This window comes from Saccoglossus kowalevskii, chromosome 9, assembly GCF_978046115.1.
Source record: "Saccoglossus kowalevskii chromosome 9, keSacKowa6.1, whole genome shotgun sequence".
Lineage (NCBI taxonomy): Eukaryota > Metazoa > Hemichordata > Enteropneusta > Harrimaniidae > Saccoglossus > Saccoglossus kowalevskii.
Genome location: NC_140649.1, coordinates 8,249,986 through 8,379,533, shown reverse-complemented (window position 1 = coordinate 8,379,533; position 129,548 = coordinate 8,249,986). Strand labels below are relative to the sequence as shown.

The 129,548-nt window shown below is 35.9% G+C and overlaps 1 protein-coding gene across 2 annotated transcripts; it reads right to left on the bottom strand.

The window, feature by feature from the left end:
* Nucleotides 1-9,038: 9,038 nt before the first annotated feature.
* On the bottom strand, nt 9,039-69,626 carry LOC100379068 (F-BAR domain only protein 2-like). 2 transcript variants are annotated; one of them, XM_085503121.1, is made up of 23 exons: nt 69,520-69,626; nt 53,676-53,767; nt 45,234-45,308; nt 42,226-42,367; nt 38,138-38,209; nt 37,008-37,113; nt 34,636-34,715; nt 34,107-34,205; nt 33,855-33,951; nt 33,533-33,659; nt 32,983-33,004; nt 31,554-31,616; nt 30,881-30,935; nt 28,734-28,915; nt 28,375-28,393; nt 28,112-28,145; nt 27,013-27,167; nt 21,788-21,963; nt 20,098-20,321; nt 19,250-19,405; nt 18,467-18,599; nt 16,267-16,469; nt 9,039-15,405 (listed from the first exon to the last, which is right to left on the bottom strand). In XM_085503121.1, the coding sequence occupies exons 1-23, from the start codon at nt 69,544-69,546 to the stop codon at nt 15,162-15,164; spliced, it is 2,583 nt and encodes an 860-aa protein (XP_085359247.1). In that variant the 5' UTR covers nt 69,547-69,626; the 3' UTR covers nt 9,039-15,161. The 2 variants fall into 2 exon arrangements, with proteins under 2 accessions (XP_085359247.1, XP_085359248.1); XM_085503122.1 differs by lacking the exon at nt 31,554-31,616.
* Nucleotides 69,627-129,548: the final 59,922 nt, after the last annotated feature.

Here is a 129,548-nt window from a genome sequence, read left to right as displayed (position 1 = left end):
TTTTTTGTAAGCGTAAAAACATTTTCCAAACTAAATGTCGTAATTGCCAATTTTGATTCTTAAACTCAAATTATCAAAAATATTATAAAAACGTCAATTAGAAATTTGCTTTATCTGTAAAGTGTAAAAACCTATTTTTTTACTGTACGAATTGTTTGTAGGTAACACCACGAGACAGATGGGTATCGTGAGAGCGTAGCCCGAAACCACTCAACGCCACGTTAGCTACTTATATACTGGCTGTTTTAATTATAATTTTAAGTACTAGGCAAGGTCAACATAATTTCCCCATCAACAATTCATACTCTAATTTCCGCTATCTGTTGACACTGACCATTCCATCCAGGACCACACCTGCTTTACGACCTCACTGCTCAAAATAACTCCATGTGACATCAGGTCGGAAGATGGTACCACACATATTTACGAAATAGTAATACAAGTTGAACAACCAGTTCCACGATTTTTCTACATCATATATAAGATTGTATCAATATATTCTTTTCTTAAAAAATCTATAGACTGCTAGTTCTTGAGTGTGATCGACAAGGCATTGTGATAATATTTACGACAGATAATTGGATTTTCTGACAAAAGTGCTACAAAAATTACCACCATTTGTAGACAAATCTACGCTCTGACTTGAAAGAACCGTGTTTCAAAGAGCTTAATTATTTTTAATTATTGAGTGCAGGGCATGGGAATATCAGTATAATAATATATTTGCGTTATCAGCTAAGTGATTCAAGTCACCTGAACACAACGCTAGTGTTCACAACAACAGCATTTATTTCTATCAACTTTTCTGTTGACAATTGTGTTACTGTTAGTTCGAGAAATGTTTAAAAGTCAACCACAGCCACAAGAATGAGGGGGAAAACTAACATGAATATAATGTTATTGGAAAGGGTTTTGCCACAATTTGTGCCACCATGACCTACACATTAACAAAAACATTATTAGTATAACCAACAATGAAATAAGATAACAATTTATTACAGTGACAATAACTGTATTCTATTCTATTCTATTCTATTTTATTCTATTCTATTCTATTCTATTCTATTCTATTCTATTCTATTCTATTCTATTCTATTCTATTCTATTCTATTCTATTCTATTCTATTCTATTCTATTAAACTGTGATTGACCTGATCTACTGACTTAAGGCAGGTAAATAGGGGAAAGATCAATCATGTATTCGTGCATATACCAGATTATTATGTGTGATATCACACGTATGTTGTATGTGCTGCTAGCCTTGAAAAAACGACAACAAATGTACGGGGTTATTGTGTAAATAGACTTAATATAATATCTTTGTTGTGTCTTAATATTTATGGAACCATGCCATATCTATTATCAGGGACAAAGATATGAAATACTGGGCAATACAATCAATTTTACGATGTTCTGTATACTATTAAATAGAAACGACGTCCAGTATTCTTCAGATAATATCAAATCATTCAGTTTAATATACTATCACGAATTTTAACATAAGGTGTGATTCATTTGTAATCTGGGGGGGAGGGGCTGGCGGAAATTGGTTAATTACTTTTTTCACATTACTGTGACTGTGGCAGGGATTTTTCCTGATAGCATGTCTGAACATTATTTTTTTGAACTTCTGCTGAGAGAGAGTTTTCCCACTACTGAACCTGTGGATTTATTTTCCTAGATTATTTGGCTAGTCCACATAATTTCTTGTTTTTCTTTAAGTTCTTTCGATTTTAAAATAGGTTACCCCTAACCATATTAATCAATTCTAGCTGAGCATCATGGTTCAAAGACGACAGATTGATTCGGAGCTCGAACAGCGTCATGGCGACCCTGTCTGGGATCTGCCAGTCAGTTCCACTTATCTTACTTTAAGTCGAGAGTTAGAGTCGCCAACAATGACCTGTATGCCCCCGATACTGGAGAATCGTGTCACGACGCAGACACCGGGTTAGAATCTCGACTACTAGGTCACTGAGAAGTGGTGACTAATTCCCTCTTTTTTAGCGAGGTAGAAAAAAGTTGTCACAATACATTCCTGTCTAAAATTAAGAGGAGATAGTTTACTAGTGCTGACTGATTGAACTTCATCTACTTGATGTGATAAAGATTCTGGCTGGATTTCCAAAAACCTAGATCTTGAAAGTTCATCAAATGTGTATGCCACCCGTCACCCAACACGCCTGTTAGAAGTGACACTATCAGACGGGACGAGGTCATGTGTCCCGGCCACCAAATAATTGGAGATAGTCCACCTAAATAGGATTTTAAGTGTGTATGGAAAGATGTTTGCATGCCTGGCACTAGATGTTGCAGTTGCAGGACAGCATGTGGTGTTAGACCAGCCAATGATGTGACCATCTCCACTGCACACAGTATGACGTCTAAGGTGACACATGCAAAGTGCACTCTTTTATCTTTCTGCGACATTTGGCTGCAAGCAAAGAACTACAATTCTGAAGCCTTCATATCTCAGCAGTAGAGGGCTCCTCTATGTCCAACACTTGGCATCAGGATTTGATAGTGGTATCAAACCATTTATGGTAGAAAATGATCATCAATAAATTGCAAATACCATGAAATTAAACGTCTCCAAGTATCACTGTGTTTGAGTTAGGTATGGGACACCCAGTGTATTTGCGATCTTTTGGAGTCTGGTAGACCTCAACGGTATGGCTTGAGGGTCAATGACATTGGTGTCCATCTTGGGAGGTCTGACTGATAAGGAACAAAGTTTTGAAAACATAATTGGTGTTGAGAGTTGAATTGAAAACAAATGATTCAGATATCACATAATGCATAAGCGTTTTGGTAAACATGTATGGCTTCTTGGGATATAAATCCTCATAGCCAGTATGCACCTACCTTCCTAGGTCTTGAGCACACGTTGAGAGCTAGCCACCGTATTGAAAAGGCACATAGACAATGGGGTTGTCGTGAATGAAATACAAAAAAAACACATGGTTGATAATTTCTGGCGTGAATCAAAGCAACCGTCTTGCATCCGTGGTTCGGGTTCAGGCCAGGCAGTGTATAGCTATAACAGTTTTCAGTGATTCAGAGCTTCCACAGCAATACATTTGTCATGCATAATTTGTTCTATATTAAACTTTGTGTAGACACTGATGCATTATTTGTCTTTTCCTTGCCTCTGTCTTGCAAGTATTTTGCTATGGGCACATTTGTATTCATTGTTGTTGTCTACTTTTACAAGCATGGCATTTAATAGCATACTATATGGTCTCAGTAACCAGTTGATTATATGAGTCATCATCTTGACAAATTCAAACAGTGGACAACAAATCACAAATTGCGTATCAATGCATAATTATGTAAATTTGGTGACTGATAAAGCTCTCACGTCAGGCATGACAATTTGTTTAACAAATTACAAAAGAAGGCCGTCAATTTCACTCATAACATCAAGGAGTGGTGAAATCAGATTTTCAAATGAAATTTGTTTCCCAGCAATAGACAAATTGGTTGAAGAAACCATAGTCTGCCATGTCAAGCAGCCACTCATGATTCAATACCAGTCATAGAACCGCTGAAAACTGACTGTCATCACTGTCAAAGGATTTATAGAGGAAAATATCTGTATCATTTCTGTGACCCATTCCCAAATTGATTGAAGTTGATAACAATATAATATGCTGGATTCAAAATGTTCGTTGGCGTTTCCAAGTGCATTTGTCTGATACTGAAATTATTGTTCACGGTCCTGTTGGAATCTGATTAGATTTTTGTAACAGTCTGCTTCATGGTATAACAAATTCACAATAATGCTGAATTCCAACACAGAAGAGTAACTTCATTCTGGCTTAGAGCCGATGGTGGAAAGGCCAGTGAGAACATCAGAGGAGACACATGCACAACCAAGCTGGAAGGTAAGAGTTGACATAAAGAACTGTTTCGTTTCCTTCCACAATACTGTGCAACACTTCTTAGTTCAACAAGTGTTTCCATTACATCCCTTGAATATTATCTACCTATCACGAGGGAAGATCACCAAGATACTAGTATTCAAGCTACTGGTGATGCCAAGAAATGAAGTATTACGCTGACAGCCCAAATCGTGCTAAACCTACTGATTTACATGTTCGTGATTATGCACTCACACGGTAACGCAAAATGGACAAAATGTTAACTCAATATCTAGTCAAACCTGATGAGGAAATCACCATGTCACTAGGAATAGCTCGTTCTTGGAAAAATTCCCAAGTATTAATAATGTAATTCTTAAAGAGGAAGAAGAGAAAACAGGTACTCCTAGGATCAAAGTATCTGAGAATGATGATACAACATACACCTCTACGTAAATCCTCCAGAAAGGGGCAGAAACCATAATATCTTCAAGATCATGTGATTGCGTAGATTAGTTCTAAATATATATATTATATATCAATGTAATGACACTTGACACACACTCAACTAGCATTGAGTAAACAGACATCTTATTATTGTGTAGTTTCAGAATTTGTGTTCATAACTTATCATATACTTGGTGCCATAACTACTCTACACATATGTCAATTTTGATTCATTATAAACATTATAGACATTAGAGATATAGATAGTATCCAGTGCCTTTTAACCTCACAGTTAAAGTATGATTTAATGCTGATACAGATATAAACAAACGACATACGAATGTGAAGGACGGTTTTGAATAAACACCGTGACCACTTGTTTGTTAGACTAAAGCCCGGGGCACTCGAATTGAAGCACGGGTACCGATGCCCAAACATGATGACTTTTTAAAAACGCCTCTACATTCATTCATTCCAAGTACGACACGTTAAAACAACCTCTATTTGCGAAGGGATTCTCCGGAATTCTGAACTTTGTATATGATGAAGCACAAATTCAACCCCGGTGATTTTCCAGTTGGTTTGCCGTAGAAATCCACAAAAGAAATCCAGACAGGAGATTGAAAAATTTTCTTGCGAGTATCATGTATTTGGGAAAATTATCTTTTTTTTTTATTTTAAATAACCCTAAACACCGTACGTGCCTTGACGTGACTATATGTTTGAAAACCACCCACAATATGCGTCTTTGTGTTGCATCATGCATAACGAATTCCAATTCAAGTGACTCTCCCGAGGACTAAAGAGTCTGTGCTCGTGTCTTACATCGACGTACATCAACAGTAGGTACATTCTCCAGACTGATAATAAAATATCAATATAAACACATATATAAACACTTTACTCTTTAGACCATTTTTTACCAGTTTGTAGCTGATGATAAGCACGATCAAAAGGTAGTAGTCAACATAGACACACCCAAGATAAGTAACGATCAATAATTGTTTCAAGTGTTAAACACGTGGTCAAAAGTTACATGACCCTCAGGTAACCCAGATTGTTTACTCACGGTCGATAGATTAGCGTCTACCAATTTTAGAATCTTAAATTAGCAAGTCATTGTATGACATAACCCCCGTTCTTGAATAAGATATGGAGAATGCACCATGGTATATTGCATCTGTGTCATCTGTGCATTGAAATTTAAATAGAAAGCATGACGCCCCACTCACGAACATTTATCGCGCCATGTTTTTGCCGCACGTATGCCGCACACATGCTACGGAATTCCATTTTGCACACACACCGCACATAGGACGTGCACGTGACGCACAGCCCTGCAGTGCACATGCTGAATACATCTATATGCCGTATTCACTCTGCCACCAACTGATAATTTCTACCAATTTATGTTGATAAAAGCTATGACTTATTACCTGTTACATCTCAAATATAGAAGGGGATTGATACTGTTCTGAACAGCAAAACTTACAAATAGTGCCTAGTGAAATTTTTCTTGTCACTTAGCTGCGCGTATTTCCATATTAATAATTGTTATTACTTAATATTTTCTTGCTTCTGCAATTTGTTTCTTGTTGCGCACAATTCTCTTTGATATAACTAGTGCGCGGTAAGTAAAATAGGTTCCTGCGCACTCTAGGGCACAATATTTTTTTGGTCGCCGTGCACGAATTCAATTTTACCTTGCCCGTACCATCAAAGATGGAAGGGAAAGGTATATTAAGGGACAAATTTTGTCCGGCGTTGTCGTCGTCGTTAATAATTGTTATTGTGTGCATAATAACTTTACTAATTCTATTCCAAACTTTATCAAACTTGGTCACCTTATTCATCAGTATAAAGTCTTCCCTGAGTTTGAACAACAGATGTCCTGTATGAAAATATCATGCAAAAATTGAGAAAATCTGATAAAATATTTTTGACTGTTTTTACTTGACTGATCACTGGTGATACACATAAATAAAGCAAATGATTTATCTTGTAATAATATCCTTGGTAATGTATCTCAGAATCCCATACTGGGTTTCAAAACCAACTCGTGGAGAGATTGCACAGTCTGATACACATTTGCAAACCTACTAATAAAATCTTTACAGAAAACAAGATGTCAGAAAATCAATATAAGCACTGCTATGAACTGGGTGCCAAACTTTGATCAAGATCTGAAGCTAATAGAAAATCTGTTTAGTCAAAAGTTATCAAATCAAAAACAATACATAAAAAATACATTAAAAGCAAAACATTTCATCCACATTTTAAAAAGAAAATTATTCTAAAATATATGTATTCTGTATTTGACAAACAGTTCATTCGACAAATGAAAACTCACAGGAATATGTTTCAGCTATTAGAACAGAATGATAGAGTTTTTATAATACTAGTTTAAAAACGCACTTCAGAGATTGCAGTGTTTGAAGATGTAGTTTCTCAGGAGGCAACAGTACTGTTGACTTCTCCCTCCACTGGACACCAACTATTTAAGTTGATTTGCATACAAAGCAGAGCTTGCAACATCATAGCTATTCATAAAGGGTGTTTTTTTACTTTTCATATAATACAGTAGTCACACAATGAGGCAGTTCATATTTGTCTCAGTGAATCATTCATTTTTGACAGACACCTGTACAAAATACTTGAACTAAAGCCAGCTAAATTTTTCTGCTATCTTGCATGTTTTATGAATCTATTCACATCTAAATGCAGCACTTTTTTTTTGCAATGAGACATTTGTTTTTATTCTAAAATATCTCAATTACTTTCAATAAAGCTGGAAATTATGTTCCTTAAAATAATTAAACAAATAAGGCACCAATGTTTTTGTAAGATATTTACATCTTTTAAGGACATTCGATAGACTGATTCCCCACTGTTGGTTCAACCACAAAACTTGTTTGTATTCAAAATTAATTATGACAATGCATATTTATATTGAAACAAACTATGATAAAGGGAATTATATTATATAACAAAGGGCAAGGTCACCAGAGTTCAACTATGTTATTGTTAACATATGGTGCACATACTTCACATCTGCTGCACTCAGCACATTTTCCTAAGCAGTCAGTGAAAAGTTTGGCATACAATATTAAAGATGGTAGTCGTCACGCGGCTCATGTGCGACATTTGTGTTGATAAACAGTGATTTTCCCATAATTCAATGCGCCCTTCTAATTGAAATCACAAGTATGAGGTTTGACCTGGGCGCGACTTGCACTAATTTCTGCCGGTAACTCCTTCAATTCCTTCCAACCACCTGTGAACAGTCAAAGTCGCCATCTTTGTTTATACGAGGCCCATATATCTTGCGCATGCGTGGCGCGACGACTACCGCCCTTTAACTGGGTCACTGCACGACTCAGACGACATGTCAAACTGGTTCTGTGCAAATAAGGTGTTCAGGGCAACTATAGATTAAACCAAACAAACAAATATATGATATATTATCAACATATTGCACAGACATAGAGAGTCATACGAATTAAAATCTCTTCCCTCAAAATCTTGCAAACTAATGTAAATTTCAACAGATCTAATGACCGGAAGAATGCAATTGCTTCACGAACCTCCAGCCGTACTTGTAAATTCAGGAGGTAAGAGCAGGTGAACACATAATTCATGGCAGATTTTAGACACGCGAGTACCAAGTCTTTTGTCAACAGTCGGAGCCGAGCATCCTTCATTTACATTTTCTTTATTGGATGTTTAATAAAAAGGTGCGTTCTAGACAACAGGACAGTGGAACAATCCCATGATGCAACTAATAGACTTGTATACATTCATTTTTACTGCGAACAAAAAAAGAACAACCCAACAAATAGTATGGCAATATAACTCACTGTTTTGCTAACAAAGTAACAATATTTATTTTACCATTAAAAACTGTTACGTATTATCTATCAATATTTCTACGTTGTTTGCAAAACAGTGAGCTTTATTGCAATACTGTTGGTCGGGCTGCTTTTTCGTTCACAGCCTTGTGAGTAACGTAATTATTAGGAGCAAAAACGCCGTTATGGGAACGACTGGTTCTTGACAACCAGTCACTGCGCACTATTGTGATTTGTGTTTATGGGACATTCAGTCCCACTTATGCAATCAGGGTTGTTCGATTGGGTAAAATATTTCACCCTGAGAACATACACTAGGGTCAGGCAGCTTCTCACTATTGATGGCCTTCCACCATGGCCCAGTTTTGTCTTTGCTTAACAAAGTGCATTGTTGCCACTAGTAATTTTTTTCTAAGGGTGGTGCCATGCACAATCACTTTTTTTTCTGCTACTGCATTGTTTTGTTAGTTTTAAGTATTTTGTTTCGTAGTTTTGTTAAATCCAAGTATTTGGTTGCAGTGTTTTGTTAGTTGTAAGCAACTCAACACAGAGGTGTTATGTGCCACAGTGTTTCAGTTTTTTTTTTTAAATCTTTCTTACTTCTGTGTGTGAAGTATAATGTTGATTTGGATATATAACACTATAAATGTCTTGAATCATAGACCCTAGAGTCTATTATGCTTGAATGAATGCAATTTTATCAGGAGTTATAATTACTAGTATGCGATGTAACCACCATGCTACCACTAAACTGTGATTTCTTTGCATGGCTTACAGCTATAGAAAGTGGTACAGATTATATAACAAAATCAAAGTCTTTTATAGAGTTGCGTTTTAATCTACCATAACACAAATCCTGAATAAGGAACAGACAAGTATCTATGGTAACTGTAATTTTTAATCCAAAATTTGACAACATAATTATTGTAAAAACTGAACTGAAATACATAGTGCAGAAATAAGACCAACCAGCCAACCCAGAATATGAATAGTAAGTAAGTACATGGATGCAGATATAGCAAAATATAGCAATAATATAATACATGTATATTATATATATACATTTATATGAATAGAAAGGCCCTGCGGCTTAGTAGAATTGTGCTAGAAGAGAACTTTCATACAAGGCTAGGTGGCCTCAAAATGGAGGATTCAAATGATTAAATGTCATAACTACATCGATTGCCACAAAACAAATTAAAGCCGTTTATCACTGAGATAAAGAATGGTATTACAAAACCTTGTGGATCAGATTCATTAAGGTGATAATCAGTGAACCCATACTTACCTTACACCAATCGATTGAATTGAATTTTTGGGCATGGCTCGACTAGACCCTAAATTTGAAATAAACTTTGCCTTAGAATCACCGCACCGCCGGTATGGCAAAGTAGAGTAAAGCGCCAACATTGACGGGCAGTCTGGACAGGGAATGGGGGGAAAGCATTCATGTCAAAGTTTGCCTACAATATTACATTGCGTTCTTCTCATACGTGTTTGGAACCAGGTTATGTCACATAATAGAGTATGTGGTCGAGGCAAACAGATCTAACATTGGCTCCCCCATAAGGTAAATAAGCTGTTTGCCAATCCTTGGGAGACTTGGAGACCAATTGTTGTTCAAGAACAGGCGTTTCCTTGATGTTAAATTGACCAGACTGTTACCCCTGCCAGGTAACTTTATCCTCTTCTTGCCTCAACAGAGCAACATCTCCTCCACCAGCTGGCTCAGTGATGGAGATCGCATCCCTTCTGGTTTGTGAGGTATTCCATTTGCCCACATACGAAGGGCGTTCCAACTTTTTGCTGGCCCCATAGTACTAGCACCTGAATTGAACATACTTAGAGGCAGCTTGGGGGATACCCCTCCCCATGAAAGCTGTCATTTCCGTAAAGCTGATGAAGTTTACATTTGATCGAACAGAACTACATTCTTTGAAAACAAAATGGCTGCCACTTGGCCATTTTGAATTTGATTAAAAAAATAAAATAATGTGCATCAAGATTCCACTGTGTTCAATGTATGTACCAGTACCAAGTTTAAACTAAATTCATCAAAACTGAAATCCAATTCTGGAATGGTCAAAATGTGTGATTTTAATGCATTTCTGGCTCTAAAATGTCTTCTATTCAGCCATCTTGAATCAGATGAAAAAACAAATGCATGTGTCCAATATGCTACATATGTGAAGTTTAAATTTGATTGGTTCAAGCATATGAAAGATATGGCTGGATACAGACTAACAGACAAACAGATGGCTCAGATGGCGGTTAATCTGAAAGTATGCATTTTCGAACTGCAACGGGGAATAATAACAGCATTTCTGGGATCCCTCCAGCAATGACATTACAACCCACAAATGGATAGTGGCCATCAATATGCCATTTCTAATGGTGAAATAGATGGCACTTGGGTCAGCTAATCATCTAAAACACTCCACTGGTGCTATAAAAAGGAAAGTCAAGGCTAACAGCATAATACTCCCAGATAAAAGAGCTCCACAAATGCTGGGGTATGCAATTTACAGTTTTTCCGTATCTCTTTTCATTTAGTATTCATTGTCCAATATTTTGATTTTCAAGCAAGGAATTATAGGTAAAATATAACATCTCAGCAATTGTTAAGAAAATGAGAATCTTGAGAAATACTAAATGTGAATTACCTTAATTATTAATTGCATATATAATTATAATAATGCAAATAGGTGATTTTCCAGTCAACTGCGAGAAAGACGCGCGTCAAACGTCTGCCGCAAAAATTGAAGGATTTGATTTTGAACTCCAATTTCTTTATTTCATAGCTCTCATCGACCGGCCGATCTTCGACAGAGGATAATTGCTTTTGAATACCCTGACTTAATCAAAATTGTCTATCATCAAATGTGGACAGCACATTATTAAGCATGGAAATGTCCCAAAAATGCTTTCGCGTTTGTCGAATCCCACACGATGTTTGGCGCCACTACGACGCTATGACCTTTGTTTGTCCTGTTTTTACGTACGATTTCACGCATAACGCGTGATTCTTGCAGTGAATGGAAAATGGTCTATTAGAAGGTTGCAAAAACACAAAAAGTAAAGATATTGCCAAAAAGGTAAAATAAATAAATTGTTAGTATGGTTGTCCCTATTTGCAGCTACCAGGTTATATACAACTTGTATAATCTCCTGTCATTGACGAATTGGTTCAAAACAGACTTCTAAATCTTTTTTCCCCCGAAGGATTTTGGTCAACAAAATTTTCAACATACTTTAGTTTATCAGAAAAATTTCAAACTGAATAGCTAGGGAGTCCTGTTCAGGCTCCCTGTCGTTGAGGGCACTCTATTCTACCTTCTCAACTGGCGATGTGATGATTCCAAAGTCAAGTTTATTTGAAATATAAGGGTCAAAGTAAGACAATGATCAGTTAAATTGACACTCGATTGGTTGTAAAGTAAGTATGACTTCACATAGTAAAATTCTTTTCAATCATCTAAAAAGATTTTATTTATTTTTGATGAATAATAATACAATAAAACATTTCTCTTGTTTATAATTTGTGAAAAAATATTGAACTTAATTAAAGTTGCCCTCTGAGAAAGGTAAATATAGTATTTGATGGTATGAATATGTGGGGAATATGAGAATGATTTGAAAATTTACCACTATTCTAAATTACTGCTGTCTTAAGTAATTAGGAACAGTTTGCGAATCTAAGAACATTATAATACTATAAAAAGTACTATCAAATAATGGAACGGAAATTGGATGTTCAGTATACCTCACACAAATTCCAACCTTTAAATATTTCACATTATCATCCAAAAAGCACAAAAAAGCTTTGTGGAAACCTTCAGAGTGCAACTTTAAAGACTAATTTTATATTGTATAGTTATTTCTGAAATATACACCTCAGCTAGTAGGCTGCTGAGATTCAAATATGCAAGGAAAGACAACTTAATATACAAAACTACGCTCTTGGCAAATTATATAATTTTATCAATTCTATACTCAAATATAATTACTTATTTATTTAATAAACGATGTAACAGTCACCTGATTTGGAGGAATCAAAATTTTACATGATAGGCTATATTTGGGAGTGAACATCCGGGCATTTTGACTGCCTAGCAACCATTATGATGAAAAGAAAAACCTAAAAATTCTCCAAAAATTGTACTTTGGGATACGTTTCGGGATTCTCCTGAACAGTGTGACAAGATTACCCATACAGAATTACTTCAAAGTTGAGTTTGTGCAGTTTCCTTGACTTTAGCTGTTTTCACCGGCTCTTTGAACGGCGTTCCACGACTGGTTGCACACAGCCAGTAGAAATACATGGTAGAGTGGTGCGCGTCTTAGCAACATAGAACGTTCTGTGACAAAAGTATTTTTTTAAAAAATATTTCAGGACCAAAACCCCGGAGACATTTTCCTTGCTATTAAATTTGACAATTATAAAGTTGTCTGCAGTTAGTCACAGGCAGTATATTCAGCACATTATCACTGAACTCCTGTTAACAGTGTATTAAGCCACTAAGTATGTAAGCCCTTAGAGTTGTACTGTCTCTTATGAAGCATGCACTAAATAATAATTTAATACTGTATATGCCTCCAATGGAGAAAATATGATTGGTAATCTAATAATATAAACGAAGACTAAAAGCAACAAGGATAACACCATACTGTGCATCAATGAATCAGAAATTATTAATATGATGAAGTAACCATGACAATGCTTACATACAATGGAGACGACTCAATATTATCCAGAATGTATTTAAGTACAAATAATGAAACATGACATGATGTGCGGCTCATTAGGGAGAGCTAGTCAATTATAGAAGACATTTTTTTGGGGCAATACTGTAAAGTTCTTTATTTTCACTTGGAATTTATTTTCACTATTTTCCCTTAAGGAATGATCAGTGAAAAGAAAATTCAGTGCAAAAATCTTCTTTTTCTGTATTTTACATTCAACTCATCAGAAATCAGTGCAAAACAAACTTCATACAAAACTGCCGAAATAAATTCCAGTTAAAATAAAGTATTTTATAGTACACTACTTGGCCACATGAGGGCGCTATTGTGCACCGAGTTAGAAAGACTTACTGTGTTTTGATTCCTTGATATGCACAGCATAGCACTAGAAAACTATAAATCATTACAAACCAGTTTCTAAAATAGAATTACCAGCACTACCTTTAACCAAATCTGTCCATTAAACTGTTACATGTTTTACAAAAGTTAATTAATATTCATTTGTATGAGAAAGATTTTTTTTTTTTACAGGGAAATTTAAATACATATGTTGATTTATAAAATTCACATAGTAAGAAAACTCAACATAAAAGGCACAGCATTAAAGAGAAATGGTGTGCAAAGAAAAGGAAGAGTCAACCAAGTATGTGCTGAAATTTACATTCTTAAAAAAAAAAAAATACTACACCCCCATTGCACAATGGAGAGTTCCATCAGCTTAGAACAATAGCACAGCAGTAATGGGATATTCCATTCAATTTCAGGAGTGTCAGACTTGTACATGAGTAATGTCCTCCCATTCTACCGACATGCAAAGTATACACCCTACGGTTAATTGCAAAGAGTAATCACCGCAATAAGAACTACACATCTCGTCAATCACAGATTGCCAGCTAGCAGCAATGTTCCTATATTACACTGAAACACACAGTACCCGCTGCGTGAAATTTTTTTTTTTTATTTTACGTTTCAATTTTAAAGAAGGCTAAGGATACCCGAGGTGATCTAAAGTTCGTATGCCTTGAAGATATAGAGGGGGCTGTGCAGACAGATGATGCCAATTGACATTTCGAGAGAGAGGAAAATGGATGCTTGGCTGCAGTCGTCCCTTTTATGACTAGCTGTCTGACAAGTACTTCCCTAGAGAAGAAGAGGAAGAGATGGGAAAAGAGGAAGTCTGTCATCTTGCAGCTTACAGAGAACAGAATTGATAAATAATAAAAATAAAATTATAGCATGGAAAGCAAAGTATAGCGAAAAGCACAACGACAACAACAACGACAACAACAACGACAAACACAGCACTGTTGTGGTGTAGCAACGACTCGTAATACTAGAATTAGTGTTGGTTCAGTGTAGGTGCACTGTTGTTATTCGGAATGCTTCCATACCAATATTTTTATTATTTCATTCTATCCTCCAATGCGACAGATTCTTGTTCAAACATGCTTACAACTTAAATCTTAGTTTGTAGTTATTTTTACTCATATTTTTTTTTTTAATTGTGTGTGGTTGTGAAATATGATATCAATAGAGCAATGTGTTCAGATTTGTTTCCTGATTGGGTAACAAAATAAAAGGTAATTGACACTCAAACATTTAGGTAAGATGTAGTTGTAAGTGGTCAAACCTCTTTTTATTGCCATTCATCATGAGACATTTTGGATTTGGCATCAGATTTGACTTCTGTCCAGTCTGCCATTTTGGATTTGGTATCTTATGATCCTGTTTTTACCTTTGGCTTTGTAAGCCATTTTGGATTTGGCATCAGATTTGACTTCTGTCCAGTCTGCCATTTTGGATTTGGTACCTTATGATCCTGTTTTTACCTTTGGCTTTGTAAGCCATTTTGGATTTGGCATCAGATTTAAATTTTGTCCAGTCAGCCATTTTGGATTTGGTACCATATGATCCTTATTTCACCTCTGGCTCTGTAAGCCATTTTGAATTTGGCATCAGATTTTACTTATGTCCAGTCAGCCATTTTGGATTTGTTACCTTAGGTCCTTGGATTTGGTGCTTTATGATCAAGAATTAACTTTTAGTCTAGTCCGCCATTTTGGATTCAAATCAACTTCACAAAATATCATTTTACAGTCACCACAATCCATAAATCTCAAATCCAACATGGCCGACAGATCAAAACATCACATCAATAGAATTAAATTTGTCGAAAATGTCAAGAATAAATTAATCAGAATGGCAATAAAAAGACTTCTAAATCCCTAATCTTCCATTTCATCTAACGTCTCTTGGCGGATCAGGAGACGAAATACTTACCAGTGGAAAATCTCTTTTTGGTAAGGGATAACCGATAGGATGTTCCCACTAGTTCAATTTCTATAAAAGACAGAGTTGTGCCTTCGCTTTGAAACTGTACCGCTACAGTTGCTGGCTTACTGGGGCCTTCTGATAGGTCAAATTTAGCACGTAGTGAGCTGGCACCCTCAGTGGTCGGAGTGATGTCACTGAGTTTCCACAAGGCTCTTTTACTATCAGCCGACCTGCGGAGAGAAACGCTACGTGTGATGAAGACATGTCGCAATGCATTGGAATGAGGAACTTACCGGTATATCTCAATGAAAGTAAAGCAAGAAATTATGCAAATTACATAAAATAAACAAGCACTGAAGATATCATTAGAAAATGAACAAATCTGAAAAAGGTCTATCTGAGGTACCTACATGTAAAACATCAAAGCAATCAGATTTGTGTTTTTTAACAAGAAGTCGAAAATAGGAATAACAAAAATATTCATCAAAATTAGAGAATTGAAGATATCATCACGAAATGAACAAATCTGAGAAAGGACTACCTGTAGTACCTATATGTATAATATTAAAGCAATTGGATTGTGGTTTTTAACAAGAAGTCGAGAATATCACTTTTTTTCAAAAATGACAAAAATATTGATCAAAATTAGAGAATTGAATATATCACCACGAAATGAACATATCTGAGCGAGATCTGCCCAAACTACATATACACCAAGTATCAAAGCAATAACAATTGTAGTTTTCAAGAAGAATTTGAATAAGTAAAAAGTTGACACCAGAGCTAAAAAAAACATGACAGAATGTTAACAGACAAATCATGGCACCTAACATGTTACAATTCCATGTCTACACCAGATGTTAGAATATTTCATTGTTTATTTATGCAAAAAGTGATAAATTGAAGCAACAATCACAGTTGTATCTGCTTCATACCTCACTTTGCATACTAAATTATATGCAAATTACATCCCATATATGGACAGTCATAAAACAACATTTACCATACTGCTTGACCCACAACTACACATTACTGGCTAAGTTATATGCAAATTAAATGCCATATATGGACAGTCCTAAGACAACACTTACCAAGTTGCTGGCGGTTTAGACTGCATAACAGTGACTCCTCCATCTACTGGTACTATGAATTGCACAGCAGATAATGTCATTGGCTTTGACATTGATGATGAATTATATCTATAATCTATTCTAAGTTCAGTTACTGTTGGTTCACATTTCCAATAGGTACATAACTGTAATGGAGTAGATCCCACTCCTGGTAATGCTTTAACCTGTGAGAAAACATCAAATGTAAATCTTTCCTGGTACAGAGTGGCGAGTATATACTACAAGTAATTGCAACTTGGTATTATCAATATAATTTGACATGTATATTGATATTACAAAATACAACCCTAGTGTTACTTGGAGATTACTTTTAATATCATCTTCGCTAGTCAAGGTCAATTCATTCAGCCCTTGCCTCAAAGTTATACCTTGGAAGAATTCCCACTATAAATCTGTATACACTGTCCAATAAGATCAAACACAACAGCGTGTGTTCTGATGCATTTCCATGGTAAATGGAACACAAATTTGCATGTTGTGATGTGTTTCCATGGTAAATGGAACACAAATTTGCATGTTGTGATGTGTTTCCATGGTAAATTGAACGCAAAGTAGCTTGGCTTTGTCAGTGGAGCTAAGTCGTGGTATAAGAAATCTATTGCTTTAAATTTAAAATTAATGCAACTTGTTGTTTTTTTGATTGAGGAATCTGGTTCAAATTATTCAATTTTACCAAGGTTAAGTACAGCTTTTCCTCACACTGGCGCACCACTGCCACACCGTAATTTGCGTATGTTCTATAGAACGTAATCAAAGACGCTCAAATTCTCTTCAAGTCACGCAGTAATTTTGAAATAGTTTTTTTTTTCGCTCTTGTATACAAACACATTTTCCCCTTCATTTAAATCTCGCAATTTTGCAAGACTAGTGTAAGTAGTTTTGATAAAATAAAACAGACTTTGACTTGGGAAAGAAGGTTTCCTTTAGTCAAACATCACACATGAAAACATGAATGTACTTCCACTTTGAAAAATAGATCTCGTACAAAAGTGACATGTATACACAACTATAGACACTTTCTGTTGCATGATGTCATATTTATGAACATCACTGTATTTATTTCGTAAAAAGTCATAAAGGTTATACGCATATAATCTTTGTTTGAACAAAATGTGGTGAGGAATGGAAGTGAGGGTGCCACCAGTGTTTGGAGTGTGGCTTTTCCTAGCACAATCATGTATGGGTTCATAAGGATGGCCATGGTAGGCCCGTTTAATGAAACTGTGCAAATCTGACAATGTTTTTTTTTAATAGTAGTTTATTCTAACAGAAAGAAAATTTACATGTTTCTGAATTAATAATTTCAATACAAATTAATAAATAAATGCATAGATACATAAATTTATAAATAAACAAGCCATGCATGGCATGGCAAAGTCAAAGCATATCAGAGATATGGCTCTAGAAGCACATTGATTTGAACAAAATGGCCGCCAGTCAGCCATTTTGAATCATAATCATGTGCATCAAGGTCCCATAATGTCCAACGTACTGTAAAAGGATTAATTATTCACTGGGTTTTAATTTTGCCTATTTTGCTGACTGGGAAATGCGCCAAATTAAAACCCAGTAAATATGCAAAATTTAGCATAGAACACATTATCTTAATGATGAAACTGTGAATTTAAAACCCACTGAATATGCCTGAAATGGTAAATCAGCGAAATTTAAACCCAGTAAAAATTAGTCATTTTACAGTATGTACCAAGTTTGAAAAATAATCCATCCAAAAACACAAGATCCAGTTCTGGAATGCCAGAAATGCTTGATTTTTGAAGATTTTTTAGCACTAAAATGGCTGCCATTTGGTCATTTTAAATCAGATAGTCAAACCAATATATCTATGTCATGATGTATAATGAATATATAAAATTTGATCATAACCAGTCAAAGCATGGTAAAGATATGGCACTAGAACTGCATTCATTGAAACAAAATGGCCACCAGTCGGCCATTTTTAAATTGGATCTGAAAAATAAAGTTTGAAGTAAAACGGCCAACACACACAAAAATGGCTGCCAGTCCGAACATGGACTAACAAAAAAAAATATTTCAACACGTGATGTTGAAGGTGCTACAACAAAAAAATTATTACAGTTCTAATTTCCACAGTACAATTTCCAAAAAATACAAGGAACAGTGGACTGATATTGACACTTACTTGGTATTTTAGAATATCTACATTAAAATACGATGCGGTTATATTAGAATCCGATTGTCTTTTTAATAGCGATGCTAAAGCTGACATGTTGAATACATAAACTTGACTACCATCCACCGTTAATGATTCGTCTCTGTATCAAAGAGAACACAAGAAATATAAACAAAATTGATAGAGCATTTTCCGTTCACTGGGAGATCCTGCATTATGCGTGAAATCGAACGTAAAAACAGAACAAACAAAGGTCATAGCGTTGTAGTGGCGTCAAAATTCTCATTGGATTCGACAAACATGAAACGTATTTTGGGGGATATTTCCATGCCTAATAATGTACTGCACACATTTGATGATGGTCAATTTCGATGATATAAGGGTATTCAAAAGCAATATTCCCCGTCAAAGATCAGCAACTCGCGAGATGCGACAGTTGAACGGAAAATCACCTATTATAAGGTCGGAGGTCTAGGGTCAAAGGTTAAAATATACCTGCGAAAATAAAATAGTATGATTTTATCACTAAAATAGCACAAAGTAAGTGCAAGGACAGTATGGCAATTGTATCGATCGTTGAAAAAGTGTTGAATGTGACTTCAATAACCTTGGTAAAGCTGCTGATGGAGGGAAAATCAAAAATAACGTTTGAAAACAAACATGGATGAATAATTTTACGGAATTCTAAATTCTAGCTGTTTTTGCTGGCGGGCAAATTAAATATGCAAACAAAATTATGCAAGTTACTGTTAAAGATGACAAATAGTCAACATGAAGGACAAAATTACTTACAAAGATACTAATTGTTTGTTTGGTAATATTTGCTCCAATTTATTTGCATTCTTTATCCTAAACGATAAGACTGCTGGTGATGGGTTACTCGTCAATACTTGGATAATACCGGCCGGGAAGGACATCATCATATCGCCCGTTATCTTGACCATACATCTGTAGAGCATAAATACATATAATGATCTAGTGAGGTGGTTGAAAAAATAATGATGAAACTTTATGTGGTGTTGGACGACAAACTCAAATTTATGTTACAAAATCAAAACATCATATTGGATTTAAGTGAAAAAGTCAGGAATACCCAATCTTTTAAGCTAACACCCCCAAGACTCAAATGGCTCATCCTTTAAAAGCATCCCCCTCAAATAAACGAAGCACATTATTTCTACACTCGTTCTGTTTGCAATGAATGTTTAATACATTCATTTTGACAAGACAAAAGACAGAGCGATAAAAATAAAAAAAAGGAATTTCCAAGACATATTTTTGTTATTATAGGTTCATATATATAGTTTATCATTCCTAAATTCTGCTCAGTCAAATTTTCTTAGGAGCAAAAATGTTCCCACTTATTTTGTATCAAGACTTGAAGTACATTGGTACAAGTACATAAACTGCCAAAAACAAAGAGTTACTAACTGTACCTTGCCACCACGTGAATTTACTGCTAGACACACCCCCTCATAAATATACGTCTGTACATTGTTTACATGGTATTCATGCTTGACATATCCCAGGAGAATGCAGACATTTCTTATGTGGATATTAACAATGGCAGTGAAAGTCATAAACAAAGCACCATATAACTAAATCAAGGGTAAGCCAATATTAAATAAATCAAAGCTTACTTTGTTTGGTCAATTCCTTTGAAGTAAGCATTCACACACTCTGTAAATGCAGCAGCTATAGGAATCGTATCAGACATGCCTAACGTCAACGGGCTTGGACCACGCGAACTCCCGATGTGTGCAGCCGATGTGGTGAACGTCATGGACGATATAGATGAGGAACTATCTTGACGAGGTAGGGTAAGCGGCGACGAATTAGCGGAATCCGGTATGGGACTAGCTCGCTAGAATAAAATGATAGGCCACAATGAGATAAATACAGACTGCTGAGGGAAGCATGCTGTTAGTTCACGAATAAAGCAACTGGCAAAGGTCACGACCTACATATTGTGCAGGACAATACAGTCACCATGAAAAGGCAGGATGTTGGAATTTGTGATTTCCTGAGATGCTAAAAATAAAACGTCAATTCCTGGAAGTAAAGTACATCAGGTGAAATTCAATACAGATGGAACATTTGCTATTTCAATTACATCTCACTGAACAGGCAGTAAACCGTAATATACAAACTGCCATTCTAATTAGTCAGTATTCAGAATTAGTGATTGGCGTATTTGATGATGTACAATAAAGGTATACAGCATTGCTCTAATTTCACACATCAATAATGGGCCCAGTCATACATTTATTCAGTCAACAGTAGACCCAGTTATATAAATTAAAGGCACACAGTATAACACAGTTCACTCATCAATAATAGGCCCAGTCATACATTTATTCAGTCAACAGTAGACACAGTTATATAAATTAAAGGCACACAGTATAACTCAGTTCACACATCAATAATGGGCCCAGTCATACATTTATTCAGTCAACAGTAGACACAGTTATATAAATTAAAGGCACACAGTATAACTCAGTTCACACATCAATAATGGGCCCAGTCATACATTTATTCAGTCAACAGTAGACCCAGTTATATAAATTAAAGGCACACAGTATAACTCAGTTCACACATCAATAATGGACCCAGTCATTCATTTATTCAGTCAACAGTAGACCCAGTTATATAAATTAAAGGCACACAGTATAACACAGTTCACTCATCAATAATGGGCCCAGTCATACATTTATTCAGTCAACAGTAGACCCATTTATATAAATTAAAGGCACACAGTATAACACAGTTCACTCATCAATAATGGGCCCAGTCATACATTTATTCAGTCAACAGTAGACCCAGTTATATAAATTAAAGGCACACAGTATAACTCAGTTCACACATCAATAATGGGCCCAGTCATACATTTATTCAGTCAACAGTAGACACAGTTATATAAATTAAAGGCACACAGTATAACTCCATTCCCTCATCAATACTGCAAAAGCTGTATTAGAAGCCGCCGTTTCTATTAAAATGGTACAATCCAACAGAGGGGATGTGGCTTCTATTAGAGCATCTATACACGAGAAATGAACATTTTTTGGTTCTCAACTTTTCAAAAAGTATGCTATTAGGGATGCAGCTTCTAATACAAATTTTATGGGCTCATTCATTTAGTGAAAAGTCGGCAAAGTTAGGTTTAATTAATTGCACAAAGCATCCCTCATTTTATTAAGTTATTAGTATTTGCGCACGCTAGGTTTGAAAAGCCTGATAAGAACACTTCTACGGTATTACGGAAGGAAAATCTAAGCAAGATAGTTGAAGTTATTGGTTAAATGGAGGAAAAAACAACAACCAACTTACCGGAGCCATTTTTTTGTTTCTTGATGGCGGTCTAGGTGGAGCTACAATGCTATTACTAGGTGGTGGTAGTGTTGGTTTCTCAGTACAGTTAGAATTGATTATTTGCTTGGATTGTTTAGCTGGTAGTGCAGGCGGGCTTTCATTGACATTGTCTGTATTACCCCATATATCAGTACCTTTAATGAAAAGGACAGATATGAAAAGAATTAGGTAACAGTTTGTTGCATTACAATGAAACGAATAACACAAACACACAAATATAGTTTGCCATTTGTGCAATGTGTATTGACAGGTGAGATGACACGTGTATTGACAGGTGAGATGACACGCGTATTGACAGGTGAAATGTCACATGTATTGACAGGTGAAATGTCAGCTGTATTGACAGGTGAAATGTCACGTGTACTGACAGGTGAAATGTCACGTGTACTGACAGGTGAAATGTCATGTGTACTGACAGGTGAAATGTCACGAGTATTGACAGGTGAAATGTCACGTGTATTGACAGGTGAAATGTCACATGTATTGACAGGTGAAATGTCACGCGTATTGACAGGTGAAATGTCATGTGTATTGACAGGTGAAATGTCAGCTGTATTGACAGGTGAAATGTCACGTGTACTGACAGGTGAAATGTCACGTGTACTGACAGGTGAAATGTCATGTGTACTGACAGGTGAAATGTCACGAGTATTGACAGGTGAAATGTCACGTGTATTGACAGGTGAAATGTCATGTGTATTGACAGGTGAAATATCACGTGTACTGACAGGTGAAATGTCACGTGTACTGACAGGTGAAATGTCACGCGTATTGACCGATGAAATGTCACGTGTACTGACAGGTGAAATGCCACGTGTACTGAGAGGTGAAATGTCACGTGTACTGACAGATGAAATGTCACGTGTACTGACCGGTGAAATGTCATGTGTATTGACAGGTGAAATGTCACTCGTACTGACCGGCGAAATATCACGCGTACTGACAGGTGAAATATCACGTGTACTGACAAGTGAAATGTCACGTGTACTGACAAGTGAAATGTCACGTGTACTGACAAGTGAAATGTCACGTGTACTGACAGGTGAAATGTCACGTGTACTGACAGGTTGAAATGTCACGTGTACTGACAGGTGAAATGTCACGTGTATTGACAGGTGAAATGCCATATGTACTGAGAGGTGAAATGTCACGTGTACTGACCGGTGAAATGTCACGTGTATTGACAGGTGAAATGTCACGTGTATTGACAGGTGAAATGTCATATGTACTGACAGGTGAAATGTCACGAGTTCTGACAGGTGAAATGTCATGTGTACTGACAGGTAAAATGTCACATGTATTGACAGATGAAATGTCATATGTATTGAAAGGTGAAATGTCATATGTATTGACAGGTGAAATGTCATGAGTATTGACAGGTGAAATGTCACGTGTATTGACAGGTGAAATGTCATGAGTATTGACAGGTGAAATGTCATGTATTGACAGGTGAAATGTCATGTGTACTGACAGGTAAAATGTCATGTATTGACAGGTGAAATGTCATGTGTATTGACAGGTGAAATGTCATGTGTACTGACAGGTGAAATGTCACGAGTTCTGACAGGTGAAATGTCACGTGTACTGACAGGTGAAATGTCATGTATTGACAGGTGAAATGTCATATGTACTGACAGGTGAAATGTTACGTGTATTGACAGGTGAAATGTCACATGTATTGACAGGTGAAATGTCATGTGTACTGACCGGTGAAATGTCATGTATTGACAGGTGAAATGTCATGTGTACTGACAGGTAAAATGTCATGTATTGACAGGTGAAATGTCATGTGTATTGACAGGTGAAATGTCATGTGTACTGACAGGTGAAATGTCACGAGTTCTGACAGGTGAAATGTCACGTGTACTGACAGGTGAAATGTCATGTATTGACAGGTGAAATGTCATATGTACTGACAGGTGAAATGTTACGTGTATTGACAGGTGAAATGTCATGTGTATTGACAGGTGAAATGCCACGTGTACTGAGAGGTGAAATGTCATGTGTATTGACAGGTGAAATGTCATATGTACTGACAGGTGAAATGTCATGTATTGACAGGTGAAATGTCATATGTACTGACAGGTGAAATGTTACGTGTATTGACAGGTGAAATGTCATGTGTATTGACAGGTGAAATGCCACGTGTACTGAGAGGTGAAATGTCATGTGTATTGACAGGTGAAATGTCATATGTACTGACAGGTAAAATGTCATGTATTGACAGGTGAAATGTCATGTGTACTGACAGGTGAAATGTCACGAGTATTGACAGGTGAAATGTCATATGTACTGACAGGTAAAATGTCATGTACTGACAGGTAAAATGTCATGTATTGACAGGTGAAATGTCATGTGTATTGACAGGTGAAATGTCATGTATTGACAGGTGAAATGTCATGTATTGACAGGTGAAATGTCATGTATTGACAGGTGAAATGTCATGTGTACTGACAGGTGAAATGTCATGTGTACTGACAGGTGAAATGTCATATGTACTGACAGGTAAAATGTCATGTACTGACAGGTAAAATGTCATGTATTGACAGGTGAAATGTCATGTATTGACAGGTGAAATGTCACGTGTACTGACAGGTGAAATGTCATGTGTACTGACAGGTGAAATGTCATGTACTGACAGGTGAAATGTCACGTGTACTGACAGGTGAAATGTCATGTGTACTGACAGGTGAAATGTCATGTATTGACAGGTGAAATGTCATGTGTATTGACAGGTGAAATGTCATGTATTGACAGGTGAAATGTCATGTATTGACAGGTGAAATGTCATGTATTGACAGGTGAAATGTCACGTGTACTGACAGGTGAAATGTCATGTGTATTGACAGGTGAAATGTCATATGTACTGACAGGTAAAATGTCATGTACTGACAGGTAAAATGTCATGTATTGACAGGTGAAATGTCATATGTACTGACAGGTAAAATGTCATGTACTGACAGGTAAAATGTCATGTATTGACAGGTGAAATGTCATGTGTATTGACAGGTGAAATGTCATGTATTGACAGGTGAAATGTCATGTATTGACAGGTGAAATGTCATGTATTGACAGGTGAAATGTCATGTATTGACAGGTGAAATGTCATGTATTGACAGGTGAAATGTCACGTGTACTGACAGGTGAAATGTCATGTATTGACAGGTGAAATGTCATGTGTATTGACAGGTGAAATGTCATGTGTATTGACAGGTGAAATGTCATGTATTGACAGGTGAAATGTCATGTATTGACAGGTGAAATGTCATGTATTGACAGGTGAAATGTCATGTATTGACAGGTGAAATGTCATGTATTGACAGGTGAAATGTCATGTATTGACAGGTGAAATGTCATGTACTGACAGGTGAAATGTCATGTATTGACAGGTGAAATGTCATGTATTGACAGGTGAAATGTCATGTATTGACAGGTGAAATGTCATGTATTGACAGGTGAAATGTCATGTATTGACAGGTGAAATGTCACGTGTACTGACAGGTGAAATGTCATGTATTGACAGGTGAAATGTCATGTGTATTGACAGGTGAAATGTCATGTATTGACAGGTGAAATGTCATGTATTGACAGGTGAAATGTCATGTATTGACAGGTGAAATGTCATGTATTGACAGGTGAAATGTCATGTATTGACAGGTGAAATGTCACGTGTACTGACAGGTGAAATGTCATGTATTGACAGGTGAAATGTCATGTGTATTGACAGGTGAAATGTCATGTATTGACAGGTGAAATGTCATGTATTGACAGGTGAAATGTCATGTATTGACAGGTGAAATGTCATGTATTGACAGGTGAAATGTCATGTATTGACAGGTGAAATGTCACGTGTACTGACAGGTGAAATGTCATGTATTGACAGCTGAAATGTCATGTGTATTGACAGGTGAAATGTCATGTGTACTGACAGGTGAAATGTCATGTACTGACAGGTGAAATGTCACGTGTACTGACAGGTGAAATGTCATGTGTACTGACAGGTGAAATGTCATGTATTGACAGGTGAAATGTCATGTATTGACAGGTGAAATGTCATGTATTGACAGGTGAAATGTCATGTATTGACAGGTGAAATGTCATGTATTGACAGGTGAAATGTCATGTGTATTGACAGGTGAAATGTCATGTGTACTGACAGGTGAAATGTCATGTACTGACAGGTGAAATGTCACGTGTACTGACAGGTGAAATGTCATGTGTACTGACAGGTGAAATGTCATGTATTGACAGGTGAAATGTCATGTGTATTGACAGGTGAAATGCCACGTGTACTGACAGGTGAAATGTCATGTATTGACAGGTGAAATGTCATGTGTACTGACAGGTGAAATGTCACGTGTACTGACAGGTGAAATGTCATGTGTACTGACAGGTGAAATGTCATGTGTACTGAAGGTGAAATGTCATGTATTGACAGGTGAAATGTCATGTGTACTGACAGGTGAAATGTCATGTATTGACAGGTGAAATGTCATGTATTGACAGGTGAAATGTCATGTATTGACAGGTGAAATGTCATGTATTGACAGGTGAAATGTCATGTGTATTGACAGGTGAAATGTCATGTGTACTGACAGGTGAAATGTCATGTGTACTGACAGGTGAAATGTCACGTGTACTGACAGGTGAAATGTCATATGTACTGACAGGTGAAATGTCATGTGTACTGACAGGTGAAATGTCATGTATTGACAGGTGAAATGTCATGTGTATTGACAGGTGAAATGCCACGTGTACTGACAGGTGAAATGTCATGTACTGACAGGTGAAATGTCATGTATTGACAGGTGAAATGTCATGTGTATTGACAGGTGAAATGCCACGTGTACTGACAGGTGAAATGTCATGTACTGACAGGTGAAATGTCATGAGTATTGACAGGTGAAATGTCATGTGTATTGACAGGTGAAATGTCATGTGTACTGACAGGTGAAATGTCATGTACTGACAGGTGAAATGTCACGTGTACTGACAGGTTGAAATGTCACGTGTACTGAGAGGTGAAATGTCATGTGTATTGACAGGTGAAATGTCATATGTATTGACAGGTAAAATGTCATGTATTGACAGATGAAATGTTATATGTATTGACAGGTGAAATGTCATATGTAATGTGTGTATGTCAAATGTTGTGTATTGACATAATAAAAACTATCCCTTACTGGCAGTAGATCCTGGTGTAGTAGTGCTACTGGGATTAGCAGTACTAGGTGTGATTGGTGAGGATAAAACACCACTGCCTCCACTATTTGTTGGAGTGGATCCAGGTGATGGCACAAACAAATCTAAACCTATCAGATCATTGCTGAATGTTTTACTGTGGAAATAAAACAGTAAGATCAAATAATATGTAGATAGAACATTGCATTGAATAAGCTAGACTAAATGCTATTGTCATGACAACACAAAATTGATTCAATTGAGCACCAGACCATACATACTCAAATATTCTGTATTTGCTCAATAGTGAGTGCATTCATTTATTTAAATGACAGAGGTGAGTCTGTGGTCAATATAAGTCATATTTCAACACTTGTGTAGTCATTGTAAATGGGGTTGACAGGATTGGGGTTAATGAACTATCATGAAGTTGTCATCTATGCACCCATGAACTTTTGCGTTTTTAGCATGTGTTGTTATCGTTGATTGGGACTCAATTTCTAATTAAGACAAGTCAAGTTCACTAGTAAACAAAACTAAAATGGGTCAGCCACCTTCAATCAGAATGAAACAAACGACATGTGAAGGAATGTCAAATAGCATTCATTAATTACAAATTTGGACATTTTGAATCTGATCTAAAAAAAAAACATTACCAGATATGTTCAATGTATGTACCAAGTTTGAGCAATAACCATCCATGTATGGCCGAGATTCAGACTCAGAATGGCAGAAACTTGATTTTGATGGAATTTTAACAATTACGTTTTCACTACCATTTTTACTCTTTTCATTCACAAAATAGTCATGTTTATAAGATTGGGACAAAAATAGACAAATTTTTTGAACAAAAACTGACACAAATTTGGTCTGTTGGCTTCAAAATTAAAGTTCATTTCCAGAAATATTGGAGAACATAAGAAAAAAAGTGCAGACCAATTCAGATGAGAAAGACTGGTGGGGATGCATGGATAAACATACAAACGTCAACCAACGAGTCCTTTTTTTTCAGACTTCACATGAACAAGAACTTAAAATGGCATTAAATATACACACATCGATAGGACATGCTGAAACACGTTAAAAAAACAAGCCATATACCTTCCGTCACTTTTTCGTGATTTGGTCTCTCCATCTGCAAGCACAAAAATTATGATTGTGAATAGACCTAGCGTGGTGGTATGAAATGATTTGTCATTAATTCTATGTACAGCTAATAGTAAAAGAGGAGTCATTAAGATGAATCCGAGAATGTTCTAAGGCAACAGTTTTGGACGATTCCATTTGCTAATGTGGATAAGTGCACATTTTAAATCATAAGATTAAAATTTACTGTAACTGAAATAGGATGAAATAAAACTTACTTGCTATTGTTTTCCTGGTCTGCGTATGAAAGAGAACAAGAGAGATAACAACAAAATTATTATTCCATAGATCTAATGTAAGCAGATAATGACCACCGATGAAGGCAATTGAAAAATAATCGTCTATACACCTATAGCAAAATTGCAATGCGTTTTTTCAGTGACAATCAGTGTTATCATTTAAGACAAAGCAAAACACTATTCCTGGCATTTAGGTACATCATGATTGCGAGTTATGGACAGCGCTTAGAGTCATTTTGTCATGTAAACAAGTATTAATATAAAATACATGTAGCATTGTTCTTTTCACCACTAGATGGCGCTATCACATTTGTCAGTTTGATTACAAATGTACATACCATTGGTTGTGGTGATAGCGTCAGCCCACCAATGGCTGCTTTCAATTCATCGACTGAATTGCCGACAGTACTTTTTTGACCTTCTGATACAATAGCCGGCTTGATTTCAACATGAATTTTCCTCCTTTCTTCTTGATCAGAATCGTCATCAGAGGATGAATAAAAACTGTCCCTTTTATTCTGTGCACAGAGGTCAAGGGTGAAATAAAATGCTCAATTTACAAGATTTTTTTTCTAAATTTGAAATTATTCTAAAATTATTAAGAATAATGGATGGCAGTTTGGGGCGCATGGAAGATATTTAATCACAAGTTCTTACAGCCCTGAGTGAATTCCTTGACCTTTGAACCTTCAGACGCCAAAGTCAGTTTTACCACTTTTCACAGAATAAACATGCATAATTTGTTTTTTTCATATTCCTAATATTTTTTAAAATTTGTTATCAAGGTCAAACAGATGGGAAATTACGTCCATTCGGTCCAAAAGTGATGAAAAAAAAAAAAAAATTAGAAAAATACAGATATATGCAAAATGTTGCATCAATTTCATATTATTCAAAAGTTGAAAATTACAATATGGTGTTTTGAGAAAATTTGAATGGTAATTTGTTAAAATTAACATGGCATATGACGGAAATCTGAATGACGTGCGTTGGAAATTTGAATGGTGTATAATCAAATCTATTTAGTGCCGAAAATCTAAATGCCATGTGATCGAAGTTGAAAGCAATATGTTAAAAATTTGTATATGAATTGTGAAAATTAATATGGCATATGACGGAAATCTGAATGACGTGCGTTGGAAATTTGAATGGTATATGGTCAAATGGCATCTAAAATATGTATTTGCTCAAATTGTTTTTTGAAAATAGGGCAATGAAGTGATTATTTTTCTTTTTTTTAAAAACACATTTGATCACAAATTTTCATCAATTTGTAAAAACAGAGGGCGCTGTGCAATGGCACTTTCCGTCTTATTTATATACATGATTGTGGTTCCTGTAAGTTAGTATGTTTATTTTTGAGAATTTTACCTGTATATACATGTCTGAATGACGTGCGTTGGAAATTTGAATGGTGTATAATCAAATCTATTTAGTGCCGAAAATCTAAATGCCATGTGATCGAAATTGAAAGCAATATGTTAAAAATTTGTATATGAATTGTGAAAATTAATATGGCATATGACGGAAATCTGAATGACGTGCGTTGGAAATTTGAATGGTGTATAATCAAATCTATTTAGTGTCGAAAATCTAAATGCCATGTGATCGAAATTGAAAGCAATATGTTAAAAATTTGTATATGAATTGTGAAAAATAATATGGCATATGACGGAAATCTGAATGACGTGCATTGGAAATTTGAATGGTATATGGTCAAATGGCATCTAAAATATGTATTTGCTCAAATTGTTTTTTGAAAATAGGGCAATGAAGTGATTATTTTTCTTTTTTTTAAAAATACATTTGATCACAAATTTTCATCAATTTGTAAAAACAGAGGGCGCTGTGCAATGGCACTTTCCGTCTTATTTATATACATTATTGTGACCACAAAGACAGTGACAGTATGAGCATCTTTAACTTGAAAATGCCATTTGGTTTATATCTGATACTGTGAGATAATATATTCAGATTTACTATAATTATAACTTCAAACCAGAACACTTGTGTACCAAGATGAACTATGTATAAAGACCACCTATGTACCAAGCCTCCAGGTTCTTGAGATATCAGGTGAGAAACTAATTGATTGATTGACTGATGTTTTGACATTAATTGAGAATGACAGCAGACGCCGCTGATCATTCGATTACTGTAAAATACTTATTTAGCTTGGGATTCATTTTTGTTATTTTTGCTGAAGGAGCGATTCAGTGAAAATAAAATCCAGCGAATATACCTTTTTTTCCTATATTTTACATTCAACTTGTCAGAAATCAGTGAAAATAAATTCCCTACAAAAAACCCAAAAAGTTATTACAGCGAAAATTAATTCCAGCTAAAATAAAATCATATTACTATATCTCACAGAATTATGCTGTATTAACGATATTACATTATGCAGTGATCAAATTATTAGGGTATTAAAAAAAATGATAAACTGAAAAAAAAAAAAAATTAATACACAAAATACAAAGGATATCAGTGACTTCTTGCGGCCTAATGGTATAACCTTCTTCATCTACAACTGGGGTTCTCTGCAATGGGAAAATTTCATAATTAGGAAAAAAGATGTAGAATTTAAATCTAGTAATCTTGTTTTATTGCAGCAGTGCTACAAATAGAGCACTATTATTCATTCAGTGAAGATTTGAGTGATACTTGTATGTATAGAAATAACAATCTGAATGACGGGTGTTGAAAATTGAATGCGTATATAGTATATTTCAACTAACTAAGGGAGAGGGTAATACTAACCATGCATTTTTTCTGCACGTAACACAACGCAAACAAAAAGTAAAAAATTTGTGAATCAATTACAGACAACAGACTCTGCGAGTGGCGACAATGAATGCATCAATCCTTTTAGGCATTCATATGCTATGCAGCAAAGAACACAGCCTTCCATCATGGGAAGTTTCATGGAGCTTCAACGGTAGACCTATCTCTGTGAAACATAATCTACTTTATTAAGATCTTGAATGAAATCAGCAAATTTTCAAATTTTCTAGAGAAACATTTATATTGACACATAAACACAAAATGCAATAAAAAAATATTTGACATCAGGAACGTACATGTATATTAAACACAAAATTAGAAATAAGTAAAACAGACCATACTAGTTACATGTGTTAGTACAGTGCACAACTCACCACAGTGGTGTTGTTACTGATCGGAGAGGTGGCACTGGGTGATATCGGTGAAACTGGGATGGACTGTTGGTAAGTAGATATTAAGTAGACATAAACACATTGTAAATAAGTCGATTAGTAGCGCTACATATATGTACTCCTTCATACATATTGATATACATATTAATATATTGCAACATGTTAATGAGATGATAATTAATAACTATAATTTCAGACAGTCACGACACAACACAAGGACGATGTTAACAATATTTTGATTTCTAACAAGGGTTTGGTGATCTAATATGCCATAGTATTTGTCACGGACGTACATAAGAGTTTGCTATGCAAGTGCTATGATACCAATGACGATCTCGTGTGAATTGGAGAAATCACACAAATTGCGAAATATACATACATTTCTAATGCAAATAAGAGATTCTGTGAAAGAACTACTTAGTGTTTGTTTTAACCATTTTTGATAGTGTCCTTGCATATTAAAAAAGCACATGTTACATGGACATGTTTTTTTTTTTTTAGAACATGACGATCGTACTCATTCCTGTGAACGCAGTAAAACCTTCAACCACTGCATTGTATGATGTCATTGGTTAAAAATATATTTGAGGAGTGCATTTATGATGAAATCTCACAAAATCTTCATCATATATTATTACCATAAATAGATATCAAATCCCTGATGACACACATAAATGTATGGTACCTGGTAAAAGCAACTGTACAAGACATCCTCATTTTTTTCTACTACAGATTTAACCACAACTAAAATTTATTAGTTTTTTACAAATGGAGCAAAGCTGCATAGAGTTCTCTCATTGACAACTTCTACGAAACAACTGTTTGTTGGTATTTGTAAATATTGATCAATATTCAAAATAAATGATCAAACTAAGAAAGCAATACTGTAGAATACTTTATTTTCGCTTGGAATTTATTTTCGCTATTTTCGCTGAAGGGATGATTCCGTGAAAATAAAATCCAGCGAATATACTTTTTTTCCTATATTTTACATTAAACTCATCAAAAATCAGTGAAAATAAATTCCATACAAAATGCCCAAAAAGCCTTTTCAGCGAAAATTAATTCCAGCGAAAATAAAGTATTTCACAGTATCCTGTTTGTCTGTTTGATTTGAAATAAACAATAAATTTGTGAGGATTCTATTGTCGCCAGAGAAGAAATATTGTCTATGAATGGGAAGCTAATATTTTTGAGTTTCACATCAATACATGTAGGTGTGAATTTTGTTTCTATTTCTGCAAACATCAACTAAACACAAATCATTTTAACAATGCTTACACATCACATAAAATTTTCAATGAACTACGGTAATGCAAAAATAATAAAGATTATTTCTTAGTCCTTTGAAGAAGTTACCAGCAGGAATGATAAAATGGACATAAAATGACAATGAAGAAAATGCACTTACTGTGTCTCCATCTGGCACACCACTGAAAAACAAAACAAAAATTATGGTCACAAAATGCCCATATACATTGTATGGTAGGTGAATATGACCCCATGCTTCTGAAGTCATGGAACTGGAAGTAATAAACTGCGTTTTAGTTGTGCTGTATTGATGTCCACACGCCACATCTCATGTTAGTATCTATGTTCAAAATAAGTCTTACTGTAAATGCAACTGTGGCATGGGATACATATGTAATGTGTATGGCTTTCTGAGGACTCTTTAGCCACTGTGTAAATTATATTGGTCTATTGTGCTGTTGTACTCCTTCATACGTGATAATTATATGAATACACTGGTCAATGCTTTTAATGTTGAAATTATTGAAATTTCCTTTTAACACATTATTTGCTGGAGTCATTTTTTCTCCTTCATTTCATCTATTCATCAAGCTATTGATGTATTAGAACAGGAAAATCACAACAAATTCTGTTGCTGTGAACAATGTCAGTGTATCAAATCATGAATACTTCAAACAGCGCCAATTTTACAGATTCCTGTATGTTCCCACCTTGATTCACTGTCTTTATCATTTTTCTTTTTCTTTGTTTTCCTCAATTTCTTTTTCAGTTTTTCCCTGGGCACTGGTTCTGGAGTTGGTATATTGGACACATCGCATTCTTCAAATGATATGGTCCCTACAGACAGATGAATTGACAGAGAGTGATTAGTGGTATCACTCACGCATGGACCATTTAAGATTGTCATCTAAGAAAATGAATTCAGAGCTGATTGAATCCAAGTGTGTTAGTGTAAGCAAAAAGAACCAACAATAAAACAGGAAGCCAGCCCAATTACGAGTGTTTTACCACAGAATGTTATTCAAAACATACCAGGTCTATCTGGTCCCGTTCCTTTTGCTTCAGAAAACATTAGAATCAACTTAGCTATTGTGAAACTGTCACATAGTTCACGAAAATCATGATGCACCTAGAAAAAACAAACACACGTTTATTTCAAAGAGTGACCATTTCTCTTTAATCGTGAAGTCTCCTGATTGTGGTTGATGGAACACATAGAACACTTTGGAGCCAAGGTGATGGGGCACCATTTTAATCTGTACCTGTTTTGGAAGTGAATCTCACCTGTCCTATAAGTTTGTGTTTTTCTTCATGTGTTGTGTTGTACTGACTCAGTACACTCTTCATGTGTTTCAAATGAGCTTCCTCTATTTGCTGAAATTGCTATAATTTGAAGAAAAAAAAAACAGAATTGTCACATCTGAAAACTAAACATAGCGTAATTTTCTCCCTCACTAAATTATGACTACCGGTATTAGCAAGCACTGATGTCTAATAAAAAGTATGCACACAGGCAGTATGGGATGGCATAGACCCTAGCTACATATCAATCTATCAAGATAATAGTCTGTGCATGCTCTGTATATATTTTGTGCATGCATTTTGCATATATTTATTTTGTGCATGCTTCATACATACTTATTGCATGCTTCATACACTCTTTTTGCATACCTTGCAAACACATTATACACACTTTATGCATGCTTTGCACAAAGCGTGCATACTTTGCACGAAGTGTGCATACTTTGCGCACACTTTATGCATACTTTGTGTATGCTTTGTGCATTCATTACGTTATACACCACATACTTACTTTGCATGATTCCGTCATTTTCTTCTCAAAATCAATCCTGGTGGTTCCATATTTTTCAATGTACGCTTTATAATCATCCACTGTGAAAATAGAACATACATATTACCCTATGACGTCTACTTTTCTTAATACAAATTACAGCATACTGCAATTCCAATTATTCCAATGCCAATCTGTCAACCACTTGGCCAACAGTGAGAAGACAAATAACATTTTTATAATTCATGTATCAAACAAGTCATTGCCAATGACACGTCCCCATTCCATTCATATTTGAGTGACATATACATTCAAAGCAGATCATGACCGAAATCTCAGACCACTTTCAGTGGTCTGATCCAAAATGCACCTGCATATGTACAACACATTGTATGATGTGTGTGAAGTGTGGTCTTGATCGGTTCAGGCATGCCTGAGATATGGATGCTGAACTGTATTCAGTTAAAACCCGATTTGGAAAACAAAACAACGTGATTCAAGGTACCATAATGTACAATGTATGCATGAAGTGTGAACTAAATTCACCCATGGTGAATATGTGCAATTTTGACGAATTTTTGACCTTAATAGGACTGACCCAAATGCACAGGCATATGTATGATATAATGTATGATGTGTATGTTAAGTTTGAACTTGATCTGTCCAGGCATGTCCGAGATATGGATCGAAAACTAAATTCTTTAAAACAAAATGGCTGCCAGTCGGCCATTTTTGAACTTGATCTGAAGAAAAATTGGTGTGCATCAAGCTTATATTATGTTTAATATATGCACTAAATCTGAAGAAAATCCATCCATGCATGACTGAGATCCGGTTCCGGAATTGTGAAAATACGTGATTTTGATGCATTTTCGGCCTTAAATGGCCATCATTCAGCTATTGTTAAGCGGATCATGAAACAAATGCACATATCTATTTGTGACATGATGTACCATGTGTGTGTGAAATTTGAACTTGATCAATCCAGACATGTCTCGGATACAGATCCAGAACTGAATTCTTTAAAACAAAATGGCCGCCAGTCGGCCATTTCGAACTTGATTCGGAAAAAAAATGACGTGCATCAAGGTCCTATTATGTTTAATGTATGTACCAAATTTGAACAAAATCCGTCCATGCATAACTGAGATCCGGGTCCGGAATGGTGAAAATGTGCGATTGCAATGCATTTTCGGCCTTAAAGCGGCCGCCATTTGGCTATCGTTAATGAGATCATGAAATAAATGCACATGCATATTTGTGAAATGATGTACCTTGTGTGTGTGAAGTTTGAACTTGATCAATCCAAGCATGTCTCAGATACGGATCCAGAACTTTGGCTATCGTTAATCGGATCATGAAAAAAATGCATGTGCATATGTCCCATATAATGTGTAATGTATGAGTGAAGTTTGAACTTAATCGGTCCATGCATGTTCGAGATACAGGTGATCACGGACATACGAACGCACAGACACACACAGGGCAAACTATAAGTCCCCGTTTTCGGACTATGTCCGAACGGGGACTAATTAAAATATGCACCTGTAACACACACTACATATCAAAGCATTATGTTTCTCTGATATGTTTAAATAATGTCCATTTTCGCAGCACAATTCATGGTTTGAAATTACTCTTAGCCATTAGTGAAGAAAGTGACATCATTTGTTAAATAAAATACGCCAATGGTAACTTGTCAAGAGTTAATAGATGACTTTTTTTTTATGTAATAACAATTTACCATATACATGTAGATATACAATATTTGCTCAATTTTAAGTGCATGCACTTACATACTGTGAAATACTTTATTTTAAGCTGGAATTAATTTTCGCTGAAAAAGACTTTTTGGGTGTTTTGTATGGAGTTTAATTTTTGATGACTTGAAAAAAGGCATATTCGCTGGATTTTATTTTCACTGAATCTTTCAGTCAGCGAAAATAATTTACAAGCGAATATTAAGTATTTTACAGTAAATGATAGACGTGCCAATGCAAAAAATAAAACATATTTCAATGATCCAATATACAATTAATTCAATTTTGTTTTGTTTATGTGCACTTCTATTGGAAATACATTAATAGCCCAAATATGGAATTGTCTGTCCAAATACGGTATTGTCTGTCCAAATATGGTATTGTCTGTTCGCTTCTAGAATTACAGGCACACAATATATATGGAATTCATGTTTCCCACCAAAGTACAAATTTATAAAACGCTTTGTTATTAATGTACAGTTAATCGATAAATCACTCATCATGGCTGACGTGAGAAAGTTGTGGAAATAATGACATACGTTCCCAGGGAATTTCTCAATTTATACATCAAGTGAAAATAGACAGCAATATTGATATACATTCAACTTTACAGTACTGCATGCATGTACTTACTAGATTTTTTATACTTTGTCTCGGCTTTCTCAATGTCTTTTTGAGGAGCATTTTCTTTTTTCAACCTTTCGTATTCAAAACATCGATTGTTGTAATTCTCTTTAGCCTACAAAAAGAAAAAAAATAACAAAAAAGAAGGTAAAAAATTTCAATGAAATAATTCACTGGTAGAAATTTTCATCAACAGATAAAAAAAATCGCAACAAGGAAAACATTTTTCTTCTTGTTATTTTGTTCAAGGGTGGCCGTGGTTAACACTTCAGGAACAGGAATTTCCCAAAACTATTGTTTGTGATTGGACTTTTCAAATTTTAATTGAAACATGTTTCTATAGACATTAAGCAGCTGTATTGTTGAAACTGAGACAGTGTGGATTCTATAATATTCTATAATGGTGTAAAACATTGTATTGTAGCAGGAATTAATTTTTGCTGAAAAGACTTTTGGGTGTTTCATATGAAATTTATTTTCATTGATTTCTGATGAGTTGAGCTACAACTGCTTTTAGCATACCTCCCAAAACTGGCTACTATCAGTATGTAAACACTCATTGTTGTACGAGTCTTCCATACACACATGTGCAGTTTTGATGACAGTGCCTTGTTAATAACACTCCGTGGATCAGGTAAATTCCAGCAGAAGGTAACGCAGCATTTTCTGGCAATTACAGTTTTAAATATATTAACAAGATTTAGTAATCTGACTGCCCAATATATCCAAACATGTTCCTCTATATCCAGTTTTGTAAAAAGTTTATATGGTAAATAGGTATTTGCATGAGGCAACAGAGAATTCTTAATTCAAAATTTCATTACAATCGTTCTCGCTACTTTAAAAGGGATATACAATTACATCACTAAGTCCCAGATGTCATTATCCAAGCAAAAAATTACACTTATTGAGGGTGGTGACTAATCAAGGACAGACAGACTGGATAACTTTCGCTTAGAAATGACATTCAGTCGAGAAAAAGAGATCAGCATAATAATAATAGAATGCCATGTTATTTTTTTTTTGTATCATAATTCAGTCTGTTAAAAGCACCACTTTTTTTAAATGATAAATGAGGGCGCTGTCTCTAAATTATGATGTCATATAGGCAGCAGGAATTGATGCATGCTTTTACTGACCTTCAAAAGAGCCGTTGTTGTAGACTGGATTGATTGTGCAGCATCTGCCGTACCTGACACTTCCTCTTTTACCTGACGTACAAAAGTGAAAAAAAACAAAAAAAAAACAGTGAGAATCCATTTCAATTGTCACTCGCGTTGTCCAACACCATAAATGTCAGTTTTGAACACAATTGGATCATACCCACCTAAAACATTTGTTACTAATGCACACATTTCCCATGATGCAAAGCTGCAACCCTACTATAACCAGGAATCAAACAGAGCCAACGAGTCGTATACCCATAATGAACAAAACTGTGAAGAGTCCTCAAACAGAGTCGAGTCGTATACCCATAATGAACAAAACTGTGAAGAGTCCTCAAACGGAGCCAACGAGTCGTGTACCCAGGATGAACAAAACTGTGAAGAGTCCTCAAACAGAGCCAACGAGTCGTGTACCCATGATAAACAAAACTGTGAAGAGTCCTCAAACAGAGCCAACGAGTCATGTACCCATGATGAACAAAACTGTGAAGAGTCCTCAAACAAAGCCAACGAGTCGTGTACCCATGATAAACAAAACTGTGAAGAGTCCTCAAACAGAGCCAACGAGTCATGTACCCATAATGAACAAAACTGTGAAGAGTCCTCAAACGGAGCCAACGAGTCGTGTACCCAGGATGAACAAAACTGTGAAGAGTCCTCAAACAGAGCCAACGAGTCGTGTACCCATGATAAACAAAACTGTGAAGAGTCCTCAAACAGAGCCAAGGAGTCATGTACCCATAATGAACAAAACTGTGAAGAGTCCTCAAACGGAGCCAACGAGTCGTGTACCCAGGATGAACAAAACTGTGAAGAGTCCTCAAACAGAGCCAACGAGTCGTGTACCCATGATAAACAAAACTGTGAAGAGTCCTCAAACAGAGCCAACGAGTCATGTACCCATGATGAACAAAACTGTGAAGAGTCCTCAAACAGAGCCAACAAGTCATGTACCCATGATAAACAAAACTGTGAAGAGTCCTCAAACAGAGCCAACGAGTCGTGTACCCATGATAAACAAAACTGTGAAGAGTCCTCAAACAGAGCCAACGAGTCGTGTACCCATAATGAACAAAACTGTGAAGAGTCCTCAAACGGAGCCAACGAGTCGTGTACCCATGATGAACAAAACTGTGAAGAGTCCTCAAACAGAGCCAACGAGTCATGTACCCATGATGAAGAAAACAGTGAAGAGTCCTCAAACAGAGCCAACGAGTCGTGTACCCATAATGAACAAAACTGTGAAGAGTCCTCAAACAGAGCCAACGAGTCGTGTACCCATGATGAAGAAAACTGTGAAGAGTCCTCAAACAGAGCCAACGAGTCATGTACCCATGATGAACAAAACTGTGAAGAGTCCTCAAACAGAGCCAACGAGTCGTGTACCCATAATGAACAAAACTGTGAAGAGTCCTCAAACAGAGCCAACGAGTCGTGTACCCATAATGAACAAAACTGTGAAGAGTCCTCAAACAGAGCCAACGAGTTGTGTACCCATGATAAACAAAACTGTGAAGAGTCCTCAAACAGAGCCAACGAGTCGTGTACCCATGATAAACAAAACTGTGAAGAGTCCTCAAACAGAGCCAACGGGTCATATATACCCATAATGAACAAAACTGTGAAGAGTCCTCAAACAGAGCCAACGAGTCGTGTACCCATGATGAACAAAACTGTGAAGAGTCCTCAAACAGTGCCAACGAGTCGTGTACCCGTAAAGAAAAAAACTGTGAAGAGTCCTCAAATGGAGCCAACGAGTCGTGTACCCATAATGAAGAAAACTGTGAAGAGTCCTCAAACAGAGCCAACGAGTCGTGTACCCATGACGTACAAAAGCTTAAAAGTGTGTTTTCAATATTTAAAAAAATAACTCCACATGACCTATTGGATTGGTGGTGCATTTGTTTGTATACTTTTACTTTCCATGCATGAAATCTCCACACATATTCATAGTCACATACATTGTATATCCAATTTGGGGGCTATGTAGTGACCACCACTTGATGAGTGCTGTTTACAACAGCTACACTACAACTGAATTGTATTGCTTGGGTTGATTATAAAACCTACATGGGCCTTTAATAGTAGACTATTATAACTTGCTCTAAAATGGAAGCCGACTGAACCAACACCAAAGAAGTTGCCCCTTCTGAGTACTCACTGTACGGTTGTGTTTATCATCCATTCTAAATAAAAACTAATTGGCTCATGCTAATATCCAATCAAAACTTATTAATACAGAATACTTAGACAAAAAAGCACATTGACAAATTTCCTGCTGACTTTCTTTTTCAAACTGATTTTGGCACGTCTGTATAGGCAATATAGTAATTTTATAATTAAATTTTATTTCTCTTTTAATTGTTATTAAAGAATCTTAAGATGAAAATCCAATCATGACAACCTGGATGAAAAAAATGTTAATTTATGTGAAGAATGCAAAAAAGTGGTCATCCATCTTCTTTTACATCATCAATCACTTTAGATAACATTTCACAAGCGTCATGAATCATTTATCTAATTCTCTCCCTTATGTATTGACTAACATAATTGCCATAGAGGTGACAATCCACTTTTGAAGTACATCATACAGTCAAGCTCCTTTTTGATCAAGTGCATGTACCCGTTTTGCACTGAACTAATGACTTGCCAGACAATTTAACATGTGTGAGTCTCTAATGTCTATGTTGACAAAATGTAAAACATATATCGTAATTGCAAATTATAGTGCATTGTGGGATAGATTTGTTAGATTGCGGGAGCAGACACATTTTATAATTGGCAGAGTTGTGTTTGATTTGGTCATAACTTTCCCACAATACACCATGATTTGAATTGCCATATGATGTATGGCTGCCAGTCGACCATCTTGGATTTTATTGTGACACAAATTAAGTATTGTTGTAACTTAATTGGACAGCTTAAATTTGTTATATAAAGCAGGAATGAGCAAAATACTGCTGAAAATTGTTGATTTTCATCAAACAAAATGGCTGCCTTTTGGCCATCTTGGATTGGATTGTAACAGAAATAAACTGTTGTTGATATGCTAGCACACAATTGTTTGTGAACCAAGTTTGGACCTTATTGGACATTTTGTGATACAAGCTATTTTGTATCTGAACAAAAAAAAAAATCTGGGTCAACAGTATATCATCATGCATAAACCATGTACCAAGTTTAGGGAAAATTGATTCATGAACTTCTGAGATAATGTGATAGGAAACCAGAACCCAATCCCTGGACTACCGTATGTCCAGTTGGAAGCTAAAATGCAATCATCTACTATCATTTTGACCTTTTGCCGATTTCTTTGACAAGACAATTTAAAAATACACAATGTCAGGTCACATTAGACAGGTGGTATTTATATAAATGTGGTCACTATACACAGGTTTGATTGTATATACATTTGTTAGACATACACCACTGAATTATATATCTCCCATGAAATTCCATGAAAAATCAATTTTGTGTGGTTAACACTAGAAGACTGACATTTACTGTCTCTCAATAAATAATGTGTTCTACTCCAAGTCATAATTTTAACAATCCATAATGTTCAATTTCTCCTATATGTAATGATGCAATTTGACATCGACACATTCAGCTGACCCCGGCAGCTATTATGAACCATTATGCATTGTGAATATATATCATACATATTCTGTGTTCAGACTAATTACGAAAAATTCTTCACTTCAAAAAAAAGTCATTGATTGAAGCATTTATATGGGCTGATAGAATGCATTTAATTCTCACTGCCAAATGAAAGCATTATATTTATTATTTTGGGGGGAAATAAAACTTTCCAATTCACTGAAAACATTTGACAAAAATGTAGCCACAATTTTTTCTTGAAAAAGTAAATACCATATTTGCTCTATAATGTAAGTTAGCCCAAATATGGTAATTTGGGAATAAACAAAGAAAAAGAGCAATTTTTCCCCTGCCAAATTTAAAAATGCCATTGTATCTAGGCAACCACATTCATAATGGCCATTGTATCTAGGCAACCACATTCAAAGTGATGCAATGATTCAATAGACCCGATAACTTACCGTTTTGTGTTTTTTGTGTGCCTCATCAACATACTTCTGTAAATCTTTGGCAATTTCTTGTAATTTTTGTACAATCTGTTGATGAAGACTTGCAAGTTTCTCCGTGGAACTTTTTATGATTTGCCAGTATGGTGCAAATGTCCTGGCGGGTAAAAAAAAAATTGAATATATTTTCTGTGATAAAATTCACTGTACGTAACATATCACTTGTACTGTAGTCAGTAGGAGCTACAAATTTTAATAATTTATGAGTGTTCTTTCTTGAGTGTCGCATTAACAGCTACCACTTTTCAATAAAAGAAAGTCTGAGTCATGATGTAACACATTGAACACACAACTGCCCTATATAATGAGTATTTTAGGTAATCCCTCGAATATTTGTAGATACTCTCAATACTAGTGCTGGTAATGGAGGTGAAATATACAAAGTTGTGTTTACGAATGTATGGTCAGTGTAATTATTTTGAAATTTGGTGAAAAACGTTTTCTATTACCGGTAAGAGAAACAGACATGATCTATGCATCACTGAATAATTGACACCTAAAAGGTTATCTCACTATGGATTATTCCAGTCTTGTTTTTTCCCGTAGTGATTACCGCAGTTTATATCATCTTTGTTGATTTAAGACTTACAGAAACCCCACCTACAACAACAATGCTAGATGGCCCACAGCAATGAGGTTGTGCCTTTAAAGTACGAGGTTGTTAGGGAACTGATCATTACCACCAAGCCGGTTTCCTGTGAGTCTCCCGCGGCGTGCGTTTCTTTACCGTACCGGCCGCTGCTTTACCGTACCGGCCGCTGCTTTACCGTACCGGCCGGTTCTTTACCGTACCCGAAGGTCATTAGCCGTACCCGCAAGGCCGTTACCGTACTGCCAGGAGGCAATTCACACTTCTGACAAGTTAATTTATGCATTGATTTTCCGGTTTACCGGTAAAATGCCGACCTGTTTAAATTTCAGTTTTATGCACAGGATCGCCAGAGAAAGCAAAACTGTAGAATTAATTTGAATAGAATTTGTTTCGTTTGTAGTTATAGTCTGTTTATAAATCAATTTGTTCATGTTTGCTGTGCGGTAGCTTTCGAGGTCAAATACACCACCAGTTCAGTTTGTTGCGTCTTTTTATTTGTCAGAGATTAAACTTTACCATTATTATTGAATAATATTTACATTCAAGTTGCGCGTGATAATGCTACATGTGATTTTTGTGAGACCATGGAGCTCCCAGTACGTCCATGGTGAGAATGAGAGCTTCACCAAGGCGTTTTTTCACTTCATCTGGCGCCAGTGCATGTGTGCTTGGATGTTTTTTTTATTCAGTGATTGGGCTAAATATTTGACGACATCCAATTTGATACAAAGTAGTAAATGCATGTTTTGCATATAGTACATGTATTTATTTTTTTATAAACACGTTCACCCTTTGTTTTCGATTTTACACCCAAGACTTGAATATCAGCTTACAATGGATCAGACGAAATTTGGCAAATGTTTTGATGGTCACCATGGCAACACACGGCAACTTATTATAAAGGCAGGGGGCAATGTTGAATAATTTAGTTGACCGGTTCAATTTGACACTGTGTTGTAATTCGTTCTCCACAAATTTCCAGTGATTTATTTTCGGCAATTATTATTATGTGTTCAAATGATTTGATACACCAACCTTGCTCGAAAAGCGTTGCATTAAATGCAATCGGCCCTTTTCAGGGCCCCGAGTCCAGCCAGTTCAATGGACACAATCTAGAATTAGACTGGGTATTTTGTACAGACCTAACACTACAGAGGCCAGAGACACTTTTAAGTCGTTCACAAGAAAACAATACGTGTGAAACTGAGGATTCATTCGGAAAAACACAGGTCTGTTTTTCGTCTCGAAACGCATTTTTCAATGATACAGTCACTCTGACACAAAGTCATCGATAATACTTGTAGAATAAATATACCCACAACAAACTATGTTCAAATACATCGCTCGCACTGGGTGTGAGAGCAAGGTCAAATTCCGTTTTACGCACTTGAATTTTATCTGGACTACGTGCATGCGTTCCGCATGTTATTGTCAACAAAGTATCAAAGCAAATTTTCGAACGCCCAAGCCCGAATTTAAATACATGTGAGCTCGGCCAAGCGAGTCATGCTGGCACATTATGCAAGTATCATCGAATTCATGCGACAGGTTGGGACGTTATATTCAACGTCGTGGGTAAGCTACGATGTAGGACTGTCGTTGTATAGTGTACAGGCGATCATGAATATGTGAATAACACACGTATATTGAAAGAAACACATGCGAAGAATTTCAGAAAGACTTTTTTATTTAATTTATTTATTTACATTTCGACGGTTGTCCGACTTTCTTTCTACTGTATGAGCTACTGGCAAATATAAACAAATCATTAAACCATCGAGTCCTCTAGTCGACTGGGTTGTAACACTCTGTTGTACAAGTCATGTCCTTTTCAAATTATTCACTTTCAATGGGTAAAAAAAAATTCTTATTGTTTGCAAAATGCCCAATTAATTTATGCATGACTCACGGTTACCGGCAGGGCGCCGATCAGTTACCGGGGCTTTGTTTACCATGCATTCATTAATCAAAGGTGATAAATAGTCGGTATTGGTCATATCAGTACGGTAATTGTCCAGCCGGTACGGTAAAGCAACGGTCGGTACGGTAAAGCAACGACCGGTACAGTAAAGCAACGACTGGTACGGTAAAGCAACGACCGGTACGGTAAAGCAACGACCGGTACGGTAAAGCAACGACCGGTACGGTAAACCGAGTCAAACTCACAAGAAACCGGCTGGGTGGTAATGATCAGTTCCCTTAGTCAGATTATTTTCTTATTGTATTAGATATTACAGATTAGAAAACAGTATCCCACAATTCCATGGTGCAATATCAGGGATTGAGCAGCCCTGGTTTAAGAACAAAATATCTCTTCATAGTAAATTGAGCACACCTCTCACTGTTGACATAAACTGTACAATATACTTACCCTAACAAACTGTAATTACTAACAGTTTTTGCCAATTTATATAAATTCTTGGCATAAATTTCTTCAATATTTGCTCTATAAGTAAGAAAGAGAAAAATAAAAATACAATTTGGAACTTGATTTGTGTAATTGAAAACAATTTCTGTAGAGCTGTAGGTAATTATTATTTACAAATAAATATATAGACTATCACGAATGAAGAGAATAGTCTCATTAGGGAGGCCAAATTCACTAATGCGACCTTAGGAGAACCATGTTCAGATTTCAATACACAGAAAGGTAAATATTAATCCAAGTAAACCATGTACTGTATGTGGTGTGTAACGTAAGTATGACACATCTTAACTACTAGGCATCCATAAATCAAAGAAAACTTAGTAAGAATTCCTTTGTGTTGAAGGTATTGGAGACATGAAGTTTAAATAAGGAATACTGTATTTACTATATATTTACAGTCTATTAGAACAAATACAGCATTTAAAATATAACTGCAATCAATGATCAGGGTGGTTCAAAGTAGCTATGGTTTAACAATTATAAATATCCAATGAAATAATGACCATATATGATGACTTGATATTTTGGTCATATATCTTGACAGACAACAAAATTATAGCACCAATTGCATGTTCCTATCTGCAACAGTACTTAAGATACTACAGTTATGCATAGTATTGAGGTAACATGACCATATATAGTCATCTGAAACTTCAGTCATATCACATTGATCTCAACCAAAAACTAATCAGGTTTGCGTATTATCCCAGAGCATCTATGATGTACCGTGTTTCATTAAAATCTCTTGAATGGCCCTTGAGAAACAAGTGAAAATGCTTAAAAATTTCTAAGTAATATGCAAATTAGGTCATTAATATGCATGGTTTCAAAAAACAATCAGGTCTGTGCATTATCCTAGAGCGTCTATGTGTCAAGATTCAATGAAATCCGTTGAATGATTCTTGAGAAAAAAATTTAAAAGGCTAAAATTTGGCTAATTATTGTGCAAATTAGGTAATTAATATGCACTAGACTTCAACCAAAAACTAATCAGGTCTGTGCAATATCCCAGGGCATCTATGCACCAAGTTTTATTGAAATCTGTTGAATAGTACATGAGAAAATACTTAACCTTTTCACCATCAGTTATCTCTTTTCATTGTAAATTCACAAAATAGTCTCGTATATAGTCTGCACTTTTCAAATTTTTTGAGTAAAAGCTTGTTTGTTGGCTCCAAAATTAGGGTTCATTTCCAGAAATGTTGAAGAATATAAGAAAAAAGTGCAGAAAAATTTGGGCGAGAAAATCTGGTGGTGAAAAAGTTGGCAAAGGAATATGCAAATTAGGTAATTAATATGCACATATTTCAACCCAAAACTAATCAGGTCTGCGCATTGTCCCTGAGCATCTATGTACCAGGTTTCATCAAAAATCAATGAGTGGTTCTTCAGATATCAGTGAAACAGTCATAGAACAGCTAAAAATTAGCTAATTATCATGCAAATTTGGTAAATAATATGCATGGTTTCAACCAAACTAAATTTGTTGACAATATAATATCTCCGCTCTTTATGAATGTGCAGAACTATGCAAATCACATTACTATGACAACACAGTATACATCTAGTGATAATGAATATCTGACATTGACCCTGCTTGCTTATAGTACATGTATATTTATGATATACAACAATACATGTATATACACAGTGTACATTTACAAAACCATATTGACATTTTCAATCTGACTGTAGACTCCACGACAAACATAAATCTATGTATGTACTTTTAATACTCTATTTTCAGAGGGTAAACTGTTACTAGTAACCCAAATCAATCATACAGAGTGTTTACATTACATTCGGGAATTCGTGCAGGATCTACCGAGCATATGTATATGAACAACGCATTAACATTTTACTTTAATTTTTAATAAAATTAGGATTCATTTTAATAACAATATACATAACAGATATTCCAGAAAAATGAAATGCTGTCATCAAAGAAACCATTGTAAAAACAAGAGATACAGGATTGACCATTAAAAATGATGGGAGATGTTAAAATACTGTGGAATACTTTATTTTCGCTGGAATTAATTTTCGCTGAAAAGGCTTTTAGGGCGTTTTGTATGGAATTAATTTTCACTGATTTTTGATGAGTTTAATGTGAAATATAGGAAAACAAGTATATTCGCAGACGCTGGATTTTATTTTCACGGAATCCTCCAATAAATTCCAAGGGAAAATAAAGTATTCTACAGTAATTATTATTTGCAAGCATTCATTATGTTTTGAGATATATTTTTGTTCAGGATGATGTTGCTGTTTGTTTGTTGTTTCTACCCCAGATTTACTAAAATTGCCAAATTGTTGTTAGTGAATTAAAAACTCCAGATAGTTCATTCTGTAAAATTCAGAGAAAGTCACAAAATACTGTAGCAGTGAAGATCTAACAACTTTAGCCTTTAAGACTGGAAGTCACAGCGACTTTCACCAGTGTCCTAGGGAGCTTTTCCCTTTTTGAGTTTTTCAGCTGACAACTTTAGCCTTTAAGACAGGAAGTTACAGTGACTTTAACCGGTGTCCTAGGGAGCTTTTCCCTTTTTGAGTTTTTCAGCTGACAACTTTAGCCTTTAAGGTAGCGAGAAGGGTTTTGTGACGTTTTTAAATAAAACATTCTCTGTCTGTTGTCTCGTTGAGAACAGTAATTTAAGTTATATATATCAAAAGACTAAGTATAGAGGTACAAATTCGCACAAACTGGACAGTCATTGTTTACATAATTATCACGTGACATCAAAAATGGCGAACCTTGTAAAAATGACTAAGTACGCGATTGCGAGAGCACACTGCAGAATTTCCTGGTGAAATTTACGTCATGCATTGTCCGTAATCAAGCCCATTGAAATGCGTCTCAGATAATCAAAAGAGCTATTATTCCGATTTCTATGCAGGTTTGTTTTTTTGTCCTTAAACTATTTCATACTTGGCACCTTTAACAGACTATTATTCTGTGACAAAGCATTTTCTTTAAAAACCCAGACATATTTCGCACCATCATTATCTTTTGAACGATAACTGCGAGTTTGAATGTTCTAGTCCGAACGCACTTGATTTGGCGGCGGTCCCAATGAGTCGTACTCGATCAAAACTTCAACTCGAGAAAAACGCGAAAAACAGTTTTGGTTAATAAAACACTGTAGATTTGCTGCATTATTATAAATATACACTAAAAATGGCCAAACATATTAACCACTGATATCATAGAACTCATAAAGAGTGTCAGATAATGAATAATTTCAAGCTCGAGCGTGAAAAATGAAGAAAACTGCTGGCATTTGAGTCCGTACTCAGGAACGTTCGGGTTTTCCATTGTTATGCAAACGAACAACGAAGGATAATCCTCTGACAAACATTACTGTCCCACTATACACGCTGACAGTTTACAAACAAGCTAATCCTTCAAGTGTCTCTGATAAGACATCTAATAAAACGGTTTTCATGGTGAAACAAAATGGCCGATGTTTGAAAAAAATTGCTGTGTCAGAGTGCGACACTGAGTGGCAGATTTTTCTTTGCCTCGTCTGTCAACGCTTTCTTTCTTTTCTTCCCCATTGCGTTAGAAAAAAAATGTATTAGTAAAATAGAATATTGACTTGGATAATAAAACGATTTAAAAGAAAGTTGTGCAAAGTTACAGTACTCCTTTCGCACAACCTCCCGCCCGCTTCCGCTTTCCAATCACCTTTTTCTCTCGCTTTTGCCACCGCTTGTTGAATTCGACCGGACAATTTCCGCTTTATTTTCGACCGCGCAAACCCTGAAATATCACCGCCCACCTGCTCGCTCGTGCGCATTTAAAATTCGGACTAACAGAATAATTTCCGAGGTTCACATTGTCTTATAATTGTCTTTCTGTTTTTTATAGATGTTGAACAGCTGACAAAAGTTCAAATACTTTTTGTTTTAACTATCTATAATTATATGCACGCAACCTGACCCTTTGACCTCGATTTGGCCTGGACTGAATATTTTATTTTAAACAATATTCTGACGTGAAATACAAAATGTACTTCAACACAAGTACGACATGGTTGTCTGAGGTTTCTTTCCCGATTGTTGAGTCTTCGCAATGTGTTTTGTATAACTATTGTTGTTTCCCCCGATGCTGAAGGACCGTAAATCTAAATGGCAGTTACATGCATGGGCTGAGTGAAAGAAAATATTTCTAAGCCTAAAATAAAACCTAATATTACACCTCTTTGTGTATTTGTTAATTTTACATATGTTTGTCATGACAGTATGTTTGTAAATATCTAGAAAAATCTCGTCTTTCGTTGATAATTTCGATTGTTTGTTTGGAATGTCGATCCCCGTTGGTTTCTCCATACTCAGGCTGAGTTTAGAAAGAGCGTCGATCAACACCGTGACAATCAGCCGAGAGAAGACAAACATTGACCGTAATTCATGGGGATCATGTCCGTAATTTGTGGGCTGAAACCCCAAATAATTAAACAAGTATTATTATTTTAATATATATTTTATTTTACATCGCAAAACTAAACCATGCAAAAACAGAGCTAGAGTTGTTCGCGGTGAAACAACCGCATTGAAGACAATGCAACTTCAACTAGCCATTTCTTACCTTCAAATAAAAAAAATAAAAATTCGAAGAGCATCGGGGAAAATATTAATAATCATCCTTATCAATCGCTTGCTTTATTTTATTCGAATCTATGAAATTCACGATTTTTGTTTACAGTTGTTGGCAACTTCCGCGCTAAAAAAGTTATGGCTATAACTAAATTTGACACGTTTTTCTTTTAAGCCCAATAAATTATTCATACATGTCAAGCTCTGTTCGATTCTTTCAGGGCATATGGCCGTTTTTAGTCGAAAATATTTGTTGTGGGAACACTTTTATGGTACGTATACGGTATAGACCGAACTCGTTCAATGATCGTGACTTAATTTTAAAAATTCAATGTCAAATTTTACCAGACGTGGACCGATGTGGATTCGGTTTCGTTATTTTTGGAATTATTCACTAACATTTCCTCGTTTCTCTGCTCTCTCAAAAGGAGTTACCTAGGCTTTTTTCACGTAACTGTCTCATTAAAAAAAATATTACATCTAGAACAAGCACCCAAAACACGTAACAAGAGGTTCCAGTTCAGTTGCTTTCACGATACAAGTGTAATACAACTATTAGATTTGAAGTGTCGTTCAGAATGTAATAATAGTTAATACTAGTTGTATGTTCACACTTTACTATCAAAACCACCATTTCGACCACCCATGTGCCAGTGATCAGTGTTTAGGCGAGCGGTCAATGTTTTCAGTGAGCGAGCCAGCGAGCGAAAAAAAAACGCGATTAAAATGCGGTCGGTTTCCGGTCGGACAAGACCGCGTGGTCGGAAATTAAGCGATAAGCGGTCGATGTAAAAGCGGAAGGTTGGGCGAAATGAGTACTGTATGACCATGTTTCTCGGTCGAAGTCTCGACTGACAATAATGCTGACAATGGACGTTAGATAAACACGCATTGTTTGCAACTGGAAGCTTATCACCCGTTATATCAGAATCGTCAACAACAGAGTATACAGATAAGATGTTATCATTTAAACCCTTTCAAAGATAAACATTATGCAAATATCCACGAAACGCCAGTTGTAGTCTTTTCTGCTAGTGTTTTAAAACACTAATTTGAGCAACGTTATTTCGCAATTTCGATCTTTTGTAAACCTGGGGTGATGTATCAAGGTCTAAAGTAACCGTTTTATCAATTTGTGAAAAATCAAGAAAAAAGTGAAAATTTCCCTTCTCGCTACCTTAAGACAAAAAGTTACAGTGACTTTATCCGGTGTCCTAGGGAGCTTTTCCCTTTTTGAGTTTTTCAGCTGACAACTTTAGCCTTTAAGACAGGAAGTTACAGTGACTTTAACCGGTGTCCTAGGGAGCTTTTCCCCTTTTTGAGTTTTTCAGCTGACTGCACAGACATGCTGAAGTTGTAAATGACACACATGTCATGTTCACCTATAAATGGCCCTTTATTATTAAAAGACTTAAAAGTTACGTTGAATGGTTCTTTATATGGGAATAAAAAAAGTTGCAGCAAATGACCCTTCAAATAAAATACACAAAAAAGTTGCACAAATGGCTTTTATTAATGGGTAACGAAAGCAGAAACTAACGGTCCTTCATTAAAAATGAATGCCTTAAGAGGTGCACAATCCACTCATAATTGATGAGCAGTTTGTACAAATAAATCATTTCAAATTACTATTGATAAATTACTTCAATTAAATTAATGTCAAAGGTATTCCTGTTAATATCCAACTGATAAAAGTCTGTTCTCTGTCATTCCACTGTATCACATTATTCATTTTCTGATGTGATAGTGCACACATTTTAACCCTAACCTTGTCAGCTCCATATACTTTTTAAATTACCTTGACCAAAACAGGGGTTAATCAATTCATCAACAGTGCTGTGCAGTTATGGTAACACATTTGTTTAAAGTGCGCTCAGAATATTGCACAGTAGAGACAAGACATACATTGTAAGTACTAGTATCAAAGCTGGCTACTTGCTGGCTTTGCCTTTTCAGAGAAACTAATAATCTTCAAGCCAGTATCATTTTCATCAATAATTCCAACTTATTCTTATACCCCCCCCCCACCCCCCGTATTATGAGACAGATTATTTTGAACAATATACATGTACAGTCTGATGTGTAGGTGTGAGTACGCCCTCGCTGGCCAATATCATCAGACCTCACTAACACCTGACAGAGTAGTATATGACCCGTGGGCAAGATCAATACGTCGAATTCGCAAAGTTCATGCTTTCTTGCAATAAATAAATAAGTTCAATAAATATTCAATTTTGGTGGTCATGGTAACACCGTCAATCAAAGCCGTGTTTGCATTGTCAGCAAAAATTGGACTGTTTTCAGCAAGATGATAAACATTGAGCGGAAATTTGCCAGCACCTTATAACACATTATGTCAACAAATAAATAAACACTGTAGTGAATGGTTACCGTACTCATTGATGGCTGTCACTATCTGACATCCCTGCAATTTCATTGGTACCGAAAAAAAATAGTCTGGTGTGTGTTGGGTTTGGAGCACCGCAGAGGGAGCAACTCACATGACCTCGTCAGGTTATATACATGTACATATGTGGCAGTTTTAAAAGCGAGTTAAGTCAACTTAAAGCAAGCTAAGTATTATGTTGCGCTTGGACAGTAATATATGTTTTTAATTTTTCACATTTTTAATATTGTGTTAAAAATGGCCTTGTGGAACCAAATGAGTAAATGCAGGGTAATATTTCAGGTCACATGATTTACACTTATAGTCTACGTGTTGTTTACATTCACATGGCCAGCAGTCTAGGTGTTGTTTACATACACATAGCCAGCAGTCTAGGTGCTGTTTACATGCACATAGCCAGCAGTCTAGGTGCTGTTTACATGCACATAGCCAGCAGTCTAGGTGTTGTTTACATGCACATAGCCAGCAGTCTAGGCGTTGTTTACATGCACTTAGCCAGCAGTCTAGGTGTTGTTTACATACACATAGCCAGCAGTCTAGGTGTTGTTTACATGTACTTAGCCAGCAGTCTAGGCGTTGTTTACATGTACTTAGCCAGCAGTCTAGGTGCTGTTTACATGTACTTAGCCAGCAGTCTAGGTGTTGTTTACATGTACTTAGCCAGCAGTCTAGGTGCTGTTTACATGTACTTAGCCAGCAGTCTAGGTGTTTTTTACATGTACTTAGCCAGCAGACTAGGTGTTGTTTACATATACATGTACTTAGCCAGCAGTCTAGGTGCTGTTTACATGTACTTAGCCAACAGTCTAGGTGCTGTTTACATGTACTTAGCCAACAGTCTAGGTGTTGTTTACATACACATAGCCAGCAGTCTATGTGCTGTTTACACATACATGTACTTAGCCAGCAGTCTAGGTGTTGTTTACATGCACATAGCCAGCAGTCTAGGTGCTGTTTACATATACTTAGCCAACAGTCTAGGTGTTGTTTACATACACATAGCCAGCAGTCTAGGTGTTGTTTACATGTACTTAGCCAGCAGTCTAGGTGTTGTTTACATGCACATAGCCAACAGTCTAGGTGTTGTTTACATGCACATAGCCAGCAGTCCAGGCGTTGTTTACATTCACATGGCCAGCAGTCTAGGTGTTGTTTACATTCACATGGCCAGCAGTCTAGGTATTGTTTATATGCACATAGCCAGCAGTCTAGGTGTTGTTTACATGCACATACACAACAGTCTAGGTATAGTTTAGCCAGGATACGCATATTTGACTAGCCGTGGATGTATAGAATAGCGCAATGAATGGGTGAGAAGTGTGTAATCCCAATAAACAGCAGTTGTGAGAAAAATACATATTGAATATGTTATTTTATTTTACCTTTCTCGTATGCAATCCATGAGTTCTTTGCTAGTAACTTGTCCATGTTTCATATTATGATATAAAACGTCAAATCCATTATTTTTGTCCCCCTGTAATATAAATAAAACGTACAATATTCAGTCACTCCCCAAAACTCATGTTTGACATTTGACCTCATCAAACATGTATACACTTTATTTAAAAAAAATATGCATGAACATTTGAGTATGAATAAACAATGTATATCACATGTTGACAAACAACAACATGCGTCGCAAGGAACATGGCAACCACAGCCACGTAAATAACACATTTTGTGATACCATATTTACTCTATTAGAAGTGCAAAAACCAAAAATTGCATTGATTGTATATTACAACATGTAGATATAATGATGAAACACGTCATTTAAATAAGCGCATATACTACCAATAGAGTGAATACTGTAATAGGTTTTTTCTTTGGAATGCTTTTGAACCAGGTGATAGTACAAACCACTTAAACTAGTTGCTTTTCCTTTATTTGTTTAATACTTTAATTATAAGTACACTATAGATAAGTAAAAGCAATTAAAAAAAAATTACCTGTACTTTAAATTTTAAAATTGATGCAATACTGATTTTTGGCACATTACAATGAATCCAACATATTTGGAACCATACCCAGTGTGTTTCGTAGGTATACGTCTAAATATGGTGGCTAATTTGCATAATAATTATAATATAATTTGCATACCTATTTTATCACAAAAGACACTATCAATTATCTATATTGTTACTTGAAAGTTCAAGGGGGATATATTTGTGGCCAGGCATGGTAAAACCATCATGCTCAAAAAGCTTGTCAGGACATCTTGGTGGGCTCATTTTTAACAAAATTCCCACTCAACACAAGCATCTATATTTTTACACATCACATGCAGTGGATCTAGTGGGTGAAGACTGCCTAGTGGCATTTTGAGTTTACGAGGACACCCACCCAAGATGACAACCATGACATACATACGTGTGGGAGTGTTCAGTACAAAAGACAGGATACTCGAGAATTTACAATCATAATAGAAGAGAATAACCGCTTTCTGTGATACTATGTGTTCATCCAATCATGTACAGCCAATTATGTTGCATGATGACAAGTTACAAATGTAGAACTGTGTACATGCAAGGAGATGTCCTTTACACACCAACCATCATTAAATTCAACCTTTTCACCACCAGTTCCCTCTTTTCATTACAAATACACAAAATAGTTATACATGTAGTTTATAGTTAGCGCATTTCTTCCAAAGATTGGGCCAAAAATAGCAAAATTTTTGGGGGAATAATTGAAAAATTACTAAAATTTTGTCCTTTGTTCTACAATTAGCGTTTTTTAGCGTAAAAAAGTGCAGACAAATTTGGGCGAGATACTTTGGTGGTGAAAATGTTATTATATTTCAGTCATGTATTCAACACAGTTGAATATATAATATTTATATCACGATCCAGCACAGAAAATAGGACTGACCGAGATATTTAGACTTTAATTAACAGACATGGTTGTGTTTAAAGAATAATGAATGACCAGACCATGTTAAATAAAGTACAGCATGCAAATGTTAGTGACTAATGAAGCATAAAAATAAACCAGAGACAAACATAACAATATGATGGTAGTTAGAATTCAACGAAGTGTGCGTGAAATAGCGATGTTTTCAAACTTTTTTGATCATTTTGATCATAGCAGAACAAAAATCCAGGGGACAAAAATACCAATTAGAGATCTATTACTAATGTAGCATACTGTGGAATACTTTATTTTCACTGGAATTAATTTTCGCTGAAAATGCTTTTTGGGCGTTTTGTATGGAATTTATTTTCACTGATTTTTGATGAGTTTAATTAATGTGAAATATAGGAAAAAAAGTATAATCGCTGGATTTTATTTTCACGGAATCATCCCTTCAGGGAAAAAAGCAAAATAAATTCCAAGCGAAAATAAAGTATTCTACAGTATTTTCGTTATTAGAAGAACAACTCCAATAAAAGCATATGTGAGATGAAAACCATTTGTGTTGATGGGATTACACCAAATTAACAAAGATCATATGAAGACCTTGAATTACACCCTTTATTGGTGAATTACTGGGAATTAAAGAACAGACTGAAACTCATCCCCATGTGGGGTGCAGGTATAAAGTAGAATGGCTCATTACACATGTTGTTGTGGCAGAAGTACTAATACACAGGAATAACCATACACCCACTGACAAATGTGTATATGTCAAATTTGTAACAAATAAATACTTTTTAACAAGACAATTTGCTCTTTTTGATCATATACAACTTGAGCTTTATCAGCGTAAATAATACAAATGTGTTACTGGTAACATTATTGGTAAGCACGATATCAATGACATATAAACTGGGGCGTTTCAAAATTGGTGATATCTCAAACTCTCCAGAACATCAACCGAGGATTATAATAAAAAAACCAAACCTACAAACTGAGTTTTATCTTGCATCACAGTGACATGGAAATGAAGTCCAGAGTACTTCTATAAAATCAGAGGTCAAAGTTCACAGAGGCATTGAATGAAATAGCCATACCCCCCCAAAAAAAAGATCTCAATTTTCGCAAAAATGCAAACAGTTGTCATTGATGTTGAAAAACATTCAAACACGATGAAAACTAACATATATAATAAATGAAATTTATTCCAGAAAACATTACCCTTAAAACTACCAGGATGTGTACTCTGTAAGAGTCATGCACACATGTCGCCTGGATGTCCTTGCAGAATACCTTCCAAAAAATCCTGAATGTATCCTATATTAATGTACCTTACTCTATAGATTACATCAGATTTGTACTTGAAATTGGGTGTCCTCTGTATTACAAAGTTCATATCATGTAAAATATATTGTAAACAATACTTATAATTGCCCCATCGCTAAAAGTCATTGCGACATCCAAGTCATAAAAAAACAAAAAAGAATATATAATTCAGTCATCTACTCATATATAATATGGTAATATGGAAACAATGTCAAATGCATGTGGTGCGATTATATTTCCTGTTGATTGCACCCACTCCCACTCATTGTACATCTGGTAAATTAATGTAAACTACCAGTAATACATGTACATGTATGTACCGATATATATATATATTTATTATAAGTCCTTGCCTTAAATTATTTTTCAAAAACATATTTTGGGTGGTTGGACAATTTTTTGTGTGCAAAATTGTTGATGACACAAAATGTGAATGCTGACTAAAAACACTAATTTTTTACATGAGAATTTGAATTGACACAAAATTTTCATGAAATAGTGATTTTGAAGTAAGCACATCAGTTAAAATGTTCTGAAAATATCTACTAATAATGCTATTACTGTATTTGCTCTATTATTATAAGCCTATTTTCAACAGAAGTGCACTGAAACCAAACTCTCCATTTATTGGAAATTGGCTCATTGAAGACGACTTGAAAAAAACAGTAGCATAAAGAGCACATACTACAAACTTTTTAAACAACCAGAAATAACGACATTGTGTTTATAAATTTTCTAGTATTTCCTCAAAGTTATGGGTGTCCTCCATCAAGTGTGAGCAATGTGACCTTTATTTATTTGTGTTTGCATGGAACATATCACGATTCCAAATTTGGACAAGTTAGTTTGGGTTACACGCTAAGTTCGCTTTACAATTGGTGGAGTTGTGTTTCGTTCATGGTTCAAATTGGTCGAAACTATCCCATAATATGCACTAAAATTTGGAATGGTGATATAGTCTAAGCAAACAAGTGTGGGCATAAATAAAAGTAAACGTCCCATTGCTCAAGTGTTTACAAAACCAGAATGACTACCCAAAATTACCATGGGTAATTTTACAGCCTTTTCCTGTTTTACTATTTGAACTAGCTTTGAATTATAGCTTGATAAAGTTTGCAACTTTGAGAATATTTTCACCCAAGACAACCGGAGATGAGTGGATAGCAAGCTGTTGATGCAGATTAATTTGAGCTTTTAAAACTCGTAGCTCAGCAGGTTTCCAATAACTTAATTTTGAGCCTTGCTGAAATATGACGAATAGACATTTATGTAATTTACATAAGTGCATGTGTTACTAATAAAGCAAATACGGTACATAATTTGCAAATACACGGACAAGGCATGTAGTTTTTACAGCCATACACATGTACACTTTCCTTTTGTCTGTGTTTACATACGTGTATGAGTGATGGTATCTAGGGGTCAAATGTGTGTCCGGCTAAACAGGAAGTTGATGCTGGTCCATATGCTGGTTATATTACAGGCACCAAGGTTATAAAAGCACACAACTCATTCAAGAACAAGAACATAATGCATGAATTTAACGAATAATAAAATAGCGCGTGACCATTAACATGCTCAAATTGACACACCCTTTTCTTGGGGACATTTTCACTATCCAGAAACACATATGCAAATTTTAAGATGCTATACATTTTTTTTAAAGTTATTTTTCTAATTAAACGTTTATAAATTGAAACTTTTACAGTAAATGAATAATAAGGCAATAAAGTGTGCATGTACATATCAGTGATATATTGAATGCAAATGATACATTTTTGTGTTGCTAGTCTAGTCAAGGGAAAAAGCTGTTTTCTTCGATTCATGACATCGCCAATGGTAATGTACATGATTATTTCAATGATTGGAAAGACCATGTCCAAAAAATAACTTCTTCAGCATTTTGTAAAATTTTCAAATGTTTTGGGTGGAATGATATTTTTGCTCAAATCAGTCATGGTGGCACTGTTGAAACAAATCTAAAACAAGGATGACAACAAAGAGCAAAATCAACAGTCAGGTAACCCTGCAGACAAATATTGATGTTGTATATGTACTACCGGTACCATATTTGTCTATATCCAAGCTTTCACATGTGTAGTAGCATTCTGGGTAACTTTAAGATCATTTTTGAATCACAGATCAATTTTCAAATGTTTCACCCCTGGTGCTACCATAATGTACATGTATCAGTTCCACATTAAATGCTAAATCATTTCGAGACTGGAAATAGCAAATACCTTATTACCCCGGGCACGCGCCCCTCCCTGGGCAAGCGCCCACCCCCCTGTTTTCACAAAAGTTACATGTTGGGGACATTCTCGGTTAAACGCCCAGGGTGATTTTTAGCCAAGAATTAGGTCAACAATAAAGTTGTATTTGTCAAAAACGAACGCGTCTGATTTATTTAAATAGTGTGTTTGTTACGGTAGTTCTCTTTTTGGAGTGTGTGGTGGCCCTGAAAAGGGCCGTTTTGTTTGTGTTTTTACGTAAAAACTCATTGGAAGAGCATCGCCAGGCGATGGACGCGGGGCCGGGCTCTTTGGCAACAACCAAAAACGTATCCGTGTCCAGCCATTGGTTGACCACGCAGAGATCAAAATACGCATTCTATTTTTACGCGTTAAGTTTGGCTCTTCCGTTTCACCCCCCTCCGGAATGTTCTACTTTCGCAGGCTAATCGCAGGTTTTTTCGAAAAACGTAGAAAAAACACAAGAATTAGTGGAAATGTTTCTATTTGGGGCGGATTATTGATAGAGGATAATGTCTTTATTACAAAAATGCTGAAAAACCGTGAGTTTTTGCCTTAGTTATTTTTTTATTGGTGAAAAACTGCGAACTCGGCAAATTTGGTTGCACAACTTCCCTCTATCATATACACCCAGCGACACCGATGCCAGCTGACTGTGAACGGGAGCTAGCACATTTGAGACATTGCTACTTTCTTTCCATCCCTCATCACAGCTATGGCATTACGGTCATGTGGATTATTTTTCTGTCGTTGAAGAAAAACACATTTTGCCGACCTCAAGTCCATTACGATAACCATAATGAGGCATGCCGACGATGGGAACTTGTTGCATCATAATTTTGTCTTGTGTGTGGGTGCGTCAATAAATCATGTTAATGAGGTCGACCAGAGTTTATTTTCAGTCTGTTTTTTATGTATCGCCATTTGAATATGTTTATGTATTCACAATAGTTTGTAAACATTTCACATCAGTAATAAAAGTTTGTTTTGTTTCATAACCCTGTCTGCTATTCTTCAGTAATTACGATGCGATGTATCAATACGTGCGTGAACAAAATTATGCTAATGAGGTCATCGCCTTCTTGGATTACAAGCGGTAGTTTTTCCCCGGCCGTTTCGACTGATCACGGTTACTAAAATGGAACCGTGCATTGATTACAATATTTACCATAGTTTGTAGTCAATTTCAGTGAGTAATACAACTTCATTCGCTGACATAAAACAAGTTTTATTCTTGAAATTCGACCCTGTGTCTTAGTGTTCCTACAGATCTTGACCGAGTGCTCACGTTTATTGAAACCTCGCATAAATCAAGAAATAAGTACGTGTACAAAGTGTACGAAAGCATTCCTTTATTTGACCTTATCATACGATCACAAAAACAACTTTTTAAAATCTTTTTTGGGGTGGTCCTCGGGTAAGCGCCCCACCCCCAATTTTTCCCGATTTTGTACGTTCAGGCCCCTGGGCGCGTGCCCGGGGTAATACGGTAGTATAGTACATACATACATATAGTATCAAATGATGCACTACTGAAATTATGAGCCATGCTAATACAAAACTATGAAAGCTTGTATCGCTTATGATATTTATTTACAAAACATAAATGCAATCACTCAAAACATGTCATGTTTAAAGGTTCTGGCAAATCAAAATCCATCAAGGATTGTCTGAAATCCAGTTCCACTAGAACTTGATGCGTACATGTATTTACTGCTGAATACTACTGAGTCAGCCATCTTGAATCAGAACTAAAAAGAAAGCTTGTCCATTTGTGACAATGATGTAACGGTATGTTTAAAATTTGAAACAAAATGGCCACCAGACGGCCATTTTTCAATCTGATCTGCAAATCATGATGATGTACATCAAGGTCCTATGATGTACGCACCATGTTTGCATGAAATCCGTCTAAGCACATGGCAGAAATACTGAATTTTGAATGCACTTTCAACACTAAAATGGCCACTATTTGCCATTTCGAAATTGATTTAAAACAACTAGAAGTGCATATGTATCCCAAGACGTATGGTTAAACATGATTTGTTCAGGCACGACTAAGGTGTGCATTCAAGCAAACACATTGTTACATAATACCCCAAGTATTAATCTTTTATTTTCTCGTCTACATTTCAGTGTAAGATTTTATACATTGTTATGTATTTTCCATTCAATGATTGGTCACAGATCATTATCAATATGTGTTGTTAATGCATGAAATGTGTTGTTAATGCATGAAAAATAAAAAATAAGTTGACTTTCTTATTCAAAAGATTGATAGAAATTTCTGGCACAATAGGATACGCATTCTGAATACATCAATAAGGTAGTTATATGCAATACAAAGAAAGTGAATAATATTACATAACCTAGCTATAATGCAATAATTATTATATAATCTCACAATATTTTCTCCTAGTTGATATCAGCAGACACTAATCTTCATTTTTTGTTGTTGTTAAAATGTTGTATGGCGAACAAATTTTCAACACTTCATCAACACACATATTAAGTGAAAAAATAAGGGGGAAAAAAAAGACCATGCAGCCCGTAATTGTTTTGACACGCACGCTAATCAGACAACTTTTTTTTTTACTGTATAGCTTGGACTGAAGCTACACTGGCAGTAATCACCTGTGTCTGATGTCATCAAACGGGGGAAGACAATTTCACAGGATTATATATTTATCACAAACATATTTCCATATAAAAATGGAAACAGCTAGAGTACGGATTGTGGAATTTTATGTATTACTGAAATATGCAATGCAATGTGGTGATTTTGTCTATTCATATTATGCTCCAGTTTATAATGTTTTTTGTTAATTTCAACCAAATGTTTATCATGATTGAATAATAAATCTGCAAATTAATTAAACAAATTGTATTGACAATATGACTCATTTTTACCAATATTCCAAACAGTTATGGGTCCCAGAGAAGTATTCAGACAACCTTGCAATGTGTACAATGATAACAAGCTCAACAATATACACGCATGATGTTAGTGTTCATTTTTTTTTATTTGACCCATATTACGTCACACTATACAGAAACATGCATTATGTAATTGATACATGTACATGTATATACCTTGCGCGTATCGTTTTCCTGCTGTAGAAATAATTTAATGAGAGATTATAGCTTGAAATGGCAATCAAAAGCTACTGTATTCAGTGACAGGATTGTATTTTCGTCTAGCGCTATAGTGCTTCTACGTCTTGTTCATTATATAGGAAAAGGAATCAAAGTACCATCAAATGTACATATACAACGATGTACAAATCAAAAATGCGAGACAACTTAACTGTTTGGAAACCCCCCCCTCCCCACCTTTTCTTACAAGCAGCCCCTGTAAGCTACCATCATATTCTTCAATAAATAATCTAATTGTACAAACTAGGGTTCAACCCCCCTCCCCCCACTCACAGTTACAACTTTGAGGAGAGCCGCATAATTCGGGTCTGCCTTATGTTCAACCAGAACCAGATAAAAACACATTAACTTGCCAAACTGCCATTATGGCATACAGATAGTTCAGCCCAGACCTGTAGTTCCAATTGTATGGTTTCAGTGGTGAAATACACTTTATGTGTTCCTATCATTTGTACTTGAAAAAACACCCAGGGCCTATTATGACTATTATTCCATATATATCATTCAATTTAGGCAACTGTCACAAAGCATAACATTATTAATTGATGTGAAAAAACAACAACATGATTTACAGAGTAATATCTACAGCCACTGCAGCACCCTATAGTACATGTATAACTATAGATGTATTGTATTCGTATGTTAATGGACAGTGATTCTTGTAATTTGTAAATATAATTTTGTAACATGTATGCACTTTTTATCTTTTACTCTTAGTCATCACTTCTTTTATTTTCTTGTAGTTTTAGATACCTTACTTCTGTACTTTCCCAAGTCAGAGTTGTGTAAATAAATAAATAAATAAATAAGTCTAATGTGAAATTATAGCTAAATTTTTTACAACCTCAACAAAACCATGGAAACTTGATACTAAAATGTATAAGCACACATACCATATTTGCTTCATTAAGTAGTGGGTGCACTAGAGAAAGACAGATGAGAATAACAGAGGTGTGTATGCAAAGCAAGCGAAGCCATATTTCAATTACTACATGTATAATTGTTCAACTACCGGTAAAAGCAATTTTCAGGTTTACATGTATGTGCACTTCCATATATCATACGTGTTTTCAATAAAGCAAATATGGTATTAGTTTCACGCATACAATTAATGTGAAGGCGTAAATCCTAATTACTTCCACTTAGCAGAAAACTCTCAATAACCACATGTGACAATTCAAAAGAATGCATTCAAGTAATTATGGATCATACGACATGCAGTTTAATTTTCTGTTCACCAACTTCTGTTTTTTAAATACAGAAACTACTTCAAGCCAACAGATAATTGTTGAGTTGATGAAAAGTATAAACAATATAAATTATATATTTTAAGTATCCTTGAGTTGTGAGAAGCTAGACATACAAAATAAAAATTTGATTTATTATTTTGGTTCACCTTTTCACTGCTTTTGATCAAGGTTAAACAGAAAATTTTTCAAATAAATCGGGTCAATTTGGTTGTTAAAATCGAATTGTCTTTTAGTTTGATCATTATGTAAAACTGTGAAAAAAATTACTGATACATAGTATTTAGATTTTTCATAAAAATTGGACCCCCCCCCCATTCTTAAACATTTTTTCTAACTAATATAGACATGATAACCAAAAATCGTGTGTCTGGGCTATTGACATATACAGGAGACAATTTACTGCGTTCAGTTCAGTTTTTTTATATTTTATATCATTTTATTATAATATTTGCGAGAGGCATAAACCAATAAAGAAAAAATATAATAAAATCTGTGTTTTGAATATAAATTATAACACACATACATATATTGGCATAATTTTCAGCATAATTAAATGGCTCCATCACTAGCGCAGTGAAAAAGCAATCCAAAATGTTGCCAAAAAATAAACAGCTGGCCACATGCACAAAACTGATCCAACATTATTCAACATATGACATCATCATTAAAATATGCAAAGATTCGGCTTTGCTGTTTGCTTAAACCAATGGGATTGATGCAAGGAGTTTCAAGAAATGTGACACCTCTTTAAACAAATAACAGTGAAAAGGGAAGTAAACTTTAAAGGTGTATTTCTTAGATTTATATTACATTCTATTTTTGGCATACATGTACTTCCTACATATTTCACATCTACACTTAAAGATTAGCCAGGTTTCCTGGCATCTTGGATTAAAGGAAAATGTAGTTTTATATTTGTAAGCAAATATAAACAGACATTTATATTTAAATAAACAAATAATGTTTAATCTTCATTTGGAATAGGAAGCATAAGATATATAAACAGAAAACGACAGGAAATCAGAATTTGGTATAAAAAATGACAAAAATGCATAGCATAGTTCATAACAAACAGAAAGCTTCCTTCAGCAGAATTGTAGACACATATGTAAAGAAAAGAAATTTGATATTTATGGTACTTTTCTGTATTTACATGCAATGCTACTACTGTAAAATCTGTATTAGAAACCGCGGCTTCTATTAAAATGGTACAATGCAACAGAGGGGATGTGGTTTCTAATAGAGCATCTACACATATGAGAAATGATGAATTTTAGATTCTCAATTATTCAAATAGAATGGATGCGACTTCTATTAGGGATGCGGCTTCTAATACAGATTTTATGGTAATAAGTATGCTTTAATAAAGTACATTGTTGGTCACTGTATTGTGATTCTGTATAAAAGGAGGTAGCATTATACATTTAAACAAATTTATGCGAGGGAACTACAGACTCTATAGGGTCTATATCGGGAGATATTATAAAATAAATTATATAAAAAAAAATACAAATGTGTAAAATTGTCACCGTAATTATGACGATAAACTGACTGCATTCAAGAGGTTAAATGTAACAAATAATCATCACCCTTGACCTTGATTGAATGAAACCTTGTTAACAGTTCATAGCAGAGGAGACACATAACGAGTATTACTCTTCAATTTACAAAATACAAATGAAATTCTGTAAACCCGTTCTTATCACTAGACGTGTAATTTGAGAACGTTTGTGAAGATATCATTTTGCAAAAGTCACTGTGACTAGCTGTCTATAATGAATCGGGTGAAATAGTTACTGATATAATATTTTGTGTTTTTCCTTGAATCATTGAATTTTTTAAAATTCAGCGAAAAGAAAACTGTTTAGAGCATTATTCGAAAATATTATTATCATAATTATGCATATCTCCAGAATGCGATGAAAGTAAAGACAGAACGGAGATCCGTTTCACCAGTATATGCTACATAAACTCAATATTCCTGATTCAATAAATGGACAAAGTAACAAGCCTAACTACAAATCTATAATTTTCGGCCAGCCTCATTCGTCAAGTACAGAGATCTAATCTGTGCCAATCAGGGTTGAAGTCAAATTTAATCAATTTCAACTTGATTATATCATCTCTGTTTTAAATGTTTATAAACATAGCTTTTGTAATGTCAAACTTAATATTTTCACCACCAGTTCCCTCTTTTCATCACAAATTCACAAAATAGTCCCGTTTATTTTCCTTCAGATTGTGGGACAAAAATAGCAAATTTTTTTACTGAAAACTGAAAATTGACCCAAATTTTGTCTGGTGGCTCCAAAATTAGGGTTCATCTCCAAAAATATTAAAAAATATAAAAAAAAAAAAAAATGCAGAAAAATGTGTGTTTATAACCAACGCAAGCTATTTAAATTAATAGTAGCCTAGGGTGCACACATTAACAAGTCCTATCCTTAGGCTTTCTTATTACATATTTAAATTAACAGTAGCCTAGGGTGCACACATTAACAAGTCCTATCCTCAGGATTTCTTATTTCATATTTAAATTAACAGTAGCCTAGGGTGCACACATTAACAACTCCTATCTTATTTCATATTAGCATCCCAATTGGACCACTAGAAAAAAATGATAGTTTGTTTTGTATCTAAACCAGTTATGTGTGCCATATATGCAAATTAAGCAACATGATTAAATACTGTCAAGTATATTAATTTCACAACTTTTCTGTCTCCATCCATGAATGCCATATAATTCTCAAATCGTGAAAACTGAATGATTTACCGGTACATTATTTATTTGTATTCACGCTCTACTAAACTTATGAACAGTACATACATGTAACCGTGGGAATGCTGACTTTTAAAAACTAGTAACACAGCTGGCAAAGAAATTTTGGTTTTGTTAAAATATCAAGCCCTAATAATTTTATTATGATGATCCATTTGTTTGCAAAAGCTATTTACAACGATAAAATGGCCAGACACTAGATTATCCTCCCCCTCAATATGCCACTTCCAATGAATATGTTCAAGCTTACAGTTGTAACACAGATTTTCAACCAACAACATGAACGTAAAAATTTCAATTTAAAAAAAGTTTATACCAGGTTTTGGATTTTTTTCTGAAAATTTAATTTTCATTAATTTTTTTCAAGATTTTGACAAAAAGACCTTAAAAAAAGCTACACACAGTTTTAACTGACATGTGCAAAGACCATAAACATGATTATTTTTTCTGTCACTTAATGAGAGAGGAGTCAAATTAAACTGGTTTGGTGAAACTGAAAGACGACGTAGATTGCCTTTGGGCGTTAATGATTGATTAGTTCTCCTTATATTTATCCAGAAAAGCCTTTAAGTCGGGTTTAGTCGGGTATTACAGTTATAACAATAAAAACTTTCTGTGGTTTTAATCAGCATATGCTTTGGAATAATAATACAACCATAGCACGATTACGGGAAAAGATGCCATTTTGAATCCATTACAACAATTATCCATATACATGTCACATGCAAGTATTTAAACCATACATGCATTGAGTAATATCAACTAGCTACTCTTTAAAATACACTAACTGCATCAACATTAGTCATTGGCATTGCCTAGCAACTGGAAAGATCATTCACAAAAATGTTTGTCATATTTAAACAACATCGTTAAAATAAGATGTGATCAGCGTGAAGTTTTACTCAATGATGTCATTATGACCTACTAACCGATTACACCTACCTTTTGCTCCATTACTTAGTGCATATGCTCATGTAAAAGACATGGTCAAAATAAGTCATAATTTAGTAATCCAGAATTCAGTAAATAGAATCGTTGGTTTATGTGCACTTCTATTGGAGATGTACTTTTAATAGTGCAGATACGGTACCCATCTATCAGTCACCTGTTTATGTTTTCTAGATCAGTTTACAAACATACAATCATAAAAAACAACTAAACAAGCTTGACTTGTCACACATGTCTTGAATATCGTGTTTCAGAATATTATTTTGAAGTCTGTTAATCTAAGTCTACGTGATATTGGGCTTGAAGTTCAGAGATGAGAGAGAACCCATTTTCAAAGCAAAATTTGATAAATTGCCCTGGCATATACATGTAGGAACATTATAGAGTAAAAAAAGTATTTTATGAAAGAGATAATTGCTTTCAAATCTAACGTTTTGGATGCCATATTTTTGGTTCAATGGTTTTAAGATATGTTTCCAAAAAATTGTTAATTTTGAATCAAATGAACAAATCTTGCTAAAAAAAAATGTGGGTTTATTTTGTGCAATGTGATACACTCAAACAGTAAAATCATTCCACTCCTACCACCTCACTATCATCCAACACAAATCAGTGACTTCCTGTACTACATGAAAAGCTATCATATTCAAGTACACATGTATCAACAAGTTTGAGCTATACCCAAAATCCAGCTTTTTGTGCCTTTCTGGGATAATTGAGTAGTTTGAATGAAGAAAATTGCAGTTTGCTTAAATCATAGTTCAGACCAGGTACTGTTAAAAGAGTAATCTTAGTTGCAAACAGTGAATGTAATGTATTTGCTAAGTTAGATCTACCATGTTCTCACTGGAAAAAGTTGTTATAAGTTGTGCCTGGTAATTAAAAAGAATCTCATGGTCTTGTGTTCACACCAGCAATTCTTACAAGAGGTGTTAATATATCTTTGTTAGAACATGGAGCTAATTCGTGTTTAACAACATATATAGGGCAATATGCATACATTGCCAGCCAATCTGCCTACTTTGAAGTGCCAGCATAATGTGTTCTCATCTGTTTTAACATTGATGGAACTTTTATGTAATATTTACGCCGGAGCAGGGGTTCTGCCATTTTTAAACCTTTTTACGTTGGCATAACAAGTTCACATGTTTGTACGTCAGTGTAATAGGACACAAAAAACAGATGCATTTCTTTCAAAGAAATCATCTTCCATATACCGGTAAAACAAACTTGAGTGAAATTATGAGTTTGGGGGGATTTTAAGTAGACGAACAACCATTTAGGCTAACATGTTTTTTCTCTTACATTTAGGCTATCCATAGAGGCTTCTATTTAGTAGGTTTTGTGTTAAATAGGTCATTTAATAATAAACACATGTTTAATCATGTTCAACAAATTGGGTTCCATGATACATGTACATGTAGTTTTCAAGCAAAACAAATTGTTGACATGCAAAACACTTACTTAATTTAGTCATACATACATTAAAAATGCTCCAAAAGTTTTGTTGGGTTTATGACATTATTAACAGATTACCAAAACATTCATGATCTGGTAGGCAATGTTAAAATGGCATACATGTAATATATTATTAACTTTATTTAACCAACAGTGTCTGTAGTCCTTTTACTTAACTTTATTTTAGCCAGAATTTATTTTCGTTTCAACCATGAATTGGTTGAATGCATTTTTGTGAAAGTCCAAGTATATCACAGGAAAAAAGCATCTTTACAAGACTTTTATTTTTGCTAGATTACACTCTTCAGTGACAATAAATTATTATTTAAAATTAACTCCTATCATAATAATAAATATTATCTAGAAAGATGTGATAAGCACGAAAGTGTTGATACAACCTGTGATCGGGGAATGTTATAGGGGTGGGGCAGAATACTTCAAAACTTTTTGATGAGAACATACAAGCAGGTTTAATCATGATACTGACAAGAAATTCCACAATAGTTGCAGGTCATCGTGATAATAATATGTTTATACGAGGTTTTCTGTGTACAGAATATGAAATAAAGCAAATAACGACTGGGTAAGTTCACGGCCAGAGTACAGGTTATTCTGTCCGATGCTCAGAGAATGACATGTAATTCACACGTACTGTAATAATAGCGAGAGGCCCATTAGAATACGTGCGAGATCAAAACACTATTAACTATAATAATAATATTACCGCTGAAAGTACTGCACATTAATGGCAATCATTCATTAATTTCAATCGCAATTGTTGGATAATGATTACCTAATCCTTGGCTATATTTTGAAGCCAGAATTTGCAGAGAAGGGAGGTTCGCCTCTGACTCTTACTGAGAAGTGACGTGACCATATCTTTGTATATCACGTATACCACGATACAAGTTTATTTCGTCGCTGCAACTATGTAGAATGTGTGCATATATACCCAACTTTCATCGAGTCAGTAAGACGTGACGTGTCCACGATCGCGCGCATTTCTTATATCCAAATGGATATCGGCGATCCAAAGTGGGAGTCACATTCATTCCGGCCTTTCCCTGACAATCGAAATAATTCTGGGTGACATTATATTCAAATTAAATTTATTTCGAAATGTCCAGGAAAATATTGAAACAGTGTGGTGAGTTCGTTGATATTTAGCGGAGTCATCGGTTCTAATGTGTGAGTTACTTACCCAGAAATTCTCCGTGAAACAGGACATTTTCGTGGGTTGATCGAAGCACCACAACACCAATATAACGAGTAAAAATGGCGATTTGTATTATGATTTGTCCGCGCATGCGCCAAGTATCTGCCGAAATCTCGCTACATATCAACTTCTCGCAATTTCTCGGAAACCACGGTTTTCGCAACTCTTCGCTCCGTTGCGCCCTCAACAGTGTGAACACTTTACTTCTACAATATGTATAAGTTGTCTTCCAAACTCCGAGTCGTGCGTAAAAGAAATTTACATGATATGCATGTTTCATTTCATACCTTGCCCACCTGACCAATCAATGTACATGATAATATTTCATCAGAAATATAAATGGACAAACAAAAAATATAATAAATATAAAATATCCGTAGCGTTATACCGCGTCACGAGTCACTTTATCAATTAAACTACTAGTATTTAACAATAGACTATTTCTGCTTCTCGTAAGATCTCGCGAGATTCGATCATGGATGCGTCGCAGATCATGTTCTATATTGCAAATAACAGTACCTTTCTTTCGTCTTTATAAATTTCAATGGCGGTTTAAATTTAAAGACTCAGAGTCTGAGTCAACGACGTCATTGAAAACGTTCCAATGTTATTCAGTCGGCCAATAGAAACCTTTCGTTTCAGTTTGAATTGTGAAATTTACAAATATTTATAAAAATAAAGGGAATGGGTTTGTTGCGCTGAGAGTGTGGTACAAAGCTGCATATCGGGAATTGAACGAGCAGAGTTGGGAAGCCTGCTTAACCAATCTTAACTTGTCCCTGCGAAAGGTAAATCATTGCTGCTGCAATATTTATTTGTTAGAGTCGTTTTACTACAAATATTTTGCTAAAGCGCGATGAAGTAAATCAGCACAAAACAGAATGTCAAGTTTTTCCCGCCTAACCATCGGACACAGTAAACTCCGAATTTATGCAGTTTAAAAAATAGTTGGCGCAGACTGTCCACGGAATTCTGATCTTAATTGGCGGTGCGTTCGAGATATGGTAGTTTTATGTACTTTCACAAGGCATTAATTGGTACTGTGAATGTGCCAGTCCACGTAGCCATGCACGTTATTTCAAGGGTTGGGAATGGGATTATCAACGTTCCCAATATCGATAATTAACCTATAGAGGGCGCTTTAGTATCCGAATGACCAAGAAGTCGAATTGCACTGAGTGAACTACTTATTGTACGCGTATATTCTTTATTGAAAACGCAATGTGAATAGGTTTATAAATAGATTTCGTCGATTGAATATCCTAAATTAATGTTTCTTTTTTTCATCAACGTGCAATATAATAAAAATGAAACTTCCTCAAAACTATGTTTTTGAAATATATTTTCTTACCCCACTGGCTTATGCCTTCATCGCCGATATTTTGGCCCCTGGCATCTGAATATGTATCTAACTACGAAATTGAATTACTGCTCCTATCTAAAACTCATAGAAGTTTGAACACAAATCCGTAGTTTTTGAATTTGGACTTTTTTTTACTGGGAATGCGAATAGACCAAAAGTAAAATTCGAAAACCATTTTTCCTTTTCCGAGCATCATTGATTGTGGCAATATTTACGCCACTTGCACGTACACTCGCGATCTTGGCAACACATGTACATGGTGGAGAGAATGATTTACACTACATATGTTGAGAGAATAGATGGATTCAAACATCATTCGATAAAATATCAATCCAAATGACCACACACCACTGAGAAAGTGAATGTGACACTTGCGATCGACAAACAGTGTCACCGACTCGAGCTTGCAGGCCTGTGCTTATACCTGTCAAAATTCACATTAAAGACTGCTGCCTCAGAAAACGTCTTGAAAAGCAAGTTTGATGATGATTACAGTGAATATTGACCGTCTCGGATATGATCTTTAACACAAACTGTCTTAGTATGACATTAACCATTTCCGTTGCGGTTTCGATCCGAAGTGTGATCACCATTTCAAAAGAGGTGTAACTTTATTAATCCATGTCTTCCTTTGATACATCATGACAGATTTAATAAGCCAAGATGTTTTCTGGTTGGATTGTAATTGTGTTTTGGTTTGAATGATCGTTATACCATATTAAATGAGGTTCTTGGGCGAAATCATAAATAATCGCACAAAATTATGCATTTTGTCAATATACATTTTCTCCAGGATTCAAACAAAAATAATTATTTACAAATAATGTCCGTTTTCAAATTCAATTCACTTGGAGTTATAATCGTATCTTTATGGGTAAATATAATAAATGTAGCATACCAAAAAAAAAAAAAAGACCAAAAAAAAAAAACAAACCAAAAAACCAAAAAAAAAAAACCAAAATGTTCTATGTTTTCTCCAGGTTATACAATGAATATTTTACTTATATCCAATAATATATTACAAACTATTTGATCATGTACATCTTTTTTTAGGCACATGTACTCACATAATTATATTAAACACTCAAATGTTTAAAAATTGTTTAATATGAAAATATATACGGCCATATAGTGTTTGTAGTAAAGTGATTACATGTTCTCAAACTACAACTCATTTCACACAGCAAGTTACGTTTAATGTAATTTGTGAATTTAAGAGGGCGTCCAGACTCATTGAAATCCGCTACATCCGCCACTTCTTCAACTAGTACAGGAAGAGTCGAGAATTTCTACGATAGAGGGCGGGTATCGTATCTGTCGAACTATTTAGCGCAACCCTGTTTTAAAGAAAAATGCAACTGACGGCCCAGCATCAGAGGATTGTCTATAATTGTGATTCACGTAGACCATAAACATACCCACACCAACCGTATTTTTTGGAATTGTGACCCAGTTACGTGCCACACTATTCAACTGTTCAGTAATTTCGTGACAAATATCTGATAATTGCTCAACTCTTATACTCAGCACTAAGAGGGACTGCGCCCTCTGAGTTCGGTGTGGCCCACTGAATTAAAACTACTGGGGATGTGGCTCAGCTTGTGTCGTCTGTTATCTCATTTTTGATTTCAGTGAAGCTAAACCGAAATCTGAAATTAATATATCACCTGAGATAAATTTTGATTGGTGTAAAATCCTTATCGGACATACAGGCAAAAAGTTCAAATTTGGACCAGTCATGTCAACGACGGCGCATGACCCTACAATCTAAACGTAGTGTAAAATCGTAACCCAAATACAATAAACTTGTAAAATAAACACGAATAGCGCCACGCGTCGTATATAAGAGAAGCTGAATTGTTCGAGTTACGGATATCGAGTTACAAACATCGAGTTACGAAAACATCGAGTTACGAACATCGAGTTACGAACATCGAGTTACGAAAACATCGAGTTACGAAAACATCGAGTTACAGAAATGACCACACCCACTTTTTAAAACTACGCCCAAATTGTAACTCTATGTTCAATTAACAGAACTTCGAGTTACGGACAACATAGAATTTGTTTTTTGTTTAACGTCCACATTCAGTAACTCGAACTCGTACCATACATTTTTTGTTTTGTTCAATTTTCAAATTTTGTAACTCGAATTTCAATTAACAGTTATTCAAACTTCGAGTTAGTAACTCAAAATTTAATTAATAGTTAACCGAAGTTCGAGTTACGGACAACATAGAATTTGTTGTTGTTTAACGTCCACATTCAGTAACCCGAATTTTAATTAACAGTTAACATAACTTCGAATTACGGCAACGTAGATTGTAGTGATTGTTCAAACATCCAGATACCGTCTTTCATTTTTGGCCACGCAATAAGCTTACTTGTTTCAACTATCTCCACGACTTCAGTACATTATCATGGGAACCAGCATGGGTAGACTTCCCCGTACGTAAGGCCCGCTAACAACACTCCGATTCACTAGTCTATTATTCGTAGATTTGTTTTTCAAACTCGCATGATCATAGACGGTATCTAGCCTACACATGAGACATGGACCTGAGCACAAAATAGTGCATCTACTTGATGAAGTGAAGCGATTTGGTAAATATATAAATTAATGCAATATATTAAAATTATATTATTAATCATGGTTGGTATTACACTGTTGCAACTACTGGATTTTAGTTAGCATCTCTATGTTGGGATGTGGTTTGTAATAATTACATAATGCGAGTATGAATTAAATTTGCCAACTGTTAAATGAATGAAAGAAGAATTTTTGCACTCTAACATTAACAACATATTTTATGGTCCACGACTTGGAAATAAAATGTGATTTGTAAAAGGAATACACGTGTTTTCGATTGTTGTATTCCTTAATCAGTATTTAATGGTAATCACTGAACCAACACTGTCTGAAAAATGGTCCCAATTAACCACCCCTTATTTGGAGAATTGCCAGCTTATACCGTATAAGTGTTTGTGTGGTGTAGCATCTTTTTCATGTACACGAATTTTTGAAATTACTATGTACTTTCTGCCCAGTTTTTGACGAAGTTCTCGTGTAATAAGAGCGCACATCTCCCTATATTGGGGTCAGATGAGTTGTTTGTAGCATTTGCCATAAACAAAATGTTTGAGGGAACACTAATAAGTAAAACAATCCTATTGTTGTCAGATTTATTAGATTTATGGGCACCAAAGGTACAAAGAAAAGTAAGTCTTATCATGATGAAAGTATCAACTTTATTAGTATATTTCAATGTAATAAATATATAATACTTTACAAAAGAAAATCACTTTAGTTTTGAATTGCAAAATACATGTATGAAAACGATAAAAAGGAAACATAATATATAGTTTATTGTCAAAGAGACATGCATGAACATCAGCTTAATCAATCGACAGTTAAAATGAAAATCATAATGATATTTAAAAACACACACAATTTTTAAAATGACTTATTGATTAAAGGTCTTCTATCACATCCATCACATGATGAAATGTACCATCGATATTAACAGAATAAGAAATGCGTTCTTCTCACTGGGCACCGAACCTCCGCTTGCTGGTGACATATAAATGCAGTTATATTAATTATACGATATACATGTGCATTGGAGAGGGGGGGGGGCATTGGAGACAAGTTATACAAAAATACCCTGGACCACATGTTAAATGGTATAAATGCATGTTGGCAAAGACGCTATTCAAAGAGGATTTAATTGGTAAAGGTAATGTCGGACAGGGTAAAGTAAGATATGGAACTAGGTGTCTGAATCAATATGATACAGTGAACTGTTAAGAAAGGATATCTATGATATCGAATGTTCGAGACAATGATGAAAAAAAATAGAGATTATTCTGGATTTCCAACACTAGTAACACACATTTCTCGCATAGGGTGAAGTTTATTACATATATGGAGAGTATGAATGTGAGCTTAATAAATAATTCGTATATAAGATACTAAATAACTGTACCATCGAAGAACATGCTCATCGAAGACGAACATGGCCGATACCTCGACGCTATCTGAATTACACAATAATATTTCAGGTCATAACGTGTTTGATACACCCTCTATAAAATATTGCGATGACATTTATTATAGACCAGAACCATGAACACCAAATGACCAACCATTGACGAGAAAGTCTTGAACCCTCCCTGCCCCAGATGGGACCATTCAGACTTAAGGCATTCGAAATAATCACATTTAGACATGGTGAATATTCATAAGATTCATGGAAAAGACCGATAAATCAAAGCAATCGAAGCTCAGATGTTGACATTTTGAAGTATAATTTATTGGATTTTCTTGGTAGGAACAATATATTATTTACCGTGAAATAAAAATTAGTTTTGAAGCAAAAATGACAACATTCAATGAAAAAACAAAACAAAAACAAAATCATTAGTACACGTGATATCGCCCTTATATAGCGAAGAATCAATATCACTTGGTTGTGAATACGTAAATATGAACAAATGCGTGTGAATAAATACTGATATCAGGCACACTCACCGTAACCATCATCGCCAGGACAAACCATTGCGAGCTCTTCTATCATTGTAGTGGTAGCTAGAGTTGTACGAGCAAGAAATAAATTCTCGCGCGCAATGAATAAGACATTGTCGCACTTTTTATGGAAACATATTGTCATTGGAAAACGATATTCGCCTGAAATAGGACAATATACACACTTATTAATCAATTAATGTAAATAGTAAAATTAGACAAAATCCGTTATTCCGAGTCGAATACACCTCTAATAGCACATATTCTATGGTTCACGAATTAAAAAAAAATACTTAAAATTCGAAAAAATCATTTTGGTAATGAAATAATGATTAACAATTAATAAACGTCTGATGACGTCACGTTTCCGAAATTTGTTCCACCTCTACAAATGAATTTAACTAACGCGGGTATCACAGTTCTTTTAATTTTTCTTTCCCCAAAAAACGAAGCAGCATGACATCACTTGGCATATAACATTTGAGGTCACTATCGCTCACAATCCCGCCACGAAAATGATCTAATTGTGTAAAGATATTAAGTAAAATATTTCACACGAGTATAAATTAAAATAATTCGAGCAAGTCCAAAGGATGTGATATGCGTCATAAAAAGAAAGTTACACACAACACATCAATATCACATCAGGAGAAATGAGTCCAATATGCGGCATGCATGATCAAAGAACACAATGGTTTCTAGTGCAAAATTGTTGTGCGCTGCTGTGTAAAGTGAGACAACTACTGAAGGCTGCAATTGATATGACCCTGATAATTCAGAAAGTTTTTGTCGAGTTAGTTTATCAATTACATTACTCAACTCTCCTGCCGTATTAAATTAATCAAATAATACCTGAATCAGTGATGAACAATGCAAGGCATCTGACATCCCAAAAACTTTTGTGATCACTGCTTGAATAAATACTGTAATCGAATAATCTTGATAAGTAGGTATACCTGGTGTCAGAAAGTAAAACTAATAATAAGCACTAATGTGGTTATATGCGCTGAAGTTGTTATTGGTAATATAGATCTTAATATTCTTGTTTCTGATGTTCGAGATTCGATATTACCATCTAGTCGACGTAGGCAGCATCACTATACGTCATTTCGAAAGGCGTTTTGTGGCGCAATGAGTGTACAATTTATTCTTCTGAACAGCTGGATTCCTCTCATGACGCATCACGGTACATCATTCACGATACCATAACATCGTCATACCAATAAAACAATATCTCGGCATCATCATACATACCCATTAATGACATCATCGTAACCATTCACGGCTTTGTAATGCTTATCATACTCATCTCGTAATATCCTTTTATGACATTGTACCATTTCACAATATCAAGGAACTAAGAATTCATATTTACAATATGTCAAAAATACGAGACTGTGAGAGAAGGATGTAAATATATTGGATAAAAGATGAAACAGCCAGGACAGCTAAAACAGAAAATTGGATTGAATAAGTTAAACAACGCACAGAAAAAAAGGTTCATTGCAAGCTGATTGCCAATTGGGTTGCATCGTTTGTTGTTGACAGCCCATATCTATACGGAAGTTCCCATATTCTGCTGAAGGCCATAATATCCAAATTCATGTTGTATTTGATTTATGCAAATTTCTAGTGGAACAGTACGCATTCTCTTTCTGCTGTTTATCCGATGATCAATAAAAAGTTGTGCTCACATTAAGCTTACTATCCAATATATCAAACACTGATCTACAAAAGAATTTCACATGATTTGGTTAATTATTTTTAAAACTTTTCCGCAATGTGATAGTTCGAAAAGTATTAGATCATCAGGGAGAAATGTTGGCATACCTAAGATCAATATCTTTGTGGCCAGTTTGTTTAGTACCCATAAATAGTCCCCACCCAAATGACAGAAAACTGTATCAGCACAATTAACTCTCAATGCAACAATGATATTCTGGGATCCCGTATCGAGGTAGACTTCTATTTTCGCTGATCAGCTGATTCACATTTAACAACATGTTTTCTAGTCAGATTAGTGATTTTGGTATAGCATGGGTGGCGATGCGGAGTGACATAACAATTTGTTTCATAATACTCGTTCACGACATCATAGCTACCTGATCACGGCAGATCACCCTTCCATGATACAAGCATACTCATTTATTCCTATTCATGGCATCATTCTCACTTATGACATTATCATCCCAACTCACATCATCATCCCAACTCACATCATTATTTTACCTCACATCATCATCCCAACTCACATCATCATCCCAACTCAATAATCATCATCCCAACTCACATCATTATTCCAACTCACATCATCATCCCAACTCACATCATTATTCCAACTCACATCATCATCCCAACTCAATAATCATGATCCCAACTCACATCATTATTCCAACTCACATCATCATCCCAACTCACATCATCATCCCAACTCACATCATTATCCCAACTCACATCATCATCCCACTCACATCATCATCCCAACTCACACATTATTCCAACTCACATCATTATTCCAACTCACATCATCATCCCAACTCACATCATCCCAACTCACATCATAATCCCAACTCACATCATTATTCTAACTCACATCATAATCCCAACTCACATCATCATCATCCCAACTTAATAATCATCATTTCAACTCACATCATCCCCACTCATGACATCATCTCCACTCACGACATCATTCCAACTCATATAACCCCCACTCACGATTTGATCCCCACTCACATTACCCACACTCACATCATCCCTATTCATGTCATCATCCCCACTCGCATCATCCCCACTCACACCATCCCCCACTCACATCATTCTCACTCACATCACCGCCCCACTCACATAACCCCCACTCATGACATCATCCCCGCTCACGACATCATCCCCACTCATATCACCCCACTCACATCATCTCCACTTATGCAATTTGTTTTAACTTGATATGTTGCAAAGCTCATTTAGTTTGTTTGAATCATCGGCATTGTCAAGGATGCTGTGGTTCAGTTGTGCTCGCATTAAGCTTACTATCCAATATATCAAACACTGATCTACGAAAGAATTTCACATGAATTGGTTAATTATTTTTAAAACTTTTCCGTGATAGTTCAAAAAGTATAAGATCATCATGGAGAAATGTTGGCATACCTAAGATCAATATCTTTGTGGCCAGTTTGTTTAGTACCCATAAATAGTCCCCACAAAATGACGGAAAACTGCATCAGCACAATTAACTCTCAATGCAGCAGTGATATTCTGGGATCCCGTATCGAGGTAGACTTCTATTTACGCTGATCAACTGATTCGCTATTAACAACATGTTTTCTAGTCAGATTTTGGTATAGCATGGATGGCGATGCGGAGTGACATAACAACGACAATTTACTTCAAAATACTCCTTCACGACATCATAGCTACCTGATCACGGCAGATATTACGACAATCACCATACACTCATACATCGTCAAAACTTTCCATGATACCATCATACCCATTTATTCCCATTCATGATACCATTCTCACTTATGACATCATCCTACTCACATCATCACCCCATCTCACATTATTATTCCAACTCACATCATTATCCCAAATCACATCATCATTCCAACTCAAATCATCATCCCAATCACATCATCATCCCAACTCACATCATCATCCCACTCCCGTTATCATCCCAACTCACATCATTATCCCAACCCACATCATTATCTAAACCCACATCATCACCCCACTCTCATCATCATCCCAACTCACATCATCATCCCAACTCACATTATTATCCCAACTCACATCATTTTCCCAACTAACATCATTATCCCAACCCACATCGTCACCCCACACCCATCATTATCCCAACTCACATCATCATCCCAAATCATATCATTGTCCCAATTCACATCATCATCCTACTCTCATCATCATCCCAACTCACATCATTATCCCAACTCACATCGCCATCCCCACTCACATCATCATCCCCACTCCCATCATCATCCCAACTCACATTATTATCCCAACTCATATAATCATCCCAACTCACATAATCATCCCCACACCAGCATTATCCCAACTCACATCATTATTCCAACTCACATCATCATCCCAACTCACATCATTATCTCAACTCACATCATTATCTAAACTCACATCATCATCCCAGTCACATCATCATCCCACTCCCATCATCATCCCAACTCAGATCACTATCCCAACTCACATAATCCCCACTCATGAAATCATTCCCACTTATATCACCACACTCACATCATTCCTACTCATGAAATCATCTCCACTCACATCATCCCCACTCATGACATCATCTCCACTCACGACATCATCCCAACTCATATCACCCCCACTCACGACATGATCCCTACTCACATTCCCCACACTCACATCATCCCCACTCGCATCATCCCCACTCATGACATCATCCGCACTCGCATCATCCCCACTCACATCATTCCCACCCATGACATCATCCCCACTCATCACATCATCCCAAATCACATCATCCCCCCACTCACATCATCCCCACTCACATAATCCCCACTCATGACATCATCCCCGCTCATGACATCATCCCCACTCATATCACCCCACTCACATCAAACCATCATCCGACCCCCATCATCATCCCAACTCACATTATTATCGCAACTCACATCGCCATCCCCACTCACATCATCATCCCCACTCCCATCATTATCTCAACTCACATCATCATCCCAACTCACATTATCCCAACTCACATAATCATCCCAACTCACATAATCATCCCCACACCAGCATTATTTCAACTCACATCATTATTCCAACTCACATCATCATCCCCACTCACATAATCATCCCCACACCAGCATTATCCCAACTCACATCATTATTCCAACTCACATCATCATCCCAACTAACATCATCATCCCACTCACATAATCATCCCCACACCAGCATTATCCCAACTCACATCATCATTCCAACTCACATCATCATCCCAACTCACATCATTATCCAAACTCACATCATTATCCCCACACCAGCATTATCCCAACTCACATCATTATTCCAACTCACATCATCATCCCAACTAACATCATCATCCCACTCACATCATCATCCCACTCCTATCATCATTCCAACTCACATCATTATCCCAACTCACATAATCATCCTACTCCCATCATCATTCCAACTCACATCATTATTCCAACTCACATCATCATCCCAACTCGCATCATTATTCCAACTCACATCATTATTCCAACTCACATCATCATCCCAACTCACATCATCATCCCAACGCACATCATTATCCCAACTCACATTATTATTCCAACTAACTTCATTATTCAAACTCAGATCATCATCCCACTCACATCATCATCCCACTCCCATCATCATCCCAACTCACATTATTATCCCAACTCACATAATCATCCCACTTCCATCATCATCCGACTCACATCATCATCCTACTCCCATCATCATTCCAACTCACATCATCATCCCAACTCACATCATTATCCCAACTCACATCATCATCCCACTCACATCATCATCCCACTCCCATCATTATCCCAACTCACATCATTATCCAAACTCACATAATCATCCCACTTCCATCATCATCTCACTCACATCATCATCCTACTCCCATCATCATCCCAACTCACGTCATTATCCAAACTCACATCATCATCCCACTCACATCATCATCCCACTCCCATCATCATTCCAACTCACATCATCATCCCAACTCACATCATTATCCAAACTCACATCATCATCCCACTCCCATCATCATCCCACTCCCATCATCATCCCACTCCCATCATCATCCCATTCCCATCATCATCCCCACTCACATAATCCCCACTCATGAAATCATCCCCACTCACGAAATCATTCCCACTCATGACAACATCTCCACTCACATCATCCCCACTCATGACATCATCTCCACTCACGACATCATCCCAACTCATATCACCCCCACTCACGATTTGATCCCCACTCACATTACCCACACTCACATCATCCCTATTCATGTCATCATCCCCACTTGCATCATCCCCACTCACACCATCCCCCACTCACATCATTCTCACTCACATCACCGCCCCACTCACATAATCTCCACTCATGACATCATCTCCGCTCACGACATCATCTCCACTCATATCACCCCACTCACATCATCCCCACTTATGACATCATCCCCACTCACAACATCATCCCCACTCACATTACCCCACTCACATCATCCCAACTCATGACATCATCCTCATTCATGACATCATTTCCACTCATGACATCATCCCCACTCATGACATCATCCCCACTAATGACATCATCCCCACTCATGACATCATATGCACTCACGATATTATATCCACTCACATCATCCCCAGTCACATCAACCCCAATAATGACATCATCCTCACTCACATCATCCCCCACTTACATCATTATCCCCACTCATGACATCACAATTCCCACTCACGACATAATCCATACTCACATCATCCCCCCTCATGACATCATCCCCACTCATATCACCACACTCACATCATTCCCACTCACATCATCCCCACTCACATTATTCCCATTCATGGCAGCATCCCCACTCATGACATCATCCCCACTCATGACATCATCCCCACTCGCATCATCTCCATTCATGACATCATCCCCACTTATGACATCATCTCCACTCACATCATCCCCACTCATGACATCATTGCCACTCTCATCATTCCCACTCATGACATCATCCCAACTCACGACATAATCCCAACTCACATCACCCCACTCACATCACCCCTACTCACATCATCATCCGTGTCACATTAACAACCCCCACTCACATCATTATCCCCACTTATGACATCATCTCCACTCATGACATCATCTCCACTCATGACATCATCCCCACTCATGACATCATTCCCTCTCACAGCACGATACCAATTCACAATATTACATACCACTTTACGATCTCATCATACATATTCATAACATTTAAAAACTGGATTCCCCTGAATGTGTACGAAAGTATGAATTGAATGACATACTAATGTAATGAATGGACATCATGAGATGGTGAATAGGCTTCACGGTGAAGTAAATGCAATTCATGAGTTGACCAAACCATGTATGTTACCTTCTATTGGAAGCTCGATGGGTTCGGGGTTGAACGTTGGGACCATGGACTTGATCTTGACAAGGTGTCTCACAAACCTAGCATTGAAATGAGCATCTGTGCTTCCGCCAATGACGTTCAGGAAGTCACCGCGGAAACCCCGTGCCAAACGGTTGTTATACTCCTCAGAAAAACACTGCCCAAACAATAATAAACATATTATACATTAAATAGCAATATTGACACCTCTTGCATGTCAAAACCATGCACATGACAGACAAGTTTGGGTAAACGTGGATTGTGGGGAAGATTGCCGAAATGTAATTTGTGAAAGTACAAACATGACTGATAGTAGGTTTATCATACCTCTTCCCAACAGTATTTTATGTTGAACTAGAGAAGAGCGCCATTTCGAGATTGCCCACCCTAATTTGCATATCTATGTTAGAAAATGGCACTGTATATCATAGATCGTGTAATATATTAGATGAATGGGAAATATTATTCTGAAATCGGACTTGTTTATTCAATTATGAATACTATATGGATTTTAATAAGAAAAGAAATCATGATTTTGTCACTGTTTTGAAAATAATAATGGTTCATATGTAAAATTAAAAATATTCTTTTCTTCTGAACTACTAACGTTTGATATCATGAATCTTTATATCAAAATAAAGACGGAACAGAATTGAAATTGAGTAATTCACTTTTATTTAACAAGTCTTTATTGCAGACTGAATCCATTAACATACATACATTGCATACGATGAGTCATTTCTTGACAAATAAAACAACAAATCAGGTAAATTGAGTGATGACAAATATAAGAGAAATTGTGGCAGTTGAAGAAGGAGAACAAATATACTGAGTTAATATTGTGTATTTGTTTTTTAAATGGCTTTTATGTGAACAATTATTTTATTTTTTATCATTGTTTTGCAAAGAAATGAAGGTTAAATCAAGAGGACCCACACCCCTTAAATTGTTCCCATTACTTTCAACAGTACCCCATACATGGTTCGCTTTTGTATTTTATCATGTCAGTAATGACACGTAAAACAGGAATTCACAAGACAAAACGTGTGTTGCAAATGTGGTATACACGTTGTGTGGTCGGGGTTTCTACCGAATTTTGGGAACTCAGCAATCGTAGACTAGTTTCATGTGTTGGTAGGCTAGAGGTACATACGGGAATCGTTACCGGGCGGTAAGGGTATACACATTGAAAAGATAATGTAATAATTCCCAACACACTTTGTAACGTATTTAAATATGTAATAATACTATTTATATAGTTGTATGGGATGTTAACGGTTTGGTATCAAAATGGGATAACCCGGATTTTTTAGCATATTTAAAGAACTTTGATTTTATATTTCCAAAAGAAACTATGTGTTCTGCTCTGTCTGATTTCAATCTTAATGGCTATATATGCAAGCATTTCTATCGTAAGAAACGTTGTGTAATGGGACGTCCATTAGGGGGTATTAGTGTTTTGTATAAATCAAGTCTAAATAATAATGTATCTATATTTTCAAAATCGCTGGAAGATGTTATATGGGTAACGTATAACGTTGGTATTCAAGTTTGTTTTAGAGTTGAGTATTTTTCACCAACAGGTTCAAATTATGCAAATGATGGCCTTTTCAGTATTTTGGAAAATGAATTGGCCGATACTTTGGCTACTTATCCAAATCATAAAGTGTTCATCTGTGGGGATTTCAATCCCCGGAAGGCATCAGAAGCTGATTTTGCCAGTTTAAATTCTGTACTTCCGTTAGATATCAATATACTCGACACCCGAAATATCCTCCCAACAAGAAATTCTCAAGACGCGTGTGTAAATCATTTTGATGAATATTGAAACTCGACAGCACTGTTTCGTAAGGTACAAGTACCTCACTAACTGGGTGCAAAGTCGCGACTTTACGTACTTTTTGGCCGTTTTTTGTTTGGATCCCGACCCCCCGCGATTTGATCCAAAATCACTCGCGATAATTTTGTATATGTACTACGGTTGCATTTGAGGTTTTTATTTTAATTGTGTGCATATTTTACCGGTAATACATAAATAAATATTACGATACACTTTACAAAAATACACATGATATATTAATTATAGAATTCATTATACAACCTGGACAAAAGAAATTATTATCTTTCCTTGCTATAATAATAACATGTAACTTCACGCGGAAATCCTAATAAATGAGATTTTAAAAAAGGGGTTTGTCACTTGTCCGTGGGGCTACAAGTTTTTTTTTTTAAATTATTCTCTGACATTTATTTGTACATGTTCATGTATACCATGGGGTTCACAGTATCTTTTGCTTACTGACTTGACTACACTTTGTACTTGGCAGTTTCCAGCATAAATATCGGATTATTCGGAAACATAAGATTGTAATGTAAATTTCGCTCATTAATGCTGTATGTTGACGCTACCTTCAGGTCCTACCTGTTATCCAGAGAACCATGTTGACTGCCCCGGATCGTTTACTTACGTAATACGTACCTATCAGTGTAAAATTCGACCGATAAAACGTCAGAATAGAAAAATAAAAGTCAGTTTCCCGTATCAAGAAGGCTGCACAATTAGAACTGTCTGTCAGCCGTCGCCGTTCTTACCAGCGATATGATTTTACACATACAAATTGAGAATCACAATTGCATAGAAATGAACAATAAATACATCTATTCCGGCCATCAATCGAATCATCAGTCGTCATGAGTGATTTGACTGATATTTCCATTCATTTGCTGAGTTGTCAGAGAGTGAATGTTGTCAAGTTTTAGAGTGTGTTTTTACGTACGGCGACGTGAACATTATCAAAAACGCGAAAATACCAGCGAAGATTCCCGGGGTACAAATATTAGTGCTGTAATTCACTCTGGTGGGGGAATGGTTGACACTCGTTTCAATGTCTTCGTTATCTTTGGTGCGACCGCAATTTTTGAAACAGACTTGAGAGACTGTAAAAACGCAATTTATTGCACGTGACTTAAAAAAACACAATTTAATGCACGTGACTTTCCCAACAAAGGTTTACATTTTCCAATTGTCGATGGTGTGGGATTATTGACCAGGAAAAATAAAGATGGCGACAAAGGTCAAACTCAGTGTTATGCTTATTTGATTTCTGGTATGTTAGTTGAACGATTTTGAACGATAGCTACGTGGATTGCAACCAAAACTTTATCGGCAAGATTCCGCTGATGACAGTGGCAACCACCAAAACGTAATTGAATGCAAATAAACACGTGGAGCATAAAACACTGTTTCGAGTCTCAGCGTAAAATATGGGACTAAACCATTGTTGACTTTTGAGGGGAATGAAAATGACTCGATCTGTGGTTGTCACAATAAGCGAGGGAGAAATCGTTTTTATGCTATGAAATAAATCTTGAACGTACTTTATGTACTATAGTACAATGTCATTTGTTTGATTAACGCTTTTAGGTTCACGTGCTGCAAGTTAGAGTGCACATACCAAAGCGGCCGTCCCTCAGTAAAAAAATTAGCCTAGGCATTTTCCATGTCAAAATCGCGAAACTATCCGTTTTTACGCAATCTGGGAAGTCCGAATTACTGAACGAAGTACAGGACGACGAAGCTGAAATATCCAAGAAATCCGAATCTGACATACATGTGTGATATATAAATATACAAAACATGTGTATTTATATCACACATGTATGTCAGATTCGGATTTCAGTGGATGTCGACAGCATAAGTTGTGAAAGAATGTATTGGCGTCAACAGATGGAGCGATGTTGGAAATTAATCGTGGAAGCAAAACACTTTCATAGACTATATATACTTTTCCTCGAAAAACCAGTTTCAATTAAATTACGTGTGTTGTTATTGAGCAAGCACGTTTTCATGACAATTCCTCTCTGATACAAAACATGGTTGTCAAGATGAAATCTATCTTATCAATTTACCTTCAATTGGTAGCTCACATTTCTCAGTGTAGAACTTTGGTTTCGTGTTGGTGATCTTCGCAAGATGTTCCGCAAACTTGTCACTGAATTCTCTGTCTACCCGTCTGCCAATGATGTTGAGAAAATCGCCACGGAAACCACAGTTACGAAGGCGACCATACGCATCTGGAAAGAGCTTCTGTAAAATATATATGTAGGATGTCAATGCATTTAGACTTTAAGAACGAGCGTCAGCTACAGTACTAGTAAATTTTCATTATATATTTGAGATAAATACATCACCATATTCTCGTGACCTCCAAAATGCAAAACAGAATCACATAGCAACAACTATTCAATTGTTTTTTTTTTATAAAAGTGATTTACAATTTGGTAACTGGGTCATCAAACCATAAACATTTTCAACTCCCTAGGAATTACACAGTTGCTCAAGATTATGTCAAAGGCATATTCTTTGCAACGCGATGTCCCCTAAACACGTGCATAGATGTGTAAGTAATAATTATCTACTCACTACACAGGCGTACTCCTAAATTCACTCAAATTCAACCAAATTTGTTTTGTTTTTGCGACCACAGGGTCCATGTTAGTGTTTGAATGGGAAGCGTATAAAGGCCAGATGTGGGAACACTAGTATTATATAACAGTAAGTTTAAATATACTTATTCTTGATCAACCTGAAATGTAATTTGGGATACTAGTGTCGTCTATCGGCGAGTTTAAAACGCTTGTTTAGAAAACATCAAATGTCGGCTATGGTTTTAGTGTTGGTCCCTTCAGCGTAATACACATCCACACTGAAATTGCAAAAAAAAAAAAAAATGCAGAATTTAATGCATATTTAATTACAAAAGTTGGGTTACCAAATTACTAGCAAAGTATTCAATTTCAATATATATCACAACGTGTGCTAACCAGGGCTGACTGAAGGAAAACATTGCCTATTTCGAACATCCTGGAATAGTTAACTCACCCTACTGTAGACCATTGTACAAAAGTAGTACAGAAAAAGGCACAGGTTCATGAACACAAAACAAACGACTGACAACAATTGCAATACACTTCACAAGAGCAACTCAAAATACTGACAAATGCGAAAAAAGTCAAAACTGGATTTTTCGCCCTCTTGAGACCTGGAAGCTACACGATTTAATTTACAACGCCTGTATGTAATCTACATGCTATGCTTTCAGTGTCCACATTTCGGCGATGTCCGTTACAAATTGGTGTTAATGACACAAGAACTGTGTCGTTAAAAATAAAAAAAAACTATTGCTTTAAAGCGTGGGAGTCGCCATATGCGCATGCGGCAGACTGTCACAGTGCGCTGTTGTTTACAAACTAACGTCTACGAACTCATGCGGATCATATTATGTCAATTGTTGTCAGTCGTTTGTTTTGTGTTTTACGACTTGTACATCCCCCCATATACGACGTTTGTATATAGATCTACGGCTAGGTTTGTTATTTCCACTTTACTATATCATCAGTAGTTTAAGTCGCACTATAGGTACGACCATGAGGGCGCTGTTCATATTGGGATACGATGACGTCATACGGGGATGGATGACGTCACAATGGGAGGCCTTGCATAAATTAGCATAAATGAGGACCATGGCCGTAAAGGGGATAATTTGAATGAGGATGACGTCACAATGGGATATTTTAATACATTTGCATAAATTACCATAAATTTTTTTTAATTATTTTGTTTAATTATTTTTAATTATTTTTTTAATTGGACAGGCGTGGACGAAAGATTTTTCATGAGGATGACGTCACAATGGGAAATTGTGCATACATTTGCATACATAAAATAGATGTAGCATAAATAATGAAGTCACAATGGGAATTCATGCATAAATTAGCATAAATGAGCGTCCATGGCCGTAAAGGGGATAATTTGAATGAGGATGACGTCACAATGGGATATTTTAATACATTTGCATAAATTACCATCAATTTTTTTTAATTATTTTGTTTAATTATTTTTAATTATTTTTTTAATTGGACAGGCGTGGACGAAAGATTTTTCATGAGGATGACGTCACAATGGGAAATTGTGCATACATTTGCATACATAAAATAGATGTGAATACGAGGTCGTGTCGAGGTCATCGTGAATACATTTGCATAAATTACCATCAATTTTTTTAATTATTTTTTTTTTAATTATTTTTAATTATTTTTAATTATTTTTAATTATTTTTAATTATTTTTTAATTGGACAGGCGTGGACGAAAGATTTTTCAGAATGTGTCATAGAGGGCGCTCACACACACACACACACACACACACACACACACACACACACACACACACACTAATAAATACACGGCATTTTTGAAAACTAACAGAGTTTAGGGCTAATCTGCACTGGCTCGGAAGGTTGTAAATGATTAGCTAGTTTGAATTTCTAATTTGCATAACATTACTGAGAATGAACGTGCATTCAACGCCACAAGTCTTGTTTTTTTAGCCAATCAGAATTCATCTTCCGAGCCAGTGCAGATCAGCAGGGAGTTTATTGCACAAAAGAAGTAAACAAGAATGAAATATTGACATGGAGTATACATTCATGGCGTGGTTGAGTATTTTTTTTAACGTCACGAAAAAAACATACGAGTGAGTAAGCAAAATAGTTGCGTAGCGTATAAATGTTTAGCATGATTAAATATTTCTTAACACCTCGAAAAATACGTACATACATGTAAATGTGCGGCGTGGTTAAATTCATTTTTCACGTCACGAGAAATACGAGTACATAAACGATTCGATTAAATACACGGAAGAGTGAAAAGTCAATAATTATACAGTAAACAGTGAACAATAAAAATAATTCATTCTATATATACATATGTTGTTCATCGTTTGTATTTTCTTACCTCATATTTGCTTTGTTTTGTTTGAGTAAATTATTTTTAACGACACGAAAAAATACGAGTACATAAACGATTCGATTAAAAACACAGAAAAGGGAAACGTCAATAATAGTAAACAGTGAACAATAAATAATAATTCATTCTATATATACATGTTCATTTTTACATTTCTTACATCCTTTCAATGAGTCAAGCAGTCTGTACATTTTTTTTATTCCATCGCTCCAATCAGAATCGCTCATCTGTCGTAGAAGAAAAAAAGAGAGAGAGAGAATAATATTAAAAACCAATAGTCACCCCGTAAAACTGCGGTAATAAACCCCACTAAAATGCAAAGTATGCAAAATCGGTTGATCGACGTACAGTTTGTTTTTTTCAAAAATGGTGGACTACGCTACGATGAGTTAAAATATATAATTACCTGATCGTTTCACAGAATAACTTTTGACATACATAATCATCACACGGAATGAGTTTACGGTGTAACGTAGCGATTTTCGTTTTTCCCTTGGCGAAGAAGATATGTCCTCGCCTTCTTGCCGAAGATTCAAAGGCGGTAGACCAAGTTTGACCTTCTATGAAAGGGCATCTCATGGATGGTAAGGAGTCATACACGACGTATTGGCTACACATTGCTTGAAATCAAAGTATTTGATGATTGTAGATCCACGTACGAGAAATCTCTTAAATTCTGTGACATGACTACCGTACGAGTCAAAATAGTCTTCGTGGTAAGGTATTTCAGACAGAAAGTGGCCCAATGCGTTCCACCCGCGAATATCAACGGTGTTTGATACGAGCGATGTGTATTATTCCGAAGCACTGTCCGTGAATGCCAGTTTGAACTCAATCACAAGATTAAGTGTGAGCGCATAGGATTATTTATAAATCGTTCGTCATAAGTGTTCCTAATGTGAAATAGACCTCCCACGTAGATGATAAACAACAGATGTTGGTGTATTTGTATATTTATGTTATCTAAAACATGAACACTCGCAAACAGCCTGAGGGATAGGGTTTCAAGTTGAAAGCATTACCCCTATACCTGCGTGTATGGGATAATAATAACAGGACTGGAAACACGGGTCAACTTGATTCGGTCAACGTGAATCAGTATGGTTCTTGTCCATCACCAATTCACTTTTCTGAAAAGGCACACCCCCACAGAGTGTAATGGCATTCCACAGCTACCATCCAAGTGCTACAATTGATTTACTCATTACAGTAGCGTTAATTTGGATTAGCGTTAATTTGGATTAGCGCTTCCTTCTCATCACTTTTCTCATCACAGTGACGTCTTGCGTAGTTATATAGTGTCTTCACATACGCGCTAAAGATTCCTGACCTGACACCATTCAGTTACTCTGATCGTTTTTGTATCATTTTTGAAGGTTTATTTTACAACGACTGGAAAACCGACTGAAAATCAAGACTATTCAGTTCATTCTCTCTTCACTAATGAAATGGCAGTACTCAGCAAACTATCATTCGTCGTTTTTTTAAACATGATTTCGAATATCCACGATTTCGAAATTCTAGAAGAGGCAAGAACGAACGTTACATTTGAATGGTCAAATGACAAGGGACTGACCCCGCTTGAATGCGCAACAGAATGTATTAAATACAACCATATTCAATATTTCGCTTTTTTAGTGTTGACCTATTTAAACGACAGAACCAGTCTCGAAACACTGAAAGCCATAGCGGATGCTTCAAAAAACGAATTTCTCTTCCAATGGTTCGAAACCAAATTAAATGAAGCACTATGATTCTTCACAAATTACGATGACATCCTTCACAGCCTGGCAAAAGAAATCACTCAACTAACCTCACCACCAGATTCGAATTTCCACGATCAACGATCAACGACAAAAAAAATTAACCATTGAGGTAACAGGCTTCGCTACAGAGAAACAATGGAAGTTACTAGCTCGCCAAATTGAATACTTTGAAACGGGACATCTAGCCGATCATCATCGAGACATCGACTCAGAGACTGTACGCCTCAGCAAAACAACCGATTGATGAATTCGTGGACTCAAATTCTAACAAGAACAATCCTGACATAATACTTAAACTACGCTCCTTGCAAGAACATGTGGACATGAACACGACATTTCTACCCACAAGATGAAGGACATAATTTTAGTATATCTGTTAATTACTTTACGATTGGAAACTGTCGATAGAACACATTTTTATGAATGAATTGGTTTTCCGATTTGAAAATCATTGAGTAGGTATTCATGCATTAATTAATTAATAATGATCAGTCCATTGAATTTGTGTCTCACCCAAAAAAAATCAGAACAGCATTACTAGACATCTCCATATTATCCAAATTTCGAAATTATACATATTTTAATATTAAATTTACTATTTTTTTACCATCAAACTACTGAATCACTGTACATATAATATACTATACGTATACCATTGACAAATTCAAACTCCGCTTATAAATTGTACTCGATTATGTTTTTACCAATCATTACCCCGCCCATCATTCATGATTCGATTGACCACGTTCTGAATAATTCGTACACACAGATAAACGGATTTTTGCGATATACATGTACTTCTTGTTTTCACTCCAAAACTTACTGCTTATTTGATCCCTCAATCAAAAGCTGTTTTACTTGGGATTGACCAAGAGTGTATTTCCACGTTAAACTGATGTGACGACATGTCGGTCATCAACGATTTCATAAAGGGTGACTGTCGAAAAGTGGGACACCAATAATTTAAAATAATTAGTTATACTGGAGAGAATGGATGACATTGTTTAATATTATAGAGATGTTGCGTAGTTCGTTCTTTGACGGTAAGCACGTACGCATACCATACACGTTGTATGCTAATTCATGTTAAATAAAATGCGCTAAGTTTTGATTATTCCCAAGATGTACAGAGAGCACTCGCTTATCCATTAGACAGATTCCACTATACAATTACATGTATAATATCCTGACCGCATTGTTTACACTCTCGTAAATCGACTGTTTGACGTGACTGGGGCACCGGTGGACGAGGAATGCGTGCGTGCACATTACATTTCGTCAACACTTTCATTCATAATAGTATCACTTGCAATATGGCGTAACATCAATCGACGATCCTCAAAATACTGTATGTATGTATGCACGTTGTAGTTCGAATGATTATATATTTCTTTTATTTTGCCATTTTTGTCGATTCTTTCATTATGAACAGTGTTGACTTGCTCTCGAAATAAATACTTTTACACCGATGTTACCGTTTGTAATGTTTATAAGTGTATACGTGAAAGATATTCGCCTTTGAAATAATAATTGAAGACACAACTATATAGTCTTCAAATCAGCTGGGTGTTATTATTGAAGTAACGCACAACGCGTGATATTGTTGTAATGGGGTCTGATCGCGTTCCATAACTCCTGAATAATGTCATGAATCAAATTGTCCTAACAACATGGTAAACACGGGTCAGCAATAAGTAGTTATTTTATCGGTGAGGAAAGATCTGCTTCTTGATTGCGATTATGATTATGTCTAATATAATGTATAATAATCTATTACTCTACGTACACAACTTGAAGTGGGCTTTTCAATTCAACTCACTGCGGCCGTACACAACATGGCTAGTTCCCCCTTCGAAAGAGTGCGTGCGTGTGTTGCAACGCTATCTGTGACCACTGAGCTTTTCAAATATTTACAAAGCACGATGTGATAACTGAGGTGGTAAACTGACCATGATGTCAATATCCAACCATCTAATTTGCACAATAACAATTAAAATTGAAACCGTATTCATGCGTGGGATCTTGGTTGGAAATACAACGAAGTAACAAAAAACCAGCAAAGTGTAACAATAATAAAATCACAAACAAGTGAATGTAAAGCAAAAAAAAAAAAAAAATATTTGGTGTTTGGTTTAGGCATTTGGCATTTTAGGATTTTTTTTTCTTATTGTGCCCTGAATCAGATGTGGACGAATGTTCCTAGCTCAATGATTGTTTTGTCATTTTAACTTTTTAGTATACCTGTTAGGTGTTCATCATCTGTCCTAAAGTTGATTTTATTGTATTTAATATTTTAATCATGATTTTTTTTGTTTCTTATTGTATAGATTACAAATGAGAAGATATTTTTTTTCGTTCTCAATTTTCTAGTTGTCACAAACTGAGCAAATTCAGTCTTCAGCTATAAGATTATATACAATAAAGTAACAAAAATAAGCATTGTGTAACAATAATAAAATCACAAACATTTGAATGTAAAGAAAAACAAAATTATTTTGTGGTTGGTTTAGGCATCTGGTATTTTAGTTTTTTTCTTGTCGTAACCTGAAACAGATGTAGACGAATTTTCCTAGCTCAATGATTATTTTGTCATTTTAACTTCTTAGTATATCTGTTAGGTGTTCATCGTCCGTCCTAAAGTTGATTTTATTGTATTTAATATTTTAATCATGGTTATTTCGTTCCTCCAAGTATAGATTACAATTGAGAAGTTGTTTTTCGTTCTCAATTTTCTAGTTGTCACAAACTGGGCAAATTTAGTCTTCAGCTATAAAGTTATTATATCTACCCCTTTCCATTTGAAGGGTATGAGCCTTTATTCCGAGTTTCGCCTTAGCGCAGCACTATGTTTTAGATTTTTTATTGTGGTGAGATATTTTTTATATGCAAATTCTGTTTTAATTTTCTGTAGGTTCGTAACTTGTTTTTATGATGTGTACTTTTATTTGCATCATGTAATGTTTCTGTGCTATGAATTTCTAAAGGATTGTTCGAATTACCTGTCAATGTTTCAATGATTTTCTTTTTTGTCATCCTGAGATTTATGTGTATTCCAAAATATTTTTTTTCCATAGTCAAATTGTCTGAAATCTGATTCATGTCTTTTAAATGGATATTTTCTCAACTCTAGCAGGCTTGCCAAATTTCTTGGTTTGCTATTTACTTTGATTCATGTCTTTTACCCAGTTGTCTTTTCCCTTTTCGTCAATATGTATTCCAAGTTTGTGAGCTTCGTGAACTAGCGAGTTTGAGTTAGAATTATTTATTTTGATCCAATATTTCAATCTAGTTGCTATGGGGGAGGATATTTTCCCAACTCTAGCAGGCTAGCGAAATTTCTTGCTTTGCTATTTAATTTTAGAAGGTATTTGCAGTAATATATTTTCATTTTTTTTCCATTGGTCTTTTGATTGGAAAAACAAAACAAAAACAAAATGTATACTTTCTATATACTCAATTTCAATTACTCAGTTTTTAATCTATTCTTTTTGATTATTTACTCATTAGTAGATTTCCTCTTCTTTGTGTAATAAACTCCGTTAGTTTTCAAAATGACGTGTATTTATTAGAGTGCGTGTGTGTGTGAGCGCCCTCTACGATACATTCTGAAAATCTTTCTTCCACGCCTGTCCAATTAAAAATAATTAAAACATCCAATTAAAAAAAAAAATTGATGGTAATTTATGCACGCCTGTCCAATTAATATATAATTAAAACATCCAATTAAAAAATAATAATAAAAAAAAAATTATGGTAATTTATGCAAATGTATTCACGATGACCTCGACACGACCTCGTATTCACATCAATTTTATGTATGCAAATGTATTCACAATATCCCATTGTGACGTCATCCTCATTCAAATGAACCCTTTACATCCATTTATGCTAATTTATGCACGAAATCATATTGTGACGTCATCATTTATGCTAATCTATGCTTACATCCATTTATGCTAATTTATGCACGAAATCCTATTGTGACGTCATCATTTATGCTAATCTATGCTTCCAAGTATGACGTCATTAATGATGACGTCACAATAGGATTTCGTGCATAAATTAGCATAAATGGATGTAAAGGGTTCATTTGAATGAGGATGACGTCACAATGGGATATTGTGAATACATTTGCATACATAAAATTGATGTGAATACGAGGTTGTGTCGAGGTCATCGTGAATACATTTGCATAAATTACCATCAATTTTTTTTTATTATTTTTTAATTGGATGTTTTAATTATTTTTTAATTGGACAGGCGTGCATAAATTACCATCAATTTTTTTTAATTGGATGTTTTAATTATTTTTAATTGGACAGGCGTGGACGAAAGATTTTCAGAATGTATCGTAGAGGGCGCTCACACACACACACACACACACACACACACACGCACACTCTAATAAATACACTTCATTTTGAAAACTAACGGAGTTTATTACACAAAGAAGGGGAAATCTACTAATGAGTAAATAATCAAAAAGAATAGATTAAAAACTGAGTATTTGAAATTGAGTATATAGAAAGTATACATTTTGTTTTTGTTTTGTTTTTCCAATCAAAAGACCAATGGAAAAAAAAAATGAAAATACATTACTGCAAATACCTTCTAAAATTAAATAGCAAAGCAAGAAATTTCGCTAGCCTGCTAGAGTTGGGAAAATATCCTCCCCCATAGCAACTAGATTGAAATATTGGATCAAAATAAATAATTCTAACTCAAACTCGCTAGTTCACGAAGCTCACAAACTTGGAATACATATTGACGAAAAGGGAAAAGACAACTGGGTAAAAGACATGAATCAAAGTAAATAGCAAACCAAGAAATTTGGCAAGCCTGCTAGAGTTGAGAAAATATCCATTTAAAAGACATGAATCAGATTTTAGACAATTTGACTAAGGAAAAAAAATATTTTGGAATACACATAAATCTCAGGATGACAAAAAAGAAAATCATTGAAACATTGACAGGTAATTCGAACAATCCTTTAGAAATTCATAGCACAGAAACATTATATGATGCAAATAAAAGTACACATCATAAAAACAAGTTACGAACCTACAGAAAATTAAAACAGAATTTGCATATAAAAAATATCTCACCACAATAAAAAATCTAAAACATAGTGCTGCGCTAAGGCGAAACTCGGAATAAAGGCTCATACCCTTCAAATGGAAAGGGGTAGATATAATAACTTTATAGCTGAAGACTAAATTTGCCCAGTTTGTGACAACTAGAAAATTGAGAACGAAAAACAACTTCTCAATTGTAATCTATACTTGGAGGAACGAAATAATCATGATTAAAATATTAAATACAATAAAATCAACTTTATGACGGACGATGAACACCTAACAGATATACTAAGAAGTTAAAATGACAAAATAATCATTGAGCTAGGAAAATTCGTCTACATCTGTTTCAGGTTACGACAAGAAAAAAACTAAAATACCAGATGCCTAAACCAACCACAAAATAATTTTGTTTTTCTTTACATTCAAATGTTTGTGATTTTATTATTGTTACACATTGCTTATTTTTGTTACTTTATTGTATATAATCTTATAGCTGAAGACTGAATTTGCTCAGTTTGTGACAACTAGAAAATTGAGAACGAAAAAAAATATCTTCTCATTTGTAATCTATACATAAGAAACAAAAAAAATCATGATTAAAATATTAAATACAATAAAATCAACTTTAGGACAGATGATGAACACCTAACAGGTATACTAAAAAGTTAAAATGACAAAACAATCATTGAGCTAGGAACATTCGTCCACATCTGATTCAGGGCACGATAAGAAAAAAAAATCCTAAAATGCCAAATGCCTAAACCAACCACCAACTATTTTTTTTTTGCTTTACATTCACTTGTTTGTGATTTTATTATTGTTACACTTTGCTGGTTTTTTGTTACTTCGTTGTATTTCCAACCAAGATCCCACGCATGAATACGGTTTCAGTTTTAATTGTTATTGTGCAAATTAGATGGTTGGATATTGACATCTTGGTCAGTTTACCGCCTCAGTTATCACATCGTGCTTTGTAAATATTTGAAAAGCTCAGTGGTCACAGATAGCGTTGCAACACACGCACGCACTCTTTCGAAGGGGAAACTAGCCATGTTGTGTACGGCCGCAGTGAGTTGAATTGAAAAGCCCACTTCAAGTTGTGTACGTAGAGTAATAGATTATTATACATTATATTAGACATAATCATAATCGCAATCAAGAAGCAGATCTTTCCTCACCGATAAAATAGCTACTTATTGCTGACCCGTGTTTACCATGTTGTTAGGACAATTTGATTCATGGCATTATTCAGGAGTTATGGAACGCGATCAGACCCCATTACAACAATATCACGCGTCGTGTGTTACTTCAATAATAACACCCAGCTAATTTGAAGACTATATAGTTGTGTCTTCAATTATTATTTCAAAGGCGAATATCTTTCACGTATACACTTATAAACATTACAAACGGTAACATCGGTGTAAAAGTATTTATTTCGAGAGCAAGTCAACACTGTTCATAATGAAAGAATCGACAAAAATGGCAAAATAAAAGAAATATCTAATCATTCGAACTACAACGTGCATACATACATACAGTATTTTGAGGATCGTCGATTGATATTACGCCATATTGCAAGTGATACTATTATGAATGAAAGTGTTGACGAAATGTAATGTGCACGCACGCATTCCTCGTCTACCGGTGCCCCAGTCACGTCAAACAGTCGATTTACGAGAGTGTAAACAATGCGGTCAGGATATTATACATGTAATTGTATAGTGGAATCTGTCTAATGGATAAGCGAGTGCTCTCTGTACATCTTGGGAATAATCAAAACTTAGCGCATTTTATTTAACATGAATTAGCATACAACGTGTATGGTATGCGTACGTGCTTACCGTCAAAGAACTAACTACGCAACATCTCTATAATATTAAACAATGTCATCCATTCTCTCCAGTATAACTAATTATTTTAAATTATTGGTGTCCCACTTTTCGACAGTCACCCTTTATGAAATCGTTGATGACCGACATGTCGTCACATCAGTTTAACGTGGAAATACACTCTTGGTCAATCCCAAGTAAAACAGCTTTTGATTGAGGGATCAAATAAGCAGTAAGTTTTGGAGTGAAAACAAGAAGTACATGTATATCGCAAAAATCCGTTTATCTGTGTGTACGAATTATTCAGAACGTGGTCAATCGAATCATGAATGATGGGCGGGGTAATGATTGGTAAAAACATAATCGAGTATAATTTATAAGCGGAGTCTGAATTTGTCAATGGTATACGTATAGTATACGTATAGTATATTATATGTACAGTGATTCAGTAGTTTGATGGTAAAAAAATAGTAAATTTAATATTAAAATATGTATAATTTCGAAATTTGGATAATATGGAGATGTCTAGTAATGCTGTTCTGATTTTTTTTGGGTGAGACACAAATTCAATGGACTGATCTTTATTAATTAATTAATGCATGAATACCTACTCAATGATTTTCAAATCGGAAAACCAATTCATTCATAAAAATGTGTTCTATCGACAGTTTCCAATCGTAAAGTAATTAACAGATTTACTAAAATTATGTCCTTCATCTTGTGGGTAGAAATGTCGTGTTCATGTCCACATGTTCTTGCAAGGAGCGTAGTTTAAGTATTATGTCAGGATTGTTCTTGTTAGAATTTGAGTCCACGAATTCATCAATCGGTTGTTTTGCTGAGGCGTACAGTCTCTGAGTCGATGTCTCGATGATGATCGGCTAGATGTCCCGTTTCAAAGTATTCAATTTGGCGAGCTAGTAACTTCCATTGTTTCTCTGTAGCGAAGCCTGTTACCTCAATGGTTAATTTTTTTCGTCGTTGATCGTTGATCGTGGAAATTCGAATCTGGTGGTGAGGTTAGTTGAGTGATTTCTTTTGTCAGGCTTTGAAGGATGTCATCGTAATTTGTGCAGAATCATAGTGCTTCATTTAATTTGATTTCGAGCCATTGGAAGAGAAATTCGTTTTTTGAAGCATCCGCTATGGCTTTCAGTGTTTCGAGACTGGTTCTGTCGTTTAAATGGGTCAACACTAAAAAAGCGAAATATTGAATATGGTTGTATTTAATACATTCTGTTGCGCATTCAAGCGGGGTCAGCCCCTTGTCATTTGACCATTCAAATGTAACGTTCGTTCTTGCCTCTTCTAGAATTTCGAAATCGTGGATATTCGAAATCATGTTTAAAAAAACGACGAATGATAGTTTGCTGAGTACTGCCATTTCATTAGTGAAGAGAGAATGAACTGAATAGTCTTGATTTTCAGTCGGTTTTCCAGTCGTTGTAAAATAAACCTTCAAAAATGATACAAAAACGATCAGAGTAACTGAATGGTGTCAGGTCAGGAATCTTTAGCGCGTATGTGAAGACACTATATAACTACGCAAGACGTCACTGTGATGAGAAAAGTGATGAGAAGGAAGCGCTAATCCAAATTAACGCTAATCCAAATTAACGCTACTGTAATGAGTAAATCAATTGTAGCACTTGGATGGTAGCTGTGGAATGCCATTACACTCTGTGGGGGTGTGCCTTTTCAGAAAAGTGAATTGGTGATGGACAAGAACCATACTGATTCACGTTGACCGAATCAAGTTGACCCGTGTTTCCAGTCCTGTTATTATTATCCCATACACGCAGGTATAGGGGTAATGCTTTCAACTTGAAACCCTATCCCTCAGGCTGTTTGCGAGTGTTCATGTTTTAGATAACATAAATATACAAATACACCAACATCTGTTGTTTATCATCTACGTGGGAGGTCTATTTCACATTAGGAACACTTATGACGAACGATTTATAAATAATCCTATGCGCTCACACTTAATCTTGTGATTGAGTTCAAACTGGCATTCACGGACAGTGCTTCGGAATAATAATCATCGCTCGTATCAAACACCGTTAATATTCGCGGGTGGAACGCATTGGGCCACTTTCTGTCTGAAATAAGTTACCACGAAGACTATTTTGAATCGTACGGTAGTCATGTCACAGAATTTAAGAGATTTCTCGTACGTGGATCTACAATCATCAAATACTTTGATTTCAAGCAATGTGTAGCCAATACGTCATGTATGACTCGTTGTGTAGATATCCATGAGATGACCTTTCACAGAAGGTCAAACTTGGTCTACCGCCTTTGAATCTTCGGCAAGAAGGCGAGGACATATCTTCTTCGCCAAGGGAAAAACGAAAATCGCTACGTTACACCGTAAACTCATTCCGTGTGATGATTATGTATGTCAAAAGTTATTCTGTGAAACGATCAGGTAATTATATATTTTAACTCATCGTAGCGTAGTCCACCATTTTTGAAAAAAACAAACTGTACGTCGATCAACCGATTTTGCATACTTTGCATTTTAGCGGGGTTTATTACCGCAGTTTTACGGGGTGACTATTGGTTTTTAATATTATTCTCTCTCTCTCCTTTTTTCTTCTACGACAGATGAGCGATTCTGATTGGAGCGATGGAATAAAAAAATGTACAGACTGCTTGACTCATTGAAAGGATGTAAGAAATGTAAAAATGAACATGTATATATAGAATGAATTATTATTTATTGTTCACTGTTTACTATTATTGACGTTTCCCTTTTCTGTGTTTTTAATCGAATCGTTTATGTACTCGTATTTTTTCGTGTCGTTAAAAATAATTTACTCAAACAAAACAAAGCAAATATGAGGTAAGAAAATATAAACGATGAACAACATATGTATATATAGAATGAATTATTTTTATTGTTCACTGTTTACTGTATAATTATTGACTTTTCACTCTTCCGTGTATTTAATCGAATCGTTTATGTACTCGTATTTCTCGTGACGTGAAAAATGAATTTAACCACGCCGCACATTTACATGTATGTACGTATTTTTCGAGGTGTTAAGAAATATTTAATCATGCTAAACATTTATATGCTACGCTACGCAACTATTTTCCTTACTCACATCGTATGTTTTTTTCGTGGCGTTAAAAAACATACTCAACCACGCCATGAATGTATACTCCATGTCAATATTTCATTCTTGTTTACTTCTTTTGTGCAATAAACTCCGTTAGTTTTCAAAAATGCCGTGTATTTATTAGTGTGTGTGTGTGTGAGCGCCCTCTATGACACATTCTGAAAAATCTTTCGTCCACGCCTGTCCAATTAAAAAAAATAATTAAAAATAATTAAAAATAATAAAAAAAAAATAATTAAAAAAATGATGGTAATTTATGCAAATGTATTCACGATGACCTCGACACGACCTCGTATTCACATCAATTTTATGTATGCAAATGTATTCACAATATCCCATTGTGACGTCATCCTCATGAAAAATCTTTCGTCCACGCCTGTCCAATTAAAAAAAAAAAATTAAAAAAAATTAAAAATAATTAAAAAAAATAATTAAAAAAAAATGATAGTAATTTATGCAAATGTATTCACGAGGACCTCGACACGACCTCGTATTCACATCAATTTTATGTATGCAAATGTATTCACAATATCCCATTGTGACGTCATCCTTATTCAAATGAACCCCTTTACGGCCATGGTCCTCATTTATGCTAATTTATGCACGAAATCCTATTGTGACGTCATCATTTATGCCTGCACCTCGGATACACTATGGGTACGACCATGAGGGCGCTGTTCATTATGACGTCATCGCATCGCAATGTGAACAGCGCCCTCATGGTCGTCCCTATAGTGTCGCCTAAACTACTAACACCTTAAATAAGCAGGGAAATGATTAGTTTGTCTAGCTTTAAAAAAGTAAACGGTATAATAGCAAGAGAAATGGAAGCTGCTTCAACCACACTTATACTGTAACTATGGGAACAGTAGACTCGACGGATGGGGCACTTCTGTGTCAATGTGTCAATTTCAAAACCAGTTGGTTATTCCTAAAATTTTGGGGCCCAACATCTCAAAATAACTTTTCAATATGTCACGTACTCTTGCGACATGGTATTGTCGGTAACGTGTCACTTAAATAAATAACTATATGTGGTTCGTTCATAATGTAGCATATTGTATAAGCAGTACTGTAAAATACTTTAATTTCGCTTGGAATCAATTTTCGCGGAAGGAATAATTCAGTAAAAATAAATCTAGCAAATATACCTGTTTCCCTGTATTTTACATTCAACTTTTCAAAAATCGGTGCAAATAAATTCCATACAAACGATTCTTAAAGTCTTTTCAGAGAAATTCCAGCAAAAATAAAATATTTTATATCAACAACAAAAAATATAAACAGTTTGATCTACGTCTTTCACATTTCAAATTATGGACAAATACACAGACACATTACCGGACGTAGGAAATATTTTGCATTATCGAAGGCGTGACATTGAGCTTAAGATATCTAAGCAAGTGAAAGTGAATCCGGAGAGTAGAGATCCTTATTGACAGTATATTTTGATGGAATCGGCAGCCAACGAGATGACGTATGTATAATGTATGGCGAAAGTGTAGATGGAATCGCCAGTACCATTAACCGATATTCAAGAATTTTCCCAAAATGGAAGAGAAAAGATCCGTGATTTTTTTCTTGTAACGGTTTCTTACCCTTATTATTTTCCGTGGCTGTTTCTTTGTATTCGCATAATCAGAGCCCAACCAGATTATACATTTGTTATTACCCACTGTTAATATTTCAAAAAGGACTATATTTAACTATAAAACTATATTTAAATTATTGCTGTTTAACCCAATGTTGTGTATGATACCTTTAATTGGCAACTTCAGGGCCTCGGTGTAATACAATGGGTCCGTGTAGTTGATCCTATCAAGGTGCTCCACAAACGTGGCACCGAAGTCTGCATCCGCTATTCTTGCAATTACTTCCAAGAAATCACCACGGAACTCCCTCTCAGCAATACTGGCATACTCTTCAGGGAACTGTACAATCCAAAACGACAATAGAACATAGGTTATTACACGCTGCATATTACTTGCTTTCACTGTTGTGTGGGTGATATGAAAAATTGGTCCCCAAAATACAAACAAACCAGAGATTGGAAGAGTTTTGTTTGAACTGTCTTGGTGATTTATGGCAGCCAATGATAAACCAATAGCGGAAGCGCGTTCTCGATAGGCATTTTTCAACTTTCGACACTAACATATAAACAGTTCTGCATGCTCATATATTGATTCAAAAAGATTCAGTTGATGTGTATGCAAATTAGATAAAAAAAATATATGCAGTTTAATTTCCAAAGTATATTTTGACGTTCAACTACGCAGACAGTATCATGTAAAGTTGCTAGCCCAATTGAGAAACTGTTAAGATATTAATGCTGGAATGAATTATTCAGTATGCAAAAAGGATAATTACCATATGTAGAATAATTCAAAATTACTCTTGAACATTTACACACCACGTACGTGCGTATAACAATCTTCAATGCACCCATTGTTTCTTTTAGAGAAATTGGTAGAACAAGATTTGACATATCAATCCACTTATTGGAATGACAATGGCCATCCATCACACACAGGGGCCAGAAACAATACGCATTTTGTTTAGAAATCATCTCCCAAAACAAGGAGGTTTGCAATTAGGTAGACTATTGAGGGAAGTGACAGTCAAAATAAAACAAAATAGACAATATAATATACATTGTTAGTCTTAGTGTAAATTATCTCATCCGCAATTACGTTTCAGGTAATGCCAATCTAGTTCAACCATACAAAGATTGTATACTTGCTATTCTTACATATTGTCCCGAAATAGGGGGAATACTTATTCCCTGTTACTGATTCCACTTGTGGGTTGTAAATATTATTGCTTGAATGAATAATGCCTGTTATATAATTAATTGATATTAAGTCCTTCTATTTGATACATTTTTATCTGTTCTTCGAATTTAAACGACGTCTACTGAGTAGACGTAAAGATTGATCATGCAAACTGTTTACCTTGATTCGTTTCAAAATACCAGATGTGGCATAATAATAAGGAGGAAGCATATATAAATATATAATTCCAGGGAAGTAAATCTGGCTCCTAATTTTTATACAGTGTATAACCACCACAGTATCGTTACCATTGAAGAGAAAAGCAACAAACACTAATTTACTACTCTCACCCCAATATCTCCAATCCCACCCAACCTTCACATAACCTGAACACGATGAACAATTTCAATATTTGAGTTGGCGTTTACTTAAGATTACCCGATCGAATCCTTGGGGAAATCCTTGCGAGTATGGTGTATTATTGTAGTTCAACGTTGTTTCCATGATGAGAGCGCCTTGAAATGAACTGTTTGCCGCACCGCCATCATTTGTCAGAAAAGGTAGAAGCCATTCTTGCACAAAGTAGAGACTTCCAATACATATATCCTGTGGCCCTAAAAACAAAAATGTCTCGAAATACACAATATATTGAAGCACGTCCAACAGTAACTGCTGAGTTATGTATAGAAAGGTCAATGACCATCAGGCATATAGTGGTTGATTTGTGAATCACAGACTAGTTGAGATGGATTTTTACTCACCTTCTTGCCATTCTTCCAAATCAAACGCAACGAAGATGACGGTGTTTCTGCTCGTACATTCACTGTTGGTAACCATGGCAGCTGCATCCAATAGAACGGCCATCCCTGAACCATTATCGTCAACACCAGGGGTAGTTTGCACAGAGTCATAGTGTGCCCCAAGGAGGATAAACTGGTCACTGGCTGTTCCAATTAACGGTCCTGGCAGAACGCCGATGATATTGTAGCCTTCATACTGAAATACATATGACGTTATTTACGACAATATTTATTCCTTATCGGCGAGACTGCCTCGCCTAAATCCAAAGGTCATTCATCTATTAACCAATCGATGTTTACACGTTGCCATTCATTGATTATACATTATCTATATAGCTCTTCTCCCCTCTTTACTGTACAAAGAAATTGTACAGGTTCGAATAGCTCTAAAATTGTAGAAGAGTAGAATGTAAACGGAACTCGTACAATTGACGACTTTTACCACGAAAAAACAATAAAAATGAAAATTTTAAAATCAACATTTCTTCATCGCAAAAGCTGCTAATTTCAGTCTAAATTATCGTACCAAAACCCAATGTTTCATTGGTCACACAAGTGGGCACCATCACAGTAGAATTTAAGTGTCAGAACTTTATCACTTCCAATTTTTATTCTGACTTCTGGTTTTGATAATAGTTTTCTGAAAGTATCGGAAGTTCACATGGTTTTGATCGCCATTTGCGGCTGTTGTCATTATATCCTTTGAATTTCATTGATTTTCGAATTACAGACTATGATATTGTCTTACTTGACTACTAATATAGTATTTCAATGGTTTCAGTATATGCTTGGAGGAAGGTAGTGAGATGGTGTTGGAACCAAGCAATATGCACATATTCTGTCCAAGACATTACCAGTGCACTTTGGAATACACGAGCTATAGAAATAGCAATGCCCATCGTGTATCAGTGTTTAACAAACATAAGCTCCTCTAAAAAAGCACAAATTAAAATAATAAATGCAGGTAAAAGGCTTACTTGCACTTGTGATATTTACTACCAACATTTATATCGGCATTGTCAGTTACCGTGGTGCCGGTAAAGGAACTTAGTTTGGAAATGCATCAGTTGTTGCAAGATGCAGCAAGTGTGACACTAGTTATGGGGCAATGCTCGGGTAGTCATAGTGATGCTGGCAACTCGGTTGCCGAGTATAATCAGGCAAGAAATACTCGTGTGGACTGAGTGCAAGAGAGCATAATGAGTCCATCATGTCAGACCCGAGTGGGTCGCAAGTTATTATGCTTGAATCAGGCGACAATTTTGGTAACCACGAGGATTCCGGAGTCGAGGAGTTTCGAGGTAGCGCGTCGAAATTAGACAACTCAAACTAGGTTCTGCCATTATGTCAGGTAGAAGCTGAGACAGCGTCGGGTCAAGAGTTAATACGGCTTTTCAGGAAAATCAGTCAAACTGTCAAGTAGAAGCTGATTTTGTCGATGAATTATTCCAAACATGAGATCCTCACATCTGCTAAGATCTTTCAGACATTTAATATCTAATTTAGGTTAACTTGGCGGCACAACGTGTCCCACCATCAATGGTTAACCTAGAAGTCCACTTCCCTGTGTAATATTTGTTTACCATGAATACACACGTAGTATACGCAGAACAATTGTGTCAGTTCAAATAAGGTAAGATTAGTTTAAGTTTTTTAAGTTTAGTCTGTAGCTGTCTAATCGGGGTAATTTTCCATAACATTGACGCTCTGAAACTCGAGCGGACCACATGCCACTAGGGTGTACTTTGTGCTCTGCCCACTAGTCTATATAATGCTAAACATTGGGTTGACATTAACGCATAAAATACACAAACATTCCTCGGCATAATTTGAAATTTTACATATTGGAGTCGTACTTTGCTGTCCTCTGTCCGCCTCCAATCACTAAATTTTTTTCTGTAGACTCCCAGTGATGTAAAAAAATAACTGGACGCTGGATACCCAGATGACAGATTTAACTAGCACTTGGAGTGCTTAACTTCAGACAACGGACTCCACTACGGTAAGCTCACTAGTTCATCCAATGCAAAACACCAGATTTTGGTAAGGTAGATGTGTTATAATTTTATACTGCAATCGCAATCACTGTGCCAAATATGGTTACCTTGATGAGACGGGACGACGGTAGAGTATAGAAGATTAATCGTGGATGGGGCAAATAACAAGTCACGAAGCTCTCTCGTTTTCAACGAGATCTTGGTGGCAATGTGAATACAGTTTATTGCTTGCAATGTATATATGTGTATATTACATAATATAATTATTATATGTTTCAAAAAACAGGATATTTGTGTACTTACATCTGCGCCCAATGAGTAGAAATATTGAATATCAACTTCTAGATTGTAACTTTCCATAGTTTCTTTGATATAGTTTCTAACATTGTCCTTGTTAATAGAATTGACGTCATGATGACGATTCTTACTGAAATGTTCAGTAAGCTGTATCTCAAGTCGGCTGCTTATGTCTTCCAACTCTCAGTTTCAGAATAAGCTGTATTCCCATGGAAAACTTGAAAAAATAAATGTTGAAAATTTGGAATAAATTAACTGCTATGATAGTAATTTACAAAACCGACCCGTTTATATTATATCAGTTTTCACACTGGAGGGCATTTATTTCAATGTATTGTCTGGGCGTTATTGTGGAAGTGATATATTATATAATAAATAAACAACACATTTTGCACTAGACTGAAATACATTTTGTTATATCTTTAAGCTTTGCCATTAAAATGAACGGGTGAACAGATAACACGTTTGGGGAATTGACATTATTTCAGAATCCATAGAAATATACAAACGCCGTTTAAAATGTCAGACAACTTTGAAAAAGAGATTCTCACACTTTTCCCGACAAAGCTACATGAGTACATGACTGTACAGTCAACAAGCATAGGGAGTATTTTTACAACTCCACTTAGATTAGAAACAGCTAGAATATCCGTTGAAAGAATGTCGTAGCCATCATGTGAAATTTCACTGTAGTTGGTGCCAACAATCAAACTGTTATAAAAGTTAATGTAATTTGTACAATAGAGACAACATGTAATCGGCACTTACCTACTATTAAGATACAAATGAAAATAATCCTTGGCGACATCGTTTAAAAGTCGGCAATTTTAGTCAATAAATTTGGCGGCGAGCTACCAGCACGATGTGCCCACAGATTCACAAGCACTGAAGAGTTCAGAACTTATTTTCAGTTAACTTGCTAAACGTGTGTTTTCGATGGAGTACAATATTAGACAGGTAAAGACTAGGACATTACAGTGTATACTACCGTCAAAGGTTAACCTAGCAGTCCATTCCCTTCCCTGTGAAGTAGTTGTTTACCCTGAATAAACACGTAGTATGCGCAGAACGTATGCGTCAGTCAAATAGGATTAGATAAAAATAGTGAAATCAAATAATTTTGGTGACAAAAATGCTTTAGTGTTTATCAGCACATTTTGAATTATTAAATAACATGTATAATCTGATTAAAATTTGATGTATTTTTGATGTACGTGTATTTTTAAAATTTATATTGTTATTTTATCAGTTCTATATTGTTGAATTATTTTCTATTATTATCATTCGCACAACTTATTGTGTATTATTGTTCCCGTGTACAATTCTCTGTGTACGTGTTTGAACTTGTGTGGAATACTTAATTTTGTTGTTCATATCTTATAAAATACTTTTATTACGATTCATTTACCTCATTTTTCTGACTGCCTTGCTTAGATGGAACTCCCACAATGCAGCAGACCGTATGAGCTCAGGAAATATGTGAAGGTGGTAATTATTGATGAACCCATCAGTTCATGTATACCAAGTTGATGGTTGTACACTTATCAGTGAAGCAGATCATTTTGTAATTTTATGAACATTGCAGTGGTATTTGTAAATCTGACAGAAAATAAAAAAAGTTATACATTTTTTGTATTTTTTAATAGCCTTCCAGGACGACTTGATTTCTATTTGTCCGTCCGTTAGTCTGTCCTCGATACGCTCTATCCAAATTGTTTCAACGTTGGTGTACATATCTGAATGGCATACATATTCACACTAAGTATTTGTTTTTTATTCACTAGCTATAATGCGAAAATTGCTGGAAAAATCAGACTTTTCAAGACATCTCGCAGAAATGCTGAAATTAACCGAACAAATCCAAATGTTGACGACAACTGGCATAACGCATACCGCATATGCAGTTCTAGCCTCGGTGGAAAGCACTATCATTTTAGTGTGAGGATATTGTCCCTCGGTATTGTATCGCAGCGCTTATATAGAAAAAATTCTATCTCGTCAGTTTCAAAGGTAAGAAACTGTGCTTATTATGGTATTTATACACTTCGAATTATCGTTTTTTTGTCTTTGTTTCCCGGATTTTGTGGTCGTGAGAAACTCTCGCTAGCCTGGTGTGAACTTTGCCAGAAAAACTGCCTTTTTATTATTGTAAGAACTAATTATGTAACGTGTAAATTGTAAATTGATTATGTAACGATTGTTAATTGAAATTACGTATATTGGCACGGTAGAGTTAACACGAGAATGAAATTGATAAATATTTTATACACTTTGAGGCTGTTGCTAATAGTTTAAAGTGGCCTAAGGAAGTGTGACCTTTGTTATTACAGAGTGTGTTGAGAGGTAAAGCTCAAGATGCATATTCGTCATTGTCGTCAGCCGAGCATGCTGACTATAAATTAGTTAAGGGTGCTATTTTGAAAGCGTTTGTGCTTGTGCCAAAGGCATACAGACAGAAATTTAGAGGTACTAGAAATAGTTCCCAAACTTATGTCGAGTTTGCACATAAAAAAGAGGCGTATTTTGATCGATGGTGTTGTTCTGTTTAGAAATTTTAAAGTTTGAAACAATTAATATTGACACGGGAATTTAAGAATTGTACTGGAGGATATTAGAACCATGCTGATACATTGCATAAAACAGCTATTATGGCTGATGACTTTGCATTAACGCACAAAGCTTCTTTTTCTAGAGACAATGAATATGGATCTGCTAGACAGTTTGTGCGGGATGCAAGTAGGAATGTCGTTCTGTAGTCACATTGGCCAGACGAAATTGTTTGGCTCTCCATCATTCCATTGTCAAACACTGCAGATATATGTTGTGTATAACAACTCGCTCACTCCGCTGTCACACAACACAATACTTTCAATCTAACGTACGCCAAAAGAGGAGCTGTGGTCCTCGGTTCGAGTCGACCAATCATCATCATCATCGTCGTCGTCAACGTCGTCATAATTTTCTCATTTCAGATCAAATATTCATAATTAACACTGCATGTATGACATAATCAGACCGAATTAAATTGCGAGACCCGTTGATTACTGGGAGATTGACGAAGTTTAGCTTGCGCAGACAGAGAATCTGACAAATAACATGAAAGAACAGTTCTGTATGTGGCCGGGGTTACTGCATATGCTAAGGTGAAATATCAGAAACAATATTACTTTAAACATTTATAAGACTACAAATAACGATGCATGAACAATAAAGTACAAGAACAAAATTAATTTCACATTCTTTATAATACGAATTTCAAGAATAGAATAACATATTTTATAATTATAAAATAATATGCATGGAATTAAAATCTCGCCGACTTTTTTTGCATGTGTATGTATCAGTTATGAGTAAATACAAGTTTTAAATTGACTGTTTATTGAAAAAAATAAAAAAACACAAATTTCATAATATCATAAGATCTATGCAAGATGAACATGGAATAAAAACACGAATTTATTTTCATATTTAAATGGCGGTGGGCTCACTCTGCGTCATACTTCGCATGAGGGACCAAGTCACGTATACAGTCGTGTCTCCAATTCATGCACTTTCATCTGCCGTTCTCACCAGCATGTTACAATCTTCATCATCGAAACGAGTATAATAAGACATGTTAACTTTTCATTATGTAACAAGCCATTTGCTGATGCTAAAATATAAACACGATAGCAACATGAGTTAATGTTCGTATACGATAAATGTTGACAAATATGTAGAAACTCTGGTTGCACCCACAAAACAGTATCAATGGAAATTTGAGTTTTCGAAACAAGTACGGTAGAATGTCCATTCCTTTCACACTCTCCTCTCTTGCCCCTATCTCTGTTTATATATATAATATTTTGTTTTGATTTGAAGAAACAATCAGTTTAATAAGTTGATTTGTTTTACTCATTAATATTTTGTGAAAAGAGTTACACGTCATTAGTTTTGTACCACTCGTAAAGTGATTGAATAAAAGTAGCGTCAGTATTAACTGTCAATGCATATGTGAATAATGTTTATGTGGCTTATTCAAATAACGTTATGTAAGATATGTAAAGTATTTAATTTTAGAATATTTGTGTTATGAGTGATATTTCATTCTGATCTTAATATCTATTGTTCATAATGTCATGTTTTTGAAATGTGAATAACAATGGAATCATGTTGGAACGCATTCAATTGGCAACATCCGACATCCCTGTGTTCAAAATGGATACCCTGATTTTGACGGATTTGTATTGGACTGAAGCATATCTTATCAGTGAGTGGCCATTATCATGTTCGTTCATAGTAAATAGTAAGTGTGTAAAGCCAGAAATTATAGATGCTATGTGTGTGTCAGATTAACAGATTGATAGCCTGATAACTTTTATATGTTTCATTGTCGTTGTTGTTGTTACCACGCATTATAAAATCATCAAGAACATTGTTTACAATCAGTATCAAAGTACTGTGTATATAATTGTAGTTTGTATTAGAATTACACACAACCAACTAAATAAACGAATTCAGTTAAATTTCGCAAAGAAAGGTAAAATGTCTTTCTTTTCTCTATAGCATAAACTAATCTGTTAAAACCACGTAGTTCGTGAAATCCCATGATAATTTTAAAAATAGGATTTTACACCACGCTATTGTCCATATTATATAACACACTTACCAACAGGACAGGTCATCGCAAGTTCATCTATCATATTAGTCGATGCTAGTGCTGTGCGAGCAAGAAATAATAAGTTTTCATCGGTAACGAATTGTAGATTGTCGCATACCTGATGATAACACACGTCCATTGGTGTACGGAAATTAGCTGAAATTAGACAGAACAGTAAAATAGATTTAATCGTAAAATAAGGCGAGTTGATGCGTTTTTGCACTGAAGAAACTGATAGGTTTTCGTGATGTTATTGACAGTCACATGAGATTACTAGATTTTGTTCCCAGTAAGTGATGATGACAGAAATCAAATGCAATCGCGATAATTGGTAGTTTGATTCACTATGATGCTGCTGCCGAAACAGTCAGAAAATTAACCACCAAACTTGGCAATACAATTTCTGAATGTAACAAATATGAGGTATGGATCCACTGATTGGGTTTCTGAGGTAATTATTTGATGTATATCGGTTAAGATATGTTCATGATTACATGAAAGGACTACTAGAAAATAACGTACTCGCGTACGCGTGGTCTGGCGTTCGTTAGGAAGTACGTAGTTTTGTGTGCGTTTGACGTTATTAGCACTCGTCGCTAACCCAGACACACAAATAATAATAAAAATACCTGTATCGGTTATGAATAATGCCTTTAAGTATGGTGGTCCAACTTCCCAAAATCTTCGGTGATCACTTCTGAAAAAATCACCGAGATAGCGGTAGTGATATTCATTAGGTACACCTGGTGAAGAAGTTAGATTAATACGCCAATTAGATGTCGTAAAGTAGTCACACGTCATATGTCTTAATACTACTTTTAAATATTCCAAACGCGACAATGTAAACACGTTAAAAGAGCAGGGAAATGATTGATTTGTCTAGCTTTAAAAAAGTAAACGGTATAATAGCATGCGAAATGGAAGCTGGTTCAACCACACTTATACTGTAACTATGGGAACAGTAGAATCGACAGATGAGCACTTCTGTGTCAATGTGTCAATTTCAAAACCAGTTGGTTATTCCTAAAATTTTGGAGCCCAACATCTCAATATAACTTTTCAATACGTCACGTACTCTTGCCACATGGTATTGTCGGTAACATGTCGCTTAAATAAATAACTATATGTAGTTCGTTTATAATTTTCGCTAAAAGAAATTCACATATTCGCAGCTCCACCAGATTTAACATTTTCTATACCCACATTTAATATTTCAAAAAGGACTCGGCGTGCCCACGAAAACAAGCAACTACATTTAAATTAATGCTGTTTAACCCAATATTGTGTATGATACCTTCAATTGGGAGCTCCATGGCTTCGGTGTAATATAATGGGTCAGTGTAGTTGATCCTATCAAGGTGCTCTACAAACTTGGCACCGAAGTCAGCATCCGTTATTCTTCCAATTACTTCTAAGAAATCACCACGGAATTCCCTCTCCGCAATACTGGCATACTCTTCAGGGAAAAACTGTACAATGCAAAACGATAATAGAACATAGGTTATTACATACTGCATATTATTTACTTTCACTATTGTGAAACCAGAAATTGTGAGATTGACAGTTTTGTTGGAACTTCAAGTTGATTTATTGCTCGCCAATTATAGATATCCGGTCCATGATGTTTGGATTACAAAAAGGAAGTACTTGTCAAGTGTATACAAACGCACTAAACAAATGTTGGGATATTTTCATAACATCAGATGGCAGAACCTCCGTTACGTGTGATTTGAGATTGTAGACCTCAGTACTGTGAATGCAGCCAATGATAAATGAAAAGCGGAAGCAGAAGCGCGTGCTCGATAGGCATTTTTCAACTTTCAACAACTGCCGATTTGACTCTGTGTGAAGTGAATTCAATATTCTTTAAAGTGGGAGGGCCGTCACCTGTACACGCGCGGGAATTGAGTCCCAAGCGACGATTACAACACATGCTAAAAACGCAAAGGCTCATGGGTAGACGTTTGCTAGTAAACAATGACACGCTATGGCCATCTTACGCATGCGCATGTGACGAATCCTCCGCTTTAAGGTTTAGTGAAAAACTAACATACAACCAGTTCTGTCTGCTCATGGATTAATTAAAAACAGATTTAGTTGATGTGTATGCAAATTTAATAAAAAATATATGCAGTTTAATTTCCAAACGAGCCTTTGACGTTCAAGTATGCAGAAGTCATGTAAAGTTGCTAGCCGTTTGAGAAAACTGTTAGAATATTAATGCTGGAATGAATTATTCAGTAAGCAAATAGGATAATTACCATATGTAGATTAATTCCAAATTACATTGACTTCGAACACATCATGTATGCGCATATGAGTGTTAACTAATTTGAAATTACTGTTGTTAAGATATTGATAAAATATTTTGAAATGTGTCAATTAATAAGCAAATCATCAAAATATTATGCACATATTTGTAACAACATTTAATCAGGCTTGGAGTTCATAACAATCTTCAATTTAAACCCAAATCCACCCAGTGTTACTTTTAGAGAGATTGGTGGAACAAGATTTGACATATCCATCCACAAATTGGTATGACAATGACCTTCCATCACACACAGGGGCCAAAAACAATACGCAATTTTTTTTAGAAATCTTCCTCCAAAAGGAAGTTTGCAATAAGGTAGATTTTTGAGGGAAATGGCAGTCAAAAAATAGACGATATAAAACACATCGTTAATCTTAGTATTAATTATCTCATCCGCCATTACGTTTCAAGTAATGTCAATCTAGTTCAAAGATTGTATACTTGCTAATCTCACATTTTATTGATTGATTGATTGATTGATTAATTGTCATTATATGATTAATTGATATTAAGCCCTTCTAGTTGATTAATGCGTGTCTATTATTCAAATTTAAACGACGCACACTGAGCAGACGTAGAGATTGATCATGCAAACTGTTTACCTCTATCCGTTTCAAAATACCAGATATGGCAAAACAAATATGGAGGAAGCGTATATAAATCTATAATTCCAGGGAACGAAATCTGGCCCTATTTTTTTACGAACTGAAATATTTTAATATAACCACCACAGTATCTTTACCACTAAAGAAAAACAACAAACACTGATTCACTACCCTCAGCCCAACATCCCCAACCCCACCCAACTCTCACACAACCTGAACACGATGAACAATTTCAATATTTGAGTTGGCGTTTATTTAAGATTACCTCATCGAATCCTTGGGGAAATTCTTGCGAGTATGGTGTATTATTGTAGTTCATCGTTGTTTCCATGATGAGAGCGCCTTGAAATGAACTGTTTGCCGCACCGCCATCATTTGTCAGAAAAGGTAGAAGCCATTCTTGCACAAAGTAGAGACTTCCAATACATATGTCCTGTGGCCCTAAAAACAAAAAATGTCTCGAAATACACAATATTTTGAAGCACGTCCAACAGTAACTGCTGAGTTATTTGCAGCAGAATCAATGACCCGATGATCAGGCATATAGTGGTTGATTTGTGAATCACAGACTAGTTGAAATGGATTTTTACTCACCTTCTTGCCATTCTTCCAAATCAAACGCAACGAAGATGACGGTATTTCTGCTCGTACATTCACTGTTGGTAACCATGGCAGCTGCATCCAATAGAACGGCCATTCCTGAACCATTATCGTCAACACCAGGGGTAGTTTGTACAGAGTCATAGTGTGCCCCAAGGAGGATAACCTGGTCACTGGCTGTTCCAATTAACGGTCCTGGCAGAACGCCGATGATATTGTAGCCTTCATACTGAAATACATATGACGTTATTTACGACAATATTCTTTCCTTATAGGCGAGACTGCCTCGCCTAAATCCAAAGCCACTGTTAAATACTGGTGTGGACTGAGTGCTAGAGAGTCCATCATGGTCAGGCCCGAGTGGGTCGCAAGTTGTTAATGTCTGAATCAGGCGACCATTTTGGTAACCATGAGGATTCCGGAGTCGAGGAGTCTCGAGGTAGCGCGCCGAAATTAGACAACTCAAACTAGGTGTAATGTCAGGTAGAGGCTGAGGTAGCGTCGGGTCAAGAGTTACTAGGGCTTTTCAGGAAAATCAATCAATAGTGTCATTGTTCAGCAGCAAACCACTGCATAAACCACCACACATGCTGCTAAAGTTTGGCAACACTTGAAACGAGGAAGCGAATCATAACATCTTCATTGGCCTTTGTTTATCTGATAAAGCCCCTGAGACTGGGAGTTTCAAATGACTGGGGTGCTTGTCAACTAGTCTGTGGTCGGTCGCACGAAAGAGACAGCGTCTTAATTGTTATAAATACGCGATTTCTCAAACTTTAGAATAACTTTGTTCACGGGAAATCTATTCTTGTTTTAGTCAAAACTACATTATTCGGTATTGTTTCACCACAGCATCCCATACAAGAATTCACATTTTCACATTTAATGTCTAATTTAGGTTAACTTGGCGGCACCTCGTGTTCCACCGTCAATGGTTAACAAAGCAGTCCACTGCCCTGTAAAATAGTTGTTTACCATGAATACACACGTAGTATACGCAGAACTATTGTGTCAGTTCAAATAAGATAAGATTTGTTCACATTTAATGTCTAATGTAGATTAATTTGTTTAAGTTTAGACTGTAGCTGCATAATTAGGGTAATTTTATTGGGTAACTTTAGTTGTGTTCACGTTACACGAAGTACGGGCTAAGATTTAAGCTGATTTAGGCTTATCTAGCATATTTGCATTTCGGCTAGACCCAATTGCGTCCACGCACAGGGAGGGCCAGTCGTTAGCACGGGCTAAGGGGTGCCATGAGTCGGTGACCTTTGGTAAGCCGCTATTTACGAACGAAAAATGGATGACATGCGCGAGGTTCTATTTCTGCTGCTGGCATGTCGCCGCAGAGGGCGCTTAGCCCTGGGCTAAGCGTTCGCGCATACTTCGTTAGCCCGTGCTAAGGTCTAGACCGCGTCTTAAATTCGGGTCAGATTTAACCCGTACTTAGCATTCCTTAGCCCGTGCTAAGCGTTCACGCACGTTTTCTTAGCACGGGCTAAGGAATTTGACCTCTTAGCCCGTGCTAAGGAGCTGTGCGTGAACGCAACTAATGACACTTTGAATCTCGAGCGGACCACATTCCACTTGGATGTACTTTGTGCTCTACCCACTAGTCTATATAATGCTAAACATTGGGTTGACATTAACGCATAAAATACACAAATTTTCCTCGGCATAATTTGAAATTTTACATATTGGAGTCGTACTTTGCTGTCCCCTGTCCGCCTCCAATCACTACATTTTTTGTAGACCCTCCAGTGATGTAAAAAATATAACTGGACGCTGGATCCCTGGATGACAGATTTAACTAGCACTTGGAGTGCTTAACTTCAGACAGGGGACTCTACTACGGTAAGCTCACTAGTCCATCCAATGCAAAACACCAGATTTTGGTAAGGTAGGTGTGAAAATTAGAAATTATCTATGTAAAATGTAAAATTAGAAATTATCACGAGGGGAATTTGTGTATTTTTAGCTATTTATTTCAATAGACTTTCTGACAAATAGTCGATGAGATCTCTTATAGAGCGAGAGATCCACATTAGATCCAGATTTGTTTCGTCCCAAATAGTGTTATATTTTTATACTGCAATCGCAATCACTGTGCCGCATATTATGATTACCTTGATCAGAACACTGCACGGGATGACGATAGAGTATAGAAGATTATTCGGGGGATGGGGTAAGGTCACGAAGCTCTCTTGTTTTCAACGAGATCTTGGTGGCAATGTGAATACAGTTTATTGCTTGCAATTTGTCCATGGCTTATTTATACCACATGTGTGTGGCATATGTGTATATGTGTATATTACATAATATATTTATTATATGTTTCAAAAAACAGGATATTTGTGTACTTACATCTGCGCCCAATGAGTAGAAATATTGAATATCAACTTCTAGATTGTAACTTTCCATAGTTTCTCTGATATAGTTTCTAACATTGTCCTTGTTAACAGAATTGACGTCATGATGACGATTCTTACTGAAATGTTCAGTAAGCTGTATCTCAAGTCGGCTGCTTATGTCTTCCAACTTTCTCGATGTTTCGGAATAGGCTGTATTCCCATGGAAAACTTGAAAAAATAAATGTTGAAAATTTGGAATGAATTAACTGCTAAGATAGTAATTTACAAAACCGACCCGTTCATATTATATAAGATTTCACACTGGAGAGCATTTATTTCAATGTATTGTCTGGGCGTTGTTGTGGTAGCGATCCCGTGACCTCTACCACATATTTTGCATTCTAGATGCCTTGGTAGAGTTAATAAATAACAAATAATCAACACATTTTGCACTAGGCACAGATAACACGTTTGGGGAATGGACATCATTTCAGAATCCATAGAAATAGACAAACGCCGTTTAAAAAGATTCTCACATTTTTTCGCGACAAAGCTACATGAGCCTTTGCATCAGTCCCAATCTGATTAAAATCCGATGTAGGTATGAGGCTCCAATTTTATTTTATATATATATATATATAACCCTTTATATTACTTATATTACTAAAACTGTACGAGATTTGTATAGGCATTGAGTCAGATGTAGTTAGAGGCGACTGGGACACAATTTTCTAAGAACTGATTAACGGCAAGAAAAACCAAAAAATCGACATATTCAAACTAAAATACAAATAAATATAATATAAAGGGTTATACATATATATATGAAAAAAAAATATTAAAAAAAAAAAAAAATTGGAGCCTCATACCTACATCGGATTTTAATCAGATTGCATCAGCCCCACCTCAAATACAGTCAACAAGTCAACTAAAGTAGCAACTAGAAACAGATAGAATATCCGTTGAAGTGATGTCGTAGCCGCCATGTGAAATTATATTGTAGTTGGTGCCAACAACGATTATAAAATTTAATGTAATTTGTACAATAAAGATAACATGTATTCGACACTTACCTACTATTAAGATACAAATGAAAATAATCCTTGGCGACATCGTTTAAAAGTCTGCAATTTCAGTCAATAAATTTGGCGGCGAGCTACCAGCACGATGTGGCCACAGATTCACAAGCACTGAAGTTGTCAAAACTTATTTTCAGTTAACTTGTTAAACGTATGTTTTCGATGAAAACGCGCTGTTATACACGGAATACAATACTAGACAGGTAAAGACTAAGACGGTACAACGTATACTACCGTCAAAGGTTAACCTAGAAGTCCACGCCCTTCCCATGTGAAGTACTTCTGTACCATGAATACACACGTAGTATTACGCAGAACGTATGCGTCAGTTCACATAAGATTAGATAAAAATATAATATGCAGTGGAAGCACGGGAGGTGGGTCATTGCAGTTGATTCTCTGTGTACGTGTTTGAATGTGTGTGTAGCACTTAATTTGTTTTAGTTATATCCTAAAAATACCTTTACCAATGCTGATAAAACGTGGCATGAAGAAGATCATGTGAACATTTGATAATGGTTTGGTGCAATTACATTTTTATTAAATTATGTTAAAGGATTATTTACCTCAATTTTCTGACTGCCTTTTCTAGAAGGAACACCCACAATGCAACACAGTGAATAATTATTCATGAATGCAGCAGCTCATCTATATCAAGTTGATGGTTGTACATTTATCAGTAAGGCAGATCATTTTGTATTTTTTTAAATCAGACAGAAAATGAAAAAAATGCTACATTTTTTTATTAGCCTTCGCAGACGACTTGACTTCCCTCTGTTCGTCCGTTAGTTTGTCTTCGATTCGCTCTATCCAATTTATTTCAAAGTTGGTGCACATGTCTCATTGCCATACATATTCACACCACAGTGTTTTTCTTCGATTTTTAACTTTTCACTAGCAAAAATACGAAAATTGCCGAAAAAATCAGTCTTTTCACGACATCTCGCAGAAATGCCGAAATTAACAAATCCAAATATTGACGACAACTAGCATAATGCATACCGCATATGCAGTTCTAGCCTCGGTGGAAAGCACCGTCATTTTAATGTGAGGATATTGTATCTCGGGATTGTATTGCAGCGCTTATATAGACAAAATTCTATCTCGTCAATTTCAAAGGTAAGAAACTGTATTTATTATGGTATTTATACACTTCGAATTATTGTTTTTGTCAATGTGTCCCGGATTTTGTGATCGTGATAAACTCTCGCTAGCCTGGTGTGAACTTTGCCAGAAAAACTGCCTTTTTATTAATGTAAGAAGTGATTATGTAACGTGTAAATTGCAAGTTTACCTCGTCATTTAGGAGGCTTCAGGGCTTGGGAAGTACGTTTTACATATAAAATACTGGAATAAAAACGTTTAGAACACGTTGTCTTGCGATTTGTGAGATTAGTGGCGCTATTCCTTCTGCTGTGCATTTTGTATGGATGTTAGGGTTCGATATTTTGCAGAAAATAACGAGACTAATCATGACCATCATGTCACATACCGTCAAAGCTTCCGATATAGAATTACTATCATTGTACTAAAAATAACCGCTCTGCATTTTTTAGTTTTTTTTATCAATTTGTATTTTGTGAATACTAATACTAATTCACCTGGCGATTTTATTGACTTCGTGTTTCTGTTTGTCGGTATTTTACCTGATTGATTCATGTCCAGTGGGTGTTTATAATTTGCCGGTCACGATGACACGTTAAGATTTCTGTATATAGTGCATCAAACGGAATTCATTTTAAAGCGGGGGAGTCGTCACCTGCGCATGCGTCAGATGGTCATAGCGTTTCATTGTTTACAAACAAGCTCTACCCATGAGCCTTTGCGTTTCTAGCGTGTGTTGTTATCGTCGCTTGGGACTCAATTCCCGCACGTGCGCAGGTGACGACCCTTCCGCTTTAAAGTCTAACGTACCTTATAGTTAAGAAGCATTATTAAATTATCCTTCATGTGCTTCAAAGGCACGGTAGTAGTGACGGTCACTTAGTATTTATGTTGAGGGGTGAAGCTCAAGATGCATAATCGTCATTGTCGTCAGCCGAGCATGCTGACTATAAATTAGTTAAGGCTGCTATTTTGAAAGTGTGCGGGCTTGTGCCAAGGCATACAGACAGAAAAGGATGATGAATAAATGTTTAAAGCATTTTAATAACGTGGATACCTATGTCGATGGTATTGTTGTATGTAATGATACATGGCAAGATGATTTCACTTGACCAAATGTTTAGTCGATTAAAACAGGCCAATTTGACTGTAAATCTGGAGAAGTGTGATTTTGGTCGTGTTAAAGTAAAGTTCTGCAAATAACTGCACCTCTCACTGACCTCCTTAAAAAGAATAGATAGTTTGTTTTGTCAAAATCTTGCCAGGAATCATTTGACAAAGTTAAGTCTTTACTATGTACAGTGCCAGTGTTGAAAGCGCCAGATTTTTCTAAACCATTCAAGTTAACTATGGATGCTAGTGATCTAGGAGCTGGAGCTGTATTCATCCAATTTTATGGTAATATTGAACATCATATTGCGTATTTTTCCAAAAAATCCAATTCTTGTCAGAAAAATTATTCTATTGTTGAAAAGAAAACTTGGTTTTAGCCATACATTTTGAGATATATGTAACCTCATCTGCAGAACCAGTACTCGTACTTACTGACCAAAGCACATTAGTATTTTTGCATCGTATGAAAAATAAAAACAGAAGGTAGGTTTGTTTCTGCAAGAATATATTTGTTGCTTTCTTGGTTGTTCAATTAGGGCAATTTCACTACTTGATATTTTTGGGAAATTTTTTACGTCAATTCTTAATGTACGTTTAAACTTTTGGGCAGATGCTTTGGGGAAAATAAACAAAGAACAGGCGGGTTTTCGTCATGGATACTCTACAACTGACAACATATTTATCCTTCAGGCAATTGTTCAAAAATATATAATCAAAAAACGGGGAAAATTATACTGCGCCTTCGTGGATTTCTCCAAAGCATTTGATAATGTAGAGAGACAAAGTCTTTGGTATGTTCTACTTAAAGGGGGAGTAAATGGAAAGATGTTTAATGTATTACATAATATCTATTCAAATGTTAAATCATGTGTCAAAACTTTAACCGGATATACTGAATACTTTCAGTGTCCTATGGGTGTTTGCCAGGGGTGTATGTTAAGCTCATTTATGTTCTCCTTCTTTATCAATGAATTATGTAATGAGCTGAATAATTCGGAGCACCACGGTGTCCAATTATCTCCTGATTTGCGGACGACGTTGCAATTGTATCAGATTCAGTTGTCGGACTCCAGAGGTTATTAGATAAACTAGAATTGTATTGTGAGCGCTGGAATATGTCTGTAAACTTGGAGAAGACCAAAATTATTGTTTTCAAAGGCGGGGGACATTTATCAAGGAACGAAAAGTGGGTTTATGGAGGGATGGAGGTCCACACCGTCTCATACTACAAATATCTTGGAATTATGTTCTCCTGTAGACTACACTGGTCAATGGCAACATAACTATTGGCGCAGCAAGCGAAAAAAACTTTATTTTGTTCATTTAAAGCTCTGAATTGCTTACGCCCTCTATTCTACATAACCTATTTAAAGGTCTTTGATACAATGATATTACCAATACTAACGTATGGGCGGAAATCTGGGGTTTTAGAGAGTGTAAATGTCTAGAACGAGTTCAATATCTTGCCTGTAGAATGTTTCTTGGTGTTTCAAATAGATCACCAAATAGTAGTATTCTAGGAGAATGTGGAAGATATCCTATCTATCTGTACTCAGCAAAACGCTGCATTAAATATTGGGCACAATTAATTTCTATGCCAAATTCAAGGTACCCCAAGAAATGTTACAATATGCTATACAATATCGAAAGGTCGGGAACCAGAACAAAACACACGTGGATCAGTGACATCCAAAATTTACTTTCCATTTGTAATATGAATGATGCTTGGCTTGCACAAGAAGTTGGAAATGTTAATGTTTTTATAAATACATTTGTGGAACGATTCAAACAGTATCTTTCTTTGGTATGGCGGGCTGAATTGTGTACTTAAGACAAGTTAGATACTTACTGCCAATTTAAAACTACCATAGAACCAGAAAGATATTTGTTTCACTATCTCGGCTACGATGTTCATCACATTGTTTACGAATTGAAAAAAACAGAGGTCATCTTGAAAGAGATCAACGTACGTGCGAGCTTTGCAATATGAATTCTATTGAAAACGAGTTCCATTTTTTATTAGTTTGTAATTTTTATAACCACATTAGATGTCTCTATATCCCACACTACTACTGCACCCCACCAACTGTAAATAAATTTATCGAATTACTGAAAATTCAAAATGATGTACTTCTACAGCGTTTAGCTGCGTTTGTATTTAATGCTATGAAACTTAGGCGGGAAGCCGCTGAAATATTGTAAATAATTTAAATAATTTGTATTTACTGCTTTGGGCCGATGGCCATGTATCAGTTAATAAAGATCCTACTGAACTGAATTATGGCTAAAATTTGTGTGGTGGGTGGAAGATGTGTTTATTGTTTGTTGAGTCATTGTTTAGACACCCTGCAGCTTGAAATGGTATGATCCAAATCCAAATTCGATATGGCGGTGTTGAATATCTGTGCGATATGGCAGTGTCGTCTAAAACATGGCATCAACATAATGTATGTTTATATATTTACTGTTGTAGATCCTGAGAACTAGCCATTGAATATGATGTCGGGAATAAATGGTATTCTGAACAAGCTTTATTAATTATTGCTGGCAAAAATATAAAGAAGTGAGGTCTCAGGCTGCAGTTCATTTTTTTTAAATTTTTAATTTTTTTAAAAAAATTGTATTTTACAGAGTGTAAACAATAAAACACTCACAGTGCAAGGCTAGTTCACCAACATGTCTATTCTCTTGCTTGAGTGTGAAAGTACATGGTTTATTGACTACCTCTTATGTTTTAAAATTTTAGAATTTCTTTTATTTGGGAAGGTTCTTCTATAAAAATAGAACTGATATATATATAATGTAATTAATTGTAAAGAATGTATGACATCTAAAACTCCTCGCTTTCTTTTTTGTGAAGGGAGGTGTGACGAAATCTCAATATTTTATATCATAATAAAGTATTTTTGCATTTATACAAATTTATTCATTATAGTAATTGTTCTGTCTTAAGGTAGCGGGACTATTATTTGCTTACTTGTTTTCATCTTCTAATTGTGACCAAATGACTACAAATAGACCCAGGAAAGTATATATTTTTAGAATCGCCAGACTTCAAGCTTTGCAAAGGTGTGTTTGCCATGCCCGTATCTGCATTCTATGACCCGTTACTTAATCAAAGGTGAAAAATTACTTTTTCTGTAAAAAAAAATATTTACGCATTTATGCTGGCGATAAGAAGTATTTTTTTTCACTTTTCCTAGTTGTTCAATAGTCTGGTAAATTGAATGTGTCTGGTCAGTTTTATGCAAGCAACGCGTTTTAAAAAATAGTGTGCTGAATTTCAATTACTGTTTTAGTCGCATTGCCCCCTACTCAAACCACAACTCGTTGGTAAATAATCGATGAAATAGTTTGTCTGGACACATTCAAGTTCCTCTCACTGTCACCTTAAAGCTGTGAAAATGTGGTGTTAATCCGATGACAATAAGTATACGTTATTTTTTGTTAAAGACCTTGTATTTTGAAAAACATAAACTCCTAGAAAACGTCCATGAAGTAACAGCAAAGATTTTCAAGCTTTTTTATCGGCACAATCAATTTGTTTTCCCATCAAAGTCTGCTTTAACATGTGTAGGGACATCCAAATGTGTAAGGCTATTGGAAACCAAAAAAATAAAGGAATGGGATAGCTATAATTGGATAAATTCGGCATATGAAAACACCAAAATCAATGATTTTTTGTCAGTGGCTGTGTGACCTTGTGTCTGACACATTCATATGCAAATGACTAATCTGTGAAACAAACAGGGGCGGAGACAAACCACTAAAATGTTTGGAAACACTCATTGTGTGTCAGATAGCTACTGATAACACATCCTAACATTGCTTTGTCTTGAGTTTATCTTTGAAACTTATAGGCACACAGATTAAACCTGTGTTATTGATTTTGGAAAACACTACTGAGGCTACCTTGCTTCCCTTCAGAAAATCTACATTTTAACCAACTTACATGACATTCTATGTTATGTTGACTTTATCACATGAAAGTTTATAGTGCATTTCATCAATTAATAAATAAATGTGAAAATCGTAATTTTCAACACAAATAATAGTCTCGCTACCTTAAGTTCATTTAATCTGATTTGCATATTCAATGGCTGCCTGAGCCGTATTTTGATATATGTTAAGCCCACTCCCTAGAAGAACTAAATAGGGTAGCCATGTGGTCTGAATTTCAGCACTGTGGTAGAATTTGGGTTGAACAGAAGCTGCATGGTTCAGGCGTGGTTTGACGGCTACACGTGGTTGTGCACTTTATGGTTATTCCTTGCATATGTTTCAGGAAACTCTCATGGTTTTGCCTTCTACCTATATGAAAGTCAACTTCATTGTGTACCGGCATCAACCGAATGCTTTTACGGTAAAGGTTGTGAACTGGTCACTTAAACTACCCGAAAATTACTGCCACTGAGACTATTGTATGCGGTTCCATGATACCATGGCTACGCTAAGAAGTCCTGCTTTCTACAGCCTGCATCGGTTTCAGTGTGGACAATGAACTGCAGTTAAGTACTACATATAGCAAATTTGAATTTCCAAGAAATAACATTTATGTCACCATTTTACGCTAACTACCACAGTGCTCATCGATTGTGACCTCAGCTAGTTATTCATCATGTTGTACAGTTTTTTTTGTAGCTTGTATGTAACAATCACCGTAATGGAAGAGTAACCATTTGTATTCTCTAATTCTCAAATTCTACGTTCAATTACCCATTAATTATTATGACATTAATCCTTGATACAGCCAATGACGGAAAGAGAAATCTATGTCAAGGGAAGCCACATGCCCTCATAGATTTTCTTCCACATTACGTAACCCGTGACTGAGGCAAAGTGGCCAGCGCCATCTTGCCCCATCTTCACTTCCCTTTTTTTCTCCACACGGAGGTGCATTGCAGCAAAACAGTGCGGTTCAGTCAACAGTTTTTTGACTGAGTTTTCTGAGGTACTCATTCTGTGACCATTGGTAACAGTAAGACATGTTGTCTGGTAAGATAACATATTCTTATTAGGGAACATGTTCTTTTTGTACTGCACACAAACAACCCGGATGATGCATTTGACCTCTTTTGTAGGGCTTAATTGTGTCAGTTTCAACTGTAATTGTATTCGACTCATATATGCCTTGGTCATTTCTTAGTGTAGTTAAAATGGACTCCAAGAAGAGCTCTTATCCTTCCGGGTCATCACCCAATAAATCGACTCGGTTTGGCAGGAATTGCCACATAGCAAATGTCACCTTTGTTTAGAATGCGTTTGGGGTTTGTGTTTTTTGCCATGAGTGTGTGTGCTTTAATTGGGACCCGAAAATCTGGGATAGTTTCAAAACCATGTTCATGTTGCCGAGACTGACCGCATTGCCTGTCCTCGGGCTAGTCGCGCCGTCAGTTTGGGCCCTACAGGTGTGAGTGAGAGCAGTGTCAGTATGAGTGGGAAGTCCTCCTGTTCGACTTGGTACCTTGGGCCGAGCAGTGGTGAAACCAAGGTCTCACCCCCGGACTGGAGAGCATCCTTGCAGCCTGTTGTTGCAGGCTGAGGTCTGCTTGATCGTGACGGCAAAGGTCGTGTGCCTGGAGCCTAGTTCTTCTATGAGGCCAGTTGTGGGGTCGTTTGTTGGTCCATCCTCACTGGTACCGGACTTGCCTCCGAGATTCTGGCGATGTTCGAGAGCCTGTCAGGACAAATTTCGTTTCATTCATGTCGGATGGACAAGTTGCAGAGCGTGTTGTTAATACCACGCCCTCCCATTCTGGTAGTTCCGTGGCTTCCGTGATCTGAGACGGCCGGATCCAAGGCAACACTGATTGCATGGCTCCCCTGGTCCAGCAGATTGCTGAATGTGGTTGGGCGCACAGATGGTGTTGACGGAAAGCGTTGGTCGTCTGCGGAAGAATATAGTACTAAAACCCTAGGTTGGGGTGATCTTATGACTAACACCTTCTGCTGGACCAAGCACTATCCAATCGGTACGATGTTGGGTAATGGAGCCAGCAGAGTCTGGAGCAAAACATCATGCCCCAAACAGGACAGATTCTCAGTATCGTAGTCAGAAACAGTCCACCACACCCTGAGAGCAGAGTTGCGACCCATCAACTTTTGTGGCTAGCACACAGGAATGTATTACGGTGCATTTCCGGGACTCAGAAGTCTCCGAGGTGGAACGCACCAGCCTCCTAGACCAGTAGACATATATGTTAGCGAGACATCACATGGCTATATGTGAAATCCTGCAGTGTCATCTGGCTGTCTTTGCATAGGCTACCTTTGTGCAGAGGGATGTTTTTCAGTGTACTGAGTCGCGGGTTGCATCACCACCTCAATTACACAGGCTGTTCTTCCTCCACCTTTTTTGATGGGAAGACGGACGGTACAATTTCAAAGCGTCGGGAAGCCACTGACCAGATGGTACAGATGAGACTCCAAGCGATGAAAACGTGTCAGCCAAAGTCGACACCCACTGTCTAGAAGCAGCCTACTCTTTCTGCGCACCCCCAGGAAGAAGGGACCAGGTGGTGGATCCTCTCCTTCCTCAGGTGGTCGCCCCATGTCACAAGAAGCAAGTTTGATGCTTACATCTGCAACAAGGGGGATGGGCAAGTGTTCAGCTGGGGCAGAGTCTGAACTTACTCTTACAAACCTTGAGAGGACTCACCTCATCGGAGGAGAGTTTGCCCCAATGTAGAATCATCAAACCCATGGCAGCATATCCCTGTCGCACACAGATTGCGTCAATGTATTCTGGCTTGGAACCGATGGGTAACAGACCTTTAGTCTCAGACCAGACAGTTACAAAACTCTGGTTCTATCCTTCCCTGTCAATACCTCCTCCCGTTGGGTGCACTGAATGTTGTAGCGATTATGAACAAACTCCAAGATTACTGGGGTCCAATATGTGTAATGTGACCCATGAAAATGTTCGAAGGTCAGCTGAGTGTCTCTCATCAATGCCAACGGATGAAACAAATCAATATACACAAATATGACTTGCAACTAATTTATTCCAGTCCCAATATCGCATGACAAGTAATGATTGACTGCAAACAAACAAAAACAGTCAATAAGCAAATTGCTGTACATAACAATTCATACAGTAAAATACAGCATACAATAAACTACATGACTTAGGAAACAGCGCCCTCAAGCGGGTGAATTCACATTCACTAAATTCTTACAGTAAATATTCATACAGAGCAAATCTGACATAAACAAAGAAAACACTGAATTAATAAAGCATTCAAGTGTAACATCAACGAGAATGAATAAATGTGCTGTAAATAGCCGATAGTTTAGTTGATCAAACACAATTATATGATGTAATGTTCACTGCACAAGTTATTGATAATCTATAGGCACTTGTATCGAGCAGCAGGGAAAGTTTCAGCACATATAAAACACAGCAAATTGCAAGAAATGTTATTCTCACCGTATTTATAGATTGACCCAGCAACCAACACAATTCTCAGACTTTCAACCAGTCAGGATTAGGAGTGCTCGATGGCAGTAAAGCAGACGACTTTTACAGAGCTTCACACAGAACTATTCTCTGTCAGCCATCATTTTAGAGTCACTGACCTCTGACCTTGGCTTACCCAAACCTGCCACTAGAGGCGCTGTTTACTTAAACTAACAATTACATACATATGCATGTTGTATAATAAAGTACACTAACTATTTTTGTGGCGACTAAACAATAACAATAACAAACATAATAACAATGAATAAATCTATATTTGGCCATAACATCCCGGCCCCCTAATCGTTGAGATACTCGAAACAATTACACAAACATCACCTAACTCAAAGGCCAAAAATACCCCAAAAATAACAAGTCTGGCTGAATTCAAGAATGACACAGGCAAACGCAAAGCAGGGGAAACAGCAGTGCAAACACGGACGGCGCACAAGAACCGCACAGACGCACAGCAAAGAATGGTCACAGCGGCAAAGGCTACCATACCACAAACCACATGCAGGAATGTCAAATTTAGACATCACTCACAGGAAGCTAGGAATTATTTACGTCACAATCCATATCTAACTCCAAAAGCAGGCAAAGTTTGTCGGCTGGCCGCATCAATACATTTGTCTTTGTCTTCACCTTTCCCATACGAACTAACCCATTTCGGTCTTTTATGGTCTCCACAACCTTTCCCATCGGCCAGGCATTTCTTGGTACTGAGTTGTCAGCAATTAAGACTACATCACCAATTGTAAAATTTCTATGGGGGTGCATCCATTTGTGTTGCTCCTGTAATAGCGGTAAGTACTCTTTAACCCATCTTTGCCAAAATATATCAGCTAGATATTGAACTTAACGCCATCTACGATGTACATATGTATCATTTTTACTAAAGATTCCTGGTGGTAAGCTCTGATTCGTATAAGGCAGTAACAAATGATTTGGGGTCAACGCTTCATAGTCATTTGGGTCATCTGATATCACAGTGATAGGTCGGCCATTTATTATAGATTCCACTTCACAGAAGAGAGTGTGTAATGCCTCATCGTTGAGATGGATTGTCTGCTCCTTAAAAAGTGAAAAAAGAATCTTCCTTATTGTCCTGATATGCCGCTCCCATACACCACCAAAGTGTGACCCAGTGGGTGGATTGAATTTCCATATTATGACGAAGAACTTCACCAATCTTTGCTTGGTT

Coding starts and splice junctions, on each gene's coding strand:
- LOC100379068 (XM_085503121.1), bottom strand. CDS start 69,546: ATGTCCTGTTTCACGGAGAATTTCTGG. Junction 42,368..45,233: donor AGTAATTACAGTTTGTTAGG/GTAAGTATATTG, acceptor TTTACCCGCCAG/GACATTTGCACCATACTGGC. Junction 19,406..20,097: donor AAAGGAATTGACCAAACAAA/GTAAGCTTTGAT, acceptor TATGCTCTACAG/ATGTATGGTCAAGATAACGG.